The sequence below is a fragment of the Bos indicus x Bos taurus genome, unplaced genomic scaffold (genome assembly GCF_003369695.1).
Source record: "Bos indicus x Bos taurus breed Angus x Brahman F1 hybrid unplaced genomic scaffold, Bos_hybrid_MaternalHap_v2.0 tig00003407_arrow_arrow_1_114999, whole genome shotgun sequence".
NCBI classification, from domain to species: domain Eukaryota; kingdom Metazoa; phylum Chordata; class Mammalia; order Artiodactyla; family Bovidae; genus Bos; species Bos indicus x Bos taurus.
In genome coordinates this window covers 1-115,068 of record NW_020867659.1, presented here as the reverse complement: position 1 = coordinate 115,068, position 115,068 = coordinate 1, and the positions used below count along the sequence as shown (strand labels likewise).

The window sequence follows — 115,068 nt, the reverse complement described above, 5'->3', positions numbered from 1 at the left end:
GCCTCTCCCATAGGCTATCCAACAGCCTCATGACAGGGGTTCAGAACATTTTTAATCATATTTGTAGGATAAGTTTTTAGTTTTTTTTTTTTTTTTTTTAACCTTCACCCAAGTATCTAAATTAACAGTACCCTCTTCTGGAAACCAAGGACACTATTCTTGTACAAATGAAAAAAAAAAAAAAAAAAAAAGGATTGAATGGTAGATTTTTTAACTTTGATTCCTCTCTTACTTAATAGCTGCAAAATTACTCCTATAAAGAGCTGTCTTTCATTTGATTCAGTGTTACCCATGTCAGAAAATTAAGTATAGTAGAAGATATAGTTTTAGTTTTCAAAGATCAGGTTTTCCTTCAACCTTTTAACTCCAGGAACCGGGTATTCTCTCCAACCCTTTAACACTTTCAATACTTCCCACTCCTACTCGCCCTGTCTATCCTAAAGTGGGGTCCGTGGCACCCTGAGTGGGGTCCTAGCCGTCCCAAAAACTCAACACAGGGGAACAACAGGGCTGATGACCCTAATTGTTCCAAGGGGGTACAACAGGGCTTATTACCCAGATTGTTCTGAGGGGGGAGCATTAGGGCTGATGACCTTAACTACTCCGAGGGGGAACAACAGGGCTGATGACCCTATTTGTTCCGAGGGGGAACAACAGGGCTTATGACCCAGATTGTTCCGAGGGGGGAGCAATAGGGCTGATGACCCTAACTGCTCAGGCATCCCTGTTCAGGCGCCACTTGCCGGGGTCCAGCCCCGGTGGATCCAGGGAATTCGAAGGGGAGATGGCTTCAGTGATAAGGATATGATAGAATTAAAGATATAAAGAGTGGTTAAATAAGGATAGCTCAGTGAGAAAATTCAGTGGAGAAAAGAGGCTGAATAACTTGGTTTACATGGAAAGCTAATAAAATTCCAAAATAAGGAATTTATATTACCTACGTAGGCTGCAGGCGATCTCCCGTTCTCCCGAAGGAGAGGAGACACTAAGGCCTCCCCAATCAGATCTTAGAAGCCCAGGCATAATTAGTAGGCTTGACGAGTCTCCACGCTCCAATTCAGCCAGAAGGTGAGAGAAAGAATGACATGGGGAGACCAAGTTTCGGTGAACAAGGCCCACACTTTATTTTCCAAAGTAGTTTTTATACCTTAAGTTATGCATAGAGGATAATGGGGGAAGGGGTAGAGTCATGCAGTAAGCCAGGCTTTCTTCCTGCAAACTTATCATATGCAAAAGTTTAGGTGATTTGCATCATCTTCTGGCCCAGAGGCCTGTTAACATTTTAAGACCCTTTCTTCAGAAAACTTATTTTTCTCTAAAGGTGATTAGTCAGGAGCCGCCCTCCAAAAGCATTAGATAAAGTTGCATTCCTATAGGGCAAAGGTGTGGTGGGCTATAACAAGAAAAAGAATTAACTCAAGGGTCCAAGGTTACAAACATTAAAGCTACTACTTACACCAATTATATTAATCAATACACTGCCAGGGACACAGAAGTAAGGGATATGGAAACTTAGCAGCAAACATTGGCCCAACAAGTGAAAAACCCTTCACCAATACAATTTCTAATCAATCTTTTAACTGCTCAAAGGAATCTGTATTCAGACAGTTTAGAACATCTCATGCCTCTCACGGTTGTGAACTAAAACACTCTTGTCACGTCCAGGACAGCCCCCGTAAAGTCAGAGGTGTAGGTGAGAGCACAAAGCAATAAAGTAGGCAGACTCTGGTTGTAGGGGTAGATGCTTGAGAATTTCCAGGGGGACTCCTGAGGCTCGATCCCACCTTTGTGTATGCTGAGCCTCCTTCCTCATGACCTTTGCCATGGGCGGAGTTCCTCACGCTGGCTCCCGGCAGAGAACAGTGTGGAGATTCCTTAAAAAACTGGAAATAGAACTGCCTTATGACCCAGCAATCCCACTACTGGGCATATACACCGAGGAAACCAGAATTGATAGAGACACGTGTACCCCAATGTTCATCACAGCACTGTTTATAATAGCCAGGACATGGAAGCAACCTAGATGTCCATCAGCAGACGAATGGATAAGAAAGCAGTGGTACATATACACAATGGAGTATTACTCAGCCATTATAAAGAATACATTTGAGTCAGTTCTAATGAGGTGGATGAAACTGGAGCCTATTATACAGAGTGAAGTAAGCCAGAAAGAAAAACACCAATACATTATACTAACGCATATATATGGAATTTAGAAAGATAGTAATGATAGCCCTGTATGCGAGACAGCAAAAGAGACACAGATGTATAGAACAGTCTTTTGGACTCTGTGGGAGAGGGAGGGGGTGGGATGATTTGGGAGAATGGCATTGAAACATGTATAATATCATATATGAAATGAATCGCCAGTCTAGGTTTGATGCATAATATAGGATCCTTGGGGCTGGTGTACTGGGATGACCCAGAGGGATGGTACGGGGAGGGAGTTGGGAAGGGGGTTCAGGATGGGGAACACGTGTATACCCTTGGTGGATTCATGTTGATGTATGGCAAAACCAATACAATATTGTAAAGTAATTAACTTCCAATTAAAATGAATATTGATATATGGCAAAACCAATACAATATCATAAAGTTTAAAAAGAAAATAAAATATAAAAATAAAAGAAAGTGGGTCTATTTATTTTTTAGGAGCCAATGTATGATTTTTGGCTTCCTGCCTATTCTATTTATTTGCCTGTGAAACACCAGGAAGATGGGGAGGTGGTGAGTGAGGAATCTTGAGATAGGAGAACCAGAGAATTCACTATCAGGGAATGTGGGGAAAGAAAAACAGAGGCAGTGGTTCAAACCAAGACGTGTGTAGACACATAGCCTGCAGTCTTGGACACATGGAGCCACAGCTGAGGGAAAGTGAGGAGGTTAGAGCATGGGTCTTAGATTCAGCAGCCGTGAGTTTGAGTCCTGGTTATACTTCCTACTATACCTATGTGACCTTCCAGATTTGTAAAAAAGCAGATGAAAACACTAATACTTACCTCATAGGGTTGTTTTGAGTCTGTTTAGAATACATGTACATGAATCCAAGTGCAGCAGAGGCTCAGTCGCTTCAGTCATGTCTGAGTCTTTGTGACTGCATGGACTGTAGCTTGCCAGGCTCCACTGTCCATAGAGATTCTCCAGGCAAGAATACTGGTATGGGTTGCCGTGCTCTCTTCTAGGACATCTTCCCAGCCTAGGGATTGAACCCACGTCTCATGTCTCCTGCACTTGCAGGCGAGTTCTTTACCACTAGCACCACCTGGGAAGCCCATGAATCCATGTAAGTCATTCAAAATGCATTTTGAATACATTCAAAAGAACACATGGAAAAGTATTGGGTTGGCCAAAATGTTTGTTCGGGTTTTTCCATAAGATTTGGCCAACCAATGCTTAGCATCATACCCAACACACAGTGAGTACCTGATAAATTGAAGGTAGGCTTCTGATTAGGCTTCCCTGGTGGCTCAGATGGTAAAGAATCTGCCTGCAATGTGGGACACCTGGGTTCTACCCCTGGGTTTGGAAGATCCCCTGGAGAAGGGAATGGCAACCCACTCCAGTATTCTTGCCTGGAGGAGTCCATGGATGAAGGAGCTTGGCAGGCTCCAGTCCATGGGGTCACAAAGAGTTGGACATGACTGAGTGTTCTAATTATATAATTATGATGATTAATCCATAGAATTTCAAAGCAAGAAGGAACCCCAGAGATCACTTAACTCAGTCCTTTGATGATATAGGTGAAGAAGCCAAGACTCAGGGAGATGAAGGGACATGTCTGAAGCAGACAGCTAATGACAGCACAAGGACTAGTTCTGGTCTCCTGATGTGGGTCCATAAGACATTTTACCCCAAGGCACATACATAATTTGACAGCATCATGATTAGGTCACTTTGGTCTTTTATATCCTTCCATCCATCTTTTCCCCATTCTGGTCTCAATCAAAAGCCCAGGTGATTCCTATCTGGGATATAGTTCAGTCCCCCAAGAGCTGGCCTACACTTAAGGAAAATCATGGCTGAGGAGAGTGGCAAGAGCAGCTTCCTCAGCAGCTGGAATTACCTGCTACCATGCACACTTCCTGCATACTCACTTCCAGCCAGCCCTTGTACTAGATACCATGCTCTCTACCCAGGGAGCTGGTGGCAATGCCAGTGCTCATGGCTTCAGGGCTGCCCTGAGGAATGAAACAGATTCTCGGTGCTTTTCTCATGAAGATCTGAGGGGCTTTTCTCAGTATGTTTCTCCTCATCACCACAAGCAATGAAGGTGTCATTTTGTGATGTGTTGTTGTTCATTCACTAAAGTCGTGTCTGACTTTGCAACCCCATGGACTGCAGCACACCAGGCTTCCTTGTCGTTTACCATTTCCCAGAGTTTGTTCAAATTAATGCCCATTGAGTCAGTGATGCCATCCAACCATCTTGTCCTCTGTCGTCCCCTTCTCCTCCTGCCTTCAGTCTTTCCCGGCATCAGGGTCTTTTCCAGTGAGTCAATTCTTTGCATCAGGGTGGCAAAGGGATTGGAGCTTCAGCTTCAGCATCAGTCCTTCTAATGAATGTTCAGGACTGATTTCCTTTAGGATTGACTGGTTTGATCTTCTTGCAGTCCAAGGTACTCTCAAGAGTCTTCTCCAACATCACAGTTCGAAAGCATTAATTCTTCTCGCTCAGCCTTCTTCATGGTCCAACTCTCACATCCATATATGACTACTGGAAAAACCATAGCTTTGACTATATGGACCTTTGTCAGCAAAGTAATGTCTCTGCTTTTTAATATGCTGTCTAGGTTTGTCATAGCTTTTCTTCCAAGGAGCAAGCGTCTTTTAATTTCATGGTTGCAGTCACCATCCACAGTGATTTTGGAGCCCAAGAAAATAAAGTCTGTCACTGTTTCCATTGTTCCCCCATCTATTTTCCATGAAGTGATGGGACCAAGTGATTTCCAAAATACTTACCTTCTGGTCCAGCTTGGGCAATAACCAACCAGAAAAGATGCTGGAGGACCAAGGGTATAGGATACTAAAGGCCTTCTGCTATGCCAGGCATTTACCCTTTAGCTGTGGATTGTAGAGAATGCTCAAGGGTCCCAGAGGAGGGGCAGAAGCAGTGGAGTCTGCAGGGGACACTTGGGGAAGCCTGAGATAGCTGCACTTTACCCAGAGTCTAGGAAATACTTCAGTGCTGTAACAGTGGTACAATTACATGGAGCATACTGCTTAGTTGGGCTTCCCTGGTGGCTCAGACGGTAAAGCTTCTGTCTGCAATGCACCCGGGTTCGATCCCTGGGTTGCGAAGATCCCCAGGAGAAGGCAATGGCAGCCCACTCCAGTATTCTTGCGTGGAAAATCCCATGGACCGCAGAGCCTGGTAGGCTATGGTCCATGAGTTCTCAAAGAGTCGGACACGACTGAGCGACTTCACTTTCTATACTGCTTAGTCAGCCTGGATGTGGAGCTGACAAAGAAAACCAGTGAGAGTGGGTCTGGCACTCTGGAAGCTTACATATTAGACCACTATGCCCATGCCAGGGCTCTAAGACAGCTGAGCAGAAGTGGAAACCCCCTACCTGCTGACAACTGAGCACTTTATAGCCATGCCTCATTCCCAAGCTTGAGAAGTCTCCTTGCTGCCACTGTCTCTGCCTTCAAGGGTGTTGACTGGGAAACACTTGAGGAGTCTTTAGACATTGTACTTAATACTTTTAAACAAGGAGTCTTTTTTTTAACTGGAGGATAATTGCTTTACAATGTTGTGTTGGCTTCTGCCATACTACCACACAAGTCAGTCATAACTATATAGATAGATAGATAGATAGATATAGATAGATAGATAGATATAGATAGATAGATATAGATAGATAGATATAGATAGATAGATATATACATCCCCACCTTCTTGAACCTCCCTCCCACTCCCCTATCCCACTCCCACACTAGCTTGTCACAGAGCACCAGGCTGGGCTCCCTGTGCTATTAATACATAGCAGCTTCCCACTAGCTAGCTATTTTACATTTGGTGATGTATGTATGGCAATACTACTTTCTCAGTACGTCCCACCCTCTCCTTTCCCAGCTGTGTCTACAAGTCTATTTTCTACATCTGCATCTCCATTCTTTCCCTGAAGATAGGTTCATCAGTACCATTTTTCTAGATTCCATATATACATGTGGGTGTTAATATATGATATTTGTTTTTCTCTTGCTGAAGTCACTCTGTACAGGCTCTAGGTACATCCACCTCACTACAACTGACTCAAATTCATTTCTTTTTATGGCTGAGTAATATTCCATTGTATATATGCACCATAACTTCTTTGATCTATTGATGGACATCTAGGTTGCTTTCATGTTCTGGCTATTGTAAATAGTGCTGCAGTGAACACTGGAGATGACACCACCCTTATGGCAGAAAGTGAAGAGGAACTAAAAAGCCTCTTGATGAAAGTGAAAGTGGAGAGTGAAAAAGTTGGCTTAAAGCTCAACATTCAGAAAACGAAGATCATGGCATCTGGTCCCATCACTTCATGGGAAATAGATGGGGAAACAGTGGAAACTGTGTCAGAGTTTATTTTGGGGGGCTCCAAAATCACTGCAGATGGTGACTGCAGCCATGAAATTAAAAGACGCTTACTCCTTGGAAGGAAAGTTATGACAAACCTAGATAGCATATTCAAAAGCAGAGACATTACTTTGCCAACAAAGGTCCGTCTAGTCAAGGCTATGGTTTTTCCAGTGGTCATGTATGGATGTGAGAGGTGGACTGTGAAGAAGGCTGAGCACTGAAGAATTGATGCTTTTGAACTGTGGTGCTGGAGAAGACTCTTGAGAGTCCCTTACACAGCAAGGAGATCCAACCAGTCCATTCTGAAGGAGATCAGCCCTGGGATTACTTTGGAAGGAATGATGCTAAAGCTGAAACTCCAGTACTTTGGCCACCTCATGCGAAGAGTTGACTCATTGGAAAAGACTCTGATGCTGGGAGGGATTGGGGGCAGGAGGAGAAGGGGATGACAGAGGATGAGATGGCTGGATGGTATCACCAACTCAGTGGACGTTGAGTCTGGGTGAACTCCGGGAGTTGGTGATGGACAGGGAGACCTGGCGTGCTGTGATTCATGGGGTCGCAAAGAGTCGGACACGACTGAGCGACTGAACTGAACTGAACTGAACATTGGAGTACATGTGCCTTTTTGAATTATGGTTTTCTGAGGGTATATGCCCAGTAGTTGGATTGCTGGGTCATATGGTAGTTTATTCTTAGTTTTTTAAGTAATCTCCATAGTGTTCTCTGTAGTGGCTGTATCAATTTACATTCCCACCATAGACAAGGAGTCTTTTTATTTTTATTTTTTATGTAGTATAGCTGATTTACAATACTGTGTTAGTTTCTGGTGTATAGAAAAGTGATTCAGTTACATATACATTTATTACATATGTCTATATATTCAGATTCTTTCCCATTGTACTTTATTACAAGATATTGAATATAGTTCACTATGCTATACAGTAGGACATTGTTGTTTATCTATTTGATATATAGTAGTTTGTATCTGCTAATGCCTAACTTTTAATTCATCCCTGAGCCCGCCCCAGGAGATGAGGAGTGTTTTTTGCAGTGGATTGGTCTGGCATGGTTTTGAACAGGAACTGAGAAGGTACTGGTCTGTGGGGGACACCAATAGCTTCTTGTTTTTAATATTTATTTGGCTGCACTGGGTCTTAGTTGTGACAGGAGGGATCCCTAGCTGTGGCATGCGGGGTCTCTAGTTGCGCCATGGAAACTCTTAGTTGTGGCATGAAGGATCTAGTTCCCTGACCAAGGATCGAACCAGCCCCTCCCCACGTTGGGAGTGGGGAGTCTTAGCCACTGGACCACCAGAGAAATCCCCAGTATCTTTTTTGTCCCCAACAATTTACCCTAGAGTCACTCTATTCCTCCTCTTATGTGGTAAGGTGCCCCAAGAAACCACAGTAGCACTGGCTCTCCAAGATGACGCTCCAAATGGGGGGCCTGAAGCCCAAATTAAATTAAATTAATCCCAAGCACTACCATTATGGGATTGGCTGATTCCATAGGTAGCTAAGACACACTGACTACCATTTTCCCTGCTGGACTCAGTGACATTTTGGTTAGGGATGAATAAGTAGTAAGAGGAGCACAACCCTGTGCACAGAAGGAACTCTTCTTTATGTGTCCTGTAAATCAAGGGGCAGGACGGAGGCCCTGCATGTGCTCTGGCCTGCTGCCCCTTTCCCCCGCCCTGAATGCTCCTCGCTGTGCTGTGCCACAATTAATCGGGCTTTCTAGGTTTTAGTTAATTCCAGGACCCCAATAAATTGGTTTGTACTGGCATTCGTCCAGCCTTGATAATTTCACAGCTGTGTGCTTAGGAACTGTGGCAAGTTTGCACAGGACTTAGCAAGCATGGAGCAGAGGGGTAGAAGGAATAAAAGGAAGTCTTGTTTGGCTTAAGTTCCACTAATATTGGGGAAAGCTGAAATCTAAATGACAGAAAAGCATGGCTGAGCACGTGGGCTTTGCAGCTGGGAGGGGGGTTTCTCTGTGTTTTTTCTACCCTCCCTCCCAACTCAGGGTGGATTTGAAAACATTAAAATTAAATAAACCCAAACCTTCGCTTGACATCTCTTTGTCTGATCTCAAGTTTTTGTCTCTGATTTCATAAGACTCCCCTGAGGAATAAGCACTGGAGCCCATAATCTAGTAAAAGGTTCATTTGGGTTTAGGCTTTTTTTATTTTTAAAGATATGATTCTTGGAGAATTTTTTTTTTTTTTTTCGATTACAGGCAGCTTTTATGACTGAGAGGTTACCAGGAAAATTCAAAGGCAGTGAGAGGAGAGGTCTGTCATGAGTACAGACATTTGGGGCCTGTCTGTATAAATTAGCTGCTGTGGAGAATAAGCCCAACAAGCAGTATTTCAGAGGCTCAGCCATATCTCTGGCACTTGGCTTCTAGAATGCTCTGTGGCCAAGAAACACAGGTTGGAAGAGGCCAACAGGCTGAGTGACCGGGCATCCAGAGTATGATTTTACGATCAAAGAGCTTGAAGAAACAGATGGGGAAACTGAGGTCCACAGGAAGGTCAGGATATGACCCATCCAAAGCAAAGTCAGGACTGGAGCCCAGAATCCTGATCTCAGTTCAAGGATCCATCCAGGTTCTGATGCTTCTTCTCTTGTAGCAAGAACATATTTTCTCTAATATGAAAAAGGAAAAAAAAAAAAAAAAGACTTGGATACTTGGTTATAGGGCCAATGTGAGAGTGGCTGTTTAGATTTTCAGATTTTCTTGGCAAAACTCCCTGGACGTGCAGCTTCTCTGCTAGGTTTTAAAACCATCCAAACACAGGGAAAACTGGAGATGAGTGTTTGACTGTGTCTACATGATGCCTAAACAGACAGTTGATTCAGTCAAAAAATATTATTCATGTTGCTGGTTTGGCAACACCACCCATTTGTGGACTGAATCTTTCACTTTTTAACTCCTTGACAGACAGTGTTTGGTAGAAAAAAAAGGTCTGAGCCTGGTGGTCAGAAAACCAGGCTTCCAGACCCAGCTGAGCCACCTACCCACTCTCTGCCTCCTCCCTGGGCCTCAGTTTCTCCACGTGTAGGTTAATCAGATTTGGATTAAGTTGTCTTGAAGGTGTGTAGAGTTTTCACCTTCTAGAATACTGTTCTAAGCATGGGGTGTGAGAAGAGGATGTCCCTACTTGTGGTCTTTGCCCTCTGCATTTGAGGTCAGCAGCCCTGCAGTTCTGGTGTGAGAAGAGGTTTCTGGATGTAATTCACAGCCTATTTCTCTTTCACTGCCAACTTGGCTTCTAAATGGGTAGCTCACTGCCCTCCCTGGTCCCCTCCCTTAGTCTCCTTCTCATAAGGAGAAAAGCAGTGTAATATTCAGCGGCACTGTCAGGGGGCCTGTATTTTGTCATCTGACCTCATCAAGCTAGTGCCAACCCTTCATCAGTCCACACCTCCCTTGCATATTACCCATGCTCCCAAACTGGATAATTTGCCTGTGGGATTTTTAAAAAGAGGTAGGGAACAAGGAAGTAGTATTGACTTAATGATGAATTCTGTGTCAGGTGTTGAATCTGACTTTTTCTGGTTGATTTCTGACTCTTAGCCTGTGCATAAGAATTCCTAGCTCACACCCTGGTCATACCACTTGTTTTGCTGAAGCTTTTTTGAGTGGGTTCGAGCCAGCGGTGTTCTGATGCCAGCTCCCATCAGCTTGGGAGGGGCAACTGTGTGCATCTCTTAACCACTTTGTGTTAAATGACAACACATTGGTAGTTTGAAATCGGCCATATTGGGGATATTTATATAACAGAAATCGGAAATTGTCAGGTTTTTCTCCCTAGAGAGTCACTTGTTAAACAGTTATCACTGTACACCATGGTTCAAGTTTGAATGACTGTTGGCCTTCCCTGATGGCCCATTGGTTAAGAATCCGCCTGCCAATGCAGGAGACACAGGTTTGATCCCTGATCTGGGAAGAGGCCACACGCTGCAGAGCAACTAAGCCCATGTGCCACAAATACTGAAGCCCACGTGCCCTAGAGCCCGTGCTCCACAACAAGACAGAAGCCACTGCAATGAGAAGCCTGCAGACTGCAAAGAAGAGTAGCCCCCACTCACAGCAACTAGAGAAAACCTATGCAACAATGAAGACCCAAAGCAGCCAAAAATAAGTAAATAAAGTTTAAAAACTCCAAATGGCTCTAGAGACTAGAAAAGTAATCTGAATGAATAAAGCAGGCCTGAAGGTAACAAAAGGGACACAATGGGACGGGTAGAGACTGTGGCAGTTGATGAGCACATATGCTATGTGAAAGTAGCAGCCACTCCTCTGTTCCAGAGTATGTTACTAGGCAGAGATATCAGCCCATTGTTGCCAGCAATTCTAATTTTTCAAGAGGAAGTTGAGACCAAGGTTTTATGTGAAATATCCTAATAATAAACACTAAAGATTGTTTGGAACCAATTCAAATTTTTGAAAAAATAAATCTCTGTTCAGTCCAAGCAAAATATATGTGCAGGCTCTTGTCAGCCTTTGGGTCAGCATTTTGCCATCTTTGCTCTCTAGATCTTCTGTTTCCTGCTCTTATTCCCTGGGTTATAACTGATGCTGAGTTGTCAGCACCATTTCCTAATAAAAAACAAACTTTCTTTCCTTGAGAACTGGAAGAACAGGGAATTCGGATGTGAGGATATGCAGGTGGCTTCTCACGATTCTACTCTGGCCTGTGTCTTGTTTTCTAGTCCATGTGCCATGAAGCCAGAGAAAAGGATGTTAGGCCCAAATCTGCATCAAATATTTTATGATGTTCTCCCAGCACCAGGACGATACCCAGTGCTGATGCACCTGTGTGTGAGGACAGAGTGACTTCCATTTTGGCATGTCTCTTGACTATTCCACTTGAAGACATGTTGGCATTCTACTCCCCAACTCACTCCTTGCCTATAAGAAGAAGGTGGAAAATTGGACTAATTATTGGTGTATTCTTCCTGCTTTTATCCCCACTCTCTTCTTCAGACAGGGAACTAAATCTTAAGTAGCTAAGAAAGGACTTTACTTAGTGCAGAATAACTCTCACATTTGGCCTAAGGAATGGGGGCAGGGAGGAAAAGTGGGGATGGAAAGAACTAACGGGCATTATGTAAGGCATTGTGCCAGGCCCTACTCATACATTAGGCCACTGAACCTCCATAGCAGCAATAGTATCATCTTCTTTTTACATAAAAGGAAACAGACTCAGAAAAGTTATATGACTTGTTGGGACTCAAACTCAGAAATGCTTGATTCTAAAACCATGCGAAGATCTCCTGGAGAAGGGGATGGCAACCCACTCCAGTGTTCTTGCCTGGAGAATTCCATGGATAGAGGATCCTGGTGGACTACAGTCCACGGGGTCACAAAGAGTTGGACATGACTGAAGTGACTTAACACGCAAAGCACCAAAGACAATGAAACAGTCACTTCTGTGGGTTCTACTAAAGAATAATAGTGGATCACTCTATTCTTGCCTGGAAAATTCTATGGATGGAGGAACCTTGTAGGCTATAGTCCATGGGGTCGCAAAGAGTTGGACACGACTGAGCGACTTGACTTTCTGCTCCCTAGCTTTGTAATAAACACAAATACTGTGAGCAGTTCATGGCAGTTCTAAAGAACTGTGGGTACCTTGAGATCCTATCGTAAGCTATTTAAGCAAAGACAATTTAAAGTGATTAAATGCTTTATAGCAATAAAGCTACTAGGGAGGCAATTTTTATTCCACCAGATTGCATTTTTCTATACACAGTATAACACTTGGACACACTTGATCTTCAGTTTGTTTTTATGACGTCCCTAGTGAACAAAGTTTACATACTTTTGTGAGACTGCTTGAAAATGTAATTAAACTACGTGAAGAATCCTCAACCAGAAGTGAATGTATTTTATGTTCTACCCATTTGACTCACTCATGGTGATTGTGGGCATGCTATAATTTTGAGTCAAGGAATACACTCCCTTTCATCTTTTACATATTTACTATAATCCTGCACAGTGTGATGAGTTTAAAATACATATGTTCCTGAAATTTCCTATAAACCAAATCTTGCTTTTTCAGTGGCTTTATGATAAATCTGGAGATGTGCTTCTTTGGGAAGAAAATGATGTAAAATTCTCCCACAATTCTCTTAAAGCCAGTTAAAAGGAAAAGCATTTCTATAAAATGATATTCAGATATAACACAAAGCACAAATCAAAAAATTCCTTGGGTAATTTTTGTTTGATATAGTAACTGAAAGGCATAAATGGAAAATGACAGCTTAGCTAAAAAGAACACATGGAACCAAAAAAAATGACTTCTATTAACTCTATTTCCAGGATTCTATAAGCTGCTCTGTTTACTTCTCTGATTTTCACAAAATGCAAGGAAACAGAATTGTTTTTACTGGTGATATCATTCAGAATTGGGCAGATTACGCTGCAAAAAGAAGCAACCTCCAAATCTCAGAAGCTGTGCTGCACAAAGTTCCATGTATCACACACTTTTGATTTCCAAAATAATTCTGCTGGGATCTTTGCTCATCTTAGTCACTCTGAAACTCAGGCTTCATTTCAAAATATGCATTCATGATTCCTGTGGTAGTGGGAAGGGAATGGGACAAATCATGCACTAACTCTTTATTCCCACACATCACTTCTCCTAAGATTTCAATGACCACAGCAAGCTATGGTTTTCCCAGTAGTCATGTACAGATGTGAGAGTTGGACCATAAGGAAGGCTGAGTGGTGAATAACTGATGCTTTTGAATTGTGCTCGAGAAGACTCTTGAGAGTCCCTTGGACTGCAAGGAGATCAAAGCAGTCAATCCTAAAGGAAATCAACCCTGAATATTCATTGGAAGGACTGATGCTGAAGCTCCAGTCCTTTGGCCACCTGATGCGAAGAGCCAACTCATTGGAAAAGACCCTGATGCTGGGAAAGATTGACGGCAAAAGGAGAAGGGGGCAGCAGAGGATGAGATGGTTAGATAGTATTATCAACTCAATGGACATAAGTTTGAGCAAATTCCAGGAGATAGTGAAGGACAGGGAAGCTTGGCATGCTACAGTCCATGAGGTTGCAAAGAGTTGGACACAACTTAGTGACTGAACAACAAAGCAAATCAGATGGTGGTGCTCATAGTAGGAGGTGAGGGTAAAGTTCTACATGAATCTTAAAGAAAGAAAGATGGAAATATTAGGTGAACCACACTATTGACAGCCAACTCTGTGTTCTAGCACTTAGAGTACATCATGAAAAACGCTGGACTGGAAGAAACACAAGCTGGAATCAAGATTGCCGGGAGAAATATCAATAACCTCAGATACACAGATGACACCACCCTTATGGCAGAAAGTGAAGAGGAACTAAAAAGCCTCTTGATGAAAGTGAAAGTGGAGAGTCATTTAGAAATGACTAGCAAGAAGAAAATATAACAAAGACAAAAATTCCGTAACAAACATGAATACATACAAGTGATAAATGGGGTCATATTAAGTGCAGCTTAAGGGTCCTCAAAGGTCAACTTCTAGATACTGAATCAAGTATTTGATTAATACAAACTTTAGGTTGGTCTGATTTTCTGTATAAAGAAGTAAACATATGCCATAATTTGCTGTGTGCTGTGCTTAGTCACTCAGCTGTGTCCAAATCTTTGTGATCCCTTGGATTATAGCCTGTCAGGCTCCTCTATCTATGAAATTTTCCAGGCAAGAATACTGGAGTGGGTTGCCATTTCCTTCTCCAGGGCATCTTCCCAACCCAGGGATCAAACCTGCGTCTCTTGTGTCTCCTACATCAGCAGGCTGATTCTTCACTGTGCCACCTGGGAAGCCCCATGCCATAATATACTTCTTCTTAATCTCTATATGACCTGCTAGTTTTTGAAAGATCATCAAATAACCAGATTTTCCAGGTTCAGATAGGATGAGAAGGATTTAAAATGCTAAAATCTATATTCTCAGAACACTGATCAATATTATTCATTCCATAATGCTTCCATTTTTACATTCACTTCTTCTACTTTTGACAACATGGATGGACCTTGAAGGCATTATGCTAAGTGAAATAAATCAGACAGAAGAAGACATATACTGTACGATCTCATTTATCTGTGGTATCTTTAAAGAAAAAAAAGCCAAACTTTGGGACTTCCCTGGTGGTCCAGTGGCTAAGATTCTTGGCTTCCAATGCAGGAGGCCCAGGTTCGATCCCTGGTCAGGGAACTAGATCCCACATGCTACAACAAAGATCGTACATGAGGCAATGAAGATCTCCAGTGCCACAACTGAGACATAGTGCAGAAAATAAATTTTTTTTAAAGCCAAACTTTGAAACAGTAAAATGGTGACTGCCAAGAGCTGCAGGATGAGGGAAATGGGGAGATGATGGTCACAGGGTACAAGCTTCTAGCTATAAAATAAATAAGTTGTGAGACTCTAAGGCACAGCATGGTGACTACAGTTAGGATATAATTAAATATATAATATAACCCTCTTATATACTTAAAAGTTGCTAAGAGTGTAGATTTAAAAAATGTTCTCAACGTAGATCCCCAAAATGTAATTATGTGAGGTGATGTGAGGTGATGAACATGTTAACTAACATTATTGTGGCAATCATTTCACAATATATACACGTGACCGATCATCATGTTGTACATCGTAGACTTACACAATGTTCTAGGTCAATTAAATTGCAATAAAGCTGGGAAAAAATAAAATGACTGTGTATTCTACAGCACACTTTATACAAGATTAGCACACAACAATCAATTGCATTTATATATACTAGCAGTGAACACTGGAAATCAAAATTAAAACCACAATAACATTTGCAATTGCTCCAAAGAAAATAAAATATGTAGGCATGAATCTAACAAAATGTGTACAAGATCTATATGCTGAAATATAAAAAGCATTGATATATGAAATTGAGAAAGACCTACAGAAATGGAGAAACATATTGTATTCATGGATTGGAAGACAAGACACATGAAAGCTGTCAGTTCTTCCTAAATTGTTCTGTAGGTTTAATGCAATTCCTAGCCAAATCTGAGAAAGGTTTTTTGTAGACATAGATGAGCTTATTCTAAAATTTATACAGAAAGGTATGGGACCCAGAATAATTAAAACAATTTGAAAAGGAAGAATAAAGTGGGGGAACCACTCTACTTGATATTAATCCTACTATATATCTGTAACAATAAAAACTGGATGCTGTTGACAGAGGGATAGACATAGAAACTGATATAAGGAAAGAGACAAACTAGGAACGGACCCATACAATACCCAACTGATGTTTGACCAAGGTGTAAAGGCAGTTCAATGGAGGAAAGATAGTTATTTTTAAAATGATGCTGGAGCAACTGGACATCCACAGGCAAAAAGTGAACCTCAATCTAAATCTCATGTCTTATATAAAAATTAACTCAATGAATCACAGATTTAAATGTAAAACTTAAAACTATAATACTATAAAATATAGGGGAAAAATTGACCTAGGGCTAAACAAAGCATAACTTATATGCAGAGTACATCATGAGAAATGCTGGGTTGGATGAAGCAAAGCTGGAATCAAGATTACTGGGAGAAATATCAATAACCTCAGATATGCAGATGACACCATCCTTATGGCAGAAAGCGAAGAAGAACTAAAGAGCCTCTTGATGAAAGTGAAAAAGGAGAGTGAAAAAGTTGGCTTAAAACTCAACATTCAGAAAACTAAGATCATGGTATCTGGTCCCATCACTTCACGGTAAATAGATGGGGAAGCAGTGGAAACAGTGACAGATTATTTTCTTGGCTCCCAAATCACTGCAGGTGTTGACTAAAGACATGAAATTAAAAGACACTTGCTCCTTGGAAGAAAAGTTATGACGAACTTAGACAGCACTTTAAAAAGCAGAAACATTACTTTGCCAACATAGGTCTGTCTAATCAAGGCTATGGTTTTTCCAGTGGTCATGTATGGATGTGAGAGTTGGACTCTGAAGAAAGCTGAGTGCCGAAGAATTGCTGCTTTTGAACTGTGGTGTTGGAGAAGACTCTTGAGAGTCCCGTGGACTGCAAGGAGATCCAACCAGTCTATCCTAAAGGAAATCAGTCCTGAATATTCATTGGAGGGACTGATGCTGAAGCTGAAACTCCAATACTTTTGCCACCTGATGCAAAGAGCTGACTCATTGGAAAAGTCCCTGATGCTGGGAAAGATTGAAGGCTCGAGGAGAAGGGGACGACATAGGTTGGATGGCACCACCGACTCAGTGGACATGAGTTTGAGTAAACTCCAGGAGTTGGTGATGGACAGGGAGGCCTGGCGTGCTGCAATCCATGGGGTCACAAAGAGTCGGACAGGACTGAGCAACTGAACCGAACTGAACTGAAACAAAGCGTTCTTAGACTTATTGTCAAAACACAATCCATAAGAGGAAAAACTGACTAATTGGACCTCATCAAAATTAAAAATGTTTGTTCTATAAATGCTTAGGGGAAGAGGATGCAATCTGGTGGAAAATATTTGCAAACCACGTATGCAACAAAGGATCAGTACCTAAATAAAGAACTCTTAAAAATTGACTGTAAGAAACTATTCAATTAGAAGATGCCAAGATATATGAAGAAACGTTTCACTGAAAAGGATATACAGATGTTAAATACACACAAGAAAAGATAGCAGCTGTCATTAGGCACTAGGGAAATGCAATTTAAAACCACAATAATATATCACTGTACTCCCATCACAATGGCTAAAATGAAAAATAATGACAACAACAAATACTGACAAGGATGTAGAGAAACTGGATCTCTCATTCACTTCTGGTGGGAATGTAAATAGTGTAGGCACTCTATAAAAGCATATGGCAGTTCTTACAAAACTAATCATGCACTTGCCATACAATCCAGGAACTGTACTATTGGGCATTTATTCAGGGGAAATGAAAATTTAGGTTATGCAAAATCTGTAGACAAATGTTCATCGCCCCTTTATTTGTAATTGCCAAAATTTGGAATCAATCCTGATATCCTGCAATATATGAATGGTCAAACAAGCTGTGATACCTCCATACCATGGAATACTACTCCGCAGTAAAAAGAACAAACTCTTGACATTGGAACAACTTTAATAGATCTCCGGAGAACTATGTTGAGTGGAAAAAGCCAACTTCCAAAGGTAACCTATGTATGATTCCATGTAATATTCTTAAATGACAAAATTACAGAGATGGAGAACAGTTTAGTGGTTGTCAGGAAGAGAGGGACAGAAGATGAGTAACAGTGGAGACCCTTGTGGTGTTGGCACTGTTTAGTATCTTGACTATGGTGGTGATCACATCAACCTACACGTGATAACTTTTCTTAGAGCTGTACACACAGGCAGATGGGTGCATATAGAATTGTTGAAATTGGAATAAGGCGGATAGATGGTGCTGATGTCAATTTCCCGTTTGTAATAGTGTACTATAGATATGCTCTGCCAGGTGGCCCTGTGGTAAAGAATCCACCTGCCAATGCAGGAGACATGGATTCGATTTCTGGGTTGGGAAGATCCCCTGGAGGAGGAAATGGCAACCCACTCCAGTATTCTTGCCTGGGAAATCTCACTGACAGTGGAACCTGGAGAGCTACATACAGTCCATGGGGTCACAAAAGAGTAGGACAGGACAGTGACTAAACAACAACTATAGATATACATGATGTTATCATTGGGAGTGAAAGGTATTTGAGATCCCTGTGAATTATTTCTTACAATTGCATATAAATCTATGATTATCTCAAAGTAAAACTTCTTAAGAATGACTATGAGATGATCTGTGCTTGATCCCCCATTTAATAAGTAGAGAAAAATAAAGCATAGAGATAATCATCAGTTTAGCTTGAAAAAGACCTGGTACGAAGTCTAGGTTAGGACCCACGTTGGAGTTCCCAATTCAGAAATCAAGACTGGAATGAATATAAGGACCACCAGCATTTACACTCATGAAGAACCTTTCAGAGCATTCCAGCACCCCCTTATACAGTTGCCAAGTGTACAAGATATCCTGAGCAAAAACTGCCCAGTTGAAAAGAACCATTTGATCATAATAAATCATTGGAAGCTTTTAAGCCACTAGGTTTGGGGATGGTTTGTTATGGAGTAATCAGAATACTACATCAAGCGAGGGGAGCCAGTGGTTGTAGCCAAATAGATGAGTTGTTAAATCTCAGTGAGTCTACTGATTTTTAATACTGGGATCTATGCTTGTCCCCGTCTGTTCCCTGACACCCATTTTCCTGAATACTCTCTAAGCACATTGGGAGTGATGATGGGGGTTGGGGGATGCAGATACAAAGGAAATTAAACAACCAGTCCTTGGCCTTGAGGAACTCAGTATAGTGAGACAAAACATCAGTGCCTTAAGTGGCATGAGAATGGTTATGAGGCAACAAATCAGCAAGTTCAAACTAATATGCTGCTGCTACTGCTGCTAAGTCGCTTCAGTCGTGTCCGACTGTGTGCGACCCCAGAGCCGGCAACCCACCAGCCTCCCCCGTCCCTGGGATTCTCCAGGCAAGAACACTGGAGTGGGTTGTCATTTCCTCCTCCAATGCATGAAAGTGAAAAGTGAAAGTGAAGTCGCTCAGTCCTGTCTGACTCTTAGCGACCCCATGGAGTGCAGCCCTCTAGGCTCCTCCTTCCATGGGATTTTCTAGGCAAGAGTACTGGAGTGGGGTGCCATTGCCTTCTCCCTCAAACTAATATAGTACAGCACAAATTGAATGCATGTGGTAATGTGTGGCTACCTAGGTGGCAGGATGGAGCTAGACATTTTGGGCCCTGAAGGCAACATTTCAGAAAGGGCCAAGTTTTCTTTGTTAACACTGAAATAAACATCCCCAGCAATTCAGGGCTAGTTGGATGATATTAACACTTGTGAAGAAAGAAAAAAAAAAGAGTTAACTTCCAGGGATAATTATTTTTGTTTTCATTCTCCTTTGTTCTCTCTTCATGATATATGATATGGTTTTGGCAAGCACAATTGCTCTGAGCATCAGTTTCCTCATCTATAGACTGGCGATAACAGCCAGAGAGCAGCGGGTTGAAAGTCAGGAAATCCTAACTGGAAGGTCAAATCTATCTAGCGCGGCCTTCCATACATCAGGTCTCCCGCTCCCTCCTCCATCAGTTTCTTCTGTGACAGGAAGAGGTTGATTAGAATGGTCCAGAAGTTCCTCGCCAACTCCAACACTTGAGGCCATGGACAGATCATTCGGTTTGTTGTGAGAGTTTAAAAAGTAATGATGATGCATAGGAAAGTACTCTGTAAGCCATAAAGTGGCATGTTGATGTTAAGAGTATCAAATATAAGGCAGTTCCACCTTGAAAAAATCCTGCAGCTCTCCTTTAAATTTAGGAGCTCAAAATATAAATGGGTACTGTCTGTCAAGGCACCGCTTTCAGGCCCTTAGAGAATTCTGATAATTTGTACCTCTTGCTCATGGAATAAACTCAAATCTGGACTAGTCCATCTCGGGTTCACCAAGGGGTCAGCAGTGATATTGCGATTTCACGGATGGGTTCTTGGTGAGCCACTCCCAAGTTTTCTTCAAGACACCTAACAGTCACTGGAGACCCTTTCCCTGGGTCTTAGGAACTCTCTTGGTGAACGAAAGCAGATTTCTAAGTCGTCCCTTGTCCCTCCACAGACACACACTCATCGCCATCCTGCCTTGAAGGGCACCAACGTTTTGTCACTTTACTAGCCGCGATGTGGATTTGAGATACACCCCGAAATGATCAGCAGCCTGCTATAGGGCATCATTTTCGAGGCCAATTCATCCCGCGTCCCGCGCGCCGGCTGGGGACCAGACCAGGTGCACGCAGAGCGGCCGTGGTGCCGGAAGAGAGGAGGCTGAGGGCTTCCAGCAGGGAAGTCGGAGGGCAGCCGGGGTCATCAGGCCGTGAGCAAGCGGCGGGGAGCTCCTAGGCGCCTCCAGCGCGGAGCGGGAGGAGGGGCCGGAGGAGATGTGCGGTCCCTTTAAGACCCCAACGCTCGCTTAGCCAGAGGTTCGGGGGCGGGGGGCGCTGCGTGATGGGAAAGTCGCCCGCTAAGCCTCACACTTTCTCCCGATTTCTTAACTTTCGGGTCGGGGGATAGGGGAGAAAGCGGCGGTATCCGGGAGGCGAGAGGGTGCGGGCTTGCAGCTGCTGCGTGGTCGCGGACTTCCCGCCCGCGCCGAGCCGCCGGCCTCACGGGCCGAGTAGGGGGCGGGCGGCGAGCGGGTAGGTGGCCCCGGGCCGCCGCACCCGCGCCTTGGCTCTGCCCCAGGGAGCCGGGCGAGCTGCTGCTCCCTCGTGGTGTGAGGGCGGTGATGATTTTCCTCCCCCCCACTTCCGAGTCCTCCTCCCCCCTCGCACGCACTCTAGCTCTCGCCACAACCTGCGAATCCCAGACCTCGGAGGAGCGCCCCAGAGAGCTCGGAGCGCCTGCACGCGTGGACCACGGAGGCCGGTGGCCAGGTCAGTGAGAGGTGCCCGGCGCCTGCTTTCCCTCTCTTCCTTTCCAGCGTTTGCACAGGTGGGCCGTCTTCCCCCAGGGCACCCCAACCTCCCCGAACCTGCCTCCTCAGCCGGCTCCCTGCTCCAGCTGCCCGCGGCCCGGCTGGAGGTGGGGCCCAGGGCGCTGCACCAAGGTAGGTGGGTGGGTGGGGAGGGGGGTCGGCTCCCTCCGGATTTGAACTCGCCACTCCCGCTTGGCCTGCGTAGTTCCAGGCTCTGGAGCTGCGGGGAGGCCCCTTGGGTAGCCATCTAACAGGTTCTGAAGTCACCTTAGTGATTGCCTGTGTCCCGAGTCTTTTTTGCTTGCTTGCTGAAGTGCCCTGGACCAGTAAATGGTTCCCACGTACTCAAGTTAAGGAAACAGAGCAGAAGGGGCTGGAGGCGCCTCTGTCCTCCTTGTGGACATCTGCCTCATTTTCTGGCCCGGACCACTGGGGTCAGAGTTGGACCCGCTAAGCTCAGGGTGCAACGCAGTATTGCCAGAACTCAGGGCCTGGAAAGCCTGCCTTCTAGTTCCTGTCGGCCCTGCCACTAACTTTATGAGAATGGGCAGTTGAGTTCTCTGGGCTCCAGGATGCCCATTTTGAAGGTGGAGTTGTTGTGGGGAATCAAAAGGAAATGATAGATAGCACGGTATTTTGCAAACCAAACTCCAGTCGTTTGTCCATCATAGCAGCGACGGAGGCATCTCAACTCAGACCAGAGACACCCTGGCCAGAAGCTGCCATTTTTCAGGGCCAGCCCACTGCCAGTGAATGGAGCTTTTCTTGTTGGGTGGTAGACTGGGGAGAGGATTTTAGCTGAGGGACTCTGGCCTGCGACTCCAGTGTCTTCTTACTGTTTGTCCAAAAGAGAATTGTTACCCTGGGGGATGTCCCACAGACAATAGTGCATGTAAGATTACAAGGGTAGTGAAGCCTCTAGGAAGGATTAAAGGAACACTGTGGGGCATGACGGAGAAGGCAATGGCACCCCACTCCAGTACTCTTGCCTGGAAAATCCCATGGATGGAGGAGCCTGGCGGGCTACAGTCCATGGGGTCGCTAAGAGTCGGACACGACTGAGCGACTTCACTTTGACTTTTCACTTTCCTGCATTGGAGAAGGAAATGGCAACCCACTCCAGTGTTCTTGCCAGGAGAATCCCAGGGACAGGGGAGCCTGGTGGGCTGCCGTCTCTGGGGTCTCACAGAGTCGGACACGACTGAAGCGACTTAGCAGCAGCAGCAGCAGTGGGGCATGAAGAGCTGGTTGACCTGCCCATCCTTTAGCCTTCCTTTGGGAATGTCTCTGATTCTATTCTACCCAGGAGACCTCTTCTGAGAACAGACAGAGCCTTGGCACTTGGCCGCCCAGATCCCTTGCAGTCACAGCCAGGCAAGGAGCCTTTGGTCCCCTGGCTCGTTGCAAATGAACTTGGTGAATGCTTGTTTCACGAAGGCACCTTAATGGGTACATTTCTTTAGGATCTTACGTGTTTCTTAGACTCCTGTAAAGCCCACTCACCCTCCCCAGCTCCGCAGCGTTGGTCTCAGAATTTTTGTTTTCTTTGTTGTTTTCTTGTTGGGGCCTGGCTTTCCCCCAGATATGTCAATGGCTACATTTCTAAGTAACCTGTAAAAGAGCCAGCGCAAGTTCCATGGCACAACGGCCTGTGTGAAGCAGAGAGTTAGTGCCGAAATAACGCCAGTTAACTGGATCAAAGTATAATTTGAAAAATTAAGGACAGTTTGGCTCTTTGCAAGTGTAAGAATCGGCACATTTGCTGAGCAATGCTCACTCGTGTTTATTGTTGCAGCCCCAACAAATGTCTGGAACTGTTCTCCTCCCCCCAAAAGAAAAAGTTAAAGGGATAAAGAGAAATTTAACAGAGACCTGGGGAGGGAACTCTTCTAGGTTTATAGCTCCATACAGAACATAAAGGCAGGACTTCAGGATCTTGTAAATCAAAAGTGATTATTTATAAAGAGACTCATTTTCTGATGTTCTTCAGCCCAGCCAGGGAGGCCACAGGGATGACAGGAATGCCAAAAGAGATTAATTGCTCTCTAGTCGCCAGCTTTTCTCTTTGCTCATACCATTAGTTGAGACCCAAGAAAAGCAAAAAAAGAAAAAACAAAAACCAAAACCTAAGAGCCGTTTTCTTGCCAGCTTGAGTTATGAGGCAATGCTACTGTTCACCAAATCACCCAACCATTGTACAAGAAAAACAATCCCGTTGGTTCTTGCATAGGGAGACCCGAAAACCACGGCTTCAAAAATCCCCCCTGAGAGCCATATGTGATTATGATAAATTAGATTTCAGTGGTTTAAAAAAAATCTTTCTCCTTTGGAGACTTGGGGAATAAGCTTATTAAAGAAGGCTCGGGAAGAACCTCACTGGGGTGAGTCGCTGTGTTAAAGCTGTTCATGGAAATGATTTGCTTCAAGGGAACCTGGTAACTCTAAGAGGACAGAGCTGGACATTCTGAGTGATTGAAGGAGGGCAGAAACTCCCAGAAGGGATATGGTCATCAGAACCCAGGTCTTTTGAAGGCTATGAACATGTCCCAGGAAAATTTAGTCGTCGTTTAAGGAGCAGGAAGGAGGTAGAGAGGCAAACCGGTGCTGCAAATCCTGGCTGATACCATAAATTATTCTCTATGACCAGTTCTGCTTTGGTTACATACTCTTAATTTGAAACCATGGATTTTAAATTATCTGGCCAACTTCATAATATTTAAAGTAAGAGTGGTGGCATTCACATCGTGGCCCAAAGACAATTCAGTTCTCCAGAATGATCATCTTGTATTCCATCCAGCTCTCTATACTCAATATTTAGGTTGGACCTGCTGAAAAGATTGTTGAACTCACTTCCCATCCAATGTTAATCCCAGACTAAAATATGGTGTTTCTTGAGTTATTTAAATATTTTCAAATCCCGCTTTGGAAGAGTTTTGCCAGCTCTCAAGTCGATGGAAATGACCTGTGGCTGGATATAATCGATAGCAAACCTTCTGTGTTCTAAGCCTCAAAAAGCTTTCCACTCCTGAGACTGGAAATGCAGTTCTCCTATTTTTAGGAATGGTAGGTGCTTTTGGGGTGGTCTTTTGCGTGGTGATGCAATGTGAACATATTACCTACTTAAGTTTGCCCAATATTCCTTAAATGGTCCATTTAAAATTTCCATTTCACAGGGGACTTCATGTGAGAGGAATATGTCTGAACCATTCAGGTGCTTACATCACATCCATTTGCTAATCACATCTGTCTTTTCCAACATAAGTAACCAAACTGAAAATCCTTATAGATCTCATAAGAGACACAGGCAAAACACTGATCAATGCTTGCCCCATCCCTGAAGGATTAAAAATAATGGTAGTCTTGAAGCTAAGATCAGTTGACTTTGGTTTCAGAAATTGTTTGGGTCACTGCCTATTATTTTTATCTTGTTTGCCAAAATGGCCATTTTGCAAACCCCAGTTTCCCTTTTCTCCCAAAGAAAATCTCTTGAGAAGTCAACTTTAATTCCCTTAGAAATGAGGATTTCAAAATTTATTTTTTCTTTCCTATGACTTGCCTGTAAGGATTTAGCCTTAGCGTTGGATAGGAATGTATGTTCGTCCACTTAAATTTTCCCCCACAGTCTTTGCAAGGCAGGAGAGGCAAGTTCTCTTTCTTTGCAGGAAAACAGTGCTTATTACACATGTAAATTCCCCCAGCCCTTCCCGCCCCCCAGTAGGTTAGAAGCCTGAGATAAGAGGTCTCCATCAGTTCCAGTAGATCTGTTCTTTTTGTCTGCTTTCTTCCCAACAGCTTGAGTACACGGGGCCCTGAAAGTTTCAAGTTGCCTTTTGCACTGGCTGGAATGAGAAAAAAGTGGAAGATGGGCTGCATGGGAGGCATGAGATACATCTTTTCCTTGTTGCTGTTCTTTCTTTTCCTAGAAGGAAGCAGAACAGAGCAAGTAAAACATAAGTGTCTTGAGTTTAAAAAAAAAAACAAGATACTTTCTTGTCATTTCTTTGAGAAGGTGCTTATAATCTGAAGAGATTGCGAGTTAGCCCAAATGTGGCCCTGCCACGAATCTAAGAAAGTAAATGTTACTGGTTTATGTGTGAGTTGATAAAAGGAGAGCTTTGAATCAGGCCAATGAATTTGGGGCTGTTTTTCTGATTATCATGTAGTTTTCATCTCATAGAACACATGACACATTAGTTATTTTCCATTTCCTGTTCTGAACTGTACAAATTTCATTCCATTTTACGTAATTCTAGAAATATCTGACAGATGAGCTGGATTTTTTCCCAAATTTCAGACTCTTCAGCAAAGGATTTCACTTTATGAAAAAGAATAACACAGAAAAGAAAAAGAAAAAAAAAAAAAAGTAAAGCAGGCTCTGCCTATTCTCTTCTGCTGAAAAATGAAGAAGGAAAAAACCTTCACACGAACTGGATTGAGATGAAAAACCCTTTGAGGAAATTGAGATTCCAGGGACCGTGAGCAAATTGGATGCCATTTGTTGAACAGAACGTCCCTGCAAAGCCAGGGAATATTTCTAGAAAATCAGCGATCCGTGTCATGGGCTGACACATTGGAGAAAGCCGAGTGGCAGGAAAGGGGGGTAATTAACCCTCCTTGCGGCCACATTTGGGAGACTTATGAGTAACCATTGACATCTCTGCCCTTGTTAGGAGCTGTCTGCCTGCCTTTGCCCACTGTGAGCCTCACCATCTTTGGGCCATTCGCAGCCACCTCCAAGGTGGACCCTGGCTCTGCATTTGAAGGAAAAGCCCTCTCTCTAGTTCCCCTTTTTGGCTGCATCAAAAGAAGCACAATGTGGAACTGGTCCAAGACGGGGCATTCTCTGCTCCACTGAACTTATTCATGAGAAGGAAGTGTGTAAGTATGCCTGGTAGGAACTGAAACAGCATCTGAAGCCCATCACTTCAACACGTATCCCCTTTATCAGCTTAAGTTAAATATATTGGGCATGAGGCTCTCTGTTAGGGAGAACAGTGCCGAATCTGTTCCACTGTTACCTGTCTTTCTGCTTCACTATGGTTTTCATAGTAAAGTGAGTCTCCTTCCTGGGAGAAATGGGGCTTTTGATTAGGCTTTTAAACATGAGTGATCCATTGTAATCTCGTATGATTGAGACACAAAAATGGAAGTTTGAGCAGGGCACAGTAGGAGCAAGAGAGCTTAAATCAGCCTCTTCTCTTGTAGTCCTCAACCGACCTTCTTCTGCTTGAATACGTAATCCACCTCAGAACCCTCGTCTTCCAGAAGTTTGCCTTGATTTAAGTGGATGTGAGAGAAAAGTCCAGTCCATTCTCAGCTAAGCTCACAAGCAGCTGGACTTAAAACTCCTTTGTTTCTTAGGGAGAAACTTCCCTTATGGCCTTGTGGCAGCATGGGGAAGCTTGCAACTCTTAGGAGACAATCTTCTCTGGGAAGCCTTCCATATTAATGAAGAATTGAGTAATATTGTCCATAGAAATAGACAATTAGAGCTTAATTGACAAACCAAAGAAAAAATGTGATTGAAAACTGATTGACAGACCCCAAACTATCACTCTCTAACATTTCCTACTGCCTGTGAGTCTGTCCCAAGCCCTTTGGATATTCAATTGGTGTCAAAATGATTATGTAACAGATGGCCTAAGGGACCAGTTCTGGGCTAGTGTTTCCAGCTTATAGTCAGATAATGAGGCTTAGGTCATCGTCATTCCCTAAATGAGCCCTCAGCATCATTCTTTGGGGCCTGACCCAAGCTAACTGTCTCAAAGATATGTGCAAAGTTATCTCCACTAAAAGGAGACTCTAAAAGTCTATGCCTTAGGTATGTTGCCTCGGCACACATACACACTCACACACCCATACACTGCACACACACATACACTGCATGCACAGAAATTTATATTGCAGCTCTACAAGACATTAGAAACACTAGGAAACGGTTGCATAAATGATCCTTGTAATGCATTCTCATGCTACCAAACACTCCTTATTGCAAATGATAGCCCTGGAAAATGGTTATATTAGCTTATTTTGAAATTTCTTAAATTGTGAAATGAATACTACTCACTGAACAAAATGATGTGAAAGTATCTGAACTTCATAAAGAACCTGTTTCTCTCAACTCCCATTCCCGCACCTCAGGGATGACTGTTACTATTAATAATAGTAATAGTTTTCTGTTTCTTCCATGCTGTTTTCTCTCTGTGTTATCAAAACATACATATCTATAGGGATTTTTTCTTTTACAAAAATTGGATATTATATATATGTATATATTTTTTTTCCTTATAACTTGCTTTATTCAGCAGTGTGTCCAGGACATCCTTCCATGTCAGAACATTTCAGTGTAACAGTACCATGTTCATTCTAATGCCTACATAGTACCCGGTTATATGAGTGTGCCATGGATTGTTTAGATAGTCCCTATTTGTAGATATTTAGATTGTTTCCAGTTTTGTTATTACTATAAGTAAGGCATTAGTGAATGCCTGAAAGCACTTAAGCAAGTGTTTGTGAGTAATTGTCAGGTCAAAGTGTATGCTCAGTTTTAATCTTGGCAAAAACTGTCAAATTGTCCTTCCAAAAAAAGTATCAGTTTACACTTCCACCATATATGTATGCATGTCCATTTCTAATTCCTTCACTAAAAGTATTCTTAATCGCTGTATTCATGGGCCAGTTTACTAGAGGAAATCCTATTTCAGTTGTGCTGTGAGAGTTTCCTGTTACTGGAGTGTATTTTCAATTACTTTTAATTCAATTGTATTTCTCCAGTGAATTGGCTATTTTTCAGTTGGGTTGCTTGTCTTATTGATTTGCAAAAGCTTATTTATTAACATTTTGTTATTTCAAATGTTGTTATTAACCTTTTGTATTTCACGTATTGTTTTCCCAGTCTGCCATTTCACTCAAACTTTGTATAAGCCATATTTTCCCATATAGAAGTTTTAAATTTTTGTGTAGTCAGATCTGTCACTCATTTCCTTTATGGCTTGTGGATTTCTTCTTATTCCTAAGAAGGTCTTTCCTACTCCATATTCTTATATTTTTTTCTACTGCTTCTATAGTTTGGGGTTTTACCCATAGTTCTCTCTTCTACCTGAACTTTATATTCATGCTTGGTGCACAGTGAGGCTTCCCAGGTGGCTCGGTGGTAGAGAATCCACCTGCCAATGAAGGAGAAAAAGGTCCAATCCCTGGGTCAGGAATATCCCCTGGAGAAGGGCATGGCAGCCCCACTCCAGTATTCTTGCCTGGAAAACCCCATGGACAGAGGAGCCAGCCTGGCAGACTACAGTCGATGGGGACACAAAGAGTCAGACACGACTGAGCATGCACGCACACACATGGTGTGCAAGAGGGAACTAATTTTTTATCTCTGGGTAGTAGTTTCATGACTGTTATTTTTGTTCATCTTTATACTTCTGTTTATTCCAAAGATTTCACAATTGGCAATATTACTTTGACAACAGGAAAAAGTCCTTTGAAGTAAGAGGAAATCAGGATTCCCATATTGTGCTGTTGAGTTCTAGAGAAGAGTAGGTATAGGAATGGAAGAAGCAAAATGAGGGGAAAAAATAACAGAAAAAACTTCAAGAAATGTGTAAGGATCATAAAGTTTCATGTCGCTCCTTGCTGCCTGATACTGTTGTACCCAAGGAAGCCAAGGTTTTTTCTCACTCATGGGCTGGTTTGAGTATAAGCATGTTGGTCAAGGCAGATGCTCGGTAGCCTGTTTGCTCTCGCATTTTAGGCATCAGGATGGAATGAGGGGTGATGCTATTATGGTCAAAGACACTCACTCAACTGGTGTAGAATCTGAGGAGGTCTGGAGGAAATGCTTTCAAAGCAGAAAGCTGTTTGCACAAGGAAAAGTAGAAGTGGGTGCTGCCGCTTGCTAGTAGCTAATTAGCCAGAGTTACCTTGCTCTCACAGGAGGGAAAACCTGCTCAGGAACCCGGGAAATATGGACAGTGCCATCATAGTGAATGAATGAGCCATTTATGGCTTATATAAAAGTTTGTTCCTGTCCAAAAGCAGCGAGGATGGAGATCTTTAGCTGGGAAAGTGTCTTTCTATAATTCCATTATGCTCAATTGTTAAAGTTGTAGTCAAAAGAGGCCAGGAAGTTCTTTTGAAGTTCAAAGAAGCATAATATTCAGTGCATAATATTCATGCAAATGTAGGACAAAATGAGCTGAAGAGTTTGCCTCTTTTGGCACATCTGACTTAGGTAATGAACTATTGATCAAAGTGAGGTAGAATAATTGAGTTGTTAAGAATATTTAATTATATATTTCAAATGAACCAGCCTGTGCCAAGGCTGGCAAAAGTCCTTGGGAGAGAAATGGTTGGTGTATTTCATGGCTTCTGTGCCTGCTTTATAAGATGGGTTAGCTGGATCTTCCAAGGGACTAGATTCTCACTCATTTTTCTCCTTTGGAGAAAAGCTTCTAACATTTGTATTTGGCTGAAAATGGGCCTCTGAACTTCCCAGGAAGGATGAGTCCCCAAAAGATTGCAGAGAAGGAAGAAGATAGTGAAATTTTGAGACACAGGAAGCATGGTCTTATGGAGCCTACCCAGAGCCTCTTTATTGTGAAAGTCAAGGGCTTGAGTCCTTCACCTCCAGGTTATCACTTGGACATTCGAGGTGATTATTTGACAAGACAAAGAAATGAGCAGAAGAATAGATGTATTCACGTCTTAGAAGTTCAGATAGGTAGAAGTAGAGTAAATGAGAATGCTTTAAAATTAGCTTAATGCCTTTCAAGGTATATTCTTAATTATTTGTTATGTTGGGAGGGACCAGTGGTGTTGGCTATGGAAACTCTGGAGTCCACTTTGATCCAAACCCCAGATCCACAACTTCCTTACTTTGGGAATGTTGCTTAATCTCTCCAGCTTTAGTGCTCTTATCAGTACAGTAGGGGAAATAATAGTGTATTGATTGTAAACATGGTCATCTAAAGACTCGATCATATTGTGCACACAGAGGGCTGTGTGACAGTGGCTGGCACACAGTTTTTAATGAATGGTAGCTTCCCTGATGGCTCAGACAGTAAAGAATCTGCCTCTAGTGCAGGAGACCCGGGTTTGATCCTCGGGTCAGAAGGATCCCCTGGAGAAGGGAATGTCAACCCACTCCAGTATTCTTGCTTGGAGATTCCATGGACAGGGGAGCCTGGCAGGCTACAGTCCATGGGGTTGCAGAGTCAGACACGACTGAGTGACTAACATACGCACACACAGCAATTAAAGTAACTCTCTTACAGGCCCAATGATATTATTACCTTAATTTTCAAATGAGAAACTTGAAACTGAGTGAGGCCAAGTGACTTTGTACAAAGCCAGACAGCAAATCCAGGGCAGCACCAGAATGAAAACCCAGGTCTCCAGATCCGCTGTTCTGTTCACAACACCAGTTTGTGTCTAGCAGTTCTTTGAGGAAGCCAGTGCCTTCTCTTGAATAGAAGCCCAGTGCTTTGCACATGTGGAGAAGGAAATAGCAACCTACTCCTGTATTCTACCCTGGCGAATCCCATGGACAGAGGATCCTGACAGGCTACAGTCCATGGGGTCCCAAAGAGTCGGACACAACTGAAGTGACTTAGCATGGCATGCACAGCTTTGCACATGGCAGCCACTTAACATGTGAGATGATCTGAGTAGATGAATAAAGAACTTTGTAATCAGAATTCCAAAGACAGGCAGTATACTATTTGGGAGTTAAAAGATAGAGTCTAGGACTAAAGTTATTCTGGAACCTAAATAAGCTAAGCCAAAGGAAATGTGTGAGGGAGGCTAAAAATATGTGCCTTTATGTGCATGCTTCTTAGATTTCCCTGACTTATCAGAAGGATTGGAATGCCCTCATAGTCGAATGGAGAGTGAACTGTGCTCTAAGTCAGGAGACCTGGCTTCTGGTCAGTTCTATTGCTCACTGTGTGGTGTTGGTTGAGTCATTCACGCTCTCTCTGAACTAAAGATTCTCTACTCTCTGAGAGGAATTCTTCCCTTCTGGACAGCAAACTAAAGGATGGGAGAATAAGGGGTTGTGCAGCGGGGAGGGCAGGGGAAACCAGAAAAATGAAAGTGGAAGTGTTAGTCCCTCAGTCACGTCCAACTCTTTGGACCCCATAGACTGTAGTCTGCAAGGCTCTTCTGTCCATGAGATTCTCCAGGCAAGAATACTGGAATGGGTTGCCATTTCCTCCTCCAGGGGATCTTCCCGACCCAGGGATTGAACCTGTCTCCTGAATTGCAGGCACATTCGTTACTGTCTGAGGCATCAGGGAAACCAAGGCTCTGTCTTTAGTATTTGGAGCACACCTGGACTTTTATCATTGTCACAAGGTCTTTGCAAAAAGCGTTTTACTCATTTAAGATTTATAGCGTGCTACTTCCCAAAAGAGTAGATATAGGTTATATATGAAAGAATGGGATTCCCTGGTAGATCAGCTGGTAAGGAATCCACCTGCAATGCAGGAGACCCTGGTTCAATTCCTGGGTTGGGAAGATCCCCTGGGGAAGTGATAGGCTACCCACTACAGTATTCTTGGGCTTCCCTGGTGACTCAGATGGTAAAGAATCCACCTGCAGTGTGAGAGACCTGGGATCAATCCCTGGGTTGGGAAGATCCCCTGGAGGAGGGCATGGGAACCTGCTCCAGCATTCTTGCCAGGAGAATCCCCATGGACAAAGGCACCTGGCAGGCTACAGTCCATGGGGTCACAAAGAGTCGGACACCCAGCGCATCACAGCATATATGAAAGAATAGTTGCAAGATAACTTTTTAAAAGCTGAAGCAAAAAATAGAGGCCATCTGACCAAAGTAGAAAGGGTAGATATTTTTAACACCTGATTTGGTATCATGAGGCTTCCCAGGTGGCTCAGTGGTAAAAAATCCACCTGCAATGCAGGAGATACAAGAGATGTGGGTTCCATCCCTGGGTCAGGAAGATCCCCTGGAGAAGGAAATGGCAACCCACTCCAGTGTTCTTGGCTGGAAAATTCCATCGACAGAGGGGCCTGGTGGGCTGTAGTTTATGGGGTCTCAGAGAGTCAGATACAATTGAGTGACTGAGCATGCACAAAGGTTGATACATTACAGGATTCATGTTTCTAAGTTGGTGTATGCTTCCTGAAAAGATAAAAAGAGAAGCTTTCCATTGGTTGGCAAGAGAAAGGTACAATTTCATCTACCTCCCACTTATTCAAATGGTATTCATGATGGGATGTTTGCAGAAAGTACATTTTGGGTGGTACAAAATAATCTTGGTTTCATAGAAGAAAGAAGAATCATATTTGGCATTTCTCTATTAACCCTCTGTAAAGGAATAGGGCAAACATTAAATTATAGCTCAATATAAGTTTTTTTATAAGTGCTAAGTTAATGTAGTCCAGATAGTTTACCTTTGAATGATATAAGCTAATCGAAGGCTAGAACGCAGAAATGTTATACATATGGTTGTTTAATATGTCTAGTAGACTGCATTGTCAATTATCAGATACCCTAAGCAAAGTTTACATCAACGTGATTTTTTTCTATTTAAAAATAGATGTCATTTTTCAACATTCAGAAGAAAATAAAAGTATTAGAGAAACAAAAGTCATTGGTAATCTCAACATTTATGTTAATCATGGTTAATTGGTATATAGACTTAGAGTCTTTTTTTTTTTTTTTTTTGCAGCTACACACACACACACACTCATATGTGAGCCTCCATGGTGGCTCAGATGGTAAAGAATCTGCCTGCAATGCCAGAGACCCAAGTTCTATCCCTGGGTTGGGAAGATCCCCTGGAAAAAGAAATAGCAACCCACTCCAGTATTCTTGTCTGGGAAATCCCATGGATAGAGGAGCCTGGTGGGCTACAGTCTATGGGGATCACAAAAGAGTTGGACATGACTTAGCAGCTAAATGACAACAACAACACAAAAATTATTTTATAAAAATGAAGCACTCAGGCAGGGTATGTGCCCAGTAGTGGGATTACTGGGTCATATGGTAGTTTATTTCTAGTGTTTTGAAAAGAATCTCTATACTGTTCTCCATAGTGGCTGTGCCAGTTTACATTACCACTAACAGTACAGGGGGGCTCCCTTTCCTCCACATCCTCTGCAGCATTTATTGTTTATAGATTTTTTTTTTATGATGCCCATTCTGATTGGAGTGAGATGATACATCACTGTAGTTTTGATTTGCATTTCTCTAATAATGAGCAGTGTTAAGCATTTTTCCATGTGTTTATTGGCTATCTGGGTGTCCTCTTTGGAGAAGTATGTGTTTAGGTCTTCTGCCCATTTTTTGATTGAGTTGTTTGTTTTTCTGATATTGAGCTGCATGAGCCATAATTCAAAAAGACACATGTACCCCAGTGTTCATTGCAGCACTATTTACAATTGCCAGGACATGGAATCAACCTAGATGTACATTGACAGATGAATGGATAAAGAAGTTGTGGTACATATGTACAATGGAATATTACTCAGACATAAAAAGGAGCAAGCTTGAGTCAGTTCTAGTGAGGTGGATGAACCTAGAGCCTGTTACACAGAGTGAAGTAAGTCAGAAAGAGAAAAAGAAATATCATATATTAATGCATATGTATAGAATCTAGAAAATAATACTGATTAACCTATCTGCAGGGCAGGAATAGAGATGCAGACTTAGAGAGCATACTTGTGGACAGAGCAGGGGAAGGAGAGCGTGGAATGCACTGATAAAATACTGTTGAAATATATACATTACCATATATAAATAAGCCAGCTAGGTGGAAGTTGCTGTATAACATGGGGAGCTCAACCCAGTGCTCTGTGACGACTTAGAGGGGTGGGAGGGAGGCTCAAGAGGAGGGGACGTATGTATATTTATGGCTGATTCACACTGGTGAATGGCAGAAATCAACACAGCATTGTAAAGCAATTATCCTCCTATTAAAAATTTTTTAAATGAAGCACTGATTCATCATGGATTCTCTAAAGTGCACCTGTAGTGGAGATTTAGCCTATGTTGTCTGAAGTGAAAACTGGATAAGTTAGGTATCAGTTGTGGGGCACACAAAGTTGTTTCTGTTGTGAAAAGTTCAAGAGCACAACTTAAATTCTTGACCAAATAGTAAGTAAACCTCCTTTAGCAGAGATTTGTGCAGCTGAGGTGCTGATAGAAAGAACAATTTGTTTTTTTCAGACAAGAGATTTAATTTTTTGCCCAAAGTCCTATGCCAGATGACAAGAGATTATTTTAGCCAGAAAAATTATTCAGATCAGGTTTCACCAGTTGAGCAGCCTTTCTGTAAAAGTATCTCCCATGGCCTTGAGAATACCACCAAGTCTCAGTTATCCATGTTAATGGGAGATAGAAGGGCACAATGAAGTGAAATTTCATGGAAAATCTTCATTTCTCAACTTAGCCAATGATGTTGCCTTGCTCAACTCTCAAACCTCTTCGAAATATGGACCTTTTCTTCTCATTGAGTTTGCCCACCTGCTAGTAGAAAAGCTAGTAGAAAAGGCAGGTAGTGGGAAGCCCAGGCTGTGCATAGGTCACTCAATATATATTAAGTTGAATTAATTTTGGACAAATGATCCAACAAGTAGGAATAAGATAATTAACTACCAGATAAAGAGAAATAAGCTGTATACTCAAAAGTGAAGGACTTGGGTTTTTCTTGACTTTCTGCTTTCACTGGGTTCAGTAGCCTGAAAATGACGTCTTAAAGCCCTGAGGAATTCTGACTGAGACTTCAGTTCTAGAAACCCAATTTCCAGAGAAATAGGACATTTTTTTTCTGTAATGACTGCTCCATCATGCCCTTTGTCCTGCTTCAAGTTAGATAAATGTCAGAAGAGAAGTACTTATGCTTTTAATTTTTTCTTCACTATTATAGTAGCCTTTAAAAAAATACTCCAAAAGGAATTTGTTTACTTGATTTGTCCTCTTATATAATGAACAGCAAAGATTCATCTCTCCCTGTCCACTGACTGTGTGTGTTATAATAAAATAAATATTATTGTAGTACTTAACATGATGATGTGTCTACAGTAATAGCTCTTATCGAAAACTGTTCATGGGAACGTTTCTTGCCTTTAGACTGGTGATGAAGTTATTGAACTTTTGACCTGGTGCTCGGTGCTAGACAGTAATGGTTGGGGAAAACATTGATGGCATAGAAGCACATCTTTGTTGTTTACTTTTTGTCATCATTTCTGTTAACAGGGGCCCTTAAAGTATCAGGGATTATCACTTTCAATTAGGGCCACATGAACCCATTTGAAAAATAGCTGTGATGATACAGGTTGAAGGTCCATCTCAAATGTTCATTGAAATTCCCTTGGGACCAAGTTCTACTCTACAGATACCATGAGTCAGTGGTAAGTCATGAAGTCTCTGGACTTCGCAGGTGGCTCAGTGGTAAAGAATCTGCCAGTGCAGGAGCCATAGGAGACAAGGGTTCAATGCCTGGGTTGGGAAAATCCCTTGGAGATGGAATATGGCAACCCACTCCAGTACTCTTGCCTGGGAGATCCCATGGACAAAGGAACTCAGCAGGCCACAGTCCATGGAGTCACAAAGAGTTGGACATGACTGAGAGACTGAGCACTTGAAGTCTCCAGATGGTATCACTCAGGTACTGGCAAGTGATAAGTTTACTTTGCTTACTTGCGTCTCCTTCAAGTTGGTGAGGTATCACTGTTTCAATAAAATCAACTCACTTGTGCTTCTTGTCCAAGATAATATACTGGAACTTGAGGTGTGGTCAATGTTGCTGTGTAACTCATGAAAGTTTTTTAAAGTTCAGACTTACAAGAATGTGCTGAAATGGACTTTATCATAGTTTCTGAAAATTGAGCATTGTTCCATGCACTCATGGAGAAATCAGCTGTAATTCAGCTAAGCACCCAATCTTGGACAACCATGGTAAAACATGTCTTAAAGATTATAGTTAAAAAAATATATATATAGTGTTTACTTTTGCTATGTAGTTGAAATCAGTGTCAGTAATTGCAGAAGTGTTGTTTTATAGCACCAGTGATATTACCGTTTAGCTCCTTGTCTCTGCCTTCAGTTCCTGAATTTGCTCCTTCCAGGAATTTGTGGATTTCTCTTTGGAGCATAATTAGCCAAATCCCATGTTGCTGAGGTAATGAGACCAGAGTACTTGATGCAAACCACTATGTTTGCATTTATGGTCAGGTTTTGATGCATAGTTAGTTTTTGAGTGAGATGTTTTCATCCTCAAGATGCATAGTTGGGAAGACACTAGTATGGTGCTAGTGGTAAAGAACCCGCCTGCCAATGCAGGAGACATAAGAGATGTAAGTTCAATCCCTGGGTCAGGAAGATCCCCTGGAGGAGAGCATGGCAACCCACTCCAGTATTCTTGCCTGGAGAATCCCATGGACAGTGGAGCCTGGCGGGATATAGTCCACGGGGTCGCACAGAGTCGGACACGACTGAAGCAACTTAGACCTTGACCTAGTATTGTAATGTGAGATAAATGCCATGTATTGTGAGAAAAATGTTGATGGGTATAAAGAGAATGAAAAAGAACTTTTAGCTGAGTTACTCTTCTCTTCCCATCTCTATTTCATAGCTCTTGGAAGCATAGGCACTATGTCATACTTTATAGTCTGTCCTTGAGATAAATACCAAAAAATGCAAAATGAAGTCTTCCAGTTGTATCGTTTCCTATAGTCATTTGAGTATGACGTGTCTTCACTACGGACAACACCTGATTCTTTAAAAGGTGAGCAAAGCTGTGTTTCCAGGTAGGGTGGGAAGGGTGGTTTGAGAAAAAGTTAGGCAAGAATGTGTGGAAGCCCTTTATTTTTTAAGTTCTAAAAGTGGGTGACATGCACTTTACACTCATGTAGCAGGACAGGCAAAATGCTACTGTGGTTTCAGTCCTTGGTTCTGAGGCCAGCCTTCTTAGATTTGAATCCCACCTCCATACCTTGACTACTTAGGTCAACTTAGGCAAGTTACCAAACCTCCCTGTGCCTCATGTCTAAAATGGGGCTAATAATGGGATCTAGCTTGTAGGGTTGTGGTAAGAATTTTTGAATTCATGGATGTAAAACCCTTAGCTTATAAGACATGTTCAACAAATTTTGTTGTTATTTTTCTTATTACTGTTATCATCATGCTCAAATGGCTCAGTGTTCTTCAGGACCTGGTTTCTTGGCTTCTTTTTACCTTTATCTTCTACCTCCTTATCCTTGAGCCAAATTTGGAGCAGGCAAATTCAGATCAGTCAGTTTCACACATTGTCTAACAGTACCCTGTCTAGAGGCTGAATTTGGGGCAAACAGAATCTGTTGGCTGAAACAAGTTATTTGGATCATCTGTGGTTGTCATGAATAGTGGTGAGCTCAGATATATTGAAAGGATCCATTTAAGAGTTTCTGTAAAGAAATCTATTTTAAAGATATTTTAGAGAGGTGATAGCAACGTGTTTAACAGCTGTAGATAAAGAATACCCTCCTTGTGGCATTGGTGTATACCGTTCCTTTGGAAATTGACTTGCCTGTAAGTTAGAATCTTAGCAATTTGGAAATGAGTTTTAAAATACGTAAATGCACATGAAACCCACATTTTGATAGCTTGCCTTATTTTGGTGCTTGCTTAGTCTTTCAGGGGTGGGTCCTTATCTTTTATTATCCCATCTCTTTATCATCCAGAAAGGAATAAATCACCCAACCATGCAGATCACATTGCTAATAATGAAAGCTCATCCAGTTTCATATTTGAAGTAGGTAGTTCTCATGTCAGCCTCTGAGGGAGCTGATTATTTCTGGCAAAATAATCCAGAATCAAATATGGAATACACAGGTTCCATCTTACTTTGCAATGTGAATTTAAATCAACAAAGTAATTTCCAGCTTACCTCCATCCAAGTATTAGCAATTGAAGAACCATACAAGGCAATTTATGCCAGCCTAATAATACCACCTAAATAGCCTCCTTCATGGATTTGCTTCTAAGTGTATACTCAGATTTTTCTGAATGTCTAGGTAAGTTGTTGATATGAAAGGCAAATAACTTAGGTGTTTTAAAGATTATGAATTTATCAAATTTATTTTAGAGAAACGGTCATTCTCTTCTCACCAGTATGTGGAAGTTTGCAAAAGGTGCCTAATTTATGTTTATTTTGGGAAATTCATGATTTGTCTGTCTTCAGTTAAACATGCAGGGATTGTTAAAAATATTTCCTACTTCATTCTATAACACTGTGGAGCAGAGGTCTAATTTGTGTATTTACCAAAAAAATTGTATTCCTGAGACTTGGGTGAAAAATATATAACTTTTGCCTACAAAGTAATTTTGATTTTTCGGAGTTCTTTTAATCAATAAATGGTCTTGAGCACTTATATTTAGTCCAGAATGTAGCTTAGGATAATAATATTAACAATAATAATGGTAATATCATAAAAAGAGAAATTAAAAGTTACTGATAAAAAAATATATATTGTTTCCATTTTCCCTCACCAAATTTGCGAAGTTATAAGCAATTAAAATATCCAGTGTTGGACATTTTCACACACTGCAATTGGGAAGTAAATTAGTGCAGCTTTTCTGGAAGGCAGCTTGACAGTATAGATTGGGAATTTAAAAGCGTTCATTACCTTTGACTCAATAAATCTACCTCTAAGAATTTATATTTAGTAAATAACCAGTATTACATACATTAGTGTATATGCAAGGATATTTATTTTTTGTTTATTTTTTGGCCACACCTAGAGGCATATGGCAGAGAAGGCAATGGCAACCCACTCCAGTACTCTTGCCTGGAAAATCCCATGGATGGAGGAGCCTGATAGGCTGCAGTCCATGGGGTCGCTAAGAGTCAGACACGACTGAGTGAATTCACTTTCACTTTTCACTTTCATGCATTGGAGAAGGAAATGGCAACCCACTCCAGCGTTCTTGCCTGGAGAATCCCAGGGACGGGGGAGCCTGGTATGTATGCGAGCCCCAGTGTATGGGGTCGCACAGAGTTGGACACGACTAATGTGACTTAGCAGCAGCAGCAGCAGCAGAGGCATATGGGATCTTAGTTCCTCGACCATGGATCTTCTACTGTCTCCTGCAGTAGAATCTGCACAGAGTCTTAACTACTGGACAGCCAGGGAAGCCCCTATATACAGGGATATTTATCATGGAATTTTTTTAAAACAAAGAAAAGGACACAAATTGAACCCTCAAATAGGGGATTGGTTAAAGAAATTATGTTTCAACTGTGTTAATGAAAAATCATGTCACTAGGCATGTAGTATAGGGGGAATATTTAATGGCACAAAAATGTACACAATGTGTTAACTTTAGAAGTAGTTTATAAAATGTATATTGTTATATGTTGTTAATTATATAAATAGAAAACTTTATATACCTTTATGCACAGAAGAGAGACTAGAAAGAGCTTGTAGTTTCTTAACATGTAAAAAGCTTAGAAGTTGTCACTCCAGTTGTCACAAGAACAAAGGCTTAAGGAAATGAAAATCAGCAAGTCCTCTTAAAATCACAGAAAATTGAGGTCACAGGGCAAACTGCCTTGTGGTTTTTACCTTGAAAACTGGAAAGACAGGTGAATACAATCACCACTGCTGGATCCTGGTTGGAGCACTTAACGGGTAATCAGGTAATCGACTAATTGCTGGAGAAGGAGCATGTTCTAGCTTCAGAGAGAAAAACTCCTTTTTGTGAGTTTTTACCTTTAGGATCCCCACCAGGTTCTCAGGTTTGGTGAAAAACTTATAATTGTTATAGGTAGAGGAGGGGGAAATGTAACCATTTAAAATAAGCCTAGAGTTCTTTATTCTCATTAACTAAGGCCTGGCCTCAGTTGAGTTCAGTTCAGTCGCTCAGTCGTGTCTGACTCTTTGCGACCCCGTGAACCGCACCACGCCAGGCCTCCCTGTCCATCACCAACTCCCAGAGTTTACTCAAGCTCATGTCCATTGAGTCGGTGGTGCCATCCAACCATCTCATCCTTCTCTGGTCCCCTTCTCCTCCTGCCCTCAATCTTTCCCAGCATCAGGGTCTTTTCAAATGAGTCAGCTCTTCGCATCAGGTGGCCAAAGGATTGCAGTTTCAGCTTCAACATCAGTCCTTCCAATGAACACCCAGGACTGATCTCCTTTAGGATGGACTGGTTGGATCTCCTTGCAGTCCAAAGGACTCTCAAGAGTCTTCTCCAACACCACAGTTCAAAAGCATCAATTCTTCGGCGCTCAGCTTTCTTTATAGTCCAACTCTCACATCCATACATGACTACTGGAAAAACCAAGGGAAATGATTTTATCTTAGACTAACTAATTTGGGTTTTATCAGAGTCTAACCACCCTGGAATGTCTTCACTGGTGGCTCAGTCAGTATAGGGTCTGCCTGCAATTCCAGACACATGGGTTCTATCCCTGGGTCAGGAAGATCCCCTGGAGAAGGAAATGGGAACCCACTCCAGTATTCTTTCCTGGAGAATTCCAGGGCAGAGGAGCCTGGTGGGCTACAGTGAAATGGAACCACCCTGGAAGAAGGAATATATGCCCAACTCCACTAGCTTTCCTGTCTTACCTACACTGGTGGGCAGGAGCAATGTTAATTAGTGCTTTTGAAGGTCACAACTCAGGGACATGGATCACTAGAAACTGAGAGCTAATTATATGATTATAGAACATTTCTCCTTCCCCTACAATTTGCTACGCCTCAATTGGGATCCTATATAATAACAGGAGATTGAAAGACCTGCAAGCCTTAGACACTGTTTAAGAAGAAGAATCTAGGGAAACCCAATAACAATGGAGAGGATAAACAAAGACACTAGGCAGATTTTAGCCTCTGACCCCATGGCTACAAAAAACAGTAAAACTAGCCTAACTCCTAGAGAGCTTAACATAAGACCTCACACTAATGCTCCATTTACCTCAGTTACTTTTACTCAGTACATCATGTCTGAGTTTCAACAAAAAAGTACTGGGCATTCTAAAAGGCAGAAAAAAAAAAATCAATCTGAAGAGACAAATCATGCATCAGAACCAGGCTCAGGTATGGCAGATATTTTGAAATTATCAGACTTGGAACTTAAAATAAATAAGATTAATGTGTTGAGAACTCTAATGAAAAAAGGAGGCAAAATGTAAGCATATATGGGCAATGTAAAGAGAGATGTAAAATAAGAATCAAAAGGAAATGTGAGAAATCAAAAACACTGTAACAAAAATGAAGAATGCTTTTGATGAACTCATCAGCACACTGGACATGATTGAAGAAAGAGTAAGTCATCTAAAGATATGGCAAGTGGCTTCCCTCGTGGCTCAGTAGCAAAGAATCTGCCTGCCAATCCAGGAGACACAGGTTTAATCCCTGATATGGGAAAATCCCACAGATTTTTTTTCCAGCATCTGGGAAAACGCTGCAGAGCAAGCAACTAAGCCAATGTGTCACAACTATTGAGTCTCTGTTCTAGAGCCTTGAAACTGCAGCTACTGAGCCCATATGCCACAGCTACTGAAGCCCATATGCCCTAGGGCCCATGCTTTATAGCGATAGAAGCCACAGCAATGAGAAGCCCGCGTACTGCAACAAAGAATAGCTCCCTGCTTGTCACAACTAGAAAAAACTGCATGCAGCAACAAAGACCTAGCACGGCCATAGATAAATAAATAAATAAAGTATGCCAAGAGAAATGTCCCAAACTGAAAATGTGATCAAATTCAATAGAATATTCAAGAACTGTGGGAAAATTACAAAAAATGTAACACGTATGTAATAGGAATGACGGAAGGAGATGAAAGAAAGGAAAAAATTAATGAGTGAAGTGATAATGGCTGAGAATTTTCCAAAAGCAATGACAAACACCAAAGCAAAAATCCAAGAAGCCCAGAGAACACAAAGCAGGTACATGTGAGAAAACTTACACCTAGGCATATCATATTTAAACTGCAGAAAATCAAAGACAAAGAGAACATCTTGAAAATGGAAAACACATTACATATAGAGGAATGAGGTTAAGAATTGCATATGATTTATCTTCAGAAACCATGCAAGCAGTAAGAGAGAGGAATGAAGCACTTAAATTGTTGAAAGAAAAAAATCCAGCAAACTACAATTCTGTATCCAGCAAAACTATGCTTCAAAAGTGAATGAGAAATATTTTCTCAGACAAACAGAAATTGAAGGAATTTTTCACCAATTGACCTGCCTCACAAGAAATGTTAAATTTTTTAAGAAAAATGGAAATAACGTCAGAAACTCAGATCTATATAAAGAAGGGAAGAGTGTTAAAGAAGGAATAAAGGAAGGTAAAGTGAAATCATTTATTTTTCTTATTATTAACCTAACAGAATAAAGTTTGCTCAAAATAATAATAGCAACAGTGTACTGAATAATTACATGATCCGCTGGATCATGGAAAAAGCAAGAGAGTTCCAGAAAAACATCTATTTCTGCTTTATTGACTATGCCAAAGCCTTTGACTGTGTGGATCACAATAAACTGTGGAAAATTCTGAAAGAGATGGGAATACCAGACCACCTGACCTGCCTCTTGAGAAACCTGTATGCCAGTCAGGAAGCAACAGTTAGAACTGGACATGGAACAACAAACTGGTTCCAAATAGGAAAAGGAGTACGTCAAGGCTATATATTGTCACCCTGCTTATTTAACTTCTATGCAGAGTACATCATGAGAAATGCTGGACTGGAAGAAACACAAGCTGGAATCAAGATTGCCAGGAGAAATATCAATAACCTCAGATATGCAGATGACATCACCCTTATGGCAGAAAGTGAAGAGGAACTAAAGATCCTCTTGATGAAAGTGAACGTGGAGAGTGAAAAAGTTGGCTTAAAACTCAACATTCAGGAAATGAAAATCATGGCATCCGGTCCCATCACTTCATGGGAAATAGATAGGGAAACAGTGCAAACAGTGTCAAACTTTATTTTTTAGGGCTCCAAAATCACTGCAGATGGTGACTGCAGCCATGAAATTAAAAGATGCTTACTCCTTGGAAGGAAAGTTATGACCAACCTAAATAGCATATTCAAAAGCAGAGACATTACTTTGCCAACAAAGGTCCGTCTAGCCAAGGCTATGGTTTTTCCTGTGGTCATGTATGGATGTGAGAGTTGGACTGTGAAGAAGGCTGAGTGCCGAAGAATTGATGCTTTTGAACTGTGGTGTTGGAGAAGACTCTTGAGAGTCCCTTGGACTGCAAGGAGATCCAACCAGTCCATTCTGAAGGAGATCAGCCCTGGGATTTCTTTGGAAGGACTGATGCTAAAGCTGAAACTCCAGTACTCTGGCCACCTCATGTGAAGAGTTGACTCATTGGAAAAGACTCTGATGCTGGGAGGGATTGGGGGCAGGAGGAGAAGGGGACGACAGAGGATGAGATGGCTGGATGGCATCACTGACTCGATGAACTTGAGTCTGGGTGAACTCCGGGAGTTTGTGATGGACAGGGAGGCCTGGTGTGCTGCGATTCATGGGGTCGCAAAGAGTCGGACATGACTGAGCGACTGAACTGACTGAACTGAACTGATTGAATAATTATAGTTTATGGAAAAGTGAAATGAATGACAGTGATTTTATAAAGGATGTATTCTACTACAAAGTACCTGCAGTGCCTGTGAAGCAGTATAGTGTTATTTAAAAGTTTATTTATATTTGTGTAAATGTGTATTGTAAGCTCTATGACTACTACTAATTAAAAAGATGAGTATAACTAATATACTAAGAAAGAGAGAAAATAGAATAATAGTAAATGCTCAAAAAAAGCCATAGAAAGCAGTGGAAGAGTGGAATACACACACGTAAGTAAAAAATCAAGGAAAATGAATAGAAAATGATTACAGATATTGTCAGTATTAACCCAGCTGTATCAATAATCACTTTAAATGTGAATGGTCTATATACACCAATTAAAAGACAGACTATCCAAGTGGATTATAAAAAAAACAAGACCCAACTATATGTTATCTACACACTTTAAATGTAAAGATACATATAGATTAAAAGTAAAAGGATGCTAAAAGATATCCTCCAATTAAAAATAAACAAATTTTAAAAAGTAAATAGATGGAGAACCATATAACATGCTAACACACTAATCAGATGAAAGTGGGAGTAACTATATTAGTTTTAGACAAAGCAGATTTTAGAGGAAGGAAATTATGTGTATATTTAACAGAGCATCAAAATACATGATGTGAAAATGGATAGTACCTGAAGAAGATACAGACAAGTCCACTATTTTAATTAGAGAGTTTAAAACCCCTTTATTAGTAATAAACAGATCCAGCAGGCAGAAAGTTAATAATGGTATAGTTGAACTGAACCACACCAGCAGTCAACGGGATCTAATTGTCATCTGCAGAGTATTTCATCCAACAATAGCAGAATACACATTCTTCTCCAGCTCAATGGAACATTCACCAAGATGGACCACATTCATGGGTCATAAAACAGATCTTAACAAAACTTATAAGAATATAAATTATATCAGTATGCTCTCAGAACATAGTAGAATTAGACTAAAAAAATCAATAGCAGAAAGATACCTGTAAAAATATCAAAATATTTAGAGATTAAACAGTATACTTCCAAATAGCACGTAGGCCAAAGAAGTCTCTAGTGAAGTTTAAACACATTTTGGATTATATGAAAATAAAAATATTTAAAAATTCTAAGCAGTGCTTAGAGGGAAATTTATAGCATAGAATTAATATATTAGAAAAAAAGACCTGATATCAATAATCTCAGCTTCCACCTTAGGAAACTAGAAAAAGAAGAGTAAATCAAACCCAAAGTAAGCAGAAGAAAAGAAATATTAAAAAATTAAAGCAGAAATCAATGAAAGTTATACCAGGAAAACAAAAGAGAAAAATCAATGAAACCGAAGTCTGGTTCTTTGAAAAGATCAATAAAATAGATAAACCTCTAGTCAGATTAACTAAAAACGAAGGCACAAATTACTGATTTCAGAAATGAAAAAAAAAGGCCATCACTACCACCAGAACCCGAAGATTAACAAAAATTATCTTCCACAGCTAAAGATATAAAGGAATCACAATGAGATGGGTAAGAAGAATTGGGACAGAGTATAGTCAAGACCCACATCCCTGGGTAGCTGACTCACAAACAGGAGAATAATCACAATTGCAGAGGTTCTCTCCAAGGAGTGAGGGGTCCAAGCCCCACAGTGGGCACCCCAGCCTGGGGGTTCTGCCCCAGCAGGACAAGTGCCCAGAACATCCAGCTTTGAAGGTCAGCAGAACTTGCATACAGGAGAGACTGAGGGCTGTAGAAAACAGAGACTCTGCTCTTTAACAGTTTGCACAATATCTCACATGTTTCAAGTCCCAGTGCAGAGGCAGTAATTTGAAAGGAACCTGGGTCAGATTCGCTTGCTGATCTCAGAGAATGACCTGGAGAGGCAGAAAGCAACTGGGACTCTCCCCAGGGACACAAATACTGATAGCAGCCACTTTTTGGAGCTTGTTTACCATAAGGACACTGGAAAGTGCCATTTTCAAGTCCTCCTTCTAGCCTATTAGTGCCAGGGTCTTATCTGCCCACCAGTGGGCTGGCATCAGTCTTAGACCACCATCCTGCCCCATAGCCAGGGATCCCAGGACCTAGCCCTGCCCAACATCAGGCTGGGACAAGACCCAGGCCCCCTGGCTCCCCAAATCAGCCAACTTGGGGCCCGACCCCACCCACTAGTAGGTCAGCACCTGCTTCTGGATCCCCCCTGACACAACGGCCAGCCAACCCAGGACCCAACCTGCCCACCAGCCAGCTGGCACCAGCCCTGGGACATTTCGAACCATGCAACCAGTCAGGCTGTGACCCAGGCCACCAGCAGGCAGCAGCCAACCAGACTGGGGGCCAATCCTACCTACAAGTGTGCCCACAGTAGTCAGCTCTGCCACAAGAGAAGGGCCCACATAGCCCACAGAGGGGACAATCCTAGAGAATATAGCTCTGGTGACCAGAGAGGAGTTTGCCGCTGGGCCGGATTAAATGTCTCCTGCATAAGCCCACTTCTCCAAGAACAGGAAGTGTAACCAACCTACCTCATCCTTAGAAATAAACACAGAAAATTAGGCAAAATGAGGAGACAGATAAATATGTTCCAAAGGCAGGAACAAGACAAAACCTCAGGAGAAGAATAAAATGAAGTGGAGCTAGGCAATCTGCCTGACAAAGACTCATGGTAATGATCATAAAAATGCTCAACAAACTCAGGAGAAGAACTGAAGAACACAGTGAAGTTTAACAGCTAGAAAATATAAAGAAGAACCAAACAGGGCCTGAAAAATACAATAACTGAAATTGAAAGTTCATTGGAAGGAATCAACAGTAGACTAGATGATACAGTGGAATGAATCAGCAAACTGTAAGACAAAGTAGAGGAAATCACCCAAGTTGAACAGAAAAAAAGGAATTAGGGAAATGAGGATAGTTTAAGAGCTCTCTAGAATTACATCAGGCATACCAGCATTGGCATTATAGGGGTACCAGAAGGAAAAGACAAAGGGGCAGAGAACATATTTGAAGAAATAGTGGCTGAAAACTTCCCTAACCTAGGGAAGGAAACGATATCGAGGTATAGGAAGCACAGAGAGTCCCAAACAAGATGAACCCAAAGAGGTCCCCACCTAGACCCATTATAATTAAATTGGCAAAAATGAATGATAAGGAGAGTCTTAAAAGCGACGAGAGAAAAGCAAGTGCAAGGGAATTCCCATAAGGAATTCAGCTGACTTTTAAGGAAAATTTTGCAGGCCACAAAGAGTGGAATGATATATTCCAAATAATGAAAGGAAAAAAACCTAAACCCAAGAATACTCTACATGGCAAGGCTATCATTCAGATCTGTGAAAGAAAGTCGTGTCCGACTCTTTGAGACCCCATGGACTGTAGCCTGCCAGGCTTCTCTGTCCATGGGATTTCTCAGGCAAGAATACTGGTGAAGGTGAAGGTGAAGTCGCTCAGTCGTGTCCGACTCTTTGTGACCCCGTGGACTGTAGCCTACCAGGCTTCTACCAGGCTTCTCCGTCCATGGGATTTTCCAGGCAAGAATACTAGAGTGGGTTACCATTTCCTTCTCCAGGGGATCTTCCCAACCCAGGGATCGAACCCGGGTCTCCCGCATTGGAGGCAGATGCTTTAACCTCTGAGCCACCAGGGAAGCCCAAGAATACTGGAGGGGACTGCTATTTCCTTCTCCAGGGGATCTTCCTGATCCAGGGATACATGGGTCTCCCACATTGCAGACAGGCTCTTTATGGTCTGAGCCACCAGGGAATCCATTCAGATCTGAAGGAGAGATAAAAAGTTTTACAGACAAACAAAAGCTAAAAGAGTTCAGTACCACTAAACCAGCTTTACAAGAAATGTTAAAGGGACTTCCCTAAGCAGAAAAGACCGCAACTATAAATATAAAAATTATAAAAGGAAAAATTTAATTGGTAAAGGCACATGTAGAGTAAAAATAGTGGACTAACCATTTATAAAGCTAGTAGAAAGGCTGAAAAAGAAAAGTAGTACAATCACCTATATCCACAACAGTTAAAGGGACACACAAAACAATTATATGTAAAATGTGATGTCACAAACATTAAAGATGGGAGGGAGTGAAAATGCAGGGTTGTTAGGATTCATCCAAACTTAAGAGATCATCAACTTAAAACAATAATACATATATATATATGAAACCACAAACCAAAAATCTGTAGTAGCTACACACACAAAAAGAGAAAAACCTCCAAGCATAACACTAAAGATAGTCATCAAAGCTCAACTTAAGAGATCAAAGGAAGAAAACAATGAACAAAATGGCAATAAGTACACACCTATCAACAATTACTTTAAATGTAAGTGGACTATATGCTCTAATCAAAAGACACAGAGTGGCTAAGTGGATATAAAACACAAGACCCATATGTATGCTGTATATATGAATATATGGCACTTAATGCAGATCTAAAGATGCACACGGATCTGAATAAACATTTTTCCAAAGAAGACACACAGAAAGCCAGCAGGCACATGAAGAAAAGATCAATATCGCTAATTATTATGAAAATGAAAACCACAATGGGATATCACCTCACATCTGTCACATGGCTATTAGCAAAAAGACAACAAATAATAAAAGTTAGAGAGAACGTGGAGTAAAAGGAATCCTTGTGTGCTGTTGGTGGGAATATAAACTGGTGTGGCCACTATGGAAAACACTGTGGAGATTCCTCAAATAATTAAAACTAGAACTAACATACAATCTGGCAATTCCACCTCTGGGTGTTTTTCCAAAGAAAACAAAAACACTAATTTGAAAAGATAAATGCACCCTTATGTTCATTGCATCATCATTCACAACAGCCAAGATATGGCAGAAATTTGTGGCCAATGATAAATAAATGGATAAATATGTACACATATACAATGGAATTTTACTCAGCCATAAAAAGAATGAAATCTTCCCATTTGCAACAATATAGATGGACCTATAGGGTATTATGCTAAGTGAAATAAGTCAGACAGAGAACGAAAAATACTGTTTGGTTTCAGTTACCTGTGGGATCTAATAAAACAAATGAATGAAAATAACAAAAACAGAAAATCCCCTGGTGGTCCACTGGTTAGGACTCTGCACTTTCACCGCCGAGGGCTGGGGTTCAGTCCCTGGTTGGGAAACTAAGATCCCACAAGCTGAGAGGCGTGGCCAAAATAAATAAATAAGCAAATTAAAACAACTTGTTTTTTAAAAATTTAAAAAATAGCAGAAACAGAAATGGTGTCAGAGATACAAAGAACACAGTGGTGGTTGCCAGAGGAGAAGGGATTGGGGGTGGGGAGTGGGATGAGTCAAATTGGTGAGCATGATTAAGAGGCACAAATTTCCACTTCTAAAATAAGTCATAGGGATGTACAGCATAAGGAATATAGTCAATAATGCTGTAATAACTTTGTAGGGTGACAGATGGTAACTAGACTTACTGTGGTGATCATTTTGCAATGTATGAAAGTATCCAATCACTATGATGTACACTTGAAACTAACATAATATTGTTAACCCAATTATACTTGAACAAAACAATTTGGACCTTGTGATCTCTCCATGTACACTCTAGGACACACGCATGTTTTGAAGTAGCTAAGTCACTTCAGTCGTGTCTGACTCTGTGTGACCCCATAGACAGCAGCCCACTAGGCTCCTCTGTCCCTGGGATTCTCCAGGCAAGAATACTGGAGTGGGTTGCCATTTCCTTCTCTATTTGAAGTAGGCAAGCTATCAAAATTTGTCTTTGGGATTTTCCATGTCTCCATTCAGTTATTCTGGGACTGTCTCTTCCTGCCCCAGGCAGCTAGTGCACTTTTAATCCTACCAGCTAACATTTTAGACAGTTTATGCTATCTGGCACAATGCTCCCACCTGCTCCCATGTAGCCGCCTCTTCCTGACAGTGCCCTGTGCTCTCTTTTCACCTCTCCCAACACCTTCTGTCTTAGGGCCCAATTCCAAATGGCTATACTCTTAGCTTCCAGTTAACTGAAAAATAGAATTTTGCTAAGGTACTTACGGTTGATCAATTTCATTATTTTTTAATTGAAGAATAATTGCTTTACAGAATTTTGTTGTTTTCTGTCAAACCTCAACATGAATCAGCCATAGGTATACATATGTCCCCTCCCTTTTGAACCTCCCTGCCAACTCTCTCCCCATCCCACCCCTCTATGTCGATCCAGAGCCCCTGTTTGAGTTTCCTGAGTCATACAGCAAATTCCCATTGGCTATCTATTTTACAGATGGTAATGTAAGTTTCCATGTTACTCTTTCCATACCTCTCACCCTCTCCTCCCCTCTCCCCATGTCCATGAGTCTGTTTTCTATGTCTGTTTCTCCATTGCTGCCCTGTAAATGAATTCTTCAGTACCATTTTTCTAGATTCCATATATATGCATTGGAATACGATAGTTATCGTTCTCTTATTGAGCACATGCTCCATGAGAATACAGCCTTGCTGATAGCAGCCTGGGCAAGAACCACCTATCAGGGCACTTCCTTCCTCTGATGACAGAGCAACCCGTTTCACCCTTCATTGGTTGTGTACTAGTCTTTTTATCTTGCTTGCCATGCATGAGAAGTCGCCTCAGTAGTGTCTGACTCTTAGTGACCCCGAGGACTGTGGCCTACCAGGCTCCTCTGTCCATGGAATTTTTCAGGCCAGAATACTGGAATGGGTTGCCGTACCTTCCTCCAGGGGATCTTCCCAACCCAGGGATCAAACCTGCATCTCCTTCAACTCCTGCACTGCAGGTGAATTCTTTACCACTGAGCCACTGGGGAAGCCCTCTCTTTATCTTACTCTCTCCACAATTCCCTACCTTTAGATCTCCCAACAATTCTGCCCTTGATAGACACCCCACGGCCTCTGCCTTAGCTCAGACTTTCATGACCTCATGTCTGAGCTATCCTAATAATAGGTAACTTTTATCAACTGCATGTGGTGGTGGTTTAGTGGCTAAGCCGTATCCGACTCTGCGACCCCATGGACTGTAGCCCACCAGGCTCCTCTGTCCATGGGATTTCCCAAGCAAGAACATTGGAGTGGGTTCCATTTCCTTCTCCAATCAGCTGCTTACTAAGTGCCAAACAGTGTTCTAAGAGCTTGACACAATTTAATCTTCACATAAATCTTTGAGATGAGTACTATTATTGTCCTCATTTTACAGATAAGAGACCTGAAGCACAGTAATTAGAGTCACATGGCTAACAAGTAGCAGGGCTGGGACACAAACTCATGGAACCTTGGCCTCACAGTTCACACCATGAGACTTCTTTAGCTAGAAGGAGAACATAAAAACAGTCTCTGTGGCAATCTCTTCGCTGAACAGCTTCTGTCTCCATTTTTTTGGTTGTTATTTGGAAGATAAAGTCATCATAGCCCTGAGAATCGAGTAGTCTGTGAAGCAAGGTAGTCAGAGAAGCTTTCTTGAAGTAGCTTGTCCTTGAAGGGTGAGTGCAATGAAGGAAGAGAGAACAGCAATGCATATGTCAGGAAAAGGTAAAAAGTGGGGAATGCTGGGCTTCCCTGGTGGTCTAGTAGTAAAGAATCCACTTTTCAATGCAAGGGACCCCAGTTTGATCCCTGGTCTGGAGAGATTCTACATGCCTCCTGGCAACTAAGCCCACAAGCTGCAACTCCTGAGCCTATGGGCCACAACTACTGAAGCCTGGGTGCCCAGAGTCCCTGTTCTGCGACACAAGAAGCTACCACAATGCGAAGTCAGAGCATCGCCACTGGAGAGTCGCCCCTACTCACTGCAACTAGAGAAAGCCCACACACAGCAACGGAGATCCAGCACAGCCAAAACTAAATAAATATTTTTTAAAGGGTGGCTTTAAAAAAAAGAGAAAGTTTTTGTTAAAAAAAAAATGTGGAGAAAGCTCCAGCTGTGTGGAGACCAAACTGCTGAAGCAAATTCCTTTGGGAGAAAGTTGGAAGCCCAACAGGAGATGCATGTTAGGGCCGGGGTAGTGCATTCTTGAATACCAAGTTAAGCCCTTTGAATCTCAGGAGTAAGTCAGTGATCTCCACACTGTGTTCCCTGAGGCCAAGGGAAAAAAGGAGGCTCTGTGTCCTCCCTCCTCGCTTCAACTAAAGCACAGCTCCTTTTTTTGGAGCATGTCACTTTTTTTTATCTGCTTTTCACTTGGAGGTTTCAGATACCTAGTATTTTGCATGAAAAAAGCATCCCCTGGTAACTGGAAACCAAAGAATGAACGAATGAACAAATAGACTTTGAAAACTACAACTCCAGGCAATGGAAAGCGAGCTACGGTTTTTGACCAAGGGTATGACATAACCAGAATGGTGTTTTAGAAATAGAATCCTGCTGGTAGAATGCAGGGTGAACCACAGGATATCAATAATAAGTAGAGGGACCTGTTGGGACCTTGTGGTAACTGTTGAAGTTGATCAGGCCAGGGGCAGTGGGAATGATTAGAAAAGGGATAGATGTCCACAACATTGCAAAAGATATTCACAGAGCATGGTTAATATAGTATGCTAACTAACAGGATGTGAGAGTCAGAAAGGAGGAGGAGGAGTAGTGTTAGTCATTCAGTCGTGTCCCACTCTTTGTGACCCCATGGGCTGTAGCCCACCAGGCTCCTCTCTCCATAGGATTTTCCAGGCAAGAATACTGGAGTGGATTGCCGTTTCCTTCTCCAGAGGGTCTTCCTGACCCAGGGATCAAACCTGGGTCTCCTGCATTGCAGGCAGATTCTTTACTGTCTGAGCTATAGGAAGCCCCTAAAGGAAAGAAATAGTATCTATGAAAGTGTAAGTCACACAGTCGTGTCCGACTCTTTGCGACCGCATGAACTATAACCTGCCTGGTTGTTCTCTCCATGGAATTCTCCAGGCAAGAATACTGGAGTGGGTTGCCATTTCCTTTTCCAGGGGATCTTCCCTACTCGGGGATCGAACCCAGGCCTCTTGCATTGCAGGCAGATTCTTTACCAACTGAGCCACGAGGGAAGCCCAGTCAGAAAGGAGTAATATCTCTAAAAGGGATATTTTCGCTGATAAAGAAAATATTTGGGATCAAAGAGACCATTCCAATGTGCTTCAGACTATAACATTTTAGGTGAGATGTACTTCTGACCCCTCAGAAGAGAAAACTAGCCTCTATTTGTTTTTCTGGAAAACAAACGGACATATTCATCTATCTTTAAGACTGAATTGGGGAAAAAGAGCATTTAAACGTCGAGTAAATTCCACAAAACAACTTCTGAATGCCGGCAGAGGACATCAGGCACCCAGAAAAGCAACCCAACTCTTCGAAAGGAGGTAGGAAAAAATATTAAAAACAAAAAAAAAGAGACAAAAGAGGGAGGGACGGAGTTCCGTCCCGGGAAGGGAATCTTAAAAAGAGAGAAGTTTCCAAACACCAGGAAACCTTCTCACTGCCGAATCTGTGCCGAGCTTTGGAAGCACAGAGGGCAACAAAACAGGGAGAAAAAATAAATAAACAATTAAAACTCGCAGATTGTGAGCCCTACGGTAACTCCCCCAGCGGAGAAGCAGCGCAGACGCCTGCATCCGCCATTAGCAAGCCGGGGCTGAGCAGGGAGGCGCGGCGTGGGCTGCATCACTGAGAGTAAGAATCTGGCCTGAATACCCTGAGCGCTATCTCAGCGAAATAATTTGGGCTAGCAAACCAGACTGTGGGATATTTACCACGCGAAAAGCCAGCCCTAACCTAAGACCGCCAGGCCCGCGCACGGAACAAAGGACTGAACAGAGATAGCCGGCTGCAGATCTTCCCCCTCCGGTGACAGGCAGCCAGAGCCGGAAGGGGGCAATCGCAGCCCCAGAGAGACATTATCTATAAAACTGTAAGCAGGCTTCTTTGCTAACTAAAACTTCTTGGGGGTCTGGACGGTCAACATCTGCCTGAGAAGGTGCGCTGGTTTTAACACCCAGATAACCGAGTGGCGGGGAGGCGATAAGTCGCAGCATTGGCGCTCGCCAAACACCTCATCACCTGAGCTGCTCGGACCTGGGAAGAGCACAAAACGCAGGCCCAACTGAGTCTGCGCCTCTGAGGACTACCCGAGTGCCTGAACCTGAGCGGCTTGGACCTGGGAGGTGCATGCAGCCCAGGGCCAGCCTCAGATTGTTCCCGGCGGAACAACCTAGAGTCCGAGCAGTGTGGACAGGGAGGCTACACGCGCCGTGAGCAGGGGCAGACCCAGGGTGGCTGAGGCACTGCGAGCCCACGCCAGTGTCATTTGTTTGCAGCATCGCTCCCTCCCTCCCTCCCCACAGCGCGACTGAACAAGTAAGCCTAAAAAAAAAAAAAAAAAGAAAAAAAAGTGTCCTCCACCGTGCCCTTTGTGTCAGGGCGGAAACCAGATACTGAAGAGACTAGCAAACAGAAGAAGATATAACAGAGGGAAACGCCTTGGAAGCTACAGGCAATAGATCAAAACCCTGTGGTTACTACGGACTACATAGGAAGGGGCCTATAGATCTTGAGAAATATAAATCTGACCAAGGAACCAGCCAAAAATGAACTGAACCCACAACACCCACAAAAAAAACCCAAAAAAGTCCTAGATATATTTTTATTATTTTTACGATCATTCTTTCCTTTTTTTTTTTAATTAAAAAAAAATTTTTTTAAGTCCTCTATTGTTCCTTTAAATTTCACTTTTATAACCTATTACTTTGCAAAAAAAAAAAAAAAAGACCCCATTTTTTTCTTCTTCAGCAAACTTCATATATATATATTTTATAATTTTTTGACCTTGTTTTTTGTTTGTTTTTGTTTTCTTCTTTTCTTTAACATTGTATTTTTGAAATTCCAAACTCTACTCTAGATTTTTAATTTTCACTTTTTGGTATATGTTATCAATTTTGTACCTATAGTTTTGTTTTTTTTTTTTTTTTTTTATAATTTCTAACTTTTTTTTTTTTTCCTTCTCTGTTTCTTTCTCTTCTTCTTTTATATAACATTGTATATCTGAAATTCCAAACTTTACTCTAGATTTTTAATTTGTGCTTTTTGGTATTTGATATCAATTTTGTACCTGTATTTTCTTTATAATTTTTGTGACATTGTTTGTATTTGTTTGTTTGTTTTCTCTCTTTATTTTTCTTCTTCTTCTTCTTTTTTTTTTTTAACATTGTATTTTTGAAATTCCAAACTCTACTCTAGATTTTTAATTTTTGCTTTCTGGTATTAGTTATCAATTTTGTACCTGTACTTTCTTTATAATTTTCGCGACCTTGTTTGTTTTTGTTTGTTCGTTTTTTCTCTCTTTCTTTTCCTTCTTCTTTTCTTTAACATCGTATTTTTGAAATTCCAAACTCCACTCTAGATTTTTAATTTTTGCTTTCTGGTATTAGTTATCAATTTTGTACCTGTACTTTCTTTATAATTTTCGCGACCTTGTTTGTTTTTGTTTGTTCTTTTTTTCTCTCTTTTCCTTCTTCTTTTCTTTAACATCATATTTTTGAAATTCCAAACTCTACTCTAGATTTTTAATTTTTGCTTTTATGTATTTGTTACCAATTTTGTACCTTTAAGGACCCAATCTTCAGGACCCATTTTTCACTAGGGAGTGAGATTACTGGCTTGACTGCTCTCTCTCCCTTTGGACTCTCCTTTTTCTCCACCAGGTCGCCTGTGTCTCCTCCCTAACCCCTCTCTACTCTACCCAACTCTGTGAAATTCTGTGTGTTCCAGACGGTGGAGAACACTTAGGGAACTGATTACTGGCTGGATCTGTCTCCCTCCTTTTCATTCCCCCCTTTTATCCTTCTGGCCACCTCTGTTACCTTCCTCCTTCTTCTCTTCTCTGTATAACCCCGTGAACATCTCTGAGTGGTCCAGTTGTGGAGTGCACATAAGGAAGTGACTACTGGCTAGCCCACTCTCTCCACTATTGATTCACCTCATCTCATTTGGGTCACCTCTAACTCCCTCCTCCCTCTTCTCTTCTCCATGTAACCCTGTGAACCTCTCTGAGTGACCCTCACTGTAGAGAAACTTTTCATCTTTAATGTAGATGTTTTATCAATGGTGCTGTATAGAAGGAGAAGTTTTGAAACTACTGTAAAAATAAGACCGATAACTGGAAGCAAGAGACTTAAGTCCAAACCCTGACTCCAGGGAACTCCTGACTCCAAGGAACATTAATTGACGGGAGCTCATCAAATGCATCCATACCGACACTGAAACCAAGCACCACACAAGGGCCAATAAATTCCAGGGCAAGACATACCAAACAAATTCTCTAGCAACAAAGGAACACAGCCCTGAGCTTCAAGATACAGGCTGCCCAAAGTCACCCCAAAACTATAGACATCTCATAAATCATTACTGGACATTTCATTGCACTCCAGAGAGAAGAAATACAGCTCCACCCACCAGAACACCGACACAAGCTTCCCTAACCAGGAAACCTTGACAAGCCACCTGTACAAACCCGCACACAGTGAGGAAACGCCACAATAAAGAGAACACCACAAACTGCCAGAATACAGAAAGGACACCCCAAACTCAGCAATTTAAACAAGATGAAGAGACAGAGGAATACTCAGCAGATAAAAGAACAGGATAAATGCCCAGCAAACCAAACAAAAGAGGAAGAGATAGGGAATCTACCTGATAAAGAATTCCGAATAATGATAGTGAAATTGATCCAAAATCTTGAAACTAAAATGGAATCACAGATAAATAGCCTGGAGACAAGGATTGAGAAGATGCAAGAAAGGTTTAACAAGGACCTAGAAGAAATAAAAAAGAGTCAATATATAATGAATAATGCAATAAGTGAAATTAAAAACACTCTGGAGGCAACAAATAGTAGAATAACAGAGGCAGAAGACAGGATTAGTGAATTAGAAGATAGAATGGTAGAAATAAATGAATCAGAGAGGATAAAAGAAAAACGAATTAAAAGAAATGAGGACAATCTCAGAGACCTCCAGGACAATATTAAACGCTACAACATTCGAATCATAGGGGTTCCAGAAGAAGAAGACAAAAAGAAAGACCATGAGAAAATACTTGAGGAGATAATAGTGGAAAACTTCCCTAAAATGGGGAAGGAAATAATCACCCAAGTCCAAGAAACCCAGAGAGTCCCAAACAGGATAAACCCAAGGCGAAACACCCCGAGACACATATTAATCAAATTAACAAAGATCAAACACAAAGAACAAATATTAAAAGCAGCAAGGGAAAAACAACAAATAACACACAAGGGAATTCCCATACGGAAAACAGCTGATCTTTCAATAGAAACTCTTCAAGCCAGGAGGGAATGGCAAGACATACTTAAAATGATGAAAGAAAATAACCTACAGCCCAGATTATTGTACCCAGCAAGGATCTCATTCAAGTATGAAGGAGAAATCAAAAGCTTTTCAGACAAGCAAAAGCTGAGAGAATTCTGCACCACCAAACCAGCTCTCCAACAAATACTAAAGGATATTCTCTAGACAGGAAACACAAAAACGGTGTATAAACTCGAACCCAAAACAATAAAGTAAATGGCAACGGGATCATACTTATCAGTAATTACCTTAAACGTAAATGGGTTGAATGCCCCAACCAAAAGACAAAGACTGGCTGAATGGATACAAAAACAAGACCCCTACATATGTTGTCTACAAGAGACCCACCTCAAAACAGGGGACACATACAGACTGAAAGTGAAGGGCTGGAAAAAGATTTTCCATGCAAATAGGGACCAAAAGAAAGCAGGAGTAGCAATACTTATATCAGATAAAATAGACTTTAAAACAAAGGCTGTGAAAAGAGACAAAGAAGGTCACTACATAATGATCAAAGGATCAATCCAAGAAGAAGATATAACAATTATAAATATATATGCACCCAACACGGGAGCACCACAGTACGTAAGACAAATGCTAACAAGTATGAAAGGAGAAATTAATAATAACACAATAATAGTGGGAGACTTTAATACCCCACTTACACCTATGGATAGATCAACTAAACAGAAAATTAACAAGGAAACACAAACCTTAAACGATACAATAGACCCGTTAGACCTAATTGATATCTATAGGACATTTCATCCCAAAACAATGAATTTCACCTTTTTCTCAAGCGCACATGGAACCTTCTCCAGGATAGATCACATCCTGGGCCATAAAGATAGCCTTGGTAAATTCAAAAAAATAGAAATCATTCCAAGCATTTTTTCTGACCACAATGCAGTAAGATTAGATCTCAATTACAGGAGAAAAACTATTAAAAATTCCAACATATGGAGGCTGAACAACACACTGCTGAATAACCAACAAATCACAGAAGAAATCAAAAAAGAAATCAAAATTTGCATAGAAACGAATGAAAATGAAAACACAACAACCCAAAACCTGTGGGACACGGTAAAAGCAGTCCTAAGGGGAAAGTTCATAGCAATACAGGCACACCTCAAGAAACAAGAAACAAGTCAAATAAATAACCTAACTCTACACCTAAAGCAACTAGAAAAGGAATAAATGAAGAACCCCAGGGTTAGTAGAAGGAAAGAAATCTTAAAAATTAGAGCAGAAATAAATGCAAAAGAAACAAAAGAGACCATAGCAAAAATCAACAAAACCAAAAGCTGGTTCTTTGAAAGGATAAATAAAATTGACAAACCATTAGCCAGACTCATCAAGAAACAAAGGGAGAAAAATCAAATCAACAAAATTAGAAACGAAAATGGAGAGATCACAACAGACAACACAGAAATACAAAGGATCATAAGAGACTACTATCAACAATTATATGCCAATAAAATGGACAACGTGGAAGAAATGGACAAATTCTTAGAAAAGTACAACTTTCCAAAATTGGACCAGGAAGAAATAGAAAATCTTAACAGACCCATCACAAGCATGGAAATTGAAACTGTAATCAAAAATCTTCCAGCAAACAAAAGCCCTGGTCCAGATGGCTTCACAGCTGAATTCTACCAAAAATTTAGAGAAGAGCTCACACCTATCCTGCTCAAACTCTTCCAGAAAATTGCAGAGGAAGGTAAACTTCCAAACTCATTCTATGAGGCCACCATCACCCTAATACCAAAACCTGACAAAGATGCCACAAAAAAAGAAAACTACAGGCCAATATCACTGATGAACATAGATGCAAAAATCCTTAACAAAATTCTAGCAATCAGAATCCAGCAACACATTAAAAAGATCATACACCATGATCAAGTGGGCTTTATCCCAGGGATGCAAGGATTCTTCAATATCCGCAAATCAATCAATGTAATACACCACATTAACAAATTGAAAAATAAAAACCATATGATTATCTCAATAGATGCAGAGAAAGCCTTTGACAAAATTCAACATCCATTTATGATAAAAACTCTCCAGAAAGCAGGAATAGAAGGAACATACCTCAACATAATAAAAGCTATATATGACAAACCCACAGCAAACATTATCCTCAATGGTGAAAAATTGAAAGCATTTCCTCTAAAGTCAGGAACAAGACAAGGGTGCCCACTTTCACCATTACTATTCAACATAGTTTTGGAAGTTTTGGCCACAGCAATCAGAGCAGAAAAAGAAATAAAAGGAATCCAAATTGGAAAAGAAGAAGTAAAACTCTCACTATTTGCAGATGACATGATCCTCTACATAGAAAACCCTAAAGATTCCACCAGAAAATTACTAGAAATAATCAATGACTATAGTAAAGTTGCAGGATATAAAATCAACACACAGAAATCCCTTGCATTCCTATACACTAATAATGAGAAAACAGAAAGAGAAATTAAGGAAACAATTCCATTCACCATTGCAACGGAAAGAATAAAATACTTAGGAATATATCTACCTAAAGAAACTAAAGACCTATATATAGAAAACTATAAAACACTGGTGAAAGAAATCAAAGAGGACACTAATAGATGGAGAAATATACCATGTTCATGGATTGGAAGAATCAATATAGTGAAAATGAGTATACTACCCAAAGCAATTTATAGATTCAACGCAATCCCTATCAAGCTACCAACAGTATTCTTCACAGAGCTAGAACAAATAATTTCACAATTTGTATGGAAATACAAAAAACCTCGAATAGCCAAAGCGATCTTGAGAAAGAAGAATGGAACTGGAGGAATCAACCTACCTGACTTCAGGCTCTACTACAAAGCCACAGTTATCAAGACAGTATGGTACTGGCACAAAGACAGAAATATTGATCAATGGAATAAAATAGAAAGCCCAGAGATAAATCCACGCACATATGGACACCTTATCTTTGACAAAGGAGGCAAGAATATACAATGGATTAAAGACAATCTCTTTAACAAGTGGTGCTGGGAAATCTGGTCAACCACTTGTAAAAGAATGAAACTGGACCACTTTCTAACACCATACACAAAAATAAACTCAAAATGGATTAAAGATCTAAACGTAAGACCAGAAACTATAAAACTCCTAGAGGAGAACATAGGCAAAACACTCTCCGACATACATCACAGCAGGATCCTCTATGACCCACCTCCCAGAATATTGGAAATAAAAGCAAAAATAAACAAATGGGACCTAATTAACCTTAAAAGCTTCTGCACATCAAAGGAAACTATTAGCAAGGTGAAAAGACAGCCTTCAGAATGGGAGAAAATAATAGCAAATGAAGCAACCGACAAACAACTAATCTCAAAAATATACAAGCAACTCCTACAGCTCAACTCCAGAAAAATAAACGACCCAATCAAAAAATGGGCCAAAGAACTAAATAGACATTTCTCCAAAGAAGACATACAGATGGCTAACAAACACATGAAAAGATGCTCAACATCACTCATTATCAGAGAAATGCAAATCAAAACCACTATGAGGTACCATTTCACACCAGTCAGAATGGCTGCGATCCAAAAGTCTACAAATAATAAATGCTGGAGAGGGTGTGGAGAAAAGGGAACCCTCTTACACTGTTGGTGGGAATGCAACCTAGTACAGCCACTATGGAGAACAGTGTGGAGATTCCTTAAAAAACTGGAAATAGAACTGCCTTATGATCCAGCAATCCCACTGCTAGGCATACACACTGAGGAAACCAGAAGGGAAAGAGACACGTGTACCCCAATGTTCATCGCAGCACTGTTTATAATAGCCAGGACATGGAAGCAACCTAGATGTCCATCAGCAGATGAATGGATAAGAAAGCCGTGGTACATATACACAATGGATTATTACTCAGCCATTAAAAAGAATACATTTGAATCAGTTCTAATGAGGTGGATGAAACTGGAGCCTATTATACAGAGTGAAGTAAGCCAGAAGGAAAAACATCAATACAGTATACTAACGCATATATATGGAATTTAGAAAGATGGTAACAATAACTCTGTATACGAGACAGCAAAAGAGACACTGATGTATAGAACAGTCTTATGGACTCTGTGGGAGAGGGAGAGGGTGGGAAGATTTGGGAGAATGGCATTGAAACATGTAAAATATCATGTAGGAAACGAGTTGCCAGTCCAGGTTCGATGCACGATGCTGGATGCTTGGGGCTGGTGCACTGGACGGCCCAGAGGGATGGTATGGGGAGGGAGGAGGGAGGAGGGTTCGGGATGGGGAACACATGTATACCTGTGGCGGATTCATTATGATATTTGACAAAACTAATACAATTATGTAAAGTTTAAAAATAAAATAAAATTAGAAAAAAAAAAAAGAAAACTAAAAAAAAAAAAAAAAAAGACTGAATTGGGCAAAATGAGGGTGATTTTTCAGGACTACTCAAACACCAGTTACCAGATATTCCTGTCTGACAAGAGATTCCCTTAGGAGTCCATACTGGTGAGAAACAAGCTTAGAGAGGAGACATGTTCCTATAAACCTCTACTGTCTATTCAGAGCAAGAACTATTTTAGATTGGCTTCAACAAACTGAGATTGGGAGCTATAGGGCAGCAGCCAGATCTAATTCTACAGTCTCTGGAACACCTAGTACATTACTGCTGCTCCATCAGTGTTCAGTCAGTCATGGAAAGAAGCATAGATCTGTATGCCTAGACTAAGAGAAATTGGGTTAAGCCAAATGAGACTCAAACAGAGGCCTAATGAAAAATGGAATGAAGATATCATTTTATACCCCTTTCCTACAAGTGAAATGAACACTGGATTCAGGATCCCATAGTCAAAGCTTCACACTGTTGCCAATCATGTATACGGTGTTGTTGTTTAGTCAGTAAGTTGTGTCCAGCTCTTTGGTGACCCAGTGTGCTACAATCTGCCCGGTTCCTCTCTCCATGGGATTTCCCAGGCAAGAATCCTAGAGTGGGTTGCCATTTCCTTTTCTAGGGGATCTTCCTGACCCAGGGATTGAACCTGCATCTTGTGCATCACAGGAAAATTCTTTACCACTGAGCCACCAGGGAAGCCAATTATATATGAGACTTTGGACAAATCATTTACTTCTCCAGGCCTCATTCTCTCTGTTGTCCAGTGAGAGTGATTTCTGACACACAAGGCTGCTGTAAGAGTGGAATTTGAGTTTTAAAGTGCTTTAAAAAGCATCAAGTATATACACAGTAAAGTATTTTGATATGGATCTTATATGCCCAGATAATGGTATGTGACCAGAATTTTTGTAACTCAAACCACATATCAATATTTTCACACTTTGTTATACAAGTTTGGAAGAACTTTACAGTGGACACCCATGTCCCCACCATGTCCTTGATTTTTAAAGGCACTGTTCAACGATAGTTTTGCAAAAGAAACCAGCTAAGCAGATTGATATTCATCATTTTCTGTAATTTGTGCTCATCTTCCTAGTGTGGCCACTCTAGCCCTTTTGCATTGTCTTGCAAAGGAATCTTTACCTGGGGGAGAAGCCAGAATGTGTTTGCTCCCAACAAAATGTAGTTTCTCTTTGCTTATCAAGGTTGCGCCTAGAATGCTCATGGCTAGAAAAGGCAGGAGAATAACTGGACTAGATCAGTGAAGGAAGGAATCAGGAAGATGTGGTCCAGTTGGATAAATTGTAATCCACCTCTTCCTGGGATCACACAGGAAAGAAGATGCTATCTTTGGATGTCCATTCCTTACAAAAGTCCTTTTCAGTTCACACCCTCTACTATGGGGCAATACATGGATTACTGAGAAGGCAAGTGAGATCCGCTTAACAGATGAACAATAAAATTTTTGATAATAAAAGGAGAGAATCAGAATTCTGTTTATGAAAACCAGCCAAGCAATCTTGCCATAGGTAAATTAAAGCCCTCTGAAACCCAGCAATCTTCTTAACCAGCCTTGGTAAATATGCTGAGATGAGTGGGGATTGTGACCTTTTTCACAGGAATGACCACAAAGTTCTAGACAACTTGAGCCCTCCTCAGTAGACAAATGGCTGAATAAATCCTAGTAGAATCATGTTATGGAGTATTATGTAGCTATTTGAAGAGATGAGCCAGATCTATGACTACTGGTATGCTGGAAGGTCTGTGATGTACTCATTTTTTTTTTTTTTTTGGTCATTGTTGTTTGTTTTTATTGGGGTCTAGTTGTTTTACAACGTTGTATTCATTTCTGCTGTACAACAAAGTGAATCAGCTATATGCATACATATATCCCCTCCCTCTTGGACCTCCCTCCAGCCCCCATCCTACCCATCAAAGTCATCACAGAGCACTGCGCTGAGCCCCCTGAACTATATAGGAGGTTCCCACTAGCTGCCTATTTCACAAATGGCAGTGTCTATGTGTGTGCATATGTGTCAATCCTACTCTCCCAATTTGTTCCACCCTCCCCTCCTCCCCCATGTACACACATCCGTCCTCTATATCCACATCTCTCTTCCTGCCCTGCAAATAGGTTCATCTGTACCATTTTCCTGGATTCCACTAAAAACAGAACTACCATATGGCCCGGCAATCTCACTACTAGGCATATATACCCTGAGACAACCCTAATTCCAAAAGACACATACACCCCGATATTCACTGCAGCACTATTTACAATAGCCAGGACATAGAAGCAACCTAAATGTCCATCAACACAGGAATGGATAAAAATGTGGTGTAATGGAATATTACTCAACCATAAAGAGGAATGAAATTGGGTCATTTGTAGAGACATGGGTGGAACCAGAGCCCATCATACAGAGTATAAGTCAGAAAGAGAAAAATATCACATACTAACACATATATGTGATGTACTTAAGTGCATAAACCAGGCTGCAGAGCAATGTGTATCTCATGATCCCATTCTAGTACAAACACCAAAATCTCCAACCACAGGCTCTGTGCCTGCATACCTTCGCATGTGCACAGGAAGGCAGAGGGAGGATTCAGACGCAGGCTGTTACTATTGCTTATTCTGTAGAGAGGAAAAGGAGAGGGGAGCACATTGCTTATTTTGCTTCATATGCCTGTGTATTGTTTCACTGGTTGCACTGAAGGTGTGGAACGTTTATAATTTCTGAAAACGTTGAATTCAATTCCTATTAAGAAAAAATAAAACTTTCCATGGGTCTTAGAGGACTCCTCTCCCCTCCACTGCATCCCCGGCTTCTCTTCTCCCCTGTCGTTCATGTCTACAGTTAGGGACAAGAGAAGTTATTTCTTGCTTGGAGAGTCTTGCCTCCTTTGCTGCTGAAGCATTTGTATATCAGGAGAGGTGAAAGGTGAAGGGTGAGGGAGTGGGGAGAGCTTTAACTAGGCTTCATCCCCTTGCCAACATTCCTGGGAAACAGAAATAAGCTACATGGAAAGTCAGACACAGCCTGGTGCATAAACTGTTCCGGAGTGAATAAGAAGCAACTGTGTTTGGGGCGACTACCCTGGTGCTCCAGCGGCTAAGACTCCCACACTCCCAATGCAGAGGGCCAGGGGGTCAGGGAACTAGATCCCACATGCCACGACTAAGCATTCAAATGCTGCATCTAAAGAGCTCAAATGCCACAATGAAGATAGAAGATCCTATGTGCAGAAACTAAGACCTGAAGCACTGAAATAAACAAATTTTAAAAGGAAGCAACTGATCTAATGAGGTGGATGAAAGTGGAGCCTATCATACAGAGTGAATTAAGTTAGAAAGAAAAAGACAAATACTGTATGCTGCTGCTGCTGCTGCTGCTGCTAAGTCGCTTCAGTCGTGTCTGACTCTGTGTGACCCCATAGACGGCAGCCCACCAGGCTCCCCCGTCCCTGGGATTCTCCAGGCAAGAACACTGGAGTGGGTTGCCATTTCCTTCTCCAATGCATGAAAGTGAAAGGTGAAAGTGAAGTCGCTCAGTCGTGTCCGACTCTTAGCGACCCCATGGAGTGCAGCCCACCAGGCTCCTCCGTCCATGGGATTTTCCAGGCAAGAGTACTGGAGTGAGGCACCATTGCCTTCTCCCAAATAGTGTATATTAACCCATATATATGGAATTTAGAAATAAGGTAACAACGATCCTACAGGCAGGACAGCAAAGGAGACACAGATGTAAAGAACAGACTTTGGGGCTATGTGGGAAAAGGCAAGGGTGGGATGATTTGAGAGTATAGCAGTGAAACATGTATATTACCACATGTAAAACAGATGACCAGTGCAAGTTTGATGCATGAAGTAGGGCACTCAAAGCTGGTGCTCCAGGACAACCCACAGGGATAGGATGGGGAGGGATGTGGGAGGGGGGTTCAGGGTGGGGAGACACATGTGCACCCATGGGTGATTCATATCTACAACAATCTTCACAGTACTGTAAAGTAATTATCCTCCAATTACAATAAATTAATTAATTCTTTAAAAAGGAAGCAACTGAGTTTCAAAGTCACACCTTCATTTCAAGGAAAGGGGGGAATTGGCAAACCTTGTGGTCCAGGAGGACCAACAGCCCAAACTGCCTGCCCCTGGCTGCTACCTCCCTCTTCCTTTTGCATTCTGCCTTCCCTCCAAGAAAAACAAGTCACAAAAAGAGTCATCACCCTTTGAGCGTGTGCTGTGAGGCCAGCACTGACACCATGCAAGGCATTGTCAGCCATATCATGTCAAGTTAATGTGCTTGACAACCTCTGTGATAGATAGGCTGTGATTTTAGGGAAATGGACTAGGCCAGAGCCATCTTTAAAAGACTTCAACCGCCTTTATTTAATCATTTGCTGTACCAAACCCTGAGGAGTCCCCTAGTGCTCTCCCAACTCTACTTGATGAAAGACATGGAAGGGAGTTCAGAGAAGTTCAGTTCAGTTCAGTCGCTCAGTCATGTCTGCCTCTTTGCGACGCCATGGACTGCAGCACCCCAGGCCTCCCTGTCCATCACCAACACCCGGAGCTTGCTCAAACTCATGTCCATTGAGTCGGTGATGCCATCCAACCATCTCATCCTCTGTCGTCCCCTTCTCCTCCTGCCTTCAAACTTTCCCAGCATCAGGGTCTTTTCCAAGGAGTCAGTTCTTCACATCAGGTGGCCAAAGTATTGGAATTTCAGCTTCAGCATCAGTCCTGCCAATGAATATTCAGGACTGAAGAGTTTGTAGTAATCCCTTTTGCATTGTCTGCTGTCCCTGGGGCCACTGGAGGGCGAAGCGACAATGGGTTGTGCCTGTTTTCATCCGTATCAAAAAGTGGCTTTACCAGCTCCAACCTGAACTCTGTTGGTGCCACCCTTCAGAGCTGGCACCTTTCCAGTGGGTCAACATACTCCCTCCCTCTCCCTAAATGTAGATGTCAGCCAGAGACACCTACTCCTGTCTCCCTAAAAGGTAGAAGGGTGCAGAGAGACAGGCCCATTGGAAAAATGGAGGGGGAGGAACCAGGTGGGAATGGGGACAGGTATGGTACAGTGACAGGAAGACTGACAAAAACAAATGAGGGCTGCCTCCTCTGGATACAGCCAGTTGAAAGGGGAAACCAACTCTAAAGAACTCAGGGGGCAGGGGGCAGCCAACACGGTGACTGTACTAAATGCCACTGAACTGTTCACTTTCGAATGGTCACTTGCAGGAACTTTGCTGGTGGTTAAGACTCTGAACTCCCAATGCAGAGGGCACGGGTTTGATTGCTGGTCAGGGAACTAAGATCCCACAGGTCGCACAACATGGCCAAAAAAAAATGGTTAATTACATGTTATGTGGATTTTACTTCCATATAAAAAAAAATCCAGGGGCTCACGGCACCACAGTCCCAGAGAGAATTTTTTGCAGAAATGGGCCCTGGCCTGAGGTTCAAAGAGCTTCCAACAGGCAATGAATGCCTATTTGTGTCTCTCCTGTAACCTGTCCTCTCTGGGCTGCCCACTCGTGTGGTGATAGTGTATGCGTGTGTATGAGTGTGTGTGTGGTTTCTCAAAGCAGCTCCTATGACTCTCGACTGCAGGAACTTTTGCAAATAACACTTAATCCTTGTTAAACTCCCATTCTAAGCCCATCTTTAATCCTCACAGCAATCCTCAGAGGTAGGGACTATTATCATACCCATTTTACAGATGAGAGAATGGAGCCCCAGAAAGGTTCAGGAGTTGCTACAAAGTCACCTAGTAAGTGAAGTGTACAGGTTCAAACCCAAAGCCAGGCACTGAAGCTCTCCACTTCCTGCACCAAACACCTATACTCTTTCAGGTTCAGAACAGTATAAAGTATGTTTATACATATGGGTCTTCCCTGGTGGCTCAGACAGTAAAGAATCTGCCTGCAATGCAGGAGACCTGGGTTTGATCCCTGGGTCAGGAAGATCTTCTGGAGAAAGAAATGTCAACCCACTCCAGTATTCTTGCCTGGAGAATCCCATGGACGGAAGAGCCTGGTGGGCTACAGTCCATGGAGTCACAAAGAGTCGGACATGACTGAGCGACTAACACACACATATGTCTATACATAGAAGAAACTCAATAAATCCCCATCAAATGAATGCCTGTCTTCCATCTAGTAAGCTCCTGCTCAGCTCTCTAACTCATTTGATGTTCAGTGCCCTATGAATTTAATGCTATCATCAGCCCCACTTTACAGATGAGGAACCTAAACCTCAGAGATGTTAAATAACTTGCTCAAGTTTATACAGCTCTTCGATGGCAACACTCTGATCCAAACTCAGACCTGTCAGCCAGGTCTTTCTCAATTGTCTTCCAGAAACTTCTCTGGGGCTGCCTGCTCAGTAAAGCCCAGCTGGGTCCTTCTGTGCACCCGTTAGTTGGCCTTGATTTGGATGTAAACAGGGGAGATACAAATAACTGACTGGCCTCTAATTCAGTGCATGGAAAACATGATCACAGCAGGCAGGCAGAGGGGAAGGGCGCTGCCATGAGGGAAAGGAGGGAGGCAAGGCCTGGAAAATTCTGATGGAGGCAGGGGCTATGCTCCATCTGCTCCCACCAGGGGAGAGACATTTTGGCTCCTCTTACAGCAAAAGCAACAAACTCGAAGCATGCCACAGTCAGCATGAAACGAGAATCTTCCTTGGACATCTAACTCTAAGAAATGAGTCTCCACGCTGGAGGAGGCAACCAGATTCAGGCAGCCTGTACCCAGACACCTCATCAGAATTATGCTGCTCTCTGCTGGAGCCTCAGCTTGGCCCCAACTGCCACCCACCAGGAGGGGCTGAACTTCCCCTGTGACCTGTATCATGGGCTGTTTTGCTTTTTACCCCCCTTCCATGTGCTGCCAGCCTTTGTTTCAGCTTCTTCCGCTGGGCTCCATTCTGTTCTGGGGATCAGAGTGACTCTGACAGGGCCAAGCCGCATGGCTCACAGGGTGATGCCATAGTCCAGAGGTCAAGATGGATGGACTACCTATCCACAGAGCTCTGCAGGCCCACCCTACTTCACTTGGAGCAGCAGTCCCCAACCTTTTTGGCACCAGGGACCTGTTTCGTGGAAGATAATTTTTTCCATGGACTGGGGGGTGGGGGGAACAGTTTCTGGATGATTCAAGTACATTACATATTACATTAGTGGTGCAGTTTCTTTCTATTATTATTATTACATCAGTTCCACTTCAGATCATCAGGGGTTAGATCCCAGAGCTTGGGATTCTCCTACACTGCTGAGCCCAGAGGAGATGGTTCCAAAAAACATGTTGATTGATTGACAGGTGGATGGCAGGGTGATTCAGTCGTAGAGCTTTGCTATTCTAGGTGTGGCCCATGGACCAGAGGCACTGGCATCACCAGAGAGTCTATTAAAAATGCAGAATCTCAGGCCTCAGCTCAGACTTTCTGAATCAGAAACAGTTTTTAACCAGACTCCCAGGAGATTTACATGACCATTAAAGAAGAGAGATGAACTGGTGTAGGACAGTGACTCAGAAAGGCTTGCACTGTAACCGCTGTTTAATAGGTACTCATTCTCTGTTTTTCTGAATCCAGTAGTTTCTAAATGTTGTTGTACATTATTTCATCTAGGGTACTTTTTAGAATTTTTTTTTTATTTGGAAATCATTTTAAACTAACAGAAGAGTTCTAAGAATAGTACAAGGTACCCTTGCCAGCAGGGTAAGCCCTCACCCAGATTTGCCAAATGTTAGCATTTTGCCACTTACTGTATCCATCCCTTGTTATGTTTCTGCATGGTAGTTCCCCCTTTAATCCATTCACTTAAATTGCAGACATCATGTTCTTCACTCCTAAATATGGTAGCATGTATTTCCTAAGAACAAGAACATCCTTCAATAAAAAAAAAAAAAAGAACAAGAACATCCTCTTAGGTAACCACAATCTAGTTATCAAGTTCAGGAGTTTTAACATTGACACAGCAATATGATCTAATAAAACGTCCATACTCAAATGTGGTCAATCAGCTCAATGATGTCCTTTATGGCAATTCTGGTTTTCATCTGGAGAGCTTTTAAAGTGCCGATGCCATGGTCCTATCCCCACACTGATTAAGAACGATTCTCTGAGGGAGGGGCTTGTGCCTATAATAAATTTTCATTGGAATATAATTGCTTTACAATGTTGTGTTAGTTTCTGCTGTACGACAATGTGAAGCAGCTATATATATACACACATACCCCCTCCCTCTAGAACCTCCTTCCCACCTCCCCACATCCCACCCACCTAGGTCATCACAGCACTGAGCTGAGCTCCCTGTGCTATACAGTTTTAGGCTTTCCAGGAGATTCTAATGTGCAGCCAGGTTTAAGAACCTGTGTGCCATACGCTTTTTCTGTGGTCCCTAGAGATCACAGGGGTAGGAACCATTGCTGAAAGAGTGAGCCCTGAGTATAATTTGTCTAAGCCCCATGTCTCCTTTAATCTGAGTTCTGCCATCAGTCATTGCCTATAAGGTTCTTGGACCTTTCTTCACTTCTTCTGATGCCACTACCCTGATGGGAAAAAAACAGTTATTTTTCCATGCTGCTATTTCCCCTACAGCCACTTGGCCCCATCCTTCTTTCTTTATAAGAAATGAAGCCTTGAATGGTACCTGCTCTGGGCTGTGTTCTCCACGAAGCTGCGTCTAACAAGTTGGCTACAACACCTGGAATTACAGAAGAGCAAGGGCAGGTGGTGGAAAAGAATGCCAGAGATGCAGCAAATCAATTCAGAAGAAGGCCAAATTTCTCTTTGGGCTGGCCACAAAGTTTCTCCAGAGTTCAAAGAAGCTTGATTAGAACTAGGCGGTTCTCAAATTACCTTGGTTTGGAAAACAAGCCACTGAGGTGAGCAGATGTAGCCATCCGCAGCTAGAGTGGACCCAAAGGTGATGTACAGATGGGGAGCAATTGGGAAACTCCAGCTAATCCCAGGAGCCAGCAGGCTTTTGCATTTCCTGAAAGAATTTGGGTCAATCTAACTTGTTGCTTTAATTGATTCAATGGAGCTCTTCTGTTTCCAGCCATGAGCAGATGAAGGGGAAGCCTGGCATGTCTGTGAGGGAGTTCATGTCATTTAGTTAGCTGGGTCACCCATTTCCCCAGCCTTGAAATAGCATGGCCACCATCACCTCCACCCCTCCTCCCACCCAAACATCTGTGTCACTGCAGCCAAAGAAACTCAGTTTACTTTGAAAAGGCTCCATCAGAGGAGGCCGAGTCCAGATTTGCATGTGTTGGTGAATATATTTTGGAAGAAAGGTGAATGCACAAAGCAGATCATTTGGCTTCAAAGCAGCTTTGTCAATGCCTGACATATCGACTCGCTTTTAGGATGTATTGACATTCTTTACTATTCGAGAGAACTAGTCTACTCAGATGGATGGCTTTAACAGATACATCTTTGCAGTTTAGTCAATGACAAAATATTTGTGAGTGGTTAATGTCTTTCCTCTTCACAGGAACTTAATAATGTCCCAAATGAGATCATTCCCCCTGGCCCAGGACTTGAGAACATTTTGAATTGTGCTCATCCTGACTGGGATTCCCTGGTGGCTCAGCTGGTAAAGAATCCGCCTGCAATGAGGGAGACCTGAGTTTGATCCCTGGGTTGGGAAGATTCCCTGGAGAATGGCTACCCACTCTAGTATTCTGGCCTGGAGAATTCCATGGACTGTATAGTCCATGGAGTCTCAAAGAGTCAAACACAACTGGATGATTTTTCACTTCACTGATTGGGAACCAAAGAATACTCAACTTACTGCCAGAGTCCAAATGGAGGGCACCCCGTATTACTAGATAACCATTAGAAAATTCCTCAATTAGGACCCCATGTGCACTGTCATTGCCATTTCTATCATCTCCCCCATCAGAGGACTCCTTGTCTGATTACAGATTTTGGTCCCTGCCAGTAAGACAGAATGTGCTTAAATTGATCAAAGATGTGTGAATTGCACATATCTCAAATTTTTGTAACAAAAGGCCAGCTTTGGGAAATGTTTTCATAGAGTATATTTCACATCGCTTAATGCAAGCTAGCAAAGGCATTGTCTTTCACATTAGAACTATTAAAACTTGGTTAATATTCTCTCCAACCATGAATTTTCATTTTCTGGTTACTTAATATGTATATTAAATATATACATTGTATGTATCCCCTGGAGAAGTAAATGGTAAACCCAACCAGTATCCTTGCCTGGAGAATTCCATTGACAGAGGAGCCTGGTGGGCTATAGTCCATGGGGTCACAAAGAGTTGGCCATGACTGAGTGACTAATACTTTTACTTTCACTGCATAGCCAGAAACGAGCCAACACTAAACAAACTTTAAAAGTGCACAAGGCTTGTTCTTCCAAAACTGGTATCTCCCACATATTTTTGAAATACAATGGAACATCCTGAATCCTAGGCCTATACCTATACTCAAAACTATCTCCAACCCCACCTTTTTCTTGGTGTCTCATTCCCGTAGGATCTTATTTGCTACTAGAAAATTACTAAATTCATAGGCTCAGTTCAGTTAAAAATTGCAAGGATATATTTGAGAGAAATGACTAATGATATGAGCATTTTGGCATGCAAAATTAACAGTGGGAAAATAAGCTTCTTTCATGAAGTTCCAGAGTTATTCCTGAATAAGATATGTTGTCATTTTCAAAAAATTAATGTGCTATTTTTTTTATAACTTAAAACATCCAATAAGAAATGTGTAAAAGAACTAAGACCACATGCATTGCAGGAAAGTCTTTGTTTCTAATCTCAAACTTATTAAGATTCTACAAAGAGATAGCCATCAGGGCAAAAGAAATCTGTCATCAATAACAGGGTTAAGATTGCATATAAACAGTTAAAAAAACAACATTGTAAATCAACTATGTGCTCTGCTTAGTTCCTCAGTCATGTCCAACTCTTTCCGACCCCATGGACTGTATTTCAACTTTAAAAAAGAAGATTGCCTGTAAAATACATGAAGAATGTATATTTTGAAGATGTGGCTAAAAACTCACCATGTCCACTTTAAACACTGCATTGACTAATAACAAGATATAATTCTGGGCATGATTTTCTCAATGTCAGTTCCACAGAGTCTTAGATTTCTTATATTAGTGACAAAAATGAAAAATATAGAACAAGTTAGTGTTCTTTCTAATTCCATGTATGTTTAGTTAACTGAGTTCTTTTTCCCTCTGCCTGTTTTATCTCCATAGTCCTTAGTGATTACATGATATATTTGGCTTCTTTGCTTATCTCTACCTAAATTGAGAATAAAATATAAATTCCATGAGGACAAGGAATTTTTTTACCACTGTATCTCCAGTGCCTGAAACACTCTGACACATAGTAGGTGCTTAACAAACATCTGATATATGAAAGAGGATACCACTATATTAAGAGAGACAACAAACAGATTCTATTATAATGGACAACATACAAGGAGATGAATGGTTGATAAAAATGCCATTATTGTTTGTATCTATATCTGAATATGCATTTATATGCCTTTATGTGAAAGAGCAATGCTGAGTTAATTTCCTTCCATTTCAAATAATGACTATATTTATATTGATAAAGCTAGTATACCGTGAAGTACAATAATATTTTGCCTCATTCTCAATGTTTTTTAGTTTATATTGCTATCTTTGTCTTCTATGAAAGTTTATTTTCTTTTTAAAAATTTTTAATTTTATCAGATCAGGTCAGTCGCTCAGTCGTGTCCGACTCTTTGCGACCCCATGAATTGCAGCACGCCAGGCCTCCCTGTTCAACACCAACTCCCGGAGTTCACTGAGACTCACGTCCATCGAGTCAGTGATGCCATCCAGCCATCTCATCCTCTGTCGTCCCCTTCTCCTCCTGTCCCCAATCCCTCCCTGCATCAGAGTCTTTTCCAATGAGTCAACACTTCGCATGAGGTGGCCAAAGTACTGGAGTTTCAGCTTTAGCATCAGTCCTTCCAAAGAAATCCCAGGGCTGATCTTCAGAATGGACTGGTTGGATCTCCTTGCAGTCCAAGGGACTCTCAAGAGTCTTCTCCAACACCACAGTTCAAAAGCATCAATTCTTCGGCACTCAGCCTTCTTCACAGTCCAACTCTCACATCCATACATGACCACAGGAAAAACCATAGCCTTGACTAGATGGACCTTTGTTGGCAAAGTAGTATATTGGAGTATAATTAGTTAACAATGTTGCATTAGCTTCAGGTGTACAGCAAAGTGATTCAGTTACACATATATCTATTCTTTTTCAAATTCTTTTCCCATTTAAGTTATTACAGAGTATTCAGCAGAGTTCTCTGAGCTATACAGTAGGTCTTTGATGGTTATCCATTTTAAATATAGCAGTCTGTACATGTCAATCCCAAACATTTAATACATCTTTTATCATAGGTCACTTTAAATCAGTGTTGGAAGTAAACAGAATGTATGTTTTACTAATGATAACATATTAATTAGAGAAATATTCATTAGGCACAGTACCAGACCCTTGAAAACAAGTGTCTTAAGATTTCTGTTTTCTTGAAAATCAAAAGCATAGGAAAATATTGATTAAAATAGTCTTCCCCCCAAGAAAACTAGCACATTCTCTTTACTGACAGAAAAACAAGAATGTTGATAACTGAACCATAACAAGACTCTGAGTTAGACTAGTTAAAACCGAACATTAGATTTTCTATAAATCTATGCTCGATTGAGGTCCTTGCTAATATATCTTCTCTGATTATATAGACTATATGCAAGAATAATTGGACTTTCATAATTACCAAATACACTGAGAGAAAATTATTTTTGCTAGCAAATAGCAAATAGTTTAGTTACTGTTCTTTTAAAAATATATCTCCCTTAGTAACTATATCAACATATTTTATGATTATTCCCTCTATCTAACATTATATAAATGGATTCATTTGAATCTCAGTGGAGAAAAGGCACAAACTATAAAAATACTTGAATAATGAGCATATAGCTTCTCAAAACCATACAAAGAAGACATAAGATAAAGTCAATATTCTGATAAAATACATATATGCTTGTAAGTAAAACTTCCAGGGTAAACGTACTACTGCAACTGCAACTGGTACTAATATAACTTTGGTTACCATCTAGCAAGTATATAAGACAATCAAACCAAAAAAAAAAAAAGGAAGAAGTTAATGCTGAACTTAAACTTTTGTGTGGAGCCACTAAACTTTAGTGGACAAAGCAATACTCAAGAAAAGAAAATGTGGTCAGTATTGTCAATTAAAAATAAGTATTTTCCAATATACATGATTTAAAGTTATGAGTCGTTCATGAAAAAATTATTAGAGGACTAATTTAGCAAAGTAATAACTGATGGTATAAACAGCAGCAGAAGTTTCCCTGAGCAGATGATCTATTTAAACCTCAGATTAAAGATAAAACACCTGAAGAATTTATGGTAATAAAACACAATGGAAATGCTACAATGGAAATATGGAATTAAGATAACTTTTCAGAGTAGACTGGTGAAAACAAAACAATGAGATACCATTACACACTAATTCAGTTCAGTTCAGTTCAGTTCACTCGCTCAGTCGTGTCCGATTCTTTGTAACCCCATGAATTGCAGCACGCCAAGCCTCCCTGTCCATCACCAACTCCCGGAGTTCACTCAAACTCACGTCCATCGAGTCAGCGATGCCATCCAGCCATCTCATCCTCTGTCATCCCCTTCTCCTCCTGTCCCCAATCCCTCCCAGCATCAGAGTCTTTTCCAATGAGTCAACTCTTCGCATGAGGTGGCCAAAGTACTGGAGTTTCAGCTTTAGCATCAGTCCTTCGAAAGAACACCCAGGACTGATCTCCTTTAGAATGGACTGGTTGGATCTCCTTGCAGTCCAAGGGACTCTCAAGAGTCTTCTCCAACACCACAGTTCAAAAGCATCAATTCTTCGGCACTCAGCTTTCTTCACAGTCCAACTCTCACATCCATACATGACCACTGGAAAAAACCATAGCCTTGACTACACGGACCTTTGTTGGCAAAGTAACGTCTCTGCTTTTGAATATGCTATCTAGATTGGTCATACCTTTTCTTCCAAGGAGTAGGCGTCTTTTAATTTCATGGCTGCAATCACCATCTGCAGTGATTTTGGGGCCCCCAAAAATAAGGTCTGACACTGTTCCACTGTTTCCCCATCTATTTCCCATGAAGTGATGGGACCAGATGCCATGATCTTAGTTTTCTGAATGTTGAGCTTTTTTTTTGAAAAATATTTTGAATTTTACTTTATTTTTAAACTTTACAAAATTGTATTAGTTTTGCCAAATATCGAAATGAATCCACCACAGGTATACATGTGTTCCCCATCCTGAACCCTCCTCCCTCCTCCCTCCCCATACCATCCCTCTGGGTCGTCCCAGTGCACCAGCCCTAAGCATCCAGTATCGTGCATCGAACCTGGACTGGCAACTCGTTTCATACATGATATTATACAGGTTTCACTGCCATTCTCCCAAATCTTCCCACCCTCTCCCTCTCCAACAGAGTCCATAAGACTGCTCTATACATCAGTGTCTCTTTTGCTGTCTCGTACACCGGGTTATTGTTACCATCTTTCTAAATTCCATATATATGCATTAGTATACTGTATTGGTGTTTTTCTTTCTGGCTTACTTCACTCTGTATAATAGGCTCCAGTTTCATCCACCTCATTAAGCCAACTTTTTCACTCTCCTCTTTCACTTTCATCAAGAGGCTTTTTAGTTCCTCTTCACGTTCTGCCATAAGGTTGGTGTCATCTGCATACCTGAGGTTATTGATATTTCTCCCGGTAATTTTGATTCCAGCTTGTGCTTCTTCCAGTCCAGCATTTCTCATGATGTACTCTGCATATAAGTTAAATAAGCAGGGTGACAATATACAGCCTTGATGTACTCCTTTTCTTATTTGGATCCTGTCTGTTGTTCCATGTCCAGTTCTAACTGTTGCTTCCTGATCTGCATACAGGTTTCTCAAGAGGGAGGTCAGGTGGTCTGGTATTCCCATCTCTTTCAGAATTTTCCACAGTTTATTGTGATCCACACAGTCAAAGGCTTTGGCATAGTTAATAAAGCAGAAGTAGATGTTTTCCTGGAACTCTCTTCCTTTTTCTGTGATCCAGCAGATGTTGGCAATTTGGTCTCTGGTTCCTCTGCCTTTTCTAAAACCAGCTTGAACATCTGGAAATTCATGGCTCATGTACTGCTGAAGCCTGACTTGGAGAATTTTCAGCATTACTTTACTAGCATGTGAGATGAGGGCACTTGTGTGGTAGTCTGAGCATTCTTTGGCATTGCCTTTCTTTGGGATTGGAATGAAAACTGACCTTTTCCAGTCCTGTGGCCATTGCTGAGTTTTCCAAATTTGCTGGCATCTTGAGTGCAACACTTACACAGCATCATCTTTCAGGATTTGAAATAGCTCAACTGGAATTCCATCACCTCCACTAGCTTTGTTCATAGTGATGCTTTCTAAGGCCCACTTGACTTCACATTCCAGGATGTCTGGCTCTAGGTGAGTGATCACACCATCGAGATTATCTGTGTCGTGAAGATCTTTTTTGCACAGTTCTTCTGTGTATTCTTGCCACCTCTTCTTAATATCTTCTGCTTCTGTTAGGTCCCTACCATTTCTATCCTTTATCAAGCCCATCTTCGCATGAAATGTTCCCTTGGTATCTCTGATTTTCTTGAAGAGATCTCTAGTCTTTCCCATTCTGTTGTTTTCCTCTATTTCTTTGCATTGATCTCTGAGGAAGGCTTTCTTATTTCTCCTTGCTATTCTTTGGAACTCTGCATTCAGATGCTTATATCTTTCCTTTTCTCCTTTGCTTGTCGCTTCTCTTCTTTTCACAGCTATTTGTGAGGCCTCCCCAGACAGCCATTTTGCTTTTTTGCATTTCTTTTCCATGGGGATGGTCTTGATCCCTGTCTCCTGTACAGTGTCACGAACCTCAGTCCATAGTTCATCAGGCATTCTATTTATCAGATCTAGTCCCTTTGAAATGGCCAAATACAAAAATCTGACAAAACCAGTTACTGGCAAAGATGAGAAACAACAGGAACTCTCATTTGTTGTTAGTGGGAATGCAAAATGGTACAGTCAGTTTGGAAGCAATGTCTAACATAGCTAAACATTGTCATACTCTATGATCTAGCAATTTTGCTCCTAGATAGTTCACCAAATGATTTGAAAGCTAATGCCCACACAGAAACATGGACATGAATTTTATAAAGCTTAACTCATTCCCTCTCTCTCTCTCTCACACACACACACACAAATTGGAGGCAACCAAAATGTCCTTTACTAGCAGAATGTTTAAACTAACTACAGAACATCAATATAACAGAATATTATACAAGAATAAAAAGAAATGGGCTATCAAATCACAAAAATAAACGGATGATACCTTAATGAATGTTATAAAGTATAATAAGCTACTCTGGGAAAGGGTATACACTGTGAAAGTGAAAGTCACTCAGTCGTGTCCGACTCTTTGTGACTCCATAGACTGTACAGTCAATGGAATTCTCCAGGCCAGAATACTGGAGTGGGTAGCCTTTCCCTTCTCCAGGGGATCTTCCCAAGCCAGGGATCGAACGCAGGTCTCTCAGTCTGGAAAACACTGCATGATACCAATTATACCACATTCTGGAAAAGGTAAAATTGTAGCACGAATAAAAAATATCAGAGGCATTTTTCCTTTTGCTGCAAAATACTTTTATTAGTTTGGATACACTTTGTCAACACTCAACTACTCCTCTTCTTCTTTGATGTGAAAATCCACTTCATCGGGGTCTCCGGTGTCCCATACCTCAAGTATTGTAACATTATTCCGTGCGTCACCAGGAACCTCGATATTGGGACATTGGCATTGATCACCGGTTGCCGCAGTGAGTTTCATATTCTTCACCCTGGACATAAGGTTCATCAGTGACGTCTCGGACTGGGTTAAGGCACCGCACATAGAGTCTTTGTAGGGGGAATCCCTTATCTTCTTTCTTCCTGGAGAGCCAGATGAACAGCCCTGACGGCCAGGAGGAGTGCCCGCATTACTTTCGTCATCGCCTCCAGGAAACTTCAGGATCACCAAAAACATGAGGAAGATTAACAGCCAGTGCCACTTGCTCCCAAACCAGCCTGGGGCATACTCTGGTTGATTCTGCCGAACGCGGAAGTGCCTTCCACTGGGCACCATCCTCGGCAGTTCTTCGGCTTCATCTCTCAGAACATAAAACACATAGGCAAAGACAAACGAGATAAACGTAGGCCAAAAAAATAACCATATTACAGAGCGCATCGTGAGCTGAGACCAAGTGGCTCCTGGTGCGCTGGTCTGCGCTGGCACCTGGAGACTGAGGACCAGGCAGGGCTGGGCCCTTGGTGACGTCACAGAGGGCCCCACCCCCACCAGAACCCATGTGGCCAGGGTATGACTTCAGGGCAGAGGGTAAGGAGGCCTGCAGGGGTCAACCGGGAGTAGGGCTTAAAGGGACATGGGGCCATTTCCAGTGGGCAATTGAAAAAGAGGCGAGTGACAGAGTGCCATCCCCATGCCAGTGTATTCTTTCTGAACCTGGTGTTCTACTGGGAGGGTGGGTCCATTTTCTATTTTTATTTTTCCATTTGTTGAATCCAGACACTGTGGTGAGCAGAGCAGAACCAGGGGCATGTGCCCCTGTGGAGCAGACAGCCAAGTGGGAAAGAAAGATATTAAACCAGAGGCCACAAACTAGGAGCCACTGATGTTTTGTGCGGCCTACCACTGTCCTAAAAATGATTGTGCTCAGTGCTAAGTCCTGTCTGACTCTTTGCCTCCCCATGGACTGTAGCCTGCCAGGTTCCTCTGGAGAAGGAAAGTCAGGGGCATCACCAGTGATGCAGTAGGGGTGGGCAATGAGGTAGGTACTCTCTAAGATCCTTCCCAGATCAGAGGTTCTATGATCCTGCATGACAATTTCCCAGAGGGCAGGGATGCACCTCCTGGGCAACAAGCAGTGGAACTGGCACATCTCTGGGGAGTTGCTGAGTTGGCAAAACTACACTGTCTCTGATGCACGTGTGGATGAGAAAGTACTGGCTGCACTCCTCCTCCCCGTCTGTGCATGTCTAACCGCCACATGTGTTGGAAGGTGACCTTGCTCTGCAGGTGTGGCTTGAGAGCTGTGTTCCTTTTCACTGTCCTTCTCTAGGAAGACGACCCTTCTTTGTGCTGTGTGAGTTGAAGATCCGAATGCACGTCTATGGCTGCAGCACTCGGCACTGTGCCTTTCTGTCTGGGCCGGTGGTTTTCACACTTGAGTGTGTATCAGGGTCTCCTAGAGGGCTTGCAAAGTCCCATTTTGCTGGATCTCAGTCCCCAGTCAGTCCTGGGTGGGACTTGAAGACTGCCACTTCTGCAGGTCTCTGGGCAATACTGAGAACCACCATCCAGACAATGGCTTCACTCACAAAGACGTGGCTTCCCTCTGACTGCTGTGCACTGAACCTGAGGGGCCAGTGGGAGTGGAGTGGCAGCAAGAGCACCGAACTGGAGCCTGAAGACCAGGGTTCTACACTGCACCTGCCCTCTTGAGAGCTGTGTGACCTTAGGCAAGCCTCAGCACCTCTCTGTGCCTGTAGCTGCCCAACAGGCACAAGGATGCGATGAAGTTGGTGACTGCTACTCTGGATGTTTCTGCAATTCAGAGTTGGTCTGTGACTCTTGTCCTGAGCCTAGTCTTCCCAATTGGGAAGCCAGATACTCCCACAGCACCCCACCCCCAAGCATCCAAGTGCCCACTTCTCTCCACAATCACTCCCAGCTGGAGTGGTCCACTTGCTTGGGGGTCTTCTTCTACAGCCAGCCCTGTATGGAGCCCAAAGGGTGAAACTGTTGTCTTCCTCTTAGAGATCCACATCTACCACTTGGGGGTATGTGTGTCTTGCGTGTGCTATTTCAAACGCCTTTTAGCACTGAGATAAGGATACAGAATCCTAGAGCTAGTCTCCTGCCAGTAAACTCTGATGCTAACGACTTATTGTGTTACCTTGGGCAAGTTAGTTAACATCTCTGAGCCTCACATACCCGACTTTAAAATTGAGAAGCAGTACCTACTTCATGGGATTGCTGTGAGGACTAAATGAGATCATGTATGCAAGCCTTTACTCCTGGCACATAGTAAGTGCTTAACATGGTAGCTGTTGTTTCTCAAAAAGAGGATAATGGCCTCCTCTATAACATTAGAGATGCAGGAATGCTGAAAACACTATGGTTGCAGATGTCCTACTTTCTTAATTCCTCCCATGGTGCATAAGAACAATAATGGTAATACATATGTAGTGACACTAGGGCTTCCCAGGCGGTTCTAGTGGTAGCGAACCTGCCTGCCGATGCAGGACATGTAAGAGGCTGGAATTCGACCCCACAGGATTCAATCCGTGGGTTGAGTAGATCCTCTGGAGAAGGGAATGGCAACCCACTCCAGTATTCTTGCTTGGAAAATCTCATAGACAGAGGAGCCTGGCGGGCTAGCATCCATAGGACTGCAAAGAGTCAAACCCGACTGAAGTAACTTAGCATGTGTGCATAGCAATACCTTACAGAAATGGATATTTCACATTTTTGAGAACACTATCCACTAGATCCTCTCATTCCATCTTTATCACACTGTAAGAACAAGGCCACCACATTGGTGTGGATCTCAGGATGAGCTGAGATGTTCTGAAAACACTGCTGTCTACAAGCCTCCCATCAGTAGGCTGCTTTTCCCTATGTGGATTTCTGCTCCTGCATGGGAGAGAGAGCATCCTGGGCCATGGCTGCCAGCTGGGGAGGCTCCAGGGACCCCATCTGGTACTCAGCCCGTTTTTCTCAGGTACACATCAGGCCTAGAGGCTGCTTCCCATGTGGCAAGATTGCTCACGCTCTGTTTACTGCATGCCTTGCTGCTGCTGCTGCTAAGTCACTTCAGTCATGTCTGACTGTGTGACTCCATAGACAGCAGCCCACCAGGCTCCCCCGTCCCTGGGATTCTCCAGACAAGAACAGTGGAGTGGGTTGCCATTTCCTTCTCCAATGCATGAAAGTGAAAGTGAAGTCGCTCAATTGTGTCCGACTCTTCTCGACCCCATGGACTGCAGCCTACCAGGCTCCTCCGTCCATGGGATTTTCCAGTCAAGAGTACTGGAGTGGGGTGCCATCGCCTTCTCCGTTCTGCATGCACTACTAGGCCCCAAATATCCAAATGATGCTAATTGGATGACTCGGGGACTTCTGATACTACACATAAATGAAACCAGAATAATGCTCTGGACTTTTTCAGTTCCACTTATTAGGACAAGAAAAATCAGACCACCCTTCTATGCTGCCAATGACACTTACTAAGGCAAAATCATGAAGATGGCTCTGGCTGTGGTGTTACCACCACACTCAGCATTAATTAGAGTTCACTGATTGGTGAGGAATCAAGCACAGGAGATTCAGAAACTCATTATGGTGCTTAATAATGATTTGTTTCCTCACCAGAAATTGGATAAGGATTCTAGATTTCAGTGATTTCACTTCCCTGCTCTTTTCCTTCCCTTCATGCTTCTGTCATCACTGACTCAGCTGGAAACAGAGGTCAATGGCAGGTCCTCTGTGTGCATGCTAAGTTGCTTTAGTCGTGTCTGACTCTTTGCAACCCCCTGGACTGTAGCCCTCCAGGCTCCTCGGTCCATGGGATTCTCCAGGCAAGAACACTGGAGTGGGTTGCCATGCCCTCCTCCAGGGGATCTTCTCAACCCAGGGATCGAACCTGCATATCTTACACCCCCTGCACTAGAAGGTGGATTCTTTACCATGGAGTCACCTGGGAAGCCCTGTCTGATGTTATTTCATGGTTAAATTAAGGTTGGGTATTTGAAGCAAGAATACCACTGAAGTGAAGTTGTGCAGGGTGGGGTTTTTTGATTGTTCCTTGCCGTAGCCCCAGTTGACTAGATCAGGCCCTGACATATGGGAGGTGCTCAGTACTCGTGAAGACACAAAGGAATCAGACCCCAGGCACTTGCACTCCTTTCTGACCATGGGAAGATTATGTTCTTGGAACATCACATTCGTTGGGAACCTCTTATACCTTTGAGGAAGAAGGAAGTAAGCAAACTGGGTAGGGAGAAGGTTCCCTACCACAAAGTTAAACAACAACAGGTGAAGGAACCCAAGTAGCATAGGGCCCAGTGAGAGGAAAAATGCTATAACACTTAGAGAAAATGATAGAAAAAGTATTGCTACTTTAAAAAAATAATAATAACCTCCCACCTACTATAGACTGAAGGTTTGTATCCCCTCAAAATTGGTATGTTGAAATTTAATCCCCAATGTGGTGGTATTTGAATGTGGGTCTTTGAGAGGTGATCAGGCAATGAGGATGGAAACCTGATAAATGGGACAGTGCCCTTATAAGAAAAGGCCCACAGAGCTCCTTTGTCTCCCTCTGCCACGTGAGATTATAGCGAGAAGATGGTCATCCACAACCAAGGAGTGGCCTCACTAAATTTGCTGGTACCTTGAACTTTATACTACAAAAAATAAATTTCTGTTGTTTATAAGCCACTCAGTCTACAGTATTCCGTTGGAGCCACCAGAACAGATAAAACATTCACCCAAACAAAACATTTTACCTTTCATGTGAAAGTAAATGGCTCAGGCCACAGGTTCTGAAGTCAGATTGGTGGATTCTCAATTTGGCTCTGACACTTACTAGCTAGGTAATGATGAACAAACCTCTTAACCTCTCTGTGCCTCATTTTCCTCATCTGCAAAGTGGACATACGATTACTAGTAATACAGTAGTGTTTTTCTGGGGAATGATGGAGGTAATACAGGTGAGCAGCTTAATGTGTTCAGCTGCTTCAATCGTGTCCAATGTTTTGTGATCCCGTGAACTGTAGCCCTCCAGGCTCTGGTCTATGGTGTTTTTCAGGCAACAATACTGGAGTGGGTTGCCTTTTCCTACTCCAGGGGATCTTCCCAACCCAGGGATCAAATCCGTGTCTCTTGCGTCTCTTGCATTGACAGGCAAGTTGTTTACCACTAGCACCACCTGACCCACTCCAGTATTCTTGCCTGGAAAATCCCTGTGGACAAAGGAGCCTGGTGGGTTACAGTCCATGGGGTCGCAAAGAGTCAGACACGACGGAGAGACTAAGCACAACACAGCACAGCGCCACCTGCGAAGCCCTGTCTGATGTTATCTCATGGTTAAATTAAGGTTGGGTATTTGGAGCAAGAAGCTTAGAGCCATATCTGAAACATAGTAAGCACTCAACTTTCCAGAACACTATCCAATAAGTCATCTTATTAGATATTCAGAGCAATCCCTCAAGAGCAGATATTATGACTTTCATTGACCAATAAAGAAATTGAGCATTAGGGAGTTCCCTGGGGTCCAGTGGTTAGAATTCAGTGCTTTCATTGCTGTGACCCAGGGTTCAATCCCTGATCAGGGAACTACAATCCCACGAGCTGCATGGCATGGCCAAAAAATAAAAAAACAACAGAAAAAAAAAAGAAGAAGAAGAAGAAAGAAACTGAGGCTTAGAAAAGTGAAGATTCACCTTAGGCCTCCTAAGCTACTGAGCGAGAAAGCTGGAGTAAGATATAGGTCATATCTTTCCTAGTCCAGTGCTGTTTAGATTTATCTCTTAGCATCACACTCTTCTTGGTACTGGAGAGGATCTGGGATACTCTCAACCTTCTAGAATCTTCCAGCACAAGTGAGAAAGAGAGAACAAGCGTTCTAAGATAGCCCAGCAACTCTCCACGGAACAGTGGTCATACTGACAACCACAGGCAGCTTCCACCTTATACTGACAGGGCTTCTGGGATGGTTGTTTGAACCATGGGAGGTATTTTCCAAGGGAGGTAACACTGTGAGCAAGGGTAGGCACCCAAGCCAGCCTACCAAACATACTCATAGCAGATCACGGCTGCTGGTACAGAGCCTGGCTACTGATGCGGTTCCTGGAGCACAGTTTTTTACAGGGGTGGGGAAAGGAGGCAGAGGCTGGGGAGGAAGGTACAGCCTGGGTTCTGCCAGGCCTTGATGGCCCAGGAAGAAAGTCGGCTTTGGTTCTACATGTGATGGGAAACCACTGGAGGCTGTCAAGCCAAGGAATTATTTTATCTGATTTACTTTTGAAAGAGCACTTTGATGCTATAGTAGAGAACCATGCAGAACTGATTCTGTCGTGAGACAGACCTGGACTTGAATTTCAACTCTTTCCCTTCATAGATTGAACTTTTTCTGTGTAACAGAGACAATAATAGTATTAGGAGGATGGGATTGACATGTACACACTGTTGTATATAAATTAAACAACCAATAAGGACCTCCTGTATAGCACAGGGAACTATACTCAATAATCTGTAATAACCTATATGAGGAAACAATCTAAAAAAGAGTGACTATATATTATATATCTCTATAACTGATTAACTTTACCTTATACTTGAAACTAATACAACATTGTAAATCAATTTACAGTTCAATTTTTAAAAATAGCATTTACCTCACATGTGTGCCGTAAGGAGTACAACAGATAATATATATAAAGTGCTTAGTCCAGTGGCTGGCCCATAGTAGGTGTTCAATGTGTGTCAGCTGCAATTATTATTATTAGTTGTTGTTGTTGTTTTATTATTATAGTAACAACTTTGAGAAAATACACAGGATGTGATTCAGATTAAGTGTTAGGTCAATGTGGGTTGAAATAAACTCTTTGGACTCCTAAGACCTGACACGATAGTGGACTCTTCAGGTGCCAGGTGGGGAGATGGAAAAGGTCTGTCTGGGGGTACTGCCAACTAACTACATCCTTTCTTCCCAGCCCAGGACATGCTCTTGCCTGTGGCTGTATTGCTGCACAGGACTATGTCTGGGCACTGAGTGAGATGACAGGGAAGGCATGGATAAAGAAGCACTCTTTCCTCACCATTCGTATTAGTTCCCAGAGTCCCAAAGGGTCCATTCATTCAAAAGTGCCTCCTGTGTGCTAGTCCGATACTGGGCCATGCCATCTTTCCAGCAACGGCTGAGTCACAAGAACCCTGGGGGAAGCCCCAGTGCGCTGACCATCACCTTACTCTGTGAGGATTATGCAATGTGGCAACTGGGAGGAGCCAGGGCCAAGGTTTCTGGTGGCTGCTTGGCCATCGGCTTCTCCTTGGACTCTGGTTTAGCTATTCCTTGGCATGAGCAACAAGAGGTTATGAATCACCCTCCAGCCAGGAGGGGCAGACTGGGATAGCACTGCGACCCATGTCTCAAATGTGCCCTGTGCCACAGATTGACCACGCCCAAAGAATGGTGATGAAGTGCAGGGGTTTCTCTTCTGGCACACTCCTGAGCTTTGCTGTCTCATCTGGCTGCACCCAGTTCTTACAGTCCCAAAGCCTGTCTGCTTCGTGGAGCAGAGGATTGCAGAGATACAGCATGCCCTCTCAGCAAAGGGAGTTGTGTCATGCCAACCCATGTCTAGGCTGTCTGGCTCTTAGGTAAGCTTGGTGTGCCAGGAGTGTGGCAGGAATGACTGGGACTCAAGCCAAGGTTCTATGCAATTCACCTGCCACTTTATCCTGCTATTACTTCTTATTCAATGCTTTAACATTTACTTCCGTTGATTTTTTCTGTTTACTATTTGTTTGGCTGCATTGGGTCTTAATTGCATCATGTGGGATCTTAGTTCAGGCATGCAGGATCTAGTTCCCTGACCAGGGATCAAACCTGGATCCCTGCATTTGGGAGCAAAGAGTCTTAGTCACCAGATCACCAGAGAAGTCCCTAGTTCCATTAATTCTTTCAAACATTTGATCATTCACTTAATCAACAAGATTTTAAAATTTTCATTGTCATTGAAGTATGTAGTTGATTTACCATGTTGTGTTAGTTTCTGGTGTACAGCAAAGTGATTCAGTTATATATAGATATGTATGTTCTTTTTCATCTTCTTTTCCATTATGGCTTATTACAGGATATTGGATATAGTTCCCTGTGCTATACAGTAGGACCTTGTTGTTGACCCATCCTATATATTAGAGCTTACATCTGCTAATTCCAAACTCCTAATGTGTCCCTTCCTCATTCCCTCCCTTCAACAACCACAAGTCTCTCTCTATGTCTCAACAACAGTTATGGAATTCCAACTCCGTGCTAGGCACTGTGGAAGGTGGCACAGACACATGAGACAAAATCCCTGCCCTCAAGGAACTTACATTCTGAGGTCTGAGACTAGATCATTCATATTATTTATTTCTCTTCAACTCTAACCCCACCTCCAGATACTACTACTGCCCCACTGCTGCCGTGCTCCTTATATTAAAACCTTGAAGCAGCTGTTTAAACTTATTGTCTCCAAGTCCTCTCCTCCCCCTCCTTCTTGTTGTTTAGTTGCTCAGTCATGTCCAACCCTTTCCAGCATGATAGAATGCAGCATGCCAGGCTTCCCTGTCCTTCATTATCTCCTGGAGTTTGCTCAAACTCATGTCTATTAAGTTGATGATGCCATTCAATCACCTCATCCTCTGTTGCCCCCTGCTTGTCCTGCCCTCAATCTTTCCCAGCATCAGGCTCTTTTCCCTCTTCCATGGAGTCTTCCTCCCTGTACACATGTACCTCCCAGACTAAGTTAGAAGCCACCTGCTCTGAACTTCCAGAACTTGTTAAGAGTGGGGGCTTGAGAGTCAAACCTGTGTTTGAATATCACAGCTGTACCCTCCCAGTTCTGTGATCTTAAATAAGTCACCGATCTTTTCAGGGCCTGATTATCCTTATCTGTAGAATGGAAATAAAATTATATAAGATATTTCAAAACACCTAACTGAAAGTGAGTCAGTTTTTTATATCAGGTGGCCAAAGTATTGGAGCTTCAGCTTCAGCATCAGTCTATCCAATGAATATGCAGGGTTGATTTCCTTTAGGATTGACTGGTTTGATCTCCTGTCTATCCAATGGACTCTCAAAAGTATCCTCCAGCACCACAGTTCAAAAGTATCAATTCTTCGATGCTCAGTCTTCTTTATGGTCCAACTCTCACATCCATACATGACTACTGGCAAAACCATAGTTTGAGTATACGGAACTTTGTCGGCAAAGTGATATCTTTGCTTTTGAATATGCTGTCTAGGTTCATCATAGCTTTTCTTCCAAGATGATCTGATTTACTATTGTCTAATATCAATAACCTCAGATATGCAGATGACACCACCCTTATGGCAGAAAGTGAAGGGGAACTAAAAAGCCTCTTGATGAAGGTGAAAGAGGAGAGTGAAAAAGTTGGCTTAAAGCTCAACATTCAGAAAATGAAGACCATGGCATCTGGTCCCATCGTTTCATGGGAAATAGATGGGGAAACAGTGGAAACAGTGTCAGACTTTATTTTTGGGGGCTCCAAAATCACTGCAGATGGTGATTGCAGCCATGAAATTAAAAGACGCTTACTCCTTGGAAGGAAAGTTATGACCAACCTAGATAGCATATTCAAAAGCAGAGCCATTACTTTGCCAACAAAGGTCCGTGTAGTCAAGGCTATGGTTTTTCCAGTGGTCATGTATGGATGTGAAATTTGGACTGTGAAGAAGGCTGAGCGCCGAAGAATTGATGCTTTTGAACTGTGGTGTTAGAGAAGACTCTTGAGAGTCCCTTGGACTGCAAGGAGATCCAACCAGTCCATTCTGAAGGAGATCAGCCCTGGGATTTCTTTGGAAGGACTGATGCTAAAGCTGAAACTCCAGTACTTTGGCCACCTCATGCGAAGAGTTGACTCATTGGAAAAGACTCTGATGCTGGGAGGGATTGGGGGCAGGAGGAGAAGGGGATGACAGAGGATGAGATGGCTAGATGGCATCACTGACTTGATGGACGTGAGTCTGAGTGGACTCCAGGAGTTGGTGATGGACAGGGAGGCCTGGCGTGCTGCGATCATGGGGTTGCAAAAATCGGACACGACTGAGCACCTGAACTGAACTGAACTGAATATAGCTCTTGCTGCTATGTGGAGGGCATGAGTGAAAGAAGAGAAACAACTTCAGGGTGACCTAAACTAAGCTGGTGCCTGATGTCCCTTTCCATTTAGACAGAAACCTGAGAGCAAAATACAAATTCTGCTCAGATAAACACAGACTCAAGGCCACTGTTTTCTGGAAACCTTCCCAAAGCTATGATTCCATAGATTGCTAGCTCTGTGACCAGTGGCTCAGTGGTTGGAATATGTATGCCATGTCCAGCCCTACGGACAAGGCCCCCTTGATCAGTAAGGCCCCCTTGATCAGTTAATGGGAAAGATGGTTACTAACAAGAACACAATACAGTGATAAAGAGATTTTAAGATGTGATAGCAGCATTCAGTCATCGAAATTTTAAAGAGCCCCACTAATCCCCAGCACTGGGTCTTTTATGCGTTCTAGTTGGTAGGGTGCTAGGTGCTAGGGAGGAGAAGAAAGAGAGAATGGGAGAGAGAGAACTCAGCTCACAAGGGAGCTTATACATTAGAGGAGGAGATCAAGACATGAACACAAACAGAAATCACACAAAATATATTGAGGTTAAGTATCCAAAGGGAGATAGAAATACAATAAATAATTGTCATTTATTTAACACTCAATGTATGTGAAGCACTGTGTTAAGTTTTACATACATTCTCCTGTAAGAGTCATAAGTCTATGGAATAGGTAATATGATCACCCATGATGCTATAATAGCAGCTAACATTTATTAAGTGCTTTATATCAGCCAGGCATTGGGTTAGATGTTTTGAAATATCTTATACAGTTTTATTTCCATTCTACAGATGAGGATAATCAGGCCCTGAAAGGATAGGTGACTTATATAAGATCACAGAACTGGGAAGGTACAGCTGTGATATTCAAACACAGGTTTGACTCTCAAGCCCACACTCTTAACATGTTCTGGAAGTTCAGAGCAGGTGGCTTCTAACTTAGTCTGGGAGGTACATGTGTATAGGGAGGAAGACTCCATGGAAGAGAGAAAGTGTGAAGATGAGAAGGAAAGAAACTATACAGGGCCTGGCAACTGGCCTCACTTGGCAGAGCTGGCGGTATGTGATGGGGAGAACCTGTCTATCACTCCAGACTTGGTCTTGGGGTACCTTGGTTCTTGGTTCTCCTAAGGCCCCAGAGAGTTCAAACATCTTTAACTACCCTTCAAAGAAGGATAAGGTTTAGATTTGCAAACTCAAAACATGATGAGCAAGGAGTTGGCAGACCCTTCTTTAGTTTATGTCTTCGGTAGAAGCAGCCTTTGACATTCATAACATTGAAAACAAGATCCCAGACGGACAGGAAATCCAGGGGAGGCAAAACCCAGCAACCAACACCACATCTCAAGCCAGCAAAGAAAGTTCATCATGCATCACTGCTTACACAACAGCAAAAATTCGCCAGTGATGTAAAGCTCCATCAATATGGGATTGATGAGTTAAGTTAGGATGCATCTGCAGAAAAGAACACTGTGTTGTTCAAAAGGATGAAGTGAAACTATATATTCTGACAAAGAAAGACATTTCCAAAAGCTTATAAGGTAAAAAAGTAGGTCACACAACATTCTCTGTAGCATGATTCGATTTATATCACAGATCTGTGTTTATGAATACACAAAACCACGAACCACAGTTATCCAGAAGTTGGTCATCACAAAGAATTACAGAAGGACTTTCTAATTCATATACTTTTGAATGCTGCTGACCTTTACATGCTTATATTACTTTTATCATTGGAAAAAGTACAATAGTTTCCATTTTACAAAACAAAAGAAACCTTCTTGGATCACCTTCCATCCATCCTGACTTTTGTAACTACAACATATCTTAGGTTCAGCAGTGCATCTGAAATTATATCCTACCACTTTCCCACAAATGACTTAAGACAAGACAGCGATATATTAACCAGGTTATAACACAGGTGAAATAGACTGGCAATTGATCAAAAATTTTACACAAAACATAGGTAGCAAGCAGGAGAAAAGTCACCAGAGAAAGGCCACAGGGCTTTTCCACTTTTACTAGTAACTTAGATCAGTGATCCCCAACCTTTTTGGCACCAGGGACTGATTTCCCAGAAGACCATTCTTCCATGGACTAGGGAGTTGGGGGGCGGAATAGTTTCAGGATGAAGCACGCACATAACATTTATTGTGCACTTTATTTCTAATGTAATGGTGCTGCTGATCTGACAGGAGGCACCAGTCTGTGGCCCGGAGGCTGGGGATCCCGGACTTAGATGACACAGAAAACGTACTTACCACGTCTGAAGATGACCCAAAACTGGCGGGGATATCAAATTTGTTGAAGAACAGAACTGAGATTCAAAATGAGCTCAGAATGGCTGGAGTACAGGGCTAAAATTAAAAGAAGTAATAAGGTGAAAATTATAAGATAAAGAAAAATATTCTCAAAAATTTAAAAGTCTATTTTGTGAGGCCAGAATAAGGGAAGCATGGCTTGGCAGCAGGTCACATAAAAACAGGCAATTCAGAAAAGATCTAGCAGTTCAAGTTGACCCATAGCATAATGTAACTAAATTATGTAGCTGCTAAAAATGGAGCACATTTTAGGTTGTATTAATTAAAGTATGGTTTCTAGACCCCAGAATATAATTGTCACACTTCAGTCTCTGCTGTTCTCTCCCAGAGTCTCCTGTTCCAATCTATGCCCCACATTGCAAGAGGATCATTAACAAAGGGAAACATCTCCAGAGGATGGTCACGAACTTGACAAAGGAGCTGGAAACCATCCCATAACAAGAGTGGCTCTTGAAGGGACCAGAGACACAGGGTCTAAAAAAGAGAAACATCCCATATAGGATACCCGCATGCTTTCCAATCTCGGAAGCATTCCCATATACGTACTTAACTGGGTTGCTCAGGTGACAGAACTAGGACTACTGCCACCTAGTGGTAGCAAGGAGGCAGATTTTTCAGTAAACCTGTCAAAAAAGGCTTTCTGACCTTGAGAGGGTCCTGCAGGACGTGGAGTAGCCTGGTAAGACTGTTATTTTAAGACAAGGATGGATGAACAGATACCCAGTGGCAGAATCACAGTAACCAGGGCCCTTTCAGCTTTAAAAGATTACATCTTTCTCCTATGAGATCGCCATGTCCTCCCTGGATCAATGAGCCTCTCTCTGTGGTCTACAGAGTGGTAAGGACAGCTGGACAGGAACTACTGAGGCTGTCCCCTCTTGCTTATTGTTATCCAAGACCTGGGTGGGCAAAACTCACTGCTTATCTTATATTTTCATTTGACTTATTTAGTTTTGTTTCCTATCCTCATCTAATGGGCTATAAGTATAAGCAGGGGTCCTGTATGTCCTGTTTTTGGCTAACTCTCAACCTCTGGAGTATCAGTAGCAGATGGTAGGTGCTCAGTAAATATTTAACGAAATGAGTGCTGCTGCTGCTGCTGCTGCTGCTACTAAGTCGCTTCAGTCGTGTCCGACTCTGTGTGACCCCATAGACGGCAGCCCACCAGGCTCCCCCGTCCCTGGGATTCTCCAGGTAAGAACACTGGAGTGGGTTGCCATTTCCTCCTCCAATGCATGAAAGTGAAAAGTGAAAGTGAAGTCGCTCAGTCGTGTCCAACTCTAACGACCCCATGGACTGCAGCCTACCAGGCTCCTCCGTCCATGGGATTGTCCAGGCAAGAGTACTGGAGTGGGGTGCCATTGCCTTCTCTGAACGAAATGACTAGTGCATCCCAAATTGACATCATTTTCAGAAGTTTTAATTTTCTCAATAAAAGACATTTCAGATTTAAGAACCAGATCTCACAATAATAACAAGCAGTTGTATCTTAGTAGTAGGATTCCAGGTGATTTTGTTTGTTTCTCCATTTCCCCAATTTTTTTTATGCAATCATATTGCATTACCTAGCCATCGTCATTGTAATAGCTAACATCTACTGAGTGCTTTCCTTGTGCCAGGCATGGGGATAAGCACTTTACTTGGATTAATTCATTTAAGCTCACAATAGCCTTTTCAGTTGGCACTAGTATTACTCCCATTTTAAAGACAGGAAACTGAGAAACAGGGAGGTGATATGACTTGCCCAAGGTGATGCAACTAATATCAGGCAGAATTCAAAGGCCATGTTATTACCCCCTGACATCAATGTAAGATGAAAAATGATTACGATGAGAATGACAACTAACATTTCTTTAGTCCTAATCATGTATAATATGTGTTAGTCACTCAGTCATGTCTGAGTCTTTGTGACCCCATGGACTATAGCTCTCCAGGCTCCTCTGTCCATGGGATTCTCCAGGCAAGAATAATGGAGTGGCTTGCCATTCCCTTCTCCAGGGGATCTTCTTACCCCAGGGATTGAACCCGGGTCTCTCACACTGCAGGCAGATTCTTTACCATTTATTTGTATAAGGTTCTGTGCTGTTTCCAAAACATGACCTCCTTCAATGCTCAGAACAGTCCCTTAAAGTGGGAACTATTATTATGACCATTGTACAGTATCAGCCCCTTCTGTAACGTAATCAACCATGTCCACTGCCCCACCTGGACTCTATTTTGATTTCATGAGAATCATACTTTACTTGATTGTCTCTTCTGCATTCCAGCCAAGTGAAGAAGTGATTATCTGCCAGTCACTACTTGAACTCTCCACTCTATGGAGATTAGGTCTCCAACATAGATAACTGTGCTGTTGTCCCTTTCTAGAATGTCCTTCTTTCCTCTTTCACCACAATCCTACTAATTTTTTTTCCAAACACAGCTCAAATGCAACTCCCTCCAGGAATCCTTCAGTGATCAGCCCTTTCCACCACAATCTCTCTTATTATACAGCCTGTACATTTCATTCAGCCTGGTCATCTCTGGCTTGGTAGTGCTGGCTCTCCTTCAACTCACATATGTCCCTTTTTCTCAGTTAGACTAGAGCTCACAGAGGCAGCTAGGTCTTGAGTTTCTTGGCATGCCCTGAATAAATGGTCTCTTAGCTTCCCCTTAGTAGGTGCTCAGTAATTATTTTGCTGATTTCATAATGATAATCTCACCTCACAGCTGTAAAACATTGTCTTTTCCAATAGGTCTCATACATATTGTCTCACTTTTGCTTCAAAGGAGACAGACAAGATTTTACTTTTCTCATTTTCACAGTAAAGTAAGTTGAAGGCCAGGGAGGCTAAGTAAGCTGTCTCAGGTCACACATCTCAGAATTCAGCCCAGCCCTCTGGACTCGAAGCCCCAGATTCTTTATCCTAGAACACACTGATTCTACTGGAAGGTACCGCTGGCTGGGAGTAATGCTAATAACATTCCTATAAAGACCTTATCTTGATCCTATCACTGGAGCGAAAGCAATAAAGAGTGACAAGAGGCCATATCCACGGTTGAGATTGGGAAGGCAGGTAAATTCACACACTCTGTGCCGAGAAGTGCCTGGTGCTTATCAGATGGGTGGTGATGACTGTGTTATATCCCCTGTGAGGAGGACACTTGGGACTGAACAAAACGTTGTCCTCCACAAAGGCCAGCGTGGCTCAGTCCTCAGCAGAAGTGGGGCAGTCCAGCAGGCACGGGGTGAATGAGAGAGAGCACTAAGAAGCAAGAAAGGTGGGTTCAAGATCCCGCTCTGATCCTATCTAGCTGTGTGACCACAGGGAAGGTGACCAGCCTCTCTGAGGCTGTACTTCCTTCCTCACTAGTCGATGTCCCATGACAAAGCCTCTCATAGACCCTGTGTTCCACGAACTGGTGATCCGCAAACCAAATTTGGGCCAGGAACATATTTTCTTGGGCCCAAATACTGTTTAAAATTGTTTTGATCTGGTAAGCAACACTTAAAAATCAGAAGATTTTATAGAAATATTCAGTTTCCAAGCTTTCTAGAAAAAAATAGGAAGACCTGGCAACATTAAAAAAGTGGAAGACTTTACATAAAATTTGATTTCCAGTCTTTCTAGAAAACAATATCTGGATATACGTGATTATTTTTGTACATTGTTTATTCTTTACAATATAACATGATAGGTTTTGATAAGTAGCACAGAGAAAATATAAAGCAGATAGGGAGTTCTGAAGTAGTAGGGCAGGGGAATCCAGCAAGGCCCGCAGTTAACAGAAGCTGCTCTGAGAAAGCCTCACTGCCAAAGGAAGCTATTCCCAGGACCACAATGGGCTGGAGTCCAGGTGTTTCGGCTCCCTTTAGATGGCGCGTGTAGGGAAAGGTTTAGGAGTGCTAATGCCCTTTACATACCAAGTAGGGAGTAAGAAGACACTGACCTTGGCTGATGTGAATTGAAACACAATTTTAAGCTTATTTTTTGATTTCACAAAGGCAACAAAAGAGTTTCAAGTGGTAAAATAAGTATCAAAGTCTGAGAGAAGGAGACAAGCAAATTGTATTTACAAAGCATTCGCTAATCAAGAGCAACTAAACACCGTCATTCACCCAGATGCATTTTCTGTCTAATGGGGGTCAAAGCAATTAGCCTGATACCTGTAGCAATATCCTGCCTTGCCCTTACATCTCAGGCCAGGGCCATTACAAGGTATCAGAACTCATTCTAATCAGAAAACAACCAACTCTGTCAACCCAAGCACAGCATGGCAGAGACGTGAAGAGGAGAAATGGATCCTACTCCATTCTCTTGTTGGCCATTTATTGTCTGGGCTGGGACCTGACAGGTGATTTCTCTGGATACCAGTGTTTCTAAATGGAACATAGCACCCATTAGTACACTCCAACATTTTGGGTCATGATCCACAGTAAGAAATATGTTTGTCATTCATATAGCACACATTACTAAACATATATATATATATATATATATATATATATATATATATATGTAGATAGACAATAAACATATCATGAAGCAATACAATACACCCTTATTGTGTGTATTGTGCATTATTATTTCCCGGTTCATCCCCCCCTCCTTTTTTTAATCCTGATCACTACTCACTAAATTGATATTCTTAGCCGTGGGTAATAATTGGCAGCTTGAAAAACACTGCTTCAGACTAATGGTTCCCAAATCTGGTGTCACATCAGAGTCCCTTGGAGTCCTTGTTAAATACATATACTTGTGCTCCCTTCCAAACCTACAGAATCAGAATTTCTTCAGCGTGAGACCTAAGAATCTATATTTTCTTTTACCAAGGACCAGCCATACACTGGCATTAAGACATCACAGTTCTCCTCAAGACGTAGAAGCAAATAACAGCAATCACAGTCATTACTATCAAACACCTACTTCATGCCAGTGCTGCCAGCATAAGCACTTTCCATTCATTGACTCACTTAAATCCTCAGAGCAACTCCACTTTATAGATGAGGAAACTGAGGCTCAGAGAGTCTCCACTTTATAGATGAGGAACTGAGCTCAGAGACATAGATAGAGAGGTCAAGGAAGTGGTGGGGCTATGATTCATGGGGGCTCTGTTTCCATCCTTACTGATCCCTCCACCCTCTCCCCTCTGTAGTTCCAGAGACCTTGGATCTATGCTAGATGTTCTATACCAATTCAAGTTCAAGACCATACCCCAAGGGTTCCAACCAACAAAGGCAAGAAAAGGTGTAAAACAAAACAATAAGAGCTGCACTTATATTGAATTTTGACTGTCCAAAGCATATGTGTGTCTATTTTCTCCACATTTATTCCTTTCAGGTATCCTGTGAGGCAGAAAGTGTTAGTCAAAGTGTTAGCTGCTCAGTTGTGTCTGACTCTTTGCAACCCCATGGACTGTAGCCCGCCAGGCTCCTCCATCCATGGAATTCTCCAGGTAAGAATACTGGAGTGGGTAGCCATTCCCTTCTCCAGAGGATCTTCACACCCCAGGTATCAAACCCAGGCCTCCTGCATTGCAGGCAGATTCTTTACCATCTGAGCCGCCAGGGAAGATGGCAGAAGAGGCAGAAAAAAAAATACAGAGACACAAAGAGGGGAAGTGACTTACCCAAGGTCTGACAGCAAATCAAAGAAAAGCTATCCCAGGCAGGGTCTACTACCGACTCCCCAGGCAGGGTCTACTACCAACTCCCCAGGCAGGGTCTACTACTGCTCTTGGGCTGGCTTTCTCCAGGGTTTCTAGATCCACCCCACTTCAAGTCTATCTCCCTTTAAAGTAGAAAAGGAAGAAGACCTGGTACTTTCTGCCTCCCTCTTTACAGGATTTACTATCAACTTCTGAAATGAGCACACTCTGTATACACACTGCCTGAGGGACAGGTTGCCCCAAACCGCCTACACAAGGCTGTACTGAAAACTGGCAGTATTTCTGTTTTTGCCATATAATTTGGAAACAGAAAACTCTGCACCATGCTTCAAAGAAAACTAATGGATTCAAGGATGAAAGGAAAAGGCATTATCCCTCCCACACAAGGTAAATGCCACCAGCCAAGAGTGAGGCAGTGGTTGGAAGTCACTGCCGAGCAAAATGTTGTGAGCCCACAGAAAGCCAAGGCGGTGGACTGGATCAATCTCTGTGATGGCAGAAAGGGGCTGGAGGGATGAATGACCCCCATTTAGCTTCCTTGGCTGAGACCCTTCCTCTGTTGAGAACATCCCTTCTGTTTCTGCCACAGAAAGGGGTGTTGTTCACAATGTGTATACATTTATGTGACACATGACTAGCTCTTTATCAAACACTCTTATTGATTCTAACATTTTTCTTCACCCCTTCCCCTTCACCATGCAGGTCGTTCCCTCTCTCCCCTTAACAAATCCCAAGGATCATCTAACACACACACTATTTGGTGAAAATAAAAGCAAGCCATCCTTCTCTTGGCCTCCGTCTCCCCATCTCTAAAGTCAATTATTGTTGCTTAGCAGCTAAGTCATGTTCGACTCTGTAACCCGCCAGGCTGGACTATACCCCGCCAGGCTCCTCTGTCCATGGGATTCTCCAGACAAGAATACTGGAGTGGGTTGTCATTTCCTTCTCTAGGGGATCTTCCCGACCCAGGGATCGAACCCGAGTTTCCTGTGTCTCCTGCACTGGCAGGCAGGCTCTTTACCATGCACCACCTGGGAAGCCCACATAAAGTCAATGAGTTAAACCAAATGGTCTGTTAGGTCCCTTCTCTAGTTCTAGGATGCGGATAAAGTATGTAGGTAAAGCCCTACATATAGCCCACAAATGTGACTCAGGATCTGAGCAGGGAGGGGCAAACTGATTTCAAATTGTGTTTTAAACAGTTGTCTTTTGTTAAAGGGGGTCCAAAAGGTGGGATAAAGAAAAAAAAGAAACATTTCTACCATGCCCATGATCGGGCTAACATCCTAACAACGAAGGTCACTCTCCTTTTTTCTGTCTCTTGCTTTACTTTTTGTTCTCTCTACACGTGGTTGCAAAGCCTGCCTAGTCAGTTGCCTCTTCCCTGTGTGTCAGTTTCACATCCCAGGTGAAGGTGCAGGGAGCAATCTGGCCCTGTAATAGCCGAGGTTACAGCCACGCAGAGCTTCAAGTTAATGCCAGTCTCACCTCCACAGAAGCACTCCACTTGATGTCAGAAAAATTGGAAGAGGTGTTAAATTTGCTTTGTGATTGCAACTCCTTTTTAGTTGGGGGAGGCTGGCTTAGGATTTGATGGTTTTATAGATTTCAATATCAAGAAAGTAGAAAAGATCTCAGCTTTTTAATTTACATTGTCAATCACCAAAGTGGCTCCTTCCCCAAGGGGATGCTAACTAGATCAGCACTTGCTGCGGTTTTGCCAACACAGCATGGGCACCTCTCCCACCTGCTTCCTGGGGCTGGGTTCAAGATGATGAGATTGCATAAGGGAAACAGTTCCAGGGCATTTAAAAAAAAAAAACAGAGGAAATAAAAATACTCTCACCCTTCCACAGTACAGCAGATGCACTTCAGTCAAACCGCCACCATTTGAATCAAGTTACAGAGTCTCCTGGGTCTCAGGTTGCTCATCGTCAAATGGGAATAATATTAATAATACCTCCAAAGGTTATTGTGGAGAGTAAATGGGTAAAGTGCCTAAAGCAATGCCCCACCACATGCTAATGCCTCAATAACTGCAGTTATGCTGACTATTATAATTTCTCTTGGCCAAACCAGTCTCTAACCAGCATTTTCTGGTCATCTCATTTCACCTGAGTGAAAGTCACTCAGTTGTGTCTGACTATTTGCGACCCCATGGAATAGCCCATGGAATTCTCCAGGATAGAATACTGGAGTGGGTAGCTGTTCCTTTCTCCAAGGGATCTTCCAACCCAGGTCCCCCACATTGCATGCAGATTCTTTACCAACTGATCCACCAGGGAAGCCCTCTCATTTCACCAGAGGATCTAAAAGCACACTAGCGATGAGGTTGAGCTGAAGTGCATCTTGGAGCCATTTGGGTGGGTTGAAGCTGCCCATTTTCCAGTTGCTGCCCTGCTGTTTATTCACTCAGCAAATATTTATTGACCACCTATTACACGGCAGGCACTGTACTAGGTGATGAGATACTAGTGAACAAGATAAAGTCCTTGCTTCATAGTGTAAACACTCTAGAAGGGTCGGAGGGGGTGCACGGTATGCAGACAAGAAATACAATGAATGAGACAGGGATGAGCTCTCATGATCCGGAGATCTAAAGCCAGTAAGGCTGGGGTGGGGGTTGGGGCATGGGAAAAGGGTGGTGTGAGATGAGACTGCAGAGGAAGGCAGGGGCCAGATCAGTAGAGCCTTTCAGGCCAGGTGAGGAGTTTTATCTTCATCCTAAGAACACTGGGAAATAAATGGAAGATTTCAAGCAAAGGGTCAATACACTATGTGTGGCTGAGAGGAAGAGGAACATTGTAGGTGAAAAATTATAAGTCGTGCTTTGAACAGTGCATCGACTCTGGCTGCCCAGGTAAGCAGCTGATCTGTCAGTTTCTGTATCTTAAGTTCCTTCCCACTGAGGATCTCAAAGCATGAGGGGCCTCTGGAAAATTGGTAATCCCTGCTCCTTATCTTTGGCTCAGCAGGTTTCTTTTTGTGCCTCCTTTGGCCGAAGATGAAATAATGATTTCAGTTTGTTCCTACCAGTTTTCCAAGATTCTTCATTTATTTACAGGATCCTGATACTTCTCAATCTCTCTCACATACATGCACATGCTCACGTGCGTGCTCACACACACACACACACACACACATTTATCATTTCCCAATGTTGCTTTTTATCTGATCACTCTTTGTCATGACCTGAAAACCTTCCACTTTGGGGCATACACCTTCATTCAAGGACAAGGATTCTCCATCTGCTGCCACCAAGAAATCGCCCAGAGTTTCACAGCTTCACCCTAACCCTCTCCCTGTGACAGGAGAAAGGTATGTGGAGCAGAGCCAAGTGAGCTGAGAAAATGAGTCTAGCACTGAGAAATTAAAGAAAGTAATGTTGACTGGGGCAGGGGGATTAATCAGGAAATCTTAAGGTCACTGTGATCTCTTTGATTGCATTAACATCCAGTAGCAGAAGACTACAGATTGATCAGTGTTACAGCAGCAGGGAGGGGGAATGAACCTGGAAGTCTAATGCCCAGAGCTCCATCTTCCTAATGCCCACTAGCCTTCAAGCCAGTGGCTCAGCTGATAAAGAATCCACCTGCCAGTGCAGGAGACTCAGGAGATTCGAGTTTGCTCCCTGGGTTGGGAAGATCCCCTGGAGAAGGAAATGGCAACCCACTCCAACATTCTTGTCTGGGAAATCCCATGGACAGAGGAGCCTGGCGAGCTACAGTCCATGGGGTCACAAAGCCAGACATCTTCCATAGGGAGAATTAATGCCAGTAGATGAAGCCAGATCTCTTCATTTCTGAGCCAGTCACACTCCCTTAGAACCCACTTCCTCCCTAGAAGTGTATCAGGTCATCTATGCTCCATGCTAAATCATTTCAGTCATGTCTGACTCTTTGCGACCCCATGGACTCCTCTGGCTCCATGGAGCTCACCAGGCTCTTCTGTCCGTAGGGAAGAATGTTCTCCAGGCAAGAATACTGGAGTGGGTTGCCATGCCCTCCTCCAGGGGATCTTCCCAACCCAGGGATCGAACCCACATCTTTTACAAGTCCTGCACTGACAGGTGGGCTCTTTACCAGTAGGCACCAGATAGCTTTCATTAAATTGCCCCCTTGCACACTGCGCCCATTCTTCACATTCGATCAGACTATCCTTTTCCTCCAAATAGCCCTTTCTCCAGATGGCTTAGGGAAGACTCTTGAAGAACTAATCACTCATCGTGAGCCAAGTACTGGGTTGGCCAAAAGGTTCGTTTGTGCTTTTCCATAACATCTTTATGGATAAGTCTTCGGGGCCTGCCCTTGCTCCATCAGCTCGGACACTTACTTCCTAGAGTCCCTTGCGCCTTTTTCTTAATTTGTCCATATTTCCAGAAGAGAAAAGCAGTCTGCCTTCTGCAGTGACAGGTTGTAGACCTGGCTCCCATAAGCAGAAGACACCAGGCTGGTTTACCTTTGCCTCTTTCTAGTCAGCAAACCACAGCAACCTGAACTGATCTGTACAGGCCTTTGAGGAGAAGGGTTACTTAATGAGGACAAGCACAGGAAAGGAAATATCAATCAATAACAATTGTAGGTCTGGTTTCTCCAGCTCCAACCATGTGCCAAGCACAGGGCTAAGAGCTCTAAACAGATTAACTCTCATAGGAAGGCAGGTGTGGTGCAGATCACTGTTTCATAGTTGCAAAAAATGAGGCTCAGAGACATGAAGGAACTTGTTTGAGGGCCCACAGCTAGCAGTGAGCAAAGCTGGGGTTTTAAACCCATACCTGTCTGATATCAGAGCAAGTACTCATAATCAGTTGAGTGTGCCATGCTAGACGTGGGAACACCCTTCTGTTTTCAGCCTTTCTTCCCTTCACATGAGATGTATCCAGAATCATTGTGATGACTCCCACATCTCTGGCTCCAGCCTTGACCTATTTGGTGTCAGTCTTAACTAACTCCTTTCTACTGGATAGTTCCTTTCCACTCATGTCGCCTAGTTACTCAAACTTAACATGCCAAGAGGTTATTTTTTCACCAACCAGCTCTCCATCTCAATTTGCCTCTTTCTGTCAGTTAATCCCCATTCCCAAGCTCCTACCTTCAGGATTCTCTCCAACTACTCTCTCTGACCTCATGTGTTCAGGCACCAAATTGTGGTGATTTCCTATCTACACTGTCTCTTGAGTCTACCCCTTCTTCCATTTCAAATGCTTGTTACACATGTGTGCATGCTCAGTCATGTCCAGCTCTTTGCAACTCCCATGGACTGTAAGCTGCCAGGCTCCTCTGTCCATCGGATCCTCCAGCAAGAATACTGGAGTGGGTTGCCATTCGCTTCTCCAGGGGATCTTCCTGACCCAGGGATCAAACCCATATCTCCTGTGTCTCTGGCAGTGGCAGATGGATTCTCTACCACTGAGCCACCTGGGAAACCTCCTGTTGATTGAATTAAACACACACACAGACACACAATTTATAATCTCACAGTTCCCATGCGTGAGTCTGAAGTCCAGGCATGGTACACCTGGATCTTCTGCTCAGGGTCTCTCTGGGCTGAAAAGGTGTCAGCCAGGGTTGTGATTCTCATCTCAAGTTCTACTAATACAAAGTGTAGAAGCGTAGTATAAAGAATTTTCATATACTTTTCACTCAGATTCCTCAAATGTTAACATTTTCTAACATTTGCTTCATTCTTTTCTCTTTTAATGGATATTTATACTCACATACACAATTATTTTTTTCCAAACCATTTGAGAGTAAGTTGCAGGCATCATGCCCCTTTATCCTTAAGTAATTCAGTGTTTATTTTCTAAACAAAAGAAGGGTAATTCTCTTATGTAGCCACTGTAAAATTATTAAAATCAGGAAATTAATATTGATATAACATTATCATGTAATCAAAAACCTTCTTTCAAATTTCATCAATTATGCCAATATCATCCTTTAAAACAAACAAAAAAAATAAAGCCAAAATTTTTCTGCTATAGGACTCAATTTATAATATAAATTTATACATCAGATCAGTTCAGTTCAGTTGCTCAGTTGTGTCCGACTCTTTGTGACCAAATGAACCACAGCATGCCAGGCCTCCCTGTCCATCACCAACTCCCAGAGTCCACACAAAACCATGTCCATTGAGTCGGTGATGCCATCCAGCCATCTCATCCTCTGTCGTCCCCTTCTCCTCCCGCCTTCAATCTTTCCCAGCATCAGGGTCTTTTCAAATGAGTTAGCTCTTCCCATCAGGTGGGCAAAGGATTGAAGTTTCAGCTTCAACATCAGTCCTTCCAACGAATACCCAGGACTGATCTCCTTTAGGATGGACTAGGTTGGATCACCTTGCAGTCCAAGGACTCTCAAGAGTCTTCTCCAACACCACAGTTCAAAAGCATCAATTCTTTGGTGCTCAGCTTTCTTTATAGTCCAACCCTCACATCCATACCCGGCCATTGGAAAAACCGTAGCCTTGACTAGATGGACTTTTGTTGACAAGGTAATGTCTCTGCTTTTTAGTATGCTGTCTAGGTTGGTCATAACTTTCCTTCCAAGGAGCAAGTGTCATTTAATTTCATGGTTGCAATCACCATCTGCAGTGATTCTAGAGCCCAGAAAAATAAAGTCTGACACTGTTTCCACTATTTCCCCATCTATTTGCCATGAAGTGATGGGACTGGATGCCATGATCTCAGTTTTCTGAATGTTGAGTTTTAAGCCAACTTTTTCACTCTCCTCTTTCACTTTCATCAAGAGGCTCTTTAGTTCCTCTTCAATTTCTGCCATAAGGGTGGTGTCATCTGCATATCTGAGGTTATTGATATTTCTCCCAGCAATCTTGATTCCAGCTTGTGCTTCATCCACCCCAGCGTTTCTCATGATGAACTCTGCATATAAGTTAAATAAGCAGGGTGACAATATACAGCCTTGACATACTCCTTTTCCTATTTGGAACCAGTCTGTTGTTCCATATCCAGTTCTAACTGTTGCTTCCTGACCTGCATATAGGTTGTTCAAGAGGCAGGTCAGGTGGTCTGGTATTCCCATCTCTTGAAGAATTTTCCACAGTTTATTGTGATCCACACAGTCAAAGGCTTTGGCATAGTCAATAAAGCAGAAATAGATGTTTTTCTGGAACTCTCTTGCTTTTTTGATGATCCAGTGGATGTTGGTAATTTGATCTCTGGTTCCTTTACTTTTTCTAAAACCAGCTTGAACATCTGGAAGTTCACGGTTCATGTATTGCTGAAGCCTGGCTTGGAGAATTTTGAGCATCACTTTACTAGCGTGTGAGATGAGTGCAATTGTGCGGTAGTTTCAGCATTCTTTGGTGTTGCCTTTCTTTGGGATTGGAATGAAAACTGACCTTTTCCAGTCCTGTGGCCACTGCTGAGTTTTCCAAATTTGCTGGCATATTGATGCACCACTTTCACAGCCTCATCTTTCGGGATTTGAAATAGCTCAACTGGAATTCCATCACCTCCACTAGCTTTGTTCATAGTGATGCTTTCTAAGGCCCACTTGTCTTCACCTTCCAGGATGTCTGGCTCTAGGTGACTGATCACACCATTGCGATTATCTTGTTTGTGAAGCTCTTTTTGTACAGTTCTCCTGTGTATTCCTGCCATCTCTTCTTAATATCTTCTGCTTCTGTTAGGTCCATACCATTTCTGTCCTTTATTGAGCCCATCTTTGCATGAAATGTTCCCTTGGTATCTCTAATTTTCTTGAAGAGATCTCTAGTCTTTCCCATTCTGTTGTTTTCCTCTATTTCTTTGCATTGTTCCCCGAGGAAGGCTTTCTTATCTCTCCTTGCTATTCTTTGGAACTCTGCATTCAGAGGCTTATCTCTTTCCTTTTCTCCTTTCCTTTTCCCTTCTCTTCTTTTCACAGCTATTTGTAAGGCCTCCTCAGACAGCCATTTTGCTTTTTTGCATTTCTTTTCCATGGGGATGGTCTTGATCCCTGTCTCCTGTACAATGTCAGGAACCTCCGTCCATAGTTCATCAGGCACTCTGTCTATCAGATCTAGTCCCTTAAATCTATTTCTCACTTCTACTATATAGTCATAAGGAATTTGATTTAGGTCATACCTGAATGGTCTAGTGGTTTTCTCCACTTTCTTCAATTTCAGTCTGAATTTGGCAATAAGGTGTTCCTCATCTGAGCCACAGTCTGTTCCCGGTCTGACTGTATAAAGCAGATCACATTTATTCAAATCAGATTGATTATATTCTTTGTAGCCAAAGATGGAGAAGCTGTATACAGTCAGATAAAACAAGACTTGGAGCTGACTATGGCTCAGGTCATGAATTCCTTATTGCCAAATTCAGACTTAAGTAAAGAAAATGGGGAAAACCACTAGACCATTTAGGTATGACCTAAATCAAATCCCTTACAATTATACAGTGGAAGTGACAAATACAGTCAAGGGATTAGATCTGATACACAGAGTGCCTGAAGAACTATGGATGGAGGTTCATGACATTGTACAGGAGGCCATGAACACGATCATCCCCAAGAAAAAGAAATGCAAAAAGGCAAAATGGTTGTCTGATGAGGCGTTACAAATAGCTAAGAAAAGAAGAGAAGCCAAAGGCAAAGGAGAAAGGGAAAGATATACCCATTTAAATGCAGAGTTCCAAAGAATAGCAAGGAAAGATAAGAAAGACTTCCTCAGTGATCAATGCAAAGAAATGGAGGAAAACATAGAATGGGAAAGACTAGAGATCTCATCAAGAAAATTAGAGATACCAAGGGAACATTCCATCCAAAGATGGGCTCAATAAAGGACAGAAATGGCAGGGACCTAACAGAAGCAGAAGGTATTAAGAAGAGGTGGCAAGAATACACAGAAGAACCATACAAAAAAGATCTTCATGACCCAGATAACCACGATGGTGTGACCACTCACCTAGAGCCTGACTTCATGGAATGCGAAGTCAAATGGGCCTTTGAAGGCATCACTATGAAGAAAGCTAGTGGCTGTGATGGAATTCCAGTTGAGCTAGTTCAAATGCTAAAATATGATGCTGTGAAAATGCTGCACTCAATATGCCAGCAAATTTGGATGTGAGAGTTGGACTACAAAGAAAGCTGAATGCTAAAAAATTGATGCTTTTGAACTGTTGAGAAGACTCTTGAGAGTCTCTTGGACTGCAAGGAGATCAAATCAGTCAATCCTAAAGGAAATCAGTCCTGAACATTCATTGGAAGGACTGATGCTGAAGTTCAAGTTCCAATCCTTTGGCCACCTGATGCGAAGAACTGACTCATTAGAAAAGACCCTGATGCTGGGAAGGATTGAAGGTGGGAGGAGAAGAGGACAACAGAGGATGAGATGGTTGGATGGCATCACCAATTCAATGGTGAACTTGGACAAACTCTGGGAGTTGGTGATGGACCGGGAAGCCTGGTGTGCTGCAGTCCATGGGGTCGCAAAGAGTCGGACACAACTGGGCAACTGAACTGAACTGATCTGATAGGACTCAAACAGGGAGGAATACTTCAATTTAGGCATCATATCTCTTTAGTATCCTTTAACTGGAAATAGTTCCTCAGTCTTTCTTGTCATTCATGACCATGACATATATGAAGAACACACTAGACTCTGATATTCATACATTTTACCTCACAGTGGACAGAGGAGTAGAATATTCCAAAACTTCCTAACTAAAGAATCATAGAATATAGAAGAAATCTGAAAATGAACTACTTGTTTATCTAGGTCCCAGGCTATTTTCATACACACCTCGCAACTGTGGCCATATCATTTACCCAACATTTTTCTTTAAATGAATTCACTTTTAAACTGTATTTCTGTGGTAGACAAAATTCTAAATATGATCCCTAATGATCCTTCTCTTATATAATCCCCTATCCTGAGTGTGGGTGGAGCTATCAATTTGATGAGAAATTACTCCAGTGATTATACTCCATTATATGGGCTTCCCTGGTGACTCAGATGGTAAAGAATCCGCCTGCAGTTCGGAAGACCTGGATTCAATTCCTGGGTTGGGAAGATCCCCTGGAGGAGGGCATGGAAACCCACTCCAGTATTCTTCCCTGGAGAAGCCCCTGGACAGAGGAGCCTAGTGGCCGCAGTCCATGGGGTTGCAAAGAGTCAGACAAGGTTGAGCAACTAAGCATACATGTGGCAAAATGGAGATTATCTGGATGAGCCTAATCTAACCACATGAAGCTTTTAATAGCAGAGAGTTCTCTCTGGCAAGTAAGCAGAAGAGGAAGTCAGAGATATTTGAAGTATGCGAAAGATTTGACAGGCCAGGGTGCCAGGTCATTGGCTTTGAAGATGGAGGGGGCCATGTTAGAAGGAACTGCTGGTGGCATCTAGGAGCACAGGGTGACACCTGGCTGACAACCAGCCAAGAAATGGGGACTTCAAACATATACCCCCACGGAACTGAATTCTGAAAAATATCTGGATGAGCTTGGAAGCAGATTAATCCACAGGACTTCTAGGTAACAGCCCAGCCCAGCTTACATCTTGAACAGAAAACCCTGTCAAGTCTACCAGAACTTCTGACCTACAGAATGGAATGAAGATGAAAATACAACAAGCTACACTGAAAATCCAAAGTATCAACAGGCTACGCAAGAAAAATGGTATGACCATGAAAATTGATGCAAGAGAGTATTTGACAAAATCCAACACCCATCCATGATTAAAAAAAAAAAAAAAAACTCTCAGAAAGCCAAGAATAGAGGGGAACTTCCTTGACTTGATAAAGAACATCTACAAGAAAAATTAAAAAAATAAATAAATAATAAACAGGTGAGACTGCCACAACTAGCAAACTGAATCAAGAAATATCTAAAAAGGATTATATACCATGACCAATTGAGATTTATTCCAGGAGTGCAGAGGTGGCTTAACATCCAAAAACTAATTAATGTAATTTAATAGAATTATACTTCAATAAAGGACAAAAAACCACGTTTATCTCAATAGATACAGAAAATGCACTTGGCAAAATGCAGCATCTCTTCATCATAAAACGCTCAACGAACTACAAATACAAAGGAATGTCCTCAATCTAGTAAGCAGCATCTATGAAAAACCCACAGCTAATACCATACTTAATGGTGAAACAGTAAAAGCTTTCCCCCTGAGATTAGGAAAAATTCAAGGATGTCAACCACTGCCATCTCCATTCAACATTTTATTGGAGGTTCTATTTGGAACAATTAGGCAAGAAAATAAAAGGCCTCCTGAATGGAAAGGAAATAATCACAGATGACATGATCCATATCGAGAAAATCCTAAGGAATCCATGGAAACCAAATTAAAACTAGTAAGTTTATTTGTTCAATATTATATAACAATCTAAATGGGAAAAGAATTTGAAAAAAATAGATACATGTATATGTATAACTGAATCACTTTGCTGTACACCTGAAGCTATCACAACATTGTTAATCAACTGTATTCCAATATGAAATAAAACGTTAAAAAAAGCAAGGTTGCAAGATACAAAATACAAACATTTTCATTTCCACATAGGAGCAATAGGCAAGCTAAAATTAAAATTAATAACTTAGCTTCATTTACAATAGCATCAAAGATAATAAAATACTTAGGACTGAATTTAGAGAAATAAATATAAAACTTATCATCTGTACCATACTAAACATGGTTGAAGGAAATTAAAGAAGACCTAAAAGAATGGGACCTAACCCTAAATTTATGGAAACACATCCCATGTTCATGGATTGGAAGATACACACACACACACACACACACACACATATGTACATATATACTTATAGAACAATAGAATAGAGTTTAGAGTCCAAAAATAAATTCTCACATTTATGACCAATTGATTTTTGACATGCATACCATGAAATTTCAATGGGCAAAAATTTCCTCAATAAATGGTGCTGGGACAACTGTATATCCATGTGCAAAAGAATGAAGTTGGCCTCTTCATTTCATATGAAAAAATTAACTCAAAGGGATCAAAGGTGACCCAGGGAATGAACTTAGATCTCCCGCATTGCAGGCAGACTCTTTACTGACTGAGCCACCAGGGAAGGCCTAATGTAAGAACTAAAACTATAAAACTCTAGCCTTGAATCAGGCAATGGTTTCTTAGATATAACACTAAAAGCACAAGCAACTGGACATCATTAAAATTAAAAGAATACAATAAAGATAGTGAAAAGGCAATTCACAGAATGGGAGAAAATATTTGCAAATCATATGTCTCATAAGAGACTTCTCTAAAATATTTAAAGAACTGTTACACCATAATAAAAAACAACCATGACAGTCAAGAAGTTGAAACAACACAAATGTCCATCAACTAATGAATGAATAAACAAAATGTGATATGTGTAAACAGCGACATATTATTCAGCAATACTGGAGAGGGAAATGTCAGCCCACTTCAGTATTCTTGCCTGGAGAATCCCATGGATAGAGGAGCCTGGTGGGCTATAGTCCATAGGGTAGCAAAGAGTCGGACATGACTGAAGTGACTTAGCACTCTCGCACACCGCATTCATAGTTTGGGAAACTCCAAATAGTGACAGTGTCAATTCTCTCAAAATTGATGCACACATGTAGTGTAATTCTTATCAAAATCCCATCAAGATTTTAGTGGATTTAGGCAATATTCAATAATACATTTGGAAATACAAAAGACAAAATAGGTAAATAATTTTGAAAAAGAATAATAAAGCAAGGGTAGTTGCTTCACCCAATATTAAGGCTTAATATATAATTTCAGTAATTAAGAGAGCACCATTATTGGCAGAGAATAGACACAGATATCAATGGAACAGAATAGAAAACCCAGAAATAGACCCACACAAATATGCCCAACTGATTTTTGACAAAGATGCAAAAACAATTCAGTGGAAAAAAGATAGCCTTGTCAACAAATGATAATGGAGTAATTTGACATCCATAAGCTAAAAAAAGAAAAGAAAAGAAAACTTGACCTACACTTCACATCTTATACAAAACTTGACTCAAAATAGATCATAGATTCTGTACAGTTTTTACAAACTATGTAGAGTTTACAGAAGATATTTTTTCATTTCTGTGAAGAAGTTTATTTTTTAATGCAGAATATTTTTTATAGAAGACTTCTGATAGAAAAATAGGAGAAAATCTCAGGGACCCAAGGCCTGGTGAGGAGTTCTTAGGCATGACACCAAAAGTATAATCCTTAAAAGAAAATCAATAAATTGGACCCCATACAAATTAAAACTTTGCTCTGTGAAAGACTTAGTTAAAAGAGTGAAAAGATAAATCAAATACTGAGAGAAAATATTGTCAAACCATGTATCTGACAAAAGACCAGTATCTAAAATATATAAAGAATTCTCAATACTTCAACAGCAAAAAACACAGAACTATATTAGAAAGCGGGCATAAGACAGTAAAAGGCATTTCACTGAGGAGGATGTTTAGATAGCAAATAAGCACATGAAAAAGTTGTTCAACATTTTTAGCCACGATGAAAAATGCAAATTTAAAAGATACCACTACACACCTGAGACTGGTGGACTAAACATTAGTGGAAACATCAAATGTCGGCAAGGATGCAGAGAAACTGGATTACTCATTATTACTCATGAGAATGTAAAATGGTACAGTCACTCTGGAAAACAGTTGGGCAGATTCTTAAATTGTAAAACTAAACATGCATCTACCTCTGTTGTTTGATCACTAAGTCGCATCTGACTCTTTGTGACCCCGTGGACTGTAGACCACCAGGCAGGCTCCTCTGTCCATGGGATTTCCCAGGTGTGAATACTGGAGTGGATTGCCATTCCCTTCCCCAAGGGATCTTCCAGACCCAGGGACCAAACCCACATCTCTTGCGTCTACTGCATGTGTCTACTGCATTGGCAGGTAGATTCTTTACCACTAGCACCACCTGACCCAGCAATTACCCTCCTGGACCTTAATCCAAGAGATGAAAACTCCTGTCTACATAAAAACATGTACACAATTGTTCATAGCAGTTTTATTTATAATAGCCAGAAACTGAAAACAGCAACAATGTCCTTCAACAGAATGATTAAACAAACTCTGATCTATCCATATCGTGAAATACTAGTCTGCATTAAAAAGGAATGAATTATTAATATATGCAACAACTTGGATGGGTCTCTGGGGCATCAAGCCAAGTAAAAAAGTCAATCTCAAACGGTTACATATTATTGCAGTTATATAACATATTTGAAATGACAAAACTACAGAGATGGAGAATAGATTAGTAGTTGCCAAGGGTTAGCGATGGTGGGGAGAGAAAAGTGGGTATAACTAATTAGAGGTAGCAGGAGGACGATCTTTGCTGTAATGAACTAATTTTGTACCTTAACTGTGGTGCTGGATCCATAAAACCATACAGGAGATAAATTGACCTAGAACTATATATACACACACATTGTGTCAAAGTTCATTTCCTGGCTTAATAGTGTACAATGGTTATGTAAGATATAACCCTGCGGCCACAAGGAAACTAAGTGGAAACTAAGTGGAGGGCACACAGGACCCCTCTGTACCATCTTTACAACTTCCTGTAAATCTATAATTATTTAAAAAGTAAAAGTCTAGGGACTTCCTTGGTGGTCCAGTGTTTGAGACTTTTGAGACGCTGCACTTCAACTGCAAGGGGCATGGGTTTGATCCCTGGCTGGGGAATGAGGATCCAGCATGCTTCACAGTGCGGCCAAAAATAATAAAAATAATTTTTCAAAAAAGTCTAAAAAATTGTGGGCTGTATGTGCATTTTGTTTCAACTTTTAAAAAAAGGTTGAGAGATTTTGTATAAACTTCTGGATTTCTATTTTCTCTTGAAAATTCAGTCCTAAGACATGGAAACCCTGGCCCACATTGCCAGGCTTTTTTTATGTGGGAATTGCTCTCTCTAGCCATCAGAGTCCTCACCGAGGTCCTGGTAGTCGTTTATGCTATGGCCTGGCCCTCCCAAAGGCATTTGAGCTTGTGGCCTCTGGTCATGCCTTCGTCCCCAACCCTCTGCCTGCCTGAACTTTCACCCATTTCTAACAAGGCCATGCCCCAAATAGGAACTCTGCATGAGAAGCCTCCAGTTCAAGAAAGATACCTCTAGTCCTCACCTTTCTGTTATCAGTTCTGAGCACTCTCACTCATAATTCTTAATTTATTTGCTTTGGCCCCACTCGCTCAGCCCTGTTCAGGTTCTTGCCAAATACGGCAAACCTTTAGGATGTTAACTGTACTGCTGGTTTCCTGAACCACAGTCAGGGACACAGGGTGTTTTAAGGTCAGGGCTCTCCTTCCTACCTACCTGACTGGGCAGGAAGATTATACACTCTTGAAGTGAGAGTTGAGCATATGTCTGAAAGCTCTCTGAGGCCCTGTTGAGTGGTTTAGCACTCCCTTGCACACAAGGAATGCTCTTTGGCAGGACATAAAGGGCTTCCCCAGTGGCTTCACAAAAAAGAATCCACGTGCAATGCAGGAGACGTGGGAAACATGGGTTCAATTGCTGGGTCGGGAAGATCCCCTGAAGTAGGAAAAGGCAACCCACTTCAGTATTCTTGCCTGGAGAATCCCATGGACAGAGGAGTCTGATAGGTTCACAAATAATCAGATATGATTCAGTGACTGAGCATGTATGCAAAGGACATTTGAAAGCATTGCTCTCGAAGACGGGGGGCAGAATCCATCCCTGACACAGACTATAAGACATATCCTGCCCCTAGTTTTTTCTCTTCCTTAAAAGTTGTTTAAATTAAAATAATCACACATACGCATGTGGAATTCTGGTGACATTATAGGGAAAAATTAAAGAAGCAAAATAATCTGCAACCTCACTACGTACAGATAATTACTATTAACATATTGATGAATTTCCTTCGGTCTTTTTTCTGTGTTTACTGAGACACTCCAAAAGAGCGTCACACTCAATATATTTTGTAGCCTGCCTTTCTCAATCAGACACTATGAGCATATTTCTTTGTCAAAAATTCTTACAAAACATTTACATTTGAATGGGGCTGTTGGTACTATTTTCCCTTCTCATTTTTCTAAGACAGGGGTCTCACTCCCTCTCTCTCACCCACTCCTTCTCTACCTCCTTTTTCCCTTCCCTCTCTCTTTCCTACTCTCACTTTCTTTGGCATAGTAAGTGAATCAAATTTATAAGGATAAAGGTTTGGTTGGGGGAGCAGTGGGCCTATGGAAGGTGTAGATTGAAGAGGAGGCGGTTTGGTGAGTAGAGGTGAAAAGCTGCTCTGGACATCAAAACTGGTCTACTAAGTCAAGTAGCAAGATGAATTGACCCCTCTCTTCGTGTGTGAGTGAACAGAGCTGGAGCCCTGGGGCCAACAAAGACTACCGTTCTTTCCATTATGGAGACTCCAGTTGTGGAAATCCATTTTTCATATAAGAAAAATATATTCCTTTTCTAGGTGACACATATTTAGTCATTCATTGGCTACATCAGCTGAATGAATCATAACCGCCCCTTCTACAAGACATTTACATGTGCCGGGCACTGTGCTCATCACTCTCCATGAGTCTGTGCAGTGGAGGAAAGCGTAGTACTTAAGAGGCAGCCTCTGGAACAGGCTGCCCCAGTTTGATTCTCAGCTCTGCTGCTTACTACCTGTGTGACCTTGGGCAAGTTAACCCTTTTTGATCCTTGGGTTTTGCATCTATAAAACAGCGATAATCAGAGTACCTATTTCACAGGGTTATGGTGGTCATGTGAAGTGCTTAGAAGAGGGCCAGGTCCATAGCAGGTGCTTCCCAGTGTTAGCTGTCATTGTTAGTGGTAATAAATCTTCACAGTAGCTCCACGACAGAGGTACTGTTGTTATCTTTCTAGGAGAAACTTGGGTTTGGAGAAATCAAATGATGGCCTAAGATCATGAGGCTACTAAGGAGTCAAGATCCGGCTCCAAGCTGCCTTACTTTGGAACTGGGCTTGTAAACCGCAGGGCTAATAGGTCTCCCCTCTTTCTCTGAATGGCAGCTGATTGTCTTGTTCCCAAAGCCTGGCACTGAGGCTGAGGAGGAGAAAGGGGACAATGAGACAAGGAGGGCCTTCCCACAACCTTGGCCACTTCAGCAGAGCTCAGGCCATGGGGGTCAAAGCAGCAACCCCCAGTCAGAGAAGGGGTGCTTGGGCCTAGTTCCCTTGGTTTTGATCTCCTGCTGGGAGACTGTGGGCTTAAGCTCCCAGCCCTCTGACTCTCTGACATTTTGACCTGTCCCAGAAAAAATGCTACCTGGATTTTTTATTTTCCTCTGTCCTGTTTCCACTTCAATCTCACCTCCTTGAGGCCCACATGGCCTTCGGGGCAGTCAGCCTCATGCTGGCTAGAAGAGACAGCTGTCTGGAGGCCGGCCCCTTTGTTCGACAGAAGCTGGTAAATCAGCAGTAATCCCTGATTCACAGTGATAATCAGCTCCCTGTCTGGACAGTCAGGGCTGCACAAAATAACAAGTGGGGCCCGCACCTGTTTCTGGGGGTCTGGCACTCAGAAAGAAAGCTGCTATGAATGGCCCAAGCCCCCACCAAGCAGCAGCTGCAGCCTGGAATCACGGCTTTGTTAGCATAAGAATGGATCCAGCCACACCAGCCAGCCTGCTACCAGCCAGCCTGCCAGCTTCCTTTTTTCCCTCTTCCCAGCTCGCCTTGAACACGAAATGGGCCACCCTCATTGTGAGCAGACCCGCTTTATGTTTCTTTTCTCAACTGGGATGATCAAATTTTCATTTGTTGGGGGAACGGAAAGCCCTTCCTTTCTTCAGACTGGGTCCCAGTGGATGAAGAGTCTGTTGATCTGCTCACTGTTCCTTGGGGTCTCACTCCAGACTGGGGGTTACCCCAGTATGGGACCCCAGGAGGCACACTGCACAGAGTAGAATGCAAATGGTGCCCCCTGGAGTTTTGCAGGGCACAGCCTGTGTGGCCCAACCCCTAGAGCACATGGAGCCCGGGGCTTCCTCTAGAAAGGCCTCTAGCCTCTTGCTACTCAACGGGGTTCAAGGATCCGCTCTATCAACAGCATCTGGGATCCTGTCAGAAATGCGGAAGCTCAGACCCTAACCTGAATCAGCAATCTGGTTTTAGCAAGATGTGGTGATTCAGCTGCTCATCAACATTTGAGAAGCCTAGGGTAGGAAATCAGAGAAGGCAATGGCAACCCACTCCAGTACTCTTGCCTGGAAAATCCCATGGACAGAGGAGCCTGGTAGACTGCAGTCCATGGGGTCGTGAAGAGTCAGACACGACTGAGACGACTTCACTTTCACGCATTGGAGAAGGAAATGGCAAACCCACTCCAGTTACTTGCCTGGAGAATCCCAGGGACAGCAGAGCCTGGTGGGCTGCCATCTATGGAGTCGCACAGAGTCAGACACGACTGAAGCGACTTAGCAGCAGCAGCAGCAGCAGGGTAGGAAATAAGTTTCCACTTTTCACATATTTGAAAGTGGTTGAGCTTTTTGAATGAGAAAAATCATGGTTCCAATCTTAGCTCCATCACTTACTAGGTGTGTGACCTCAACTGAGTCACTTCCCAGAGCCTCAGTTTCCTCATCTGTAAAAGGGCAACAATGATAATAATGGCAGGGTTATTGTGAGAAAAATAACAAAAATGTTTACGAAGGTCACTAGCATACTGCTGGCATA

The 115,068-nt window shown here is 42.2% G+C and overlaps 2 long non-coding RNA genes and 1 other non-coding gene across 3 annotated transcripts; 2 read left to right on the top strand and 1 right to left on the bottom strand.

Annotated features, from left to right (window-relative positions):
- The first annotated feature begins 14,717 nt into the window (after positions 1-14,717).
- Positions 14,718-14,790, top strand: TRNAW-CCA. The gene has a single exon. It is a non-coding gene; the product is annotated as a tRNA-Trp (tRNA).
- Positions 14,791-24,604: 9,814 nt separating this feature from the next.
- Positions 24,605-91,272, bottom strand: LOC113889006. Its single transcript, XR_003510135.1, has 2 exons — positions 90,705-91,272; positions 24,605-25,024 (listed from the first exon to the last, which is right to left on the bottom strand). It is a non-coding gene; the product is annotated as an uncharacterized LOC113889006 (long non-coding RNA).
- Positions 25,019-28,061, top strand: LOC113889005. Its single transcript, XR_003510134.1, has 2 exons — positions 25,019-25,983; positions 26,311-28,061. It is a non-coding gene; the product is annotated as an uncharacterized LOC113889005 (long non-coding RNA).
- Positions 91,273-115,068: the final 23,796 nt, after the last annotated feature.